This window comes from Ruditapes philippinarum, unplaced genomic scaffold (assembly GCF_026571515.1).
Source record: "Ruditapes philippinarum isolate M1 unplaced genomic scaffold, ASM2657151v2 ctg630_1_1_1_1, whole genome shotgun sequence".
NCBI lineage: Eukaryota > Metazoa > Mollusca > Bivalvia > Venerida > Veneridae > Ruditapes > Ruditapes philippinarum.
Window position 1 is genome coordinate 64,010 of NW_026857642.1, and position 108,072 is coordinate 172,081.

Here is a 108,072-nt window from a genome sequence, read left to right on the forward strand (position 1 = left end):
AAATAGCACAAACAGTGTCATACTTTAAGCACTAACCTGAATACATTGCCTCTCAGTCATTGAATTTAAGATTTTTGAATATACTCGTCCGAATTCCAGTTTTGAATTTATTCTACTATATATTTAGCTCTTAAAATTTACACTGGTCATGGGCCACCGGGCCAGTGCTAAATTCGATGACTGTAATCTGTTATTGTATTAGGGGGCAGGACATGAAGTGGTTGAACACGCTTGAACAAGATATTTTTGTGGCCCCACTTTAGTGGCGGGCATTTAGATTTACCCTTGTCCGTCCGTTCTCTTTTGTGTCGGATGTAACTCAAAAAGTATTTGACCTAGAGTCATGAAACTTTACAGGAATGTTGATCAGCATGTGTAGTTGTGCACCTTGGTATTTTTGTCTGGATTTATATAGTATTTTTAGAGTTATTGCCCTTGACTTAGTAAAATTTTGCAATTTTCAACTTGTGTCGCATGTAACTCAAAATGGGTTTGACATAGAGTCATGAAACTTTGCAGGAATGTTGATCAGCATGTGAAGTTGTGCACTGGATATTTTCGTGTGGATTTATTTTATTTTTTTAGAGTTATTGACCTTGACTTAGAAAATTTTTGCAATTTTCAACTTGTTGCATGTAAATCAAAAAGGATTTGACATAGAGTCATTAAACCTTAAGGGAAGGTCGGTCAGCATATGTAGTTGTGCACCTTGGGTTCCGCTTGTGGATTTATCCCGTATTTGTAGAGTTATTTCCCTTGACTTCGTAAAAACCGTTTCATTATGTTATGTTATTTGTTCCTTCAGTGCTTGAGTTAGAATCAACCAACTTTACAGAAATAATGATCAACATCACTAAATTACAGGAATAACAATGATAATAAATAATAATAAAAAAAATGCACAGTATATTTTCATTAGTTTGCTTTTTTTGGTGAACTTCAAAACTTACCTATGTGAATAAATGAGCATAAAAACCGCCCTGGATTTTCACTTATCAAATTTCAAAATATGTACATGACCAGTTTATAACTTCAATAGCTTTGTTTAACCAAAAGCTACAAATCTGAGGCCCAGAACAGAGTGTGTCATAAACACGTCCTTCATGAATGGCCATTTAAAAAGAAATCAAATAACATACAAACCCACTTACCTGAAAAAATATGTGAGAGTTTTGTAAATATTTAAGACACAGAAACCATTTTGTCAAGTTTGCAATGATTTTACTTGCTTGAACCAAGTGTGCATCCACTTCACGTCCTGCCAAGTGATTTGTATTTATTTCGTTTTCAAATATCTTGGTATATTTCCATATGTAGAGAAATGTATTTGTTTGATTTCAGATAAGAATTGGTACCACAAGGCCACAAAGGGAGGAGTTCAACTAATTTGTGGATGATGTTCAAAGCTGAGGAGAGTGAGAGCTTAAATCTATAAAACAGGTCAAAAATGTTTGATAAAGAAACTGTCATAAATTCTTCAGGTAATTGAAAGAGGGCAAGTTGTACAAAATGCCATGGAGCTAAATAAACATGGAGAAGAAACTGTGATGTCACACAGTTAAATTCAGTATTGGCAGAATTGTGTTCTTATAAGTTATCATATGTTGCGGGATTTTCAGAGATTTGATGCATCCTGGGTAAAAATAGCCAAAACACCGTCATATTGGATTCCCGGAGGAAGATGAAACATTTTTTTGCTTAAATAGAAAGCAATAGTTATTTATTGTAAAAGGTACTATACACACTTTCTATACAAATATTTCTCTGATGAAAATCTATGTCGGGGTATGTAAACAATAATTCATGGATATCGTCCAAGTTTAACGAGAGTGCGAAAATTGGAGACTATCGAGAAAACCCAATTATCACCAAAGCCTGCAAAGGATTGTGGGTCTAAATCTGACTATTATCTATTTTTAGAGCTTCCTATCTGTTGTATATATATATATATATATCTGTGAAAATGCAAAGAAGTCGTTGGATTACCAAAGATCAACATTTCATTTGATTACCAGAGATCATCAATTCAGTGGATTACTGCGATTCTCAGTATGAAAGATTTGATGACAAGAAAATTATTAAACCGGCAAAAATTGGATCTTACAGCAAGGATTTACTCATTTCAGAAGACAGCAATAGAAAATGTAGGAGTTGCATGTAATACTGGAGGTTTCTTTCGTCATGTTTTGTACTGTTTAAGTGACGTTTCTTAGACTGTTTAAGTGATGTCCCTCATTCAATCAGTTAAGAAAATGATGAAAGCAAATTAAAATCTAGGAGTGACCTAGTCAAGTATTATAATGTTTTAACTTTTAGTGCTAAATTCAAAGAGGTGTCACATGTTACACTGTTTTAAAAAAAGGAATCTTAAGTCAAGTGTTATTGCCAAAGCTCATTGCATTCCAGTAACTACAATGATATATATCTAAAGAAGTGTGTCTTAACAATACAAAAACAATTAAACTGTAAGGAAAATACTTTGTTCCATATGCAATCATGCTTTTTATTAAATTTAATAGTTTGCTTATGACTGATGTTGAACTGCTTGTCATTTAACTGGATTTAAAAGTGCACATTTTAGTTCACATCAGTACAATGTGCTTATGTGAAGTAATGTGATTGCCCTGTGTCCAATGGCATCTTGTATTGTCAGCAATTTCTTGTAATGATATCTTCTACAAAACTGATTATTTGATTTTAATCGTAATGATCCTTTGGGGGCCCTAGTAACAGTAATTCAGCTGTGGTCCAGTCATACCCAGTTGCTAGAAATTTCAGTACAATGCAATCCTAGGCTATTCCAGCCATTCCTTAGATCATGGAAATACCAGGAACGTCTGGGATATCCAAGTTCTTTGAAATGCCAAGGAATTACTAGAAAAAATGTTCCAAATACCGTGGGCAGGTCATTCTCAGTCATTCCTAAGATTGTAAAAATACCAGGAGTTACTGGTATTATCATAGGTCTTTGAAATGCCTTGAAATGCCTGGGATTGACTAGTAAAAATGTTCCAAATACTGGGGCAGGTCATTCTCAGTAATTAGGATTTTCCAGTACAAGTCGATCTAAGGCATTCCTGGTTTCAAATTTTTTTTCTAGTTATTACCAGTAGTTTTCAGTTGTTCCAATTACCGCCAGCCAGTAACTGGAAATTCCTCAGATTTCCTTGCATTTCCTAGGAATTATCCCTGTAAATATTCCTGGGATTTCCCACTAAAATCCTAGTAAAATCCTGGTAAATTACCAGTAATTTCTGCAAGGGTGTTATCCAATCTTTTAATGCTTTTAAAATGTAAGCACTATTTGGTGTAACGTCTTGTAGGCGTTACAAGAATTATGTGGTGTTTTTCAACATTTTGACCATTTTAGAAGAGAAATACTACGATTTCTTTTTCGTTTTTGTTCATAACAATGTCATTGGATAAGATTTTTGTACTTAACATTTTTGCTCATTACAAACGCATATATGGCCTTTAATCTCAAAGTTCAAAAGATCCAGAGGCTTATTGTGAGATTTTTGACAGATCAATATGTCTGTTGTTCGTCTTAGCAATTTCTAATGTTAAATACATTAAAAAGTGTCCAAAACTTTAAGTCCACACAGTAATCAAACTGGTTGCCTAATGAAACTAAAAGGGCAATGCTTTTGAGTTCATGAAAAGTTAGGGGATTTGGTGATTTGTAAGAAATCTATGTACATACATATGTGTCAATGTAATAGAAATTCCATGTACATGTACAATTATTTTCAGATGTGAACAGTTGTTAACAGTATTATATTAGCTCAAATAAATGCAACAGTTTTTTGAAAGTTTTTTTGCAGTTATTTATGAGGTCATATAAAGGCTTCAGTAGTTTTTTGAAAGTTTTTTAATGATGTCATATAAATGGTTGAAAATGCAAACACAATTTTTTGGCAGTTATTTATGAGGTCATATAAATGGTTGGAAATGCTATCTCCATATTTGGAGGCAGTTTTATGATGTCATCTCATTTACATATTTCGGCTGATTTCAATGCTTTTTCAATGCTAAATAACTGCATTTTAAATGCATTTTAACTGCATTTTAAATGCTTTCTACATAATCACATTTGTCAAGGAAAACTGCTAAATAAATGGTTAAAACTGGTCAGAAAAACAATGCTAAATAACTGCAAGTTAAATGCCTTTCCTTTTCCTAAGGGATGTTGATGATTTTTTTTCACTGAATACATTAAATTTGATGAAAACAACCAAAATCATAACTGAATAGGATATGTGTCTGCTATTGAGAAATATTTTTGAGATTTTATATGTATTCTTTGATATTCCCCTTGAAACTAGTGAAATCTAGCCGTGAGAAATGTAAGACTATCAAAAAATGCCCATCTTAGAAAGTTTTAAATAGCCAGTTTGCCTCTTATTATTTTTTTCTCTTAAATATGGGTTGTTATCTTAATTGCCAATTCCTGACTGATGAATATTTACCTTAATGCAGATTTTTTTTTTCAAATAACAGACAAATTATTGAAGAAATACCAGTTTTTTGACCCGTGAGAAATGTAAGACTTTTATATTTTTGTACATTTTCTGAAATGTTGAGAATTTTTTCTTGCTAAATACATTAAATTTGATGAAAACAACCAAAATCACAACTGAATAGGATATGTGTCTGCTATTAAGAAATATTTTTGAGATTTTATATGCATTCTTTGATATTCCCCTTTAAACTAGTGAAATCTAGCCGTGAGAAATGTAAGACTATCAAAAAATGCCCATCTTAGAAAGTTTTGAATGGGTAGTTTGCCTCTATATACTTACTTCTGTTAAATATGGATTGTTATCTTAATTGCTTATTCCTGAATGATGAATATTTACCTTAATGCAGGGTTTTTTTTTTCAAAAACAGACAAATTATTGAAGAAATACCAGTTTTTTTGCCCGTGAGAAATGTAAGACTTTTCTGTTTTTGTACATTTTCTGAAATGTTGATGATTTTTTTTTTACTGAATACATTAAATTTGATGAAAACAACCAAAATCATAACTGAAAAGGATATGTGTCTGCAATTGAGAAATATTTTTGAGATTTTATATGTATTCTTTGATATTCCCTTGAAACTAGTGAAATCTAGCCGTGAGAAAGTTTTAAATAGGCAGTTTGCCTCTTATTATTTTTTTTCTCTTAAATATGGGTTGTTATCTTAATTGCCAATTTCTGACTGATGAATATTTACCTTAATGCAGTTTTTTTTTTACAAATAACAGACAAATTATTGAAGAAATACCAGTTATTTGACCTGGAGAAATGTAAGACTTTTCTGTTTTTGTACATTTTCTGAAATGTTGATTATTTTTTGTTGGTGAATACTTTAAATATAATGAAAACAAGCAAAATCACAACTGAATAGGACATGTGTATGCTTGAGAATTTTGTTTGAGATATTACATGTATTCTTTGAATATTGCCTTTGAAACCATCAAAGTGTAGCTGTAAGATTATCATAAAAAATGTCCATCTTTAAAACTTTAAACATTTAATAACTATCATTATTTTTTGTTTTGTTTTAATATGATTGTGCTTGTCATCTAATGCTAATTCCTGATTGATGAATATTTTAACTTAATGCATATTTTTGATAAAGCACATTTGTTAGAAAAGGGGTATTTGAAAAGCAACATATTTGGAGTTATGGGACTTTGATTTAAAATTGCTTATTAAGTTCAATTATTTCAAAACTGAAAGATATCAATGTGAAACTTGGAACACAATATAATACAATCTATATGTATTGTCAATCATTACAGATATGTTTAACTTTTTTTCTTCTTAAAATTATCTTTTCAAAAGTATAAAAGATATCATTTATAATTAATCTTGAAATACTTGTTTGTATGATGACAGGCACTTTGTCAACATTGCTTATTATTTGAAGGATGATTTCAAAACAATTAAAGCTATCAACTTGAATTATTGATTATCTTGCCAAGACTTAGTTATAAAGCAATGGATGCTATTATCCTAAAAGCAATATATATACTTAAAAATGTTATGCTCCTTATAAAGTTGTTTTATAAAAAATTGTTATTAAAAGTGATGCCCTATACAGATGACTGTTATTAAATTTATTGTCTCTCTAATTTTACAGAAACAGCAGATTATAGGCAAAGGAAAGCTATTTCTGGATCTTTCGCAAAATACATGATGTACAAATATTCTGCAAGAAACATCAACCTGACAAAAAGGAAGTGGTGTAGATCTGTTGGTATATCTGCATATTGTTGGTGATACAAAATGTGTAACATGAAAACATTGAAGAAAGACTTGACAAATGCAAAATATGTGAATGCAAGAATTCAGTATAAGTAAAATTACCAGATTTTCATTTCAAATGAAAAAGAATTGTAGCCCACAGGATCAGTCCTCATCTTTAGTCAGTGGTCAGGCTTAAAAAGTATTTTTTTCCAGAAGACACAAGTGCAAGTAAAAAAGGCACACATTTCACTTTTTCCACTTAAATTATGTTGGATTAAATTAAGAGTTATCAAAAAGTATGGAAAATAAAGTTAATTTGGCAATTAATGTTTAAGAGTGCCAAAATGACAGCAAAATGTATCTTTTCCTTATTTTGTCAATATTGAATTTTATGATACTTTGGATGAAATGACAATAAAACTGTCAGTGAAAAGTAAATTAAGTGAATTTTGATAATAAACGGACCAATTAAAGTGAACTAAATGTGGTAAAGAAGACATTATGGAGTTAACAAGGAGATACCAAAAGTGTAAATGAATGTAACAATAAATTACATCTATATTATTTCATAGACTCTGTGAAAGGATTATAGTCAGATCTGAATAGGAATCATAAGATTATAACATGTTATAACTGAAAGAAAGCTGAGAAACATCCATCATGGGGAAAAGTGTATTTGACATTTACATTCATATTATCAATTGTTAGAAACGCTCAAGTATTGACATGTAACACCTTAGTAGGTAATGTCTATTTAACTTGGTTAACCTGGGAATACTAGATCAATTCATACAACCTTCAGTCCTTTATCTTCATGATTTATCATGAGAGGATCCAGGCAGATAATTCAGTGATAGACTATAGCTTCATTATTTTTTTCCTATTTTGTAAATATCTATTCCATAATATTGAATACAACAATAAAACAATAATTGCATTATTATAATTACATTGTCAAATTTTTAGCTCGACTATACAAAGTATATGGAGGCTGTCCTACTCGCCCCGGCGTCTGCGTCCAGATTTCAGATTAAAGTTTTTTGGCAGTAAAATCCAATTTCACTATAACTTTGTCATTTCTTAAGGTATCAAACTTCAAATATATGTTCCTTATCATAAACTTCATCTTATGTGTCAAGCTTTATACCTTCTAGGCACCAATATGTTCAGATTTTTTTCCCTTTGATCTTTACAATTTTCCTTAAAAAATGCTATTTTTACTGTTACTTATTTATTTCTAAAGGGATCAACCTCATACTTCAAATATATGTTACCTTATCATCATCCCCATCTTATGTGACAAGGTTCCTATCTCTTGCAACACAATATTTTCAGATTTATATCCCCTTGAACTTAGAATTTTCCTTAAAAATATTATTTTTACTGATACTTATTTATTTCTGAAGGGATCAACTTCATACTTCAAATATATGTGTACCTTATCACCATCCACATCTTATGTGACAAGGTTCATAACTCTAGCACCAATATTGCAAGAATTATCTCCTTATAAACTTAGATTTTTTACTAGAAAAATGTTATTTTTTTACTATGATTTTTTTTAGTTTTAAAGGTATCTACCTCAACATTCAAATTTTTTATTCCTTATCATCAATTACATTTTATGTGACATTATGCTCACAACACTTGAAGCAATATTTACAGATTTATCTCTCTTTGAACTTAGAATTTTTGTTAAGAAATATTATAACTTCCTTACTTTTTAAGGTTTCTACTTCAAATATATATTTCTTATCATTACACACATATTTGTGTAACAAGGTTCATAACTCTAGCGTGACTATTTCTAGAATTATTCCCCTTGATCTTGAATTTATTTTAACAAATGTTATTTTTTACTATAACTTAATACATGATTGTAAAAAATTTGATTTTTGTGTCGCCATATAGGCGACATATAGGGATCACTTCTCCGTTGTCTGTCTGTCTGTCTGTCCGTCCGTCACAAAACTTTTCCGGACTACTTCTCATAAACTACTGGTGCAATTTCATCTAAAATTTACAGGAATGATCAGTACCAAGTCTAGTTGTGCATATTAGCAGAATTTTCCGGTTCAATGATTTTTTGTCAGAGTTATGGCCCTTTAATAATTTTAATTTTAAAGTTTGTCCGGACAACTTCTCTTTTACCACTAATGCAATTTCAATGAAACCTTACAGGATTGTTCTGTGTCAAGCCCTTTGCGATATTGACGGGTTATTGGTTGAATGTTTTTTGGCTGATTTTAGGGCCCTTTTGAAAAATTTTTTTTTCGTGTTTTTGCCGATACTAAGTTGTCCAAACCCTTTTAAATTTGGTCAATTTTAAAAATTTTTAAGGGAATGATCATCCCAAGTTATTTGGCCTGTTGTCGTCTGCAGCTGTCAAAAAATTTGTCCAAAATAAAATTTGGGCCATCTTGGGCGCCTAAATTTTACTGATCGTCTTGTTCTTTTTAATTTTGTCTCCTTTTTTTTATCGAGCTTGGGTCCCCTTGGACGTTTGTTTTGTATTAAAAAATTATCTTCATTCATTTTTTACATAAGAAAATTAAGTTGATACCAGGTAAAGTATTTGAAAATATGCAAAGAAAAATTAATTTTAACTTTTGTGTGTCATCAGATAGTGAAAGTTGGAAAAATATAAATTCATCTGATATTGCTGTGTTTTTACCCTGAACACTTATGTCTAGGGTTAGGACACACTTTGTCTGACACAATTTTGAAGTACATATGTATCATTTGTTATTTGAAACATAATCATAAGCACTACGACTAGCATTATTTCTGGTCCAGACTGGAACCCGAGTAGAGCCAATGACATTCCTTAAGCTAGCTATTATAGCTTCATTACATGCAGAATCTAAAGTCCCCTGTCAGGATTCGTATTCACAGTGGTAAGGGGCTAGTGGTTTGAAGTCAACAACCATAACCACTCTGCCAGAGATGTCCCCTGATAAAAACTTCACACATTGATAGAAGACCATTTTTGAAGAATTACAGTGCCAGAGGATCACTACTTTACCTTGTTTGATTTTTTTAGTTAGAATTTTTTTTTTACGAAAAAAGAAACAGAGGGTATTCACTATTGTTGCAGTCATGGCAGTGTTCCTGTTGTTGTCCGCAAACTTACAACTTGATCATAACATTGCTAAGATCCTGCTGTATTGTTCCTCATACTTTGCCACAAAATGAGCCGTGTCACGACAAAACCAACATAATGGGTTTGCGACCAGCATGGATCCAGACCAGCCTGCGCATCCGCGCCAGTCTGATCAGGATCCATGCTGTGCTGCATTCAAGTTTCTCTACTTGTAATAGGGTTTGTAAGCGAACAGCATGGATCCTGATCAGACTGCGCTAATGTGCAGGCTGGTCTGGATCCATGCTTGGTCGCAAACCCATTATGTTGGTTTTGTCGTGACACGGCTCGAATATCTTTGGGCAGGGCCTTGAAGTAGACTAGACAAAAGTTGACCTTTCATTCATAAATGATCCTGACCTTCAAAGTCAAATGTCCAAATTTGCTATTAGTGGCTATAACTTTGATAATTTTGAATGGATTTTTCTTCAAACTTGAAAACAACAATCTGTTAGGATAGACCTTCAAGCTAATCAAACACAAACTTGACCTTCACTCATAATGATCTTGAACTGGAAGGTAAGTTATTGCATTGACCGTCAAGGTCAAATTAATGAAATCCATATAACCAGCTATAACTTTAAAATGACATTGACCATCCAGGTCGGATGATTGAATTTCACTTACATTTTTAACTTAGTCATTTATTTTATGGAAATGATTCATAACTTAGTCATTTATATATGGAAATGATTTATACTTAGACAACAAGTGTGACTAAAAAGATCAGTTAAACTACAAAATGTGCATATTACTAACCTATAATTTTATTAATATTATTATTTAAATAATTCAAAGTGCTTGATAGCTTAAAAAAGGATTTTTCTCTAGGTGAAATGTGCATATTTCTGCTTTAATGATTTTGCATTAAACTTTGGTTGCTACAAACCACTGAATGTATTCAAAACTGGAACCAGTCATACTGGTTGATAACATAAAAAATCTTACACCAGCTGTCAGTACAGATCTGAACATCTAGCTTAAGCATAATTGTTTTTTCGGCAATATGCTCTGCTGCAGAGTTTTTTGTAAACAGTTACCCGTGAGCTAGAAATTCCCTTTAAAAGCCAGGGGTGTAAGCAGGTGGTTTTTAGCACCCGCGCAAACAGTAGATTATCCTGTCTGATATGCAAGAAATTTTGTGACGTGTTTACCAATACCTCTAGCATGGATAATTTGTGTTGTGTGGTCGTTCGTGGTTTTTTTTTTCGGTCGTGTTTCAGATCTGATAAGGAAAAAAAATACTCTAATTTGAGACTATCTAGCAAAGCAGTTAGAATCTAGGACAAATACTGATAAATATTAAGTATATAAAATGTCTAAGTATAGCTTATATTATAAGTTTTATTCTGGTGCAAGCCAGAAATGATATCTAAGTGTATCTTTCCTTTTTCCACCAGTCATGGTTGAAACTTTGCCATATGATTCTCCAGTGTCAGTTTTATTATAAACCCACTATTATTCCCCCCCCAAAGATTAGTTAACAGTAAAATAACTTCTTTAACATTAATATATTAATTATTGATGAAAATTAATTTTTGTACAAACTGTTTTGCTGATTTGTGTTTTGATTAATATATGAAAGAATTGGGTATTTATTTAATATTGGTATTCGAACTGGTATGTAAGTACCTGGCAGAAACGAATATAAAAGAACATTTCGAAGAGAAGATGTGCACCTCTTTCCAAGCTGGAAATATGGTATTTCCAGGTTATGTTTCTTTATTACATACTTATAAATAAAATGATGAGAAATATTGATGTCATCATGAAATTAAATGCTTATTTTCACTTTCCTTATTTTCACTGCAAAAAAAATAGTTTTCAATGCAGTTAAACATATTTTCACCGGTGTCTTGCCAGACTAATTTCTGCTATATTCAGCCGAGTTAGTCTTTCATATTGTGATGTCAAAAAAGAGAAATGCATATAATAAACAAGTAAATTTAAGTATTTTCTATAAATAGTTTGTAGTATGAAAAATTATCATGTTTCACTTGTGGCAACCACCACTCATGAAATATTTATGTTTATTCCACGCAATGAAAATAAATATTGTATTTATAGAAAAAACTTGGCTATCCTCTATTTCTTCAGTTATAATTTATGTTTATTACCTGACTGTTATGACTTGAAAAGTGAAAACTTGATTACAAGTCTAAAGATCATGTTTATGATTGAAACATGTTTTTTGGGGTTGTACATTATTTGGAAATATAAAATGTTGAGCACCTAACTATGGTTGTGTTTGAACTTGCCAGGAACTTTGAATTTATTGGTGTAGCATTGCTGTAAGATTATAGTTTGGTGCTTACAATAAATTTGGTACCCAATCATTCCCTGCAATAGTGTATTCTGCAACCAGTGATGCTTGAAAGAATGTGTAGATCTCCTCTGCTAAAAGGAAAGATCTTCTAGCATGTAAGTTTATTAGGACAGCACAGTGTAGTTAAAAGGCACAGACACTTGGGATGTGGAGCTCGTGTGTGTGTGTGTATTATTTTTAGACCTTGAAATATGATTTTTGTTTTTCAAAACAGCTTATATTATTTTTTTTACATATAATTACCAGTCACATGTGCTGGGATTGACAAAGATATATCTTATTTGGATTTTAAAGGCACTCCAAGTGTCTGTGATAAAAGGTATCTATCACAGGGACACAGCCCAGTGTTGGGATAGTGTAAAAAAGTAATTCTAAAAAAATATATATACTGTATATCTAATAAAGTCTATATATTATATATACAGTATATATATATATATATATTTTTTAGAATTACCTTTTTACACTAGAATTACCTTTTTTACACTATCCCAACACTGTGCTGGGTCTGTCACAGTGTGGTATCTATAGGTTTTAAAGCACCAGCCTGTTCAAGTATTACCCTATGTAAAATTAATTAATACCCGCTTGTGTTATTTTTTATCACAAAACGTCTGTTGATAATTTCTTAAACAGATCATAAGGATTATTTGAACGGATGCAGTTCGTGGCCGAGATGATCGACTCGGTCGAGTTCATTTAGGGCCGAACAAGATGATTTCAATTTACTATAACTCGGCATTTGTGTAATTCACTCATAGATGGACAGCAACATTCACTATTGGTATGTTTTTATTTTAAAAACATAAGGAGTGGTCAATTAGTTACGTTCATAGTAGATCTATGCAAAATATAAAAATCCAAAATTAATTTGTAGAAAATCATGAACTATCCGAGCGGCTATTTTAAAGCCGAAACATTGATTAAATTTGTTATTATTTACTCGTAAAAACAGTCATAACTCCTTCGCTTTAACCATTACTTTATTGATGCAATGGAATATTGACAGTATTTAATTTAATTGCAACAGGAAATGTTTCTCCACTAAAATAGTCTTACGTTTCTCACGTCTGACATTTTTCACGACCCTCCCGTGAGATTCGTAAGATCTTACATTTTTCACGTGGTCTGACGAATCTCACGCTACACCCGGTACTGATAAAGGTTTAAAAAACACCGCCTAGTGATAAAGCATAGTTAATTTAAAGGTTTAAACGACATTCCACATGTAACATGCGTGTCAGCAGTATTTTCTGCTTATGTCAATAGAAAAAAGCAAAGTAAGTTTTAATGTTACATGTTTTACCTGCATGATGAAACTATCTTATCAGTCGACCTTTGACGTGTCATCTAGACCCATTTATATGGTAGAAGTGATCGGTTGAGAAACAAAACTTGTTGTAAGAGCAACATAGGAACATACTTAAAAATTTTGTGCCGATAGTTCTAAAATGTTAACAATCAGCAATTTAGTGCTTATTTTGTCCTGTCTTGGACTTATTCTTCCGACATTTTGTCTTCCAGTTGATGAAAATGACCAAAATGAGCCAATAAGTGCAACAATATCAGCAATAACTTCTGCTGCGGCGGCCGCGGTAAGCGCGGGAACCAGTGTTGCGGGAACAACAATGAGTGCGTTAATGGCAGACGGTTATGCGGTCACGTGCGGTATCGAAATAGAAAATTGGACAAAATACGTTTTAGCTTTTCCTATTGCTCACGTAAAGGGAGGAACTCTTTCGTCTCCACCTGTGACAATATTACCGGCAAAGAAAGAGGTGATGATATCTCACAAAGCTTCTGGTACCGCTACAGGTGTTTACGGGACTGCGTCTTGGCTCATAGAATCGACAGCTGTTAGTCAGCAACGTCGACTTGTTGTCATGTGGTCAGCACCGTACGACTTTAACATTCACAGCAACACCCTTGCTGTAGGAATAACAACTCCAGGACAAACGTCACATCCGGTAGGACCAACATGGTTCGACAAAATGTATTATGATGAGAAGGTCGCCATATTGCCGTATATAAAGAAAGAATTTGTCCGCGATTTCTCACCAATCATCTTTGAGGACGCTGATTATCAGATAGTTGCTACTATGGGATCCAGTCACAAAGCTCAAGTCAAGATTCATATTAGACCGAAGAAATTTGAAGATCTTGCTGCGAATATAAAAAGCCAGATTCAGAAAAAATAATTTTTGAACAGTTTTCTTTAATTACCAGTTGTTTTAATCTAACAATTTTGTCTTAAAGATAAACATTTTTTACTTTCAAGATAAGGAATAGTGATAAATCATATAGCTCTCACTTATGAAGAACTTTCAAGTTATTATTTGTACAATGTATATAATATTAAAAAAATAGACTGCCAATGTTATATCCCCGTGGTTAACAAATTTCATTTATTATAACTGTTTTATCGCAACTCCATATTTTCCATCTTATTGTACTAAAACCTACGGAAGCTTATCAGGGCCTCCACTTATCTAAAAGTTTCACGTCACGTCACGTCAACTTATTTCTTCTCGTTTTGACCAAAAACATTCAATGAACACGTTATAATTAGTACGTAAAACATAATACATTCGATGAAGACGTTTTAATTAATACGTAATACGTAGAAGTTTTAATCATTGCAAAAAACTTTGTTGAATTGCGTGAGCTATTTGTCAATGCAAGTAACATCTTTGCGTCTTACTAAATATTTCAGCAAAGTCGTGAAATCAAGAAGTTTCGACAGTTTTTTTGTCGAGGAGACAAAAGATTCAAGCATATCGAGAAAAATTCAGTTGCAATGCCTTAAAGCTTTTCATCTTTGTCAGTAAGTTTTATTGAGAAATGCAAAAACATCTTATCAATGCGAATAAACATAAGTCGTCTGAGTGCAAAACATCTCACCAACTGTAGGCCCTGATAAGCTTCCGTAAAAACCAGCACATTAAACTATGTTTTTTGTTGCTGGGAATTTGTGATATCCCCGCCACATTCCAACCTCTGTAACACCCCAGTTACACAGAGCCATCGGTGATTGATCGCTAGTTATTTTAGCCAAATTATGAAACGATGACAACGTATTTAACACTGATATCACCTTTTGGTCACCTGTTTTCCACCTATCAACTGCTATTTGGGAAAGATAAGTTTCATCGGTGAAAAACATGTTTAAAATTCTCGATCGGTGAAAACTTTTTACAAATAACGGACAGCAACCTATATCACGAGATATGCAAGCTCTTAATCACCGACATCGCCGATCGGACAAAGATAACCAAATATGAATCATCGGCCATATCTGACGGAGAGTTTTTTGCTATCAAACACAGATTAATCAGCGTTACGCCCGATTTAGTTCCGATTTACAAACGATAAAAACCAAAATTATTTCAGCATTTAATCATCGACCCATTCCCGTTTGAGTTTGCTGTCTGTCACCGATGGCCGTTTACACAATAAACCAGAAATAAAATCACGCATGACAACCGATCATAATAGCGAGTAAATTTAAAATTAAATGACCGATTGGGGACCGACCGTCTGTGTAACTGGGCCATTATTAAAAAAACTACACTGATATATGACAGGCGAAAAAAAACTTGTATCATTTGAGTTCTTTTTTTCTTTTAGAATCAATGAAAGAACAGTACTGTTATAATATTATATCAATACAGTTTTCAAATCCTCATTGAAGTGTATGTAAAAACAAAACAAAAAATACGACCTAACCACGCGAAAAGGGTATAATTCCCATATTCGAGATATAACTTTTTGTTTATTTATTACTGCAGTAAAAGAAGTAATTTTGTTTTAACACTATCAGTAGTTGAATAATAGATAAGTGTTTTCTCATACATTTACTTAGAATTTAAATAATTTTTAATTTGTAATAATTGTCGAAAACAGCAACCACAAATAAATATAATTTGATTCGTACGAATTTATGTTTCCTCCTGTATTTCGTTTATAGATGATGAATGCCATTTTAGACTCAAATATAATTCATATATCATTTTTGGATCTGGGACACCCATGCAAATACCGAAAAGATTCCATGTAACATTTATTGGTTTAAATTATTTTGTAAAATTACTCTTACTGCAGTTGACATAGCATTTAATGGTTAGATCTAGGAAACACTTAAATAATGTTCTTGTTTCCGTAACTGTTATTTACCCTGACGTATATTCATTGGGTGCACATTAATATGTGCTTCAATAATATGCAAAGATTATATGTATGAGAATTTCAATGAAATTCAAATCAATTAAACACATCAACAATATTCATATGATATCATGAACACTGAACATAATCTACTGAGAATACCAGAAGAGTTCGGAGTTTTTAATGATGTGTCTTTCGGAATTTTCATGCACATGCGTTTCCAGGATCGTGAGCATTATTGTTGGTCTCGTTATTTTATACTGTATGATAAACAAGATCAACAAGGAAAGACGGCGTAAAATGAACGCTACCCTCACACATTCCAGCAACAAGAGCAAGTGGCAAGGAGCCCAGGAGGACCCGTAACAGATACAGGACAGGGAACAAGGCAGAGCACGGACATGCTAATCACTAAAATCATACATAAGAAGAAATAATTAGTAACCGATAAAATTCAAAGAAAACAAATAAATGATTGAAAAAAGGCCCAAACTTATATAAAATGTTATCTATATCACCGTTAATTCTTATGCTAAATAACCTGTTCATTAGTTTGTAATGAAAGTTTAAAAGCAGTGTTAAACTGTTGTAATTAAAATGTTTGACGTAAGTAAGCACGTTTAAAAGGTCTAAAATTAACGAGAAATTTAAATAGAAATTTGTTTCCGAAACTCCTTTAGTCTTTTTATAGTAATTAAGAATGATCCTTTATATTATTTTACTAAACTAGAAAGGCCAATGAGATTCCCTGATTTCAGTTTGTATATTTAAAATGACCAATGGATATTCTACCTCTATACACTTCTCTATATTTTACAGGATGTCAAACTGTTCTCTCAGACGGATTTCGTCCGAAAAAAAATCCAACTCACTTTATCACTAACAACCAAATAATTATTTTTCACAATTAACATATTACTAAATAGTTCGTATCGTGATGAACTCAATAGAAAAAAAGGTGTCTAGAAGTATTTTTTGTTTTTACTTTGGGTATTTTATAGGTTGCAGATTGAATCGCAAAGAAGCCATTTTACCTTTTAATTTGTCTTTTCATGTTTTGAATGGAATAACACGGGCTTCATAAGATGTTGTTTGCAATGCCTTTAAAATAGTTTATGTAAATCTTTATCATTCGAACATACATGTACGAGTATATAGACTTTTGAGACTTTATGACTATGTGGAACTGAACAACATCAACCCTCTACGCTTTAATTTTAATGTGTATCCGACTTACTTTATACACAATTTGTTTTTGTTCGATTGTAATGGAAGCTATAAGCTTATAGACGCAATCTCGATGGTAGTACTAAACTATGAGTGTACAGTTTCTTGCTCAATGAAACAATGTATTTTCTTTAAGGGGTTTGAACTTATGGCAACACCATACATCAAAACCAAAACATTGTTAATATAATGACAACACCATGTACTACAATGACAGCAACATTTATCAAAACCACATCACCAGTTATCAAAGCCACACTAAATCTATCAAACTAACGTCACCATCTATCAAAACATATTTTTATCTATCAAAACATATTTTCATCTATCACAACGACACCATCATCTATCACATCGTCACCATCATCTTTCAAAACGACCTCACCATCTATCGAAACATATTTTCATCTATCAAAACGACCTCACCATCTATCGAAACATATTTTCATCTATCAAAACGACCTCACCATCTATCAAAACATTTTCATCTATCAAAACATATTTTCATCTATCAAAACCACATCATCATCTATCACATCGACACCATCATCTTTCAAAACGACCTCACCATCTTTCAAAACATATTTTCATCTATCAAAACGACCTCACCATCTATCAAAACATATTTTCATCTATCAAAACATATTTTCATCTATCAAAACATATTTTCATCTATCAAAACGACACCATCATCTATCAAAACGGCATCACCATCTATCAAAACATATTTTCATCTATCAAAACGACCTCACCATCTATCAAAACATATTTTCATCTATCAAAACATATTTTCATCTATCAAAACGACACCATCATCTATCAAAACGGCATCACCATCTATCAAAACATATTTTCATCTATCAAAACGTCATCACCATCTATCAAAACGACCTCACCATTTAGCAAAACATATTTTCATCCATCAAAACATATTTTCATCTATCAAAACGATATTTGAGAGACCGGTGTGTATACAATGATGAAATACCCTCATACCAATCGGAATGATCGGCTATTACCGACGAAAAGGCCCGAGAAGTTGCTGCCACCCTTTCACAAAATCTGATTTCATTCCATAAGGGGCGTCGCGCTTTGGCGCGGACGCCAAATACACAGAACGAATGCAGTATTTCGGTCTAACCTACGCTAAAAACTAAACATGTTAACAAATAGTAATTTAATGCTGGGAGTTGTTGACAAGTTTATTTCCAATATATGTAGTAAAAATCTACCTAAAATAAGTGAATTCATAGATACAAAAGCAAACAATATATTATTTCTATATTCATTTAAACCGAAAGTACAAAAAACAACCTGTTGACATTTAGTCGGATGGGTTTTAAATTGTACACCAGAGGGCATATTTGAATTATAAATTCTTGTCAGTATTGAAGTTACACTTATTCAATATCCTGTATATTATACTAATCATGCGCGCGCAATTATCATCTCGGGAGGGTGTTTATTATGTAAACTAACTCGCTTTTGGACACGGTCCAACTTCGAATTCAACATAATTTATGGGAAGGAAGTGTTACAAGATATATTAATTATTATATATATATATATATATATATATATATATATATATATATATATATATACACACACACACACAGTTTTGAACAATTTTTAAACGTTTTAGCGATAATCTTTGGATTTGTATACGTATATTTATAATGCATACTTCGGAAATAGGCGTTCAGGCTGGTTATGTTCGTGCCGGAAACAGTTTAGCAGGAACAACTCTAAACTCGCTAATGGCCGATGGTTACAGTGTCACTTGTGGAATAGAGATCGAGAACAGGACAAATTGTTCTCTAACAATGCCTCGGGCTTATATAAATGGCGGGGTTTTATCAATTCCACCTATTACTATATTTCCTGAGACGAGGGAAGCAATGATAGCTCGTAAAATTGGCTATACTGCTACAGGTTCATACGGGACAGTTTCATGGCTTATAGAATCCACAGATGACCGTGAACGACGTCGCCTTATTGTTATGTGGTGTGCACCATTTGACCATAATTTGTACAACAACACCCTTGCTGTAGGTATCACAAAACCAGGATACATAGAACATCCGATAGGAAAAAAATGCTTCGCAAGTATGTATGATAATAGCCATATTAATGAGCTGATAAAGTACGGCAAAAAAGAATTTCACCGCGACATTTCACCAATCATCTACGAGGACTCTGATTATCAGGTAGTCGCCACGATGGGATCCAGTCACAAAGCTCAAGTCAAGATTCTTTTTACACAAAAATGACTGTTTTCCTTTTGAACATATTGTTATTTGTGGTACAAGACTCGAACAATTTAAAAGAAAATAAACGTTAATGTTATTTGTTGATTTTCCGAAAGAACCTTGGTTGTATATAGGAATGTCTTATGTTTGAAATCATTTAAACTTTTTGTATAAGAGTTATTTTACCTTCGTACCAAAAAAGTAAACTCTTATATAAATCCTGGTTTTTCTGAATGTTCAAATACACTGTAGGATTATGTCAAAAGAGGTAATTTATCTTTGTCTTAAAATATGTAGAAAATTATTGGTTGATTCTCCATGTAGGAAATATGTATATAGCTGCTTATATTTATAATAAAGACGATTTTATATTGGACCAGAAAAAGATACATCTATATTCATGATCCCTGAATGTTATGTGACTATAGTATATTATTTGTACATTGTCTTGAAGTCTGAAATAAAATATCTGCATAGTTCTTTTCATGTAAAGTACATGTAATAAAACTGTCTTCTTCTCTATTCTTATCAAAGTGACATTAAATAATATTGTTGATATATTATCATTTTATTACGAAAGATTGTTGCTATAATATAATTTATTTGTGTGTGTACGATATGTAAAATGATTGATAATTTTATAATTTAACATATATCTATATTTACTTTTTTTTAAATCAAGACTATTGTACTTCTGTAAATAAATTATCAATTTTTGTTTGACTTTCAGTTTCTTTTTCTTAAAAAATTATTGTGAAAACATGTCATTTTATGGTTCACTTATATAAAATTAGGTATGGTATATGATAGCACGCTCGACTATTTACAGTGGTTCATAGTCAAACAAACCCTTGAATATTGTAGTATTACCATTGCAATTGTATAACATCTGAGTCTAAGATATAGAACAAAAAATTGTGTAAGTTCATTAAGGGCCATTATCTTTATTTATTGAGAATTCATGTCAGAGTTATTGGACTTGAAACTGGATTTCCTAATTTAATTCCAAAAGAAAACATGAACACGCACAAGTGCAATAGGTTTTTGAATATTTTCAGCAGTTTTAAACTTTTAGAGATATCTTTCACAAAGAATTTTCTAGGTATATATATGGGGTCATAATTCAGTCCAAGTCCAAGTCAGTGTTTTGTGACCTAATGACGTCCAGTTATGGTCAACGAGACATACTGTATTAAGATACAGATGAAAATGTTCATAAATTGTGATGATGGCGTTGCCTGTTTTAACCCTTTACTTCATATAGACGTGTTTTGACGGCTTTTCAATCGCCCCCTTTTTGAGGCCTCAAACAGTGGAAAAATTACCCTATTTAGGCCCCACACACTGTTTTTCGTTTGGGAAATGTTGCTAAAAAAGTGATCACTTTTTCGGCACCGCCCCATCAAAAAGGTACATCAGGAGGTTGCCAGAAGGGGAATGTGCCCATTCTGTTTGGGGAGTTTGAAGAGGGCGGTAGTCCCCCTCATCGCCAAGAAAATTTTGGACTTATGAGAGGTTCAAAATGACCCCAGGTCATAACGTAATGTGTAACCAACGCTGAAAAGCCTTTGACTCTATCTCAATCTATTAAAAAAGAGCAGCACTTTGAAATCATTTTTGATGGAAAAAATCAACACAAAATAGTGATTTTTTGGCAATTTCGAGATGTCCCCTCATTGCCATGGTAACAGGAAATTTAAGACTGAGCATGTCGTTACAAAGGCAATGGTCCAGTCAATATTTGTGCCAAGTTTGATTAGCATTTAAGCATTTTTCATAGTTTCATAGCAGTTTGAACTTGTAACTGGAGGCTTTTCAATGAAACGACCATTTTTACAATATGCTCATGAGGGAAAGGGTTAATAAATATTTGTCTAAGTTCACAAAGGAACCTAATTCATCATCATCAATCAACGTTAAGAACTTTTGAGGACATGATATATGTTTCAAAAATGATTTCAACTATCAATTAAGTATAATATGATATTTTTCCCTATTATAGTGGCGTACCTACCGATACGCCAATAGGCACGGGCGTATAAAAAGAAAAAGTTTCAGAAAAAAAGTCAAAAAAGAAATCATTTATTTAGGCGTAGATCATCAAAATATTCGTAGCTGCTATTTGATTCTACAGGTATGCTTAGGATGTTACTTTATTCGAATGAGTTAGTAATATTCATTTAACTTATATTCATTTCAAATTATATAAATAGTTTTGACACTGTGAATCAGATCGTTGCAGTGAACTATTGCCAACATCCATCGTCACAAACCAAATTCAACTTTGGTTTATTTGACCGTAAAAAAGAATACCAGTATTTACAAAATATATCTCTACACTATATATTCTTTATTATACGTAGTATCATCTATGCATATTTAAAACATAGACAAATATACAACGAGAACAATGTATAACCATATAAGACACATTATGTCATCGCCGACTTAAGATAACAAATTGGCGAGTCTGTTTAATATACCAACATGCTTTATGTGCGTGAGGCATTATACTTTGTAATAAACTATCTTAAATGTTTCGAATGAAAATTGAAAGACTAGAGTTGAGAACAAAAATGTCAAAGACAATATTTATTGTTTACAACATGGACATAATACACATTAAAAATATTTTAAGGAAGCTAAATGATCGTGCGATACTACATTTAAACTGTGAATACGATTACTTTTCGTTAACTAAACATTTTTTACGCTGTTGTGTTTGTATTAAAGTCATACAGATCATTTTAAAACATAGTTTCCTTGTTTATATCTCACGTTATGTTATGGTGAAACAAATAAAATAACAAAGAAAAAACTAAACTTCATACAAAAGGAAATCAATCCTTTTACAAGAGAGACACCTGGCTATGTTTTGTTTTTCAAAAGCAAATAACTTTTGAACTATTTAAAACAGTGTACACGTTAGACTTCGTGCTTCCCCTACATTCAATATATGTACTTGATGTTATTTTCATAACAATAGATAAAGGCAAAAGTAGTACAATTAGCTCAAATATCCCCTAAATCCTTAGTTACAGCACAAAGCTATATTTGATATATAAGTCTCTGGCGATCCTTCTGCTAAAAACCGGCACTCGTCGTACATTCATAATAAGCCGAGGTACGCTCCTGGGCTATTGAACATAGAAAAACCAAAAGAGTGTGTTTTTATGCTATAAAATATTAAAATCACTGTTTGATGTTCTAAATTTAGACATGTGACGTAATCATTATACACGTGACGTAACCACTAAAAATGTGACGCGCTGACAATATATATGGAACCAAATCAGGCGCAATTTAGCTTAAAATCAGTTACGGCAGCATTCGTTCAGATGTGCTTCGCTACGCCCTCGTGATATAATCCTCGGATCCAAACTCCAAACAGTGATTTTATTGAGCAATAAAATCACAGTTTGGGATAAATGATTTCTTAAATTAATATGATATATTCTAACACGACCCGCATTTTTCCCTATTGAACATAGAAGAACCGAAAGTGTGTGTTAGATCTATTATGCTATAAAGTCACTGTTTGACGTTCTATATTTAGACATGTGACGTAATCATTATACACGTGGCGTAACCGCTAAAAATGTGACGCGTTGACAATAAGTACGGAAACAAGTCAGGCGCAATTTAGCTTAATATCAGGTAGGTCAGTATTTATTTGTTGATGTCGTGTTAAAATCGAAATAAAAAATCCAAAACTGTGATTTTATTGCTTGATAAAATCACTTTTGTCGTTCGGATGCGCATCATTATATCACTCGGGCTACGCCCTCTCGATATACTTCCCCGCATCCAAACCCCAAACAGTGATGTTATTAAGCAATAATATCATAGTTTGGGATATTTTATTTCTTAAATATAACAACCAATAAGTATAATATGAAATAACGACCAATAAGTATTATATGAAATAACAACCTATGCGTGTTATATAATTAAGAAATAATATATCCCAAACAGTGATTTTATCGCTCAATAACATCACTGTTTGGAGTTCAGATGCGAGGTTCACCTGTCAAAATGGGTGACTTACATATGGATGGAGCTGATGAAGCAACGAATGTTGATTTTGACCCACGTCCACAAAAATTCCGCAAGATGTCCAACTACAGTGATTTCTTTAGGAACACTTGTCTCAATTTCAAAAGAAGTTTCAAAAATGCCTATTTTTCAATTGTTTGAGCCTGCAAATGTGCGTGGTTATGTCCATGACCACGACTACCTTGAGAAAACACAAGAGGACATTTATTTGGAAAGTGTTGGGCTCCTTAACATTAGTCTTGAAAAAGCAAAAGGTATTGAACTAAGAACTCTGGGTCAAACAAAGAACAAGCTCTGGCATGAACACCGCAGTATGCGCATTACTTCATCGCACTTTGGACGGATATGTAAAGCCACAGAAAGGACAGATCTTAATAAGTTGGCTGATGAACTTTTAAATCCGAAACCATTTCATGCAAAGGCTACCGATCATGGAATCAAATATGAGACAGAGGCAGTAAGAAAATATGAAGAAAAACTAAAATGTAAGGTGAATCAATCAGGACTTTTTGTTTCTCATGACTTCCCCTATTTAGGAGCCTCACCTGATGGCATTACATCCTCTGGTGTTCTGCTGGAAGTGAAATGTCCATACAAAGCTCGTGGTATGGAGATCACAAACAAGACAGTTCCTTACATGAAGAAAAGAGACAATGTCCTATTACTAAACGAATATCATAACTATTATTATCAGGTTCAGGGGCAGTTGTTCTGCACTAGTGCACAGTTTTGTGATTTTTTTGTTTATTCAATTGCCGACTCAAAAGTGCTAAGAATCCAGCGAGATGATAAATTCATTTCAAGTATGGTAGCAAAATTGCAGGCATTTTACAGACAATTTTTTGAGCCGAAACTTTTAAATAAGCATTTTTACAATGATTACAGAGGATAAAGGAAAGTGAATTTTAAATGATAATGCTTGATAAATGATCACAAAAGCTAAACCTTAATAGAGGCATTGATAAACGGTTATATCAGAAAATATTGAAAAACAAGTGATAAATTAAATGTTGGTAACATTTTATTCAGCAATTATAGCAATATAAAGATGATGTTAATAAAAAAATATAGAATTTCTATATCTTTTTCACAAAATTCATAAAACTAAGTACAGTTGATAATGGTGTTCATGTATTATTTAAACTTAGTGACTGTAGTTCATGCCAGTAAATACTTGGGTGATATAATATGTACACACATAGAGGTTATATGATACATCCAAATACTTGGTGATATATAGGTATACACTTTGAGGTTATATGACACTACCAAATACTTGGTGATATATAGGTATACACTTTGAGGTTATATGACACTACCAAATACTTGGTGATATATAGGTATACACTTTGAGGTTATATGACACTAACATATTACCTGTCAACCAAAAGGTCATTTAACCCATCCCAAAACTTGTTTCTTATGCATATATATCATTATGAAATATGATCTTGAATTGTTTTAAAAAAATTAAAATTGTAAATTGATATCAGTTTTTGCTTATTTATTTACTTTGATTCATATCCTAGGCATATTTTGACACGATTCTTAAGCGGAAATTGCATAACATAAAGCAAACATTTAAAATGTCAGATGAAAGTTTTGCTTCAGTCGCAGACAATGGCTCTACTAATATTTTAAATGTTTTTGCAAGACCAATGACACGCTCAATGTGCACTCTTTTACTGGAGACTTTCCTGTCTTTAACAACAGTTGCAATTGTCATTCTGTTCTTCTTTTTAAAAAAAGTTGGTATATTGATATGTACATCTCGGGGAGCGAATAAGTCCTGAACATTGAAACCTTTGTCATAATGCTGTCTTTGGGGTCAACAAGGTTGACAAGGGAACTGCGCTCTGTTATTTGCCTGTCGCTAGTACTTCCTCCATATGCTTCCGAGACAAATGATACTAAACCACCTGGTGTCGCTCCAACCAAAATTTTGGTTGTATTTCTATTTTTGTATGTTGAAAATGTTTGTTGTTGAGATTTAGGATTTTTTGGGTTTTTTTACTGGACATTCCGTTCCATCTATTATGACACGTGTGGAAGGGAATAATTTCTTAAAACCACTAGGGGCAAAGTATTGAACTAGTTCCTTTGATGGCCACATGTCTAATTCTTGCCACTGAAGAGCCATGAATTTAATCCAGGTTATAATGATGTTTCTAACTGCTATGTCAGAACACTTGAAATTTCTGCTAAGCTCAAAGTTGGGTGTATGACGCCTCAGCTTTATCAAAACCATACAGAATTGATCTGGAACACTAATGGATGTGATTTGAAAATATATATAAGTCAGACAGTATGCAGCAGGTCCTAATGTTTGCAATACAAAATAAAACTTGGAAATTCTTCCAACCCAGTATAATAATGGACACCTTGAGGGTCATTTCTAAAGTCCTCTATTGTAAATCCTTGCTGGTCTAATGTTTGAGTTGGAACTGACATAAATTTAACTGGTCCAACTTCATCATTATTTAAGTTTGAAACATCATTTGTTGAAATGCTGTCATTTTCACATTGTATCTCTGTACAATAACCCACTGATAAATCCTCAAGATCAGTGCTGGTTTGTATTACTTCAATATCAGGATTTATGTTTTCCTTCCTTTCTACACAGTTAGTTATGTCATCTAGAAGTGTCCGCTTCTTTGCTGATCTACATGCATAACGACTTGCGCGCTCTTCATTTTCAGGTTTAGGTGTTTTCCATACAAACACACTTGGTACAGCAGTTCTCTTCAAAGTTTTTCTTGACGGGGTTGTCCCTGAAGAAATGAATTATGTATTTTTCATGAAAAAAGCCACTTCAAACAAATCAAAATTCAGGTACCTGTGGTGCAAAATTGTAAGATTCCAAGATGGAATTGAACGAGATGCCATAGACTGACTCTCAATTGTTAAAGAAGGGGGCAGTGTAGTGATTATGAAATAGGGAGAAGTGTGGTTATAAAGCATCTTTTCAAAACATTCCTTATGGGCTAAATATTTGACTAGAATCTACATCTAGATGAGATGAAATGATGGTCAACATTTGGATCCTTTGTTAAAGGTCCCTTCATATGGGTGTACATACAGTATACTATTCTATAGCTTAAAATATTATTTCATTAAGTGAACAAAAGATATGTCTAAAATTCTGAACATCCATTCAAAGGTTTTAAGCTACAACATTGATTAATATTAGTAACAAACCATATGTTATATCTATCGACGAGAGAAAAGCACTGTCCGTGATTTAGACAGTGTTTTTTTTTCTACTGTCACTTTCATTATTGTCGTGAATGTTTAAAAGGGGGTAAAAAATAAACACCAGAACATGAGAAAGTATTTTATAATCCAATTTTCTGACAATTCGTGCACTTACCATGATATGTGTAGGATATGTAATCGTCGTTGACAAAATGCTCCCGACAAATGTAGCAGTATTTGCTCGGAGGTGACCACTTTTCATATGTATTTTTTCCTCGTTTTATAGCTTGAATCCAGGCTTCCCGACGATATTTAGCTTTAGGGAGAATATGGTCGCCAGTATTTGTACATCCAGGTACAATGCAATGTGTTTCGGGCATATTTTGATAGTTTTTGTTTACTTTTTACACTCGAACGCCTTTCCTTTGACAAGCTGTCAAATGGCGATCGATAACAATCGATATGGACCAATACAGGCAGAGCGCCACCTATAAAGGCAATTAGGAACGATAACTCGCTACTATTTACCATTATATCACAAGGGCATAGCCCGAGTGATATAATGATGCGCATCCGAACGATGCTATCAAGCCGATTTGGATATATTATTTCGATTCTAGTTAACACGACATCAACAAATAAATGCTGACGTACCTGATATTAAACAACATTGCGCCTGATTTGTTTCCATACTTATTTTCAACGCGTAAGATTTTTGGTGGTTTAGTCACGTGTATAATGATAACGTCACATGTCTAAATATAGAGCGTCAAACTGTGACTCTGTTGCATAATAACACACACTTTCGGTTCTTCTATGTTCAATAGGGAAAAATGTGGGTCGTGTTAGAATATATGATATAACAACCAATAAGTATAATAAAATATAATATGATATATTCTAACATTCATACGCATTTTTCCCTATTGAACATAAAATCACTGTTTGACGTTCTATATTTAGACATGTGACGTAATCATACACGTGACGCAACCACTAAAATATGACGCGCTGAAAGTAAGTACGGAAACAAACCAGGCGCAATTTAGTTTAATATCAGTTTTTTTTATGGCAGAATTTATTTGTTAATATCGTGTTAGAATCAAAATAACATATCAAATTCGGTGATTTTATCGCTTGATAACTTCACTGTTTGTGGTTCGGGTGAGCATCATAATTGTATCACTCGGGCTACGCCCTCGTGATATAATTCCTCGCATCCGAACTCCAAACAGTGATGTAATTGAGCGATAAAATCACTGTTTGGGATATATTATTTCTTAAATATAATATGATATTATATAAGTATTATATGAAATAACAACCAATAAGTATTATATAACAACCAATAAGTATTATATAATAAAACAACCAGTAAGTATTATATAAAATAACGTCCAATAGGTATTGCATAATTAAACAACCAATAAGTTTTATATAAAATAACAACCAATTAGTTTTATATACAATCAATTAGTATAATAATAATATACTACCTCCTTCGTTATTGTCACAGGTTTCTCTGTACTTTCTGGGTCTCAATGGCCGTTTTACAGTGATCTACTTTTCAGATCAGAATTTATCTTAAAGACTAATACTTTGTGTAATTGCACAAAATATGAGAAACAAGATCAACAAGGAAAGGCGGCGTTCAAAGAACGCAACGAAGGTAATAATCACAACTCTGTGCTCCAACGTCTATTGTTTATGCTTTTTTTGACAGATGGACACTCATTTAACTTATATTACATACAAAAAACTGCAGGCATAACACGATCTGTTTGAAAGCCACCGTCAATCGCAGGATGAGTTTATTAAATTTTTAAACATTTATATAAAATTCAAAGCTTTTTTTAAGAAAACTAGAATGTGATTCTACCCTCCTGACTTTCCTCTTTATTAACCCATTTTTACCCGTCGTGGGTTCTTGTATTTCCAAAACATGTACTGAAGGAAATCTTAATAGCACCGAACGATGCTTATTATTCAAACAAACCCTTATTGAAACATTTATAGAGATTTGGCTCCAAACGAAGGAATCGCCGGTCAAAAAGACTAATTGTTCTTTCTGTGTACATTTCAGCGCCGGTGAATGCTATTCATCGTACTATGGAAGGTGAGGCGTCTTCAGGGGCGGTCAAAGAGGTGCTTTTTAATGTTTCTATTGTTCAGATTATACACATTTGAACGTAAGTGGTAATTATGAGGGATGGAGACATTGTAAAATAACTATGTCAGACATAAAAGAAGCAATCTATTCACAAAATGATATTAAATGTAGTGGTTCTGATATAGTGATCGCTGAAATAGAAACACACGTTTCCATTTATTTCACAAATAATACTAAAATTATTTAACAGAATTGTTTAATCAGGAGAATATCTAATGTAACGGGGTCAGGAATCATAGTTCCAATATTCAAGGGAGTGGACATTAATGAAAAGGGATAACGCTTATAACTATCACTGCAAAATATATTCTTAAGTTTGATCAAATCGTCTTACAAAATGGATAACCAAATATAACAAAACCAATCAATATGGATTCCAAAAGGGAAAAAGCTGTCAGCTGTATTTTTCTTTTACAAGCTATTATTGATGAAACATCATGTTCTCGTAAAAAACTATACTTGGCATTCATAGATTTCGAAAAATGTTTCGACAAATTTGAAAGGTCATTTATATTTCAAAAAACTTGTTAAAGAAGGAACAGGTTCACATGCTTTGTACACAAAAGAAACTTGCTCAACATTCTTAGCTTCATTTACATATTTTGTTTATTGTTTTTAATCAAACAGACCAATCTACACAAGAAAAATGTTTACTATTTGAATCAATCCTAAACTACGACGCAGAAATAATAGGGAATCACGACGGTTAAGACACTGTTCATTGATAAGAAAGACATTTAGCGTTAAAAAAAGTTGACTAGTACACCCCGTACTACTACTAGGACGGTATCAAAAGAGAATACGACAAAAATTTATGATGATTAAATATAAGTCAAAATTTTGGGCTCAGAAAATAGCTCATTATTATGAAGAATATACGAGTATAATGTAATGGAAGAAAATAATAATAATAATATATCGTATAACGGAAATAATTGGGCACATGAGATAAAAGCACTACTTGTCGACATAAGCATTAGCATTGGAATCAATTTTTCTCAAATCAGTATTATAGATGTAATCTGAGCATATTCTATACCATGAAGTTAAGAGCTTAAATCAGCACCAATTGGACATCATAATATGTCCTTGCTTGAAATAAATAAATAAATACACTGTGACTAAATGAAAGACATAGTCAATAATTATTTTGCATATAAATATAATTATTTTGGCAAATACATATATATTCATTTTAGCAAATAAATAATAAAGTATATACATTTTGGTGATAGACATTAGCAGCTACATGTATATGTCTAAGAGTACCAAATATATCACACTATCAAAAACACTGTTCTGTAGCTTGAAGGAATTCATTTGAAGCTCAAACACTTATACAATCTGTATCATTGTATGTAAATTAATTTATTGGTACAACGGAGTCACACATGTTTGTAAGACCACAACAGACTTGAACTATTTTGTCAAGAGGCAAGTCATCACTTGAATCAGACTGAAGAAAATCATGAGCTATTCTTGATGAAAGGATAGAATACTTTTGTCTAACAACACCAATCACTCGTTCAACATGAATTCGACTGTTTGCTATCCGTCTTGTCCGCTCGACATCCAATGCTCCAAGCTGAGCTTTACCTTTGGTGAAGGCCGGTATATAAACTTGAGCAGACATAGTCCCCACACTATCCTGAATGTCAAACCCTCTGTCTGCAAGGATCACATCACCTGGTACAAGTTTATTCAGAATACCACAAGTCTCTGTTATTGTTTTATCACTTGCCCTGCCTCCATAGCCATTTGATATGAAAGATATTACACCCTGTGGAGTCACACCCAAAAAAAGGTTTTTTCTTTGTTTTTTTGTTTTAATTTTGACCAGGATTTCCACAGTGCGTTTCTAAATTTTTTGTTTGGCCTTTTTTTTGAAAATTTTAAAGTTTTTCAATTTTTAGGGGCCCCCTTTTTTTTCCAAAAAAATTTGCCCTAAAAAAATTTGGGGCTTTGGCCCTTTTTCATTTCATCTCTATGGGGCCAGTGAATTAGGGGTTTTTCAGTAGAAACAGTTAAGTATTTTTTAGTACATTTTGGGGAACACCCTAGATATTGTAGTATCAGACACACCAAACCGGACTGCCAGATCTTGATTGGATGCATTCAGCACTAATTTCATTAACACCACCAAAAGATCACTTTTATGTGTAATTGAAATGTTCTTTGCTCTACATAGTCAATTTAGGGCTTTGAGTACAGAAAAAAGTTGGTAAGTCCTGTGTAGTATTTTTCCTTTGCATTCATTCCCCATAGAAGAATGGTAGGTCAAAAAGTTTTGGCTGGTCAACTGTTTGCTGTAATCTAGCATTTTCCATTTTTGAAAGTCTTTGCACTTCACTATCCATTGCTTTAAGCAGACTGCATGTGACATCTATCTGTGATGCTGTACCACTTTCAATCTCCAGGTCAGTGTCTGTCTCGTTATTACCACAACTTAGTTGCAATAGCGCAGAGGCGGCAGCAGTGTCTAACTTTTTGATGATCTGATCAATGACCGGTTATACAGTGACTTTGTTGGTGTGAGTGTTTTCAGAACATGGCAGCGGGCCATTTTCACTGATGGTGCCCAGTCAGGGTTGAGTTGATCATACAAGTCTGCGGGTTTATCTGAAAAGGAATACAAAATCATTTAAGGTATTAGGACCCTAATGGGCACTATCAGAAACTAAAAAATTGACATCATAGGTCAGATGTATACCTAAAAGTACACCTGTATGCAAAATTTTAACAAAGTTTACCGTACGGAAATCAAGTTATGGCCACTTTTCTGAACTCAAGCTAGGATGTTATGAGGGGCCCGTTTTTAGAAATGCGAAACCTTTAAATAATCTGCAATAACATTTTAATGAAAAAATGTTTTTCCCATTAATTTTTGGTAAGAAAACCCAAGAAGTACATTCAGCTAACAAAAATCCACATAAGCAAAATTATGGTTTCTACTTTTTAAAATTTATGAAAATCTGTATAAAAATGTTACCCTACCCCACCCATTTTTTACCCCACATGTCTGACCATTTTTCTACTTAGGGAGCCTAATTTAAAAAATTTTCTTAAAATTTACCAAATGGGAGTGCCTGTTTTTCCCAAAAGTTTCCCTAAAATTTTTAAAAAGGTATATTGGTTGATCTTGTAAAATATTGAAATACTTTTTACCGTCTAGTTTTTGATTATATTACACTTTGAAAAATTATCAGGTACCATATTTATTACTAGATTAAGCATAATTTAGCCAATAAATACTTATATAAATTTAAAAAAATCTAAAGATTAAACACTTTTTTCTTTCCAAAATGGGACATGAAGAGATACATAAAATAATGTTAAAAAAAAAAAAAGAAGCAAAAAAAAAGTTGACCCTTCTGGGGATTGAACCTCATTGGCCCCCTCCATTTTCAAAGTAGTTAACAGTAGGGTTCTAGCCTATTTGAATACTCTTCAAAACGGAGGTAATGCATTAGGGGGCTAATACCCCCCTTAAATGTGTTTGTTTGGCAAAAAAGGCCACATTTACATCATATATTTTGCATTCATCACCATTCACTATTTTTTTAAAGGACACTATAAGGACACTATTAAAATCACTATATTGAGAGCACTATGTAGTCCCAAGCACCAAATATTTGTATAAATAAAACATCTAACAAATGATAAATGATGTTATGCTAAATACTGCATATGTACAGAAAAGATTTTTTTATTAAAGGCATATGCCGGTAGAAAAATGTCGCAGATGCCTTGCATAAACTGGTACTGTTGAGTGTGGTAGAACAGCCGCAGATCCTCATCATTCATAAATGACCCCCAAAAAATAAATGACATAATAATCTATATTACAAAATATATAACCTAATAACTTAATACTTACTGATAAAATGATCAGAGCAGATAGGAAGGTTATCATAGCTGGAGGCCCTTGGATCAATTCGAGCGATATTAGCCAACCATTTATCTCGTCGATCTTGAGAAAGCTGCTGTGTCTTTTCACCCTGGTGTTAAATAACTTTAGGCAATCTGTAGTATGATCTGTCGTTTTCACGATCATGTCGGTTAGAGCAGCCAAACACTGCACAAAAAGAAGGCATATCTGAAGTCTATTTGAGAAAATTAATGTTAAAGAATGTAAGTTACATTATAGACCTGATTTCTTACCCTGTGTCACTTTTTTTTGTCTACCAATATGGCCGCCGCAGGTACGCGTGACGTCATACGGGTACGCTCTAATTCTTTCTTATGGCAACAACAAAGCTAAATTCATATATCATTTCAGATATTCATAAAAATAGAATGTTAGATATATATAATCAAACATGCTATTCAGAAATAACTAATTCAAGTAGATTACAAACATAAAATATGTGCAAGTATGACCTTGAATTTGAAAAAAATCTTAAATTGTGTAAACATAAATAAATAAAAAGTACAATTGACGCAATTGACGTTATCATCACATAATATAGAAAAAGAAATTGGCTGGCACAACGGAGTTCCAGGGAAAGAGAAATATACTATGTCCACATTGTAAAATGTACGTCATCGAAAACTGAATTTCAAAATTTATTGGGGTTCGAAAATATTATAACCTTCGTAATAAGTTTATATTTTTGCCGTTGGCCTACACTTCATGTTTTCATGTTTGACTATGATACAAAAGAGAAGAACATCAAAACACTTGGCAATCTGATTTATTCTGGGGGACTATGCCCCCTCGTACAAATCAGATAGCCTCGTGTTTCGATGCTCTTTCTATTACTTAATTGCTTAATCTAAATGAATATCTGTTATTAATAACTTATCTGAGAACATTTTTGTAAAGAAGACACAATGCTTTATAAACACTATCAGATAAATCAAGTCAGTTATCAATAGTTTACCAGAAATAACTCGTGTCGAAATCGCATGCGAATTTATAGAAACAAAGGGCTACAAGTTTTATCAATATTGACGTCAATGACAAATTAAAACCTTGGCATAATTATTCATGGTGCAAAAGATAGACACCAAGGCGCATATTTTGCAATTACCTTGTAAGATTGTAATGAAACTACGTATATAATAATAAGGAAATAATACCAATCAAAACTTTCAAAATGTAATAGTATCTTATTGAGTTACAGTCTTTACAAGTTTCAAATAAAAAGTAGCAAAACTCAAACTCATATACTAGATTTTGAAAGACCTTAACATGAATGAATATTTTGAAAATAATTTATTTAATTTTCTTCTCAGTCAATTTGTGTATTTTCGGCGTTACTGCTTCTAATAACTAGATGCACAATTAAATGTAATAAGCAAAAGTTCTTTCTCGAGAGTCAAATATTGAAATTTTTTAATCGTTAATTTTAATCACCATAGACTTGATGACGTTTGTGTGATGTAGATTTCACCCATGATAATGTAGATGTGTGGGTACAAGCGAACATCTGTTACTAGAACGGTTTATTTTTGACGTCTTTCAAAAAAATAAAGAAGCAACATTTAATTGCATTTCGTTAATAGAAAAGTTACTAGGAATTTTCAATTGACATTTAATCTACTGAAGAAGCTATTTTGCGTAATCTGTAGAATTTGAAAATAAATTTGTAATAACAATATGATTTTAAACCAACATATTTGTTTAGTTTAAATGTATATATTCCAAATAGTATATATATAGATGATTATATTACAAGCTTTCAACAGCTATTTTCTTAAATATAATTATGTTATACTATAAAGAAAATATGTAAATACCCTTGAAAAATATGAAGGGGCAGGGTTTGAGTTGGGGAGATGCTTAAATAAAGTTCGCAATTCGAACTTGCAATGTCTATAGTAAAGCAATTGGCTAATCTTCTAATTAATCTTATTCTAATTAATTAACCCATAACGCAAAGTTAAGTTATAAATTCAAACGACATTCCAAATTGTAAATAAGGAGAACACCGGACGCGTTCACACTTGTTCAATTTTGGAACAAAATCAAATAGTTAACAAGTGTTGGAAATGTAGATTATGTTCATGTAAATGAATTCCATTTATATTTTCAAGGATAATGAAGAATGTGATTTTCCTGCTAAATTGGAGACAAATTATAACACACAATTTAATGATATTCAGAGGAGAGAACAATTGCTTTGGAGACTGTCCGTTTGTGTTTAAAATTCAATTAATTGAAACTTACTTTGTTTTCGACATAGAACATTGTTTATTGTTATTTTTTTGAATAAAATAGAGATAAACAGAATCCCTAAAGAAAGCCCAACACAGACTCTCTCAGCAATTTGTATTTGAGATGAATAAAAAAGAAATTTTAAGAAAATAATTTTATTTTCTGTAAGAAATTTTAGGAAGCCGAAACGCATGTTCCAAGTTAATATGTACTAAAATTATTGTAAGGACTTGCAGTCTGATCATAATTGTGAAAGTCTTTTAAATATTTTTCTTTATAACTGTTTATAAGGCTTAGAGTTAGAAAAAGAGAGAAGTTTTAAATAACATTATTCATTTGGTTATTGTGAATGACTGAAGAATAATTTAAAAAATCTCAATATGATTGCTTCTTTTTACGACTTAGATCTGTTGTTTTATCACGTGTTCAAATCTAAACATAAGTGTTCATCAGTATTCTAACTTTTTTAACATACCTAACATTGAACATGTTCTATGCGTTCACTATCTGTTGCATGGGAGTTGAACGCGTCTGGCATTTAAAAGTAGAACACCTAAATGTTTATTATATGTTCAATAATGGAATGATTTGGTGTTAGGTTTTTAACGTCAACGATAAGATTTCAACTCCAGATGATCATAAGGCGTTAATATAGAACGGTTTGAGACAAAAATAAACACAAGCATTAAAGAATGAAACGCGTCTTGGCGTTCAATATCTGCAAATAGGCGTTTATTATGTGTTCTATTATTCCACATTTACAGTGCACATGCAACATGCGTGTCAGCATTGTTTTCTGCTTATGTCAAAAGAATAAAAACCAAAGTAAGTTTTGATTTAACACGTTTTGCCTGCATGATGAGACTATCTTATCAGTCGACCTTTGACATTTTATCATGACCCAATTTTTCATATTATATAAGTGATCAGTTGAGAAAAAAACTTGTTGTAAGTGCTATTAAACAACATAGTAACATACAATAATATCTGTGCACACAGTTCTAAAATGTTTACAATAAGCTCAGCAATGCGTATTTTGTCCTGTCTTGGACTATTTCAACCGACATTTTGTCTTCCAGTGACTAAAATGAATCAATAAGTGCAACAATATCAGCAATAAATTCTGCTGCAGCGGCCGCGGTAAGCGCGGGAACCAGTGTGGCGGGAACAACAATGAGTGCGTTAATGGCAGACGGTTATGCGGTCACGTGCGGTATCGAAATAGAAAATTGGACAAAATACGTTTTAGCTTTTCCTATTGCTCACGTAAAGGGAGGAACTCTTTCGTCTCCACCTGTGACAATATTACCGGCAAAGAAAGAGGTGATGATATCTCACAAAGCTTCTGGTACCGCTACAGGTGTTTACGGGACTGCGTCTTGGCTCATAGAATCGACAGCTGTTAGTCAGCAACGTCGACTTGTTGTCATGTGGTCAGCACCGTACGACTTTAACATTCACAGCAACACCCTTGCTGTAGGAATAACAACTCCAGGACAAACGTCACATCCGGTAGGACCAACATGGTTCGACAAAATGTATTATGATGAGAAGGTCGCCATATTGCCGTATATAAAGAAAGAGTTTGTCCGCGATTTCTCACCAATCATCTTTGAGGACGCTGAGTACCAGGAAGTTCCTACAATGGGATCCAGTCACTAAGCTCAAGTCAAGATTCATATCAGACCGAAGAAATTTGAAGATCTTGTTGCGAATATAAAAAGCCAGATTCAAAAAAAATAATTTTTAAACAGTTTTAATTAATTACCAGTTGTTTTTATTTAACAATTTTGTCATAAAGATAAACATTATTTTATTTTCAAGATAAGGAATAGTATATAAATAACACATGGATTTGTGGGTAACAGTAAAAATATCATTACCGCCTCGGGTAACAGTATTTTTTACGAGGGATGATATTCTTACTGTTACTCACAAACCCATGTGTTATTTATTTTATTACCCCGAACAAAAATACTGAAATGATCTGAAATTGTCAACTAAATCTAACTGTAACAAAAACAAACCAAGAGTAACAATAACTAAACTGTCCTTACCTTTTAAGTTTTAAGTGTACTTTAGGCCTACTTGAGAAGTTTTCTTTTTCTTTTATTCTTTAAGCAAGTGATGATATCTTAAAATCATAAACATACAATACGCTAGGTTTTATTTAGAAAACAAAACACCAACCCAATTACACGGTTATGATCTGTGAAATCTGATCCTTCTGTTTTCAGAATATTCTTAGCATGGCTTTTGACAAAATAACGATGATATCCTATGTCTGTCCACCATATCTGTAACGTTTCACTGATTAAAATTGTAAAATAATCCTTTGTTGCATGCTTAAATCGTCTGCATGTTCCAGTTTGACACATAATTACTGTATTTACATTGCAAGTACTTCCGTTGAAAACGGATGTTCATTTTTTGACTATTCAACAAAAGATATTTTATACGCGAAAAGCACACCAGGCTGCAAACAACTAAATTTTATGAGTGTCATAGTTACTTCAGAGATGAAATTGATGTCCTATCGGGGTTTAACGTTGAAAATAAGAATGAATCGAAAGAGAAATGGCGGCCATTTTATTTCATTTTATTTAGAAAATAGACCACGTGACCAGATTTTATACTGTTAAAAATTACTGTTACCTATGTAACAGTACAAAATTCTTAGTCACGTGGTACACTTGCATTAACAGTAAAAATAACTCCCAGAGGCCTATGGGAAATTAGCATTACGAAAAAAGTGAGGGGTAATAATAATAAATCATATAGCTGCAACTTATGAAGAACTTTCAAGTTATTATTTGTACAATGTATATAATATTAAATAAATAGACTGCCAATGTTATATCCCCGTGCATAACGAATTTCATATATTATAACTGTTTTATCGCAACTCCATATTTTATTCATCTTATTGTACCAAAACCAGCTTATTAAACTATGTTTTTTGTTGCTGGGAATTTGTGATATCCCCGACCCATTCTAACCTCTGTAAAAAACTACACTGATATATAACATGTGCAAAAAAACTTATATCACTTGAGTTCTTTTTTTCCTTTTAGAATCAATGAAACAACAGTACTGTTATCATATTATATCAATACAGTTTTCAAATCCTCATTGAAGTGTATGTAAAAACAAAACAAAAAATACGTCCTAACCATGCGAAAAGGGTATAATTTCTATATGCGAGATAGAACTTTTTTGTTTATTTATTACTGCAGTAAAAGAAGTAATTTTGTTTTAACACTATCAGTAGTTGAATACTAAATAAGTGTTTTCGCATTTATTTACTTAGAATTTTAATTATTGTCATCTATGAAAACTCGAGACACCTATACTTAAATCCAATAAAACAACAAATACGGAGAAACTCTTTTTCAAGTAAATTGGTTTAGCATGAGGCACACTGTGTCGTTTTACTTCCTCAATACTTCGATTCCAAATAATTAAGAAATTAAACAAAGTATCTTTAAAAAGATACTCGACTGAAGTAAGCATAATTGTACTTGCATATGTTATTGCTAAGTAATTAATACATAATGAAATGTTAGTGATAATGAAAGTAATTACATGTGCATTTTTTTATTCTGTCGAAAACAACAACCACAAATAAATATAATTTGATTCGTACTTGATATTTTCATTCAATTAATGTTTCCTCGTGTATTTTGTTTATAGATGATGAATGCCATTTTAGACTCAAACATAATTCATATATCATTGGATCTGGGACACCCATGCAAATACCGAAAAAAATCTTTAAGATTCCATGTAATATTTATTGGTTTAAATTATTTTGTAAAATTACCCTTACTGTAGTTGACATAGCATTTAATGTTTATATCTAGGAAACACTTAAATAATGTTCTTGTTTCCGTAACTGTTATTTACCCTGACGTATATTCATTGTGTGCACATTAATATGTGCTTCAATAATATGGAAAGATTATATGTATGAGAATAATGAAATTCAAATCAATTAAACACATCAACAATATTCATATGATATCATTAACACTGAGCATAATCTACTGAGTATACCAGAAGAGTTCGGAGTTTTTAATGTTGTGTCCTTCGGAATTTTCATACACATGCGTTTCAAGGATCGTGAGCGTTATTTGTGGTCTAGTTATTTTATACAAAATTGATATAAAATGTTATCTATATCACATTCTTATGCTGAAAAAACCTGTTCATTAGATTGTATTGAAATTTTAAAAGCAGTGAAGTAATTTAAATGTTTAACGTAAGGAAGCACGGTTAACAGGTCTCAAATTTTAAACTTTGTTTTCGAAACTCCTTTAGTAATTTAAACGTGTATACGTACATTTCAGAATGATCCTTCATATTATTTTACAAAACTAGAATGGCCAATGAGATTCGCCGATTTCAGTTCGCAAAGTTTGAAATGATCAAAGGAACTCTTACCTATATTCACTTCTTCCCTGTATATCTTACAGAAAGTCAAACTGTCTCAGACGGAGTTCGTCCGTAACAAATCCAACTCACTTTATCACAAACAACCGAATAATTATTTTTCACAAATAACATATTACTTAATAGTTCGTAAATGTGTAAAGAAAATGTGTCAGAAAGTATTTTTTGTTTTTAGTTTGGTTATTCATAAGTTGCAGATAGAATCGCAAAGAAGCCATTTTACCTTTTAATTTATCTTTTAACGTTTTGAATGGAATAACACATGCTACATAAGATATTGATTGCAATGCCTTTAGAAATAGTTTATGTAAATCTTTATCGTTCGAAGATACATGTATATAGATTTTTGAAACTTTACGACAATGTGGAACTGAACAACATCATTTCCTCTGACGCTTTGATTTTGAGTCTCTGTTTTAGTTTATACAAAATTTGTTTTAGTTCGATTTTAATGGAAGCAATACATTTATAGACATACTCTCAATCATTCCTGAAACTAACGACGGATTTATTGTAATATAAATCCGTGCCAGTACTAAGCTCTAAATAGAGTGACAGTTTCTTGCTCAAGGAAACAATGAACTTTCCTTTACGGGGTTTGAACTCGTGCGATTATCTGTCCTATAAATTTACCATTAGTTTGCAAAGTGCTCGATTGTGTCATTATTATAGCATATTGATAATATATTTTATTTTATTTGAGTCTCATCCATATTTAACAATTTTAAAAGACATATAAAATTACAATTACAATATGGTCATTCTAAAAAGAATTATCTGAGACTATATGTTTACAAATATTTACATATACAGTAAAGTTCCACCAAAAAAAAGACCACACAAAATGAAGGCCCCAACAGCGGAAAGGTCCCATCAGCGAGCCACTTAATAATAACAATACTCGTATTAATCACATATTCTCGCGTAATCAATATCATAAACAACAGTAAAAATGATAAAACGAGCATTTCGACATATTTCTTTGATATCATCTGTATTTTATCTATCTTTATTTGAATTTTATTATCTATTACTGATATAGAGAGCACAAATTTTAACATGTTTATTTTGTACATCGACCTCACGTAGAACATTTCGTCCAAATGAAGTTTATGGATCAAACTGACACAGAATAATGACATATTTTTTCATAATATATATATCTTGTGCAGTATAAGAATATTTGCTAAAATGAAAAGGAAATTATGTAAATATCTAAAAGCACGAAGGATGTCATATCATATTTGACCGACGAGAGTTGGTCTAACGCTATAATACCGAGCTATAAAACATTTGCAAGATATCTTATTATGCTAACAATTAGTTCCAATGTCTTGTTCATTTCGACTGTCCTCTTTCGTCTTTTCATAATTTATGCTACTTCTTTAAGAATTATTTTCAACGTGTAGCGTCTTTCAGTTTGATTTCAAATGCTGTGCATTATTTCATATACAAAAGGGCACCCTTGAAAAAAATATGTCATTACTGTGGTTTTGATATATCGGTGCTTTGGTCTTTAAAGAGGGTGCTGCGGTTTATTGATATATATGATAAGGTTATGTGCTTGGGCACTACAATTTATTTGGAATATTATGCTCTTAGAGCTCCACATTTCAAGTGTTTATGGCATTACCCAACTGATAACATATTTACAACCATTTTACGGGGTCAGAACAACTATACATTATCGAAAATAAAGACGATAGTTCTATTAACTATTAATCAAAAAACCATCACAATTTATACAAACAGAAACTTTATCACAATGCATCTAAACCACTGCGCAGGATAAAATACGAAAGCACCAAATATCAAACCCACATCATTATTTGTAAAACCCACAGCACTATATATAAAATACCAGCACAAAAACGAAACCACAGCGCAATTTATCAAAATAACAGCACCATTTATTAAACCGACACAATTATATTTTAAAACTTCACCATATATTAACTTGACAACACCATGTATCAAAACCACTGGACCATATATTATATGGCAACACCATATAAATGTATCACAACCAAAACATTATCAATATAATTACACAATGTACTAAAATGACAGCAACATTTATCAAAACCACATCACCAGTTATCAAAACCGTAACACAATCTATCAAACTGACGTCATCATCAAAACCACATTACCATCTATTAAATCCACATCACCATCTATCAAAACGACATCACCATATATCAAAACGACATCACCATCTATCAAAACGACCTCACCATCTATCAAAACGACATCACTATCTATCAAAACGACCTCAACATCTATCAAAACCACATCATAATCTATCAAAATCACACTATCAGTCATCTAAACAACATCACCATCTATCAAAACAACATCACCATCTATCAAAACAACATCACCATCTATCAAATCGGCATCACAATCTATCAAACCCACGTCACCATTTTTCATAACAAAATCACCAGTTATCAAAACAACATCACCATCTATCAAAACACATCATCATCTATCAAAACAACATCAGTGATTTATAGATAATGGAGCTCGAGAATATATAGGGGACTGACCAATATCGATCGATCGTCTGTCTCTCCAATTTTCGTTTTCAATTTTACAGTTTGATAAAATACACTCTCTTCCTAATGCAAAATAAGAAAAATTGAATGATTTTCATTGAACAAATTGAATAGTATTATTAACTTTATTATGTTTGAAACTCTGAATTCCATTCACCACATTTTTAGAAATTTTAGCTCATTTGTATATACTGTACGTGTATATATTTTCTTCCATTGCTTTGATGGTTAGGAAACTACCCGCCTATAATACTGTTGGGAAAAGGCGTAAAATGAAACAAACAAACTTCCATTGCTCATTATCACCCTAATCACGGCTGTGTCGTCGTGTTGAGTTATTGATTAGAAGATATTAAAAGATATATGCGATAAATAGTATACTTATAGGCACCCCTATTTGTCAATATTGATGTAAGGAATAGCGAATTCGACCTTGTATTGCTTGATAATATATATACATTTGAATATCCGATGACCTTTTGTTCGTAATTATCGGATTCCGGGGTAAATCTTAAGGATTTTAGTTATTGTTTGGTAATATTGACCTCATACATTTGAATATTCAATGACCTTTTGTCGGTAATTGTCGGATTCCGCGGTAAATCTTACGTATACATTGTATAAATGTACATGGTTTATGTATAACTTAGTGACAACACAGTTATCTAGCAATTGACCCTCCTTTTCCTGGCTTTTAAGGTTGCGAAAGACTTTCATTAAACTGTTCGAGAAATGTTCTACAACAGGTTAGCGTTGCATGTTTTAAACAGACCAACTAGAAATTAAATAAATGAAGTGTTTACTGAAGAATAGTAATGAAGTATTGTTGTTTTTTTTCCTGTAAAATTTTACTTTTGATATTTCGATTTTAAATATGTTTGTTTCTTTGGAATGCTAATAGTGCGTTAAAATTTTCATAACTGACTTTTACGCGATCTTTCGGGTCGTACTTTACAATGTAAAAAAGGGTTTTATTTAAAAAGAAAAGATATATAAAGATTTATATTCTCTCATAAAGTACAATCTGCTGGCTTCATTTGATACATACATACAATTTTTTTTAATTCTTTGCCAGTCAACACTGTTTGGTCACATGTATGATACATGTATATTTTTCAACATTTGACTTTAAATGAAGATGCTTTAAATTTCATTTATTATGTTTTTGAAGTCTGACGATGGTTGCTTTCTCCCATCTAATTTGAAGTCATTAATTCTGTACACAATTTCCAACCTATACAGAAGGTTGTAAAGTAATGGCGATATTTGACTAAACTCCAACTGTTGCACATTGTTAAGCATTCAAGACATAATGTTTGCCTGGGAACCAAAGGGTAATTCTTAAAAAATATTTCTAATCTTTTATATATATTTTTTGCATATTTTACCAATATGCCATAAAAGCATATTTTGCTTTATTTTGCAACAATAAACGAACGTGGAATTGTCTATAAACGTCTACTTCTACTTTATGATGCCATATGAAGGTTGCGCATGCGCGAAAATATACATAATCAGGTCGATTTTGCATAGCAACAGATAACATCTTAAAAGAGGTTTTAATTGTTATAATATCAATTCTTAACAACTTTAAACTAGGCAATATTTTGATGTCGTGTAACAGAAAATAAAATTATGTTGTCTTCAATATTAAATAAAAATACCCTTCCAATAGTTCATGTCCCTAAATTCCAAGTACAGATGCATATCAAGCTTTCATGTTCTCCGCAAATAGCGACTTGTATCTATATTTTTCATATGTAAAACAGTATTTTTCTCTACTATACTAGTATTCAGGAATACTTGTTGATGATGAATCAACGTATGCTTCTAGTATAGGACTTTGCTAGCATGAAAATCCATGCAGTCATGACCGGGCTCAATACTGCTGGCTTACATACCTTAAATTTTCATTTTAATATCCCAAAAATTGATAACGAACAATTCCAAAAATGGAAGTAACAGCTGAGCTGGTCATTAAGAAATTCAGCAGAAAAAGGATTAAGATTAAGAAGAAATTAATATATTAATTACAATTATCACTTTTGCATTGTTCATAATTCTTCACACACTCCCCTAATGTTCATCTCAAACCACTACAGCAAACAAAGCGTGTCAAATCCTCCATTTCAATATACGAGTAGTATATTCCCACTTGTTTGGAATCAATTAATTATCTGTCCGGAAATGATAATCGTAAGTACGATCTTTACATAACATTCCGCAATTATTTTTACATACTTGATCAATAAAACATAGACCCGAATAGAAAGTCGTATTTTAACAAACGCTTTTCACTTATGGGTTAATGTTGACTTATTTCTGATATTCTGATATTTTCCCGCGGAAATCTAAAATTACTGTTTACATTTAAACATTGACAGCACAATGTTTTGAAAACATGCTATTGTTGTTGTTTTTTTCTAATTGTAACGATATCAAACATCTACTCTAAAACCGGGAGAGACCGGACAATAAACGTGTGGTACTAGTCGCCGGTCACTAGTAAATCCCGGTCAAAATAGACCGGGAGAGACCGGTAATTACCGATAGGAGTGATAAATAGATATACCTATAAATAGATTTTTGGAATATTTAGGTCATCAACTGATCTTTCTAGGATACAACAATAACATATACCATGATAACCTACTGTGTACTACAAAATGATAAATAAAAAACCCCGAAGAGCGCGATTTATTGACGGAAAAGGTTATTTCATTTGAAAATGTTAGCATTGCGAAATTCTCCAGTTCGCTATTCATTGTAACATATCGTGACATTTCATTCTTAATTGATCATCAAGCACCCTCATACCGATCGGAATGATCGGCTTTTATTATGACCGACTAAAAGGCTCGAGAAGTTAATGTCGCCCTTTCACAAAATCTGATTTCATTCCATAAGGGCGCCGCGCTCGGCGCGGACGCCAATAAGCATTCGTTACTTTTCTGCCCTTTCTGTCAGTCTTCAGATAAGGGCATCGAACACAAAAGTTAAATACAAAGAACGAATGCGGTATTACGGGCTAACCTACGCTAAGTAACAAACAGATATTTAATGCTGGGAGTTGACCGCCTCCGTGGTCGAGGGGTTAGAGTCGATGACTTCTAATCCAGTTACCCCTCTGGCGTGGGTTCTATCCCCAGGAGATGCTTTGGTAGTTTAGCACAGATGAGGGAAGTCTAGTACTGGTGTATTTCTCCAGAAACGATGGTTAGGAAACTACCCGCCTATAAGACTGAAATGCTGTTGGAAAAGGCGTAAAATGAAACAAACAAACAAAGCAATGCTAGGAATTGTTGACAAGTTTATTTCCAATATATGTAGTAAATTAAGTGAATTTTACATTATCTCGTGGTAGAACTACTTTCAATCCGTATTGTTTCCGAGGTTATCAGGACGTTCCGACTGGTAGTCAAGTATCCCACGAGCCATAACTGTAATGAAATATGAAAGGGAAGGATAAGTAGACAACCCAGCGTTCGTAAGCCTTTCAACAATTCCATGTTTTCCAAATTCCTAGTCGCGTTTTGAATGTTGACAAATCAGTCAATAATTATTTATTGTCTGTAACAACTCGTCAGAGGCTTGCATAATATGACCGTATTCAACTCGTCCAATAAATTCAGAATTGAAGTATAGGATATCGACCGAGTACGAGGTCTTTCCTAAACAGAAAGATCGATGTACGAGGCCGATATCCAACTTACACACCGTCAAAACTATTGCCTTGAGCAATGGCTGATCCGAAACATTTGATGTAATGCAAAAAAAATATTTTTTAACGCAGCGCATAAACAGGTAGGCTTTTTTTTATTCTATTAATTTATGGATACTATTTTGTGTGTATAAAGTTGCGCGTTAGTTTTTGTTTATTTAAACACAATGGAATTTCGACAAAAGGCGCTGATTTTTTGTAACAAAAAATTCAACATTTCCTTTTTTAAGTTTTTTTTTTAAAAATAATATCCGAATAATACATTTTTATCTTTTCTATCAATATTTGAATACTTATGGGAGATGTGCCCTTTGTAGACCAATCCACTTTAAGTACTTTTATATGCATGTCACTATAAGCAAGCTATATCTATGTTCAAAGGTTTTCAAGGGAAATCAGTTTTGATTTCTCACCGGTTGAATAGTAAGACAGGATAAAGCACTCAACGAGAGAGGGGGGAGATTAACGGGGATTTAACAATCCGCTTGATCCCACGGGTGGGAATGTTACCAGGGACTTGACTATTAACTGTGGGTAGCTGCAGTTTCCTAGGAATGCACGTTATTTCAATCACAAATGCGTTTGAAACGGACATATTTTCATTATATTTTACGATTATGACTGTTTGGTACAATTTTTATATACTATGATTTTTCTAGAGCGTTTAAGATGTTCTGGATTAGGTGATTTAAAATAGTAATAAGTATGCTGTGACAACTGTTATAGTTTCATAGAAATTAACTTTAAGCGCCCATATTTGTTATATTCTAAACAAAAACCGCTTAAATTACTACAGTAAAATGCCACCTAACGACCACGCCACATATAGGACCACGCCGTTATTACGGGCACTTTTTAAAAGTACAAAATATTTGCCTTCTTTATTCATTGAGACAAATGACCAGTATACCGACCACGTCACTAATCCGGCATAACGACCACTTCTGTCAGACATTTGTGTGTATTTCTTATCAAAACATTAACCTGTATGACGACCATGCAACATAATGGCCAGACATCACTTTGTGTTTATTGCCCCCCATTAATTGTCGTAATCTTCCCTCTAGCGTAAACAAATACACCGGGTCAAATGAGGTCATTAATATATATCGATTGATTCAGACGCTTGCTTAACGATGTATCTTTAGCATTCAAGCGTCAACATGATATGAAAGGGTACACCTTAAGTTTTGCAAATCAATATTAGGAGTAAAACAATGTGCTAGTAATAATGCAGTGTATGGCGAATTAGGTAGATACCCCTTACATATCAACAGATACGTACAAATCATTAAATTTTGGCTTAAGCTTGTCAATACGGATAATATTATACTGAAAGAAATTTATAGATATACAGTAAGCAATAGTTTGACTGGTGTAAATAATTGGGCTCAAAATGTAAAATCCTTATTAAATGAATTTGGCTTTTCTTATGTGTGGGACAACCCAATAAATATCAAAAGTAGTTTCTTTTTATCTGAATTTAAGCAAAGAGTTATTGATTGTTTTTAGGCAAAAATGGCATTCAGACATAGAAAACAATATTGTACTAAACACTTTGTATAGTTATATCAAAAAAGACTTTTGTTTTGAACCTTATTTAAGAAATATTTATTGTAAAGGTATACGTATGAATATTTGTAGAATTAGAATATCTGCTCATAACTTAAGGATTGAAAACCGGTAGATACGGACGTAATAGAACTCAAAGAAATGAAAGATTATGCCAATTATGTAACTTACCAGAAATTGAAGATGAGTATCATTTTATTTTAGTTTGTCCATGTTATCAAGATATTCGAAGAAGATTTATCAAGCGTTATTACTATATTAGACCTTCTATGTATAAATTAGTAGATTTACTACAATCAGATAATAAAGCTATACTTGTAAATTTAGGAAAATATATAGATGTAGCTAATAAAAAGCGACAAGAATTGTTACTATCCGTTGTTAATTCATAACACATTTTGAAATGTTAATTGGTTCAACTTATTATCCTTATTATCGTTAGAAAGATACATGTAATATAATACTTTTGACACTGTTATTGTCACGTCTTTTCTGTTGTTGGTGTTTTTCTTCTTACTGGAACTTTTTTATTTCTATGAATGATAATGAAATTGTGATGTTTTTTGTTCCTTTATTTGCAGCTGTCTGTTCTCCGTTAGAATGTCATCAGTTAAAACTTTTTATATTCTTCTTATTATTTTTTTCTTTGCTTTTGTCATGTGACCACAGAATCATTATATTTGTAATTATTGTATGTAACGAGATACTGTAAATGTATAAGTTACCGAAATAAACTATTTCTTCTTCTTCATGATCAGTTTAAACCACTTCTGGCTAATTAATCTAAGCAGCTATGGTGTGAGAAACGATTAATTTGTCAGCGTAATTAGGATGTAATAAACAGGTAAACAGCATTTAAAATTGTTTGTTGTGGATCACAATTTATAGCAAGTATGGTTAAAATTGATAATGCAGCTATGGTGTGAGAAACGATTAATTTGTTAGCCTAATTAGGCATTGCACAGGCACCAGATACAATTATTTTACCCATATACGCTCATAATACTATATACAAGAAAAGCATTGATGCAAAGCATCAAAGGGCGTCCAAGCAAGAAAAGCAGCAAGTGAAGATGAACTAGAAGACATATGATGACAAAATATTCTTATACACTTTTCAATGGTAAATTGGTTTTTACCAGAATTGTATATCACTTATGAATGAGCGTGTTCATTATGAACTTTGATTGGCATGCTAGAGATTAGAATATTACTTTTTATTTTTCTTTATGATCGTGGTTATTAATAGCAACGGATATACATGTATACAATTATTTATAATCCATATGTGTAACGCATGATCAACACGTACCACACCTTTGTAATTGTCCCTTATTATGTTATCGCTATTAGCGAAGACCCCCTATTAAGGAATCTGTTCACACTTTGTAAAAATATGACAATGGTTATATTAACATGTTGATTATGTTGAGCATAATTGTTTATTATACAATAATTGTATTATCTATTTTAATTTTAATTAAAAAAATACAAATATGAATATTGTTTTCTTTTCTTTTTTGTGTTTTATGTCCTATTTTAATACTGAGTTTTTATGTTTACGACCATGTGCATAAAACTATACAAGGTATACATTAAGTTAAGTTGGACTTCGTCAGATATTAAAGTGACTTATTCACTATTAAGACCAACTCACTATTAAGACCACTTTGAGTCAGTCCCGTAAGTGGTCTTAATAGAGAGAATTTACTGTATTACTTTGGGGAAAAAAGACGCGATTTAATGTTAAATGTTTCCTAACTTTTGAAATGCTATCCATTAATTTTATTTTAAGAATTAATATAGGAATGTTGGAATAATTGCAAAGTGCATTCAATTTACCTTTTCCCTTATATAAGCGTGTTTCGACGGCTTTTTGCCCCCCCCCCTTTTTGAGGCCTCAAACAGTGAAAAAATGCCCTAAAAAAGGCCCCAAACACTGTTTTCCGTTTGAGAAATGTTGTTAAAAAAAGTGACCACTTTTTCGGCGCCGTCCGCCATTCAAATATATCATCAGAGGGTTGCCAGAAGGGGGATGTGCCCCTTTCTGTTTGGGGGGTTTGAAGGGGGCGGAGTCCCCCTCATCGCCAAGAAAATTTTGGACATGTGACAGGCTAAAAATGGCATCAGGTCGATTTTAGGGTCACAAGTAACCGACCCTGAAAAGCCTTTTACTCTATCCCAATTCATTGAGAAGGTGTCGCACTTTGAACTCAGTTTTGATGGAAAAAACAATGCAAAATAATGATTTTTGGCAATTTTGAGACGTCCCCCCGTTGCCATGGTAACTGGAAATTTACCATTGAGCATGCTGTTACAGAGGCTATGGTGTAGTCAACATTTGTGCCAAGTTTCATTAGTATTGAAGTATTTTTCATAGTTTCATAGCAGTTTGAACTTGTTACAGGAGGCTTTTCAATGAAAACGGCCATTTTTCGCAAAATGCTCATGGGGTAAAAGGTTAATTTTAAAAAAATAAAAATGTCAAAAAACAACGATTTTTCACCAAATTTCGGTGTTAGGGCATGTGTTAAGATGGAAAGTCTAGTTTTTGTGTAATTCCAAGATTTTTCATCATTTTTTGTTAACATTATCTTGTGTAAAAAATGTAATCAGATTTTGTAAGACAGGAATATTAAGAAAATCATATACATTTTTTTTTTCATTTTCAATTTTTTATTACATTTCATGTTTTCTTTTTCTGCGCATAGGCAGGTCTATTTTTTCACGTGTTTTTCATGACCGGGTCTGTCTGACTAGAACAGACCTGTTCACGTGCAAAAGATAGACCTCATAACGGACTTTCTTTTGTTTAATCAGGTCTATCCGAAAAATATTGACCTGTCACAAACAGTAGAGGAGGTGTGTAACTTAAAGTTATTCAATATCCTGTATATTATACTAATCATATGCGCGCAATTATCATCACGAGAGGGCGTATGTTATGTAAACTAACTCGCTTTTGGACACGGTCCAACTTCGAATTTCCGAGATAAAACAATGTCATTCAACATAATTGATGGGCAGCAAGCGTGACAAGATATATATTCAGTTTTGAACATTTTTAAACGTTTTAGCGATACTCTTTGGATTTGTATACATATATTTATAATGAATACCTCGGAAATGGACGTTCAGGCTGGTTATGTTCGTGCCGGAAACAGTTTAGCAGGAACAACTCTAAACTCGCTAATGGACGATGGTTACAGTGTCACTTGTGGAATAGAGATCGAGAACTTGACTAAATATTTTCTAACAAAGCCTCGGGCTTATATAAATGGCGGGGTATTATCAATTCCTCCTGTTACTATATTTCCTGAGACGAGGGAAGCAATGATAGCTCGAAAGACTGGCTATACTGCTACAGGTTCATACGGGACAGTGTCATGGCTTATAGAATCTACAGATGACCGTGAACAACGTCGCCTTATTGTTATGTGGTCTGCGCCATTTAACCATGACTTTTACAACAACACCCTTGCTGTAGGTCTCACGAAACCAGGATACATAGAACATCCGATAGGACAGAAATGCTTCGCAAGTATGTATGATAATAGACATATTACAGAACTGATAAAGTACGGCAAAAAAGAATTTAACCGCGACATTTCACCAATCATCTACCAGGACTCTGACTATCAGGTAGTCGCCACGATGGGATCCAGTCACAAAGCCCAAGTCAAGATTCTTTTTACACAAAAATGATTTTTTTCCTTTTGAACGTATTGTTATTTGTGGTACAAGACACGAACAACTTAAAAGAAATTAAACGTTAATGTTATTTTTGATTTTCTTAAAGGACATGATTGTATATAGGTACGTCTTATGTTTGAAATCATTTAAACTTTAAGTTAAATACCTTCGTACCCAAAAAGTAAACTCCTATATTAATCATGGTGATTATTTTTCTGAAGTGTTTAAATACACTGTATGATTATGTCAAAAGAGGTAATTTATCTTTGTCTTAAAATATGTAGAAAATGATTGGTTGATTCTCCATGTAGGAACTATATATATAGTTGTTTATATTTATATTTAAGACGATTATTGGACCAGAAAAGATACTTCTATATTCATGACCATCAAATGTCACGTGACTATTGTATATTAGTATACATTGTCTTGAAGTTTTGAATAAGATATGTTCTGTTCATGTAAAGTACATGTAATAAAACTTACATCTCTATTCTTATCAAAGAAAATAATAGTGTTTATCTTAGTTCTATCATTGTTTATTAAATAATGTTGGTATAATTGAATTTATTTTTCTGTGTATGAAATGTAAAATGATTTGTCATTTTATTATTTTGCATATATCTATATTTACATTTTAAAATTCAAGACTATTGTACTTCTGTAAATAAGTTATCAAATTTTGATTGACTTTCAGCTTCATTTTCTTAAAAAAGTATTGTGAAAACATGTCATTTTATGGTACACTTATATAAAATAAGGTATGATATATGCTATTTTCTATTTACAGTGCTTCATAGTCAAACAAACCCTTGAATATTGTAGCATTACCTTTGCAAATGTATAACATCTTAGTCTAAGATAAAGAACAAAGAATTGTGTTCATAAAGGACTTTTGTTACATGTAACTAAGAATTCATGTCAGAGATATTAGACATGAAACTGGACTTTCTAGTTTAATTCCAAAAGAAAACATGAACATGCACACGTGTAATACGTTTTTGAATATCCTTAGCAGTTTTAAACTTTTAGAGATAACTTTCACAAAGATTTCATAAAGGGCCATAATTCAGTCCAATTCAAAGTCAGTGCTTTGTGTCCTAGTGACGTCCAATTATGTACATGATATATATATTTCAAAAACTTGTTTAAAAATGGCAGTTTCACATGCATCGTACACAAAAGAAACTTGCTCAACATTCTTAGTTTCTTTTACATATTTTGCTAATTGTTTTAATTAATCAGACCAATCTACACAAGAAAAATGTTTACTATTTCAATCTTTGGTGGTATCAATCCTAAATTACGACGCCGAAATAAAAGGCATTCACGAGGGTTAATTGTTAAAAAGACATTTAGCGTTAAAAAATCGATTGATTAATATAGCTGGTCTGGGACGGTATCAAATGAGAATACAAAGCAAAATTATTATGATTAAAAAAAGAAAAATAGTAAAAATTTTGGGCTAAGAAAATAAATCATTAATATGAAAAATATAGTAGACAGTAGACATTTTATTTTATTCCAATAGGCTATAATATATTTGTTGTAAATTAATTGAATTTTAATACATAAACGCATTGCCATATATTTATACACACATCCTTAAAATCTAAAGTCCCTTCGCATCAATTGCAGATTTAATAATTGTAACAAATCTTTATCTTTCATTTTGGATTTTTGAAAACTTCGAAAGTCCAATTTCAAAAGTGATTTGGCTATTCATGTTAAGTTGCAAAGAGACCTTCGAGCTGACTTAATTGCTAACCTTATCATATAAACATGACATTCATATCAATAGAAAACATATTATATATAATTATGTACAACGTTTTAATTTTCTCCATAATTATATCTGTCTTGCCGAAACGAAAGTGCAAGACAAATCATATGGATATTATGTATTTTTTTTTTAACATGAACATTACAACTGGACAAATTTGTATTGTTAATCATATAGCAAAGTATTTCTAATAATAAATGCTTTGTTTATATATATTCCTAAGTTTTTAAGTATGTTCTTATTTTCTGAGTTCATAAGATCTACAAATTTATACATGCTAGGCCGTATCCAATATTTTCTGGCAATATATTTTTTCCTAATATCAATGTACATTACACATTCAATAATAAAATGATATTCATCTTCTACCTTATTACATGTTATACATTTTCTATCACTAATAGGTGTTCTGGTGGGTCTGGTCCATCGACCGGCTTCAATGTGTAATCTGTGAGATGATACCCTTAAACGAGTAAATGATTGACAAAATTTATGAATATTAAAGCATTCCAAATATGGTTGAAATCTAAATGATGCAATTGTGTTATAAAATAGAGCCCTACTTGATTGGTTAAGTCTTGCATTCCAGTTCTGTATAAATTGATCACTTAATCTTTGTTGAACAACAGAAAGAAACATTTCGGTATTACCAACGCCTTGAAAAATCCACGCATCAACAAATCCAAGAGAACATAGTAAATCTTTCAATAATGTACACCAGTTTGTTTTATTTGGACACAATTCTACGTCCGTCTTCAATAAATTATAAACAATAAAGATATATTTGTTTTGTTTTGCTTGCAAAATTCGTAACCAATATTTGATAGCCTTAAACATTTGTATAGTTTTAAATGATACTCTGCCTAACTCGCCATATATGAAATCATTCTGTGTAGACTTTTTTACACCAAGTAATTTTTTGCAAAATTGCAAATGTACTTTCTCAATAGCTAAATTATTTGCAAAACAACAAACTTCACAACAATAGTTCAAGATAGGGGATACAAGCTTATCGAACAATTCTAGCTTATGTTTTGGAGGTATATAGGTAATAGGTAATATACAAGTTTAATGTAATGGAAGAAAATAATAATAATAATAATATCGTATAACGGAAATAATTGAAAGCAATACTTGTCGACATAAGAATTCCTTTGTTATGGCTACAACAAAGATCATAATATAATATCATTTCAGATATTCATAAAAATAGAATATTTGATATATATAAACAATCTTGATATTCAGAAATAAGTAATTCAAGTAGATTACAAACATAAAGTATGTACAAGCATGACCTTGAATTCGAAAAAAATCTTAACTTTTGTAAACATAAAATAAATAGAGAACAACTGACGCAATTGACGTTATCATCACATAATACAGAAAGTGAAATTGGTTGGCACAATAGAGTTCCAAGAGAAAGAGAAATATACTATGTCAACAATGTAAAATGAACGTCATTGATAACTGAATTCCAAAATTTATTCGTTCGAAAATATGTTAACCTTCGTAAAAGTTTAAATTTTTGCCGTTGGCCTACACTTCAGAAAATGGAAACTTTAATGTCATCAGAAAAAACAACAACTAAATAATATGTCAAGATATTTATTTCTTTCTCTAATGGTAAGAAACTCTGACAAACTTTTATACTGTTAGAATAACATATCTGAAAACATTTTGTATGATTGTATTTGTATTGTTAATTGCTTAATCTAAATGAATATCTGTTATTAATTACTTCTCTGAAAACATTTTTGAAGTGTATTATGAACAATTTATTGTAACATCACCTAAATTATGTTATTATGACTATATGATACAGGACGTTTAATGCTAATGGCTTCACTTCGAAAGATACTCGTATGTAATGAAGTGTTAACAACATTACTTTGAGCTTTTATCAAATGAAGATAATGAAACGCTTACTGTAAAGAAGCCACAATGCATCATAGCCACTGTCGGATAAATCAATTACGTTATCAGCAGTTTCCCAGAATAAAAACGCATGATGTTTTGAAATGGCGTGACAGTACGATCACGACATCGCCTGCGATGTAGAATTTATAGTAACAAAGGGCAACAAGTTTTATCAATTTTGACGTCAATGACAAATTAAAACGTTGACTGCAAAAAATAGACACCAAGGTGTATATTTTGCAAATAACTTGTAAGATTGTAATGAAACCATGTACGTAATAAATAATAAGGAAATAATGTCAATCAAAGATTTCAAAATGCAAAAGTATCTTATTGAGTTACAGTCTTTTTACAAGTAAGTTTCAAATAAAAAAATAGCTAAACTCCAACTCATAGTCTAGATTTTGAAAGGCCTTAACATGAATGAATATTTCATTTTGAAAATCATTTATTTCATTTGTTTGTCAGTAAATTGGTGTATTTTTGGCGTTATCGCTTTTAATAACTACATGCACATTCAATGTAATAAGCAACCGTTCTTTCTTGAGAGTCAAATATTGAAATTCTTTTAATTGTTAATTTCACTATAGACTTGATGACGTTTGTGTTATGGTAGATTTCGTCAATTTCTTTGAAAATTTCCCATGTTAACAATTTGATATCAAATAATGTCGATGTGTGGGTACAAGCGAACTTGTTACTAGAACGGTTGATTTTCGACCTCTTTCAAAATATAAAATATATTTGTTTAGTTTAAACGTATTTAATCCAAATAGTATAAATAGATGATTATTTTACAAGCATTCAACTGCTACATTCTTAAATATAGGTTATACTATAAAATAAAATATGTAAAAAATACCTTTGAAAAAATGTGAAGGGGTAAACGTGGAGGGTTTGAGGTGGGGAAATGCTTAAACAATGTTCGGCATTTAACCTTACTATGTCTATAGTAAAGCAATCGGCTAATCTTCTATAATAAATTAACCCATAAAGCAAAGTTTTCAAAATGTATTATGATGAGAAGGTCGCCATTTTGCCGTATATAAAGAAAGAGTTTGTCCGCGATTTCTCACCAATCATCTTTGAGGACGCTGAGTACCAGGTAGTTGCTACAATGGGATCCAGTCACAAAGCTCAAGTCAAGATACATATCAGACCGAAGAAATTTGAAGATCTTGCTGCGAATATAAAAAGCCAGATTCAGAAAAAATAAGTATTGAACATTTTGCATTAATAACAAGTCATTTAACAATGATGGGATTAAGATTAAAAAACTGTCCCTTCTTTTATAACTCAAAACGATTAATAAAAGGAATATAAATAAATAATATAGCTTCAAGTAATGAAGAGCTTTCGAGTTGTTTTTTAAATGTAAGGTACCGGATATGAATAAAAACCTGTCATAAATACATGTTACTTATGTATGCGTGCATCACAAGTTTAGTTTGATACGACTTTGGTTCATGTGAAAGGGCTAATGGTCGGTCGCCATCAATTTCCATCTTTGACACTACATGTCATATATTATCTTAACAAAGAAAAAAATGTAGATCTATTCAAATATTTAAAATCTTTTGGTATACAAATGTATATAAAAAAATATGTATATTATTTATATTCTTGAATGTAAAGGTTAGATATTTTTTATTCATTCATCCGACTGACACTCGTAGTAATTATAGAAAAACTTGTTATGATTAAAAAAATGATGATATCAACATTTAAAACAATTAAATATAAAGTGATCAATTTTCAGCATGTATCTAACTGTAAACTTAGAAAATAATTTTTGAAAGATTGTAAAGTCGAACATTGTTTGATAGTAATAGGTAATTATTTCCAAACGTCAATACTGAAATAAGAACAAGATCTTTATGAGCGATTGAGCGTAAATTATGTAATTCATTGTGAGAGAAACTAAAAATTTCACTCAAATATAACGGTGCCAGATTGTTAGATTTATACACCATTACTATGGTGTGGTATTTCACTCTAAAATTGAATTTCAGCCATTTAAGTTTATTCAAAAGATCTAATGTTGGTGAACGTGTCGGTCTATTAAGTATGACTTATGCAGCCCTTTTTGAATTGAGTTTACTTTATTGATGTATGAGTATTGTTTAAGTGTGAAATGAAATTTTATCATTTTTTATATATTTTCATGGTTTGAATGTAATAACACGTGCTACATATAAGATGCATTGTTTGCAATGCCTTTAAAATAGTTTATGTACAATCTTTATCATTCGGACATACATGTATATGGATTTTTGAAACTTAATGACTATTCTGGACTGAACAACATCAGTGCCTTCAACGCTTTGATTTTGAGTGTCTGACTTAATTTATATATAATTTATTTTAGTAAGCTATAAGGTAATAGATAAACTCGATCGTTTCTGAAAACAACCAATGCTAAACAATGCGTGTAAAGTAGGAAACAACAGGGTTTGAGCTCATGCGATTAGTCACCATTAGATCTCTAGTCATATAAGTTTACCGCAAGTTTGCTAAGTTCGCGACTTTTTCATTATTGTAGGATAAAAACACATGTTTTAAGCACATGCATGTTCCCGCGTAATCAATATCATAAATCAGAGTAAAATGATAAAACGTGCACTTGACATATTTGTTTGAAAACGTCTGTATTTTATCTGACTTTATTTGAATTTTATTGATATAGAGAAGACAGAACAAATTTTAGAGCTTTGAACATCAACCTCACGTAGACCATTTGTCCAAATGAAGTTCATCGATCTAACTGAAACAAAATAATGACATATTTGTTCATAATATATATCTTGTGCTATTGAAGTTAAAGTAGAAGAGTTTGTACTAAGATGAATAGGAAATTATGTAAATATCTAAACGCACGAACAATGAAATAGTTTGAGATATCATCATTTCATATTTTAGCTGGCCTATTGAGAAACCTTGATAAACCAAGCTGTATTCAAAAGATATCTTATGTTTACCATAAGCTTTATTTTTTGTCCATTTCGATTTTACTTTGTGTTGCTTTTTTATATTAATCATATCTTCAACCAAAAACTTCTAACATTTATCTTTTCGTACTTTAGGGTTTGTATATATTATGCTTGCTGTATGTACACCTCTGTTTATTATGTCATATATAATAGCGTAGCCTTGTTAGAAAAAAGGAGAAAAAATGTCTGATATAGATAAACATGTATCTTCAATGTATGAAACGCCATGACTGCCGCCTATACATACTTCTTAAATTGTGATGACCTCTTGATAAAGGATATTATCGTTTTGTCAGATAGTGCTGTGGGTTGAATTAATGTTGCTTTAGTTTTCATAGATGCGAATATCGTTTCGATAACTTGTATTGTCGGTTTGATAGATGGTGCTGTGGTTTGATACATGGTGCTGTGGTTTTGTTAAATTCTGAAGATGTTTGATAGATGGTGCTGTGGTTTAATAACTGTGGTTTGATAGATGGTGCTGTGGTTTTATAACTGTGGTTTGAAAGATGGTACTATGGTTTTGTTAAATGATGAAGATGTTTGATAGATGGTGCTGTGGTTTTATAACTGTGGTTTGATAGATGGTGCTGTGTTGTTTTTTTGTAAAATTGTACTGCGTTTTGTTGTTTTCTGTTAAGATATTTTGATGGCATTTGATAGATGGTGCTGACATCATTCATCAAAAAAAACAAAAACAACAGCATCAACTATCAAAAAGGCATCACCACCTTAGAAGTGTGAATAAAAGGCAGCTATGACCTTCCACATCAACGTATAACTTAAACATTGATAGTATTATCAGAACTACCTCCTTCGTTATCGTCACAGGTTACTCTGTACATTTTAGATGCCAATGACCGCTATACAGTGATCTACTTTTTGAATAAAAATACATCTTTTGGCTTATACTGTGTGGAAATTGCCCGGAAGTTATTCTGTGCGTATTTTTGTATGTCGTTTCATTTAACAAATATTACAAACAAACAAAATTGTAAGCATAACACAATCCCGTTCGAAAACCGCTTTTCTTCACTCCGATAAATGTTCAATCAGTATATAGTCCAGTGGCCTAATGCCCAGTGGACAACAGTTCACCAAACCCCTTCTGATATATACTACTGTTAAAACAGGCATGATGTTTTTTTCTAAAACCATATTAAAAAAGTAAAGCAAATTTGTTTTATAATCAGATGAAAATATTAAAGATTTAATCATTTTGGTAAAAAGGTAATACGTAAATGGTAGGGAGAAAACAACAAAAAATACTATTTCTTATTACAATTGGATACAAGATGTGAAGCATTATTTAAGTCAAGTATCAGTAATATAGACTATAACGATATAGCAGAATTAGTTGAGGGTTTAAATCCTTAAAATCTTGATGAATATGAGGCAGATGTATTCAACCCTAACCCTAGGTTTAAATTAATTAACTATGGTGTAAGGGGTAAAATGTTAGACGTTATTAAATCAATGTACGAAAGTGTAAGGTCCAGAATCAAATGTTTGGAGTGAAGAATTTTCATGCGTGTTAGCCGCCCCACAAGGAGAGTCTTTATCACCATGTATCTTAATGACATAGAAGAATATTTTATTATATGAATGAATTTGAAGAAAATTGTTTTTACTTTTAAATGCAAGAGATATCGTTATTCTATCTGAAACAGAAGAAGGCTGTGTGGCAACTGTAAAAAGTTGCCCCCGACTTCACTTCAGTGTTGTTATGTTGTTCTGGTCCTTCGGGAGGTGTTGAGAATTGAGTACCGCTCAAGCCGGTGCTAGGGGCGTGAGGGATGTTTTACTCATTCATTATCCCTCATGTACAGACTCAATCAAACCGAGTCTGAAATTCTTATGTAATTTTGTAGTGATAAATGCTTCCGACGGATCACTTTGTTTCCAGATTTTTATACTTCATAACTTCGGCAGCCAAGTGCTGTATGGCAGCTGTAAAAAGTTGCCCCTACTTCACTTCAGTGTTGTTATATTTTTCTGGTCTTTCGGGATCAATGATGCCAGCACTATTTAGTGTTGATAATTGAGTACCGCTCAAGCCGGTGCTAGGGGGGCGTGAGGGATGTTGCACTTATTAATTATCCCTCATGTACAGACTCAATCAAACCAAGTCTGCAATTCTTACGTAATTTTGCTGTGATTAATGCTTCAGAGGATTTTTATACTTCATAACAGCGGTTTCAAGTGATGTGTGGCAGCTGTAAAAAGTTGCCCCCTACTTCACTTCAGTGTTGTTTTTCTGGTCCTTCGGGATCAGTGATACCAGTCCTATTAAGTGTTGAAAAATGAGTACCGCTCAGCCGGTGCTAGGGGGGCTTGAGGGATATTGCACTTATTCATTATCCCTCATGTACAGACTCAGTCAAACCGAATCTGTTTTTTATATGTAATTTTGTTGTGATTAATGCTTCCGGTAGATCACTTTGTTTCCAGATTTTTTTTTTACATAAAGGTTTATTGTTATCGGAGAATTATTGTGATAAGTGGAGATTAACTGTTAATATTAAGAAAACTAAACTAATGATTTTTAGAAAAGGCAGACTTAGGCATAACATTTCATTTGTATATTAAGGGGAACATTTAGAAATTGCCAAAATTATACATATTTAGGGGTAGTCTTAACAACTGGTGGATCTTGTAATACTTGTTTTGAAATACTTTCTGTGCATTATATAAATTACAACTAGATTTGATTAAATTCCCATGTATAACTGTGAAACATAAACTAGACCTGTTTGATAAATTTATCTCACTCATTTTGAACTATGCTTCAAAGGTAAGCGGAATATATGATTGTTGTAAATTAGAAAAGGTGCATTTAATTTTTGTAAAAATTTGATAGGCGTCAGAATACGAACCCAGAACAATTTTATTTATGGAGAACTAGGTAGAATAAATTTGAAATATAGAAGAATTGTAAGCGTAATAAAATACTGGCTTAACATCATACAGATTGAAGATGTAAATATGTTAAAATAGGTTATGATTTATTGTACAGAGAGTTACATGTAAGACCTAACAGAAAACATGGCTTATAAGTGTGAGAGTTTTATTATAGTCACTTGGATTTTTGATGTATGTGTAGGCAATGTAGATGTATTTATTAGTTTAGTAAAACAAAGAGCAAATGATGTTTTTATCAAAATTTGTTTTCAGAAATAAATAACTCAACTAGAGCTCGTACATATGTATTATGTTCAGATTTTAAATTTCAAAAGTACTTAAACTGTATTGATATTGAACAGAATAGAACAGAAGTTTATTCAACAAGATTGACTTGAACACATCGGTTCATCGTCATTCACATATACAATTGTACATATATATTGAAAAATTTAGAATTGCACTGTCCCGGTATTAATACTCGAGATTGAAATTATATTAACTGGCAGGTGGAATAAACCTAGTGTTATACAAAATTTATTTTAGTTCAGTTGTGTAGTAGGAAGCTATAGGCTTATAGACACACTTTCGAATCCGTTCTGGAACCAACCAGTAATGAGTGCAAAGTCTCTGGCTCAAAAAACAACAACTTGCCCCTGACAGGGGTTTGATCCCATGAGGCGATCATTAGATTACTTGTCCGTCGCATTAACAACTCGGGAATGCCGCAACTTTTAATAAAAGGAAATGTAAAAAATGTTTTATTTTTGAAGATGGATTTCACTTTCTTTAAGAATGTTCGCTATAAAATTATCATGAATTACGCAAAAAAGATAAAAAAAAAAACACTCTTGGAAAAGACCTAAATTTGTTGCATTGATGAATTCAGAAAATGAAATAGAAATTAGAAACTTATCAATGTGTATTTTTAATTCTTTACAGTTAATGAGACGCTGTATCACTGTTTCTTATATACACGTACTTTTGTTTTGTTTTGTGATTTACTTCCTTATTAATTGGATGGTATCTGTTCTTTGTATTTATTTACCAGTAATATAATTTGAGACCTGTTGATACTTGTGTCACTAAGTACGTGATAGTATATTCTATTATTAGTTAACGTTTTCTGATTGTTTAAAATACTGTGTAACTTAATGATATAGTTTTTATAAAGTATTGGCATTGACCATTTCATTGTATTGTATGCTTATTAGTTCTGTTATACTTCTGTGTACGCATTGGCATTTTGCCCTAATGTACTTTGAAATATACTCTTGGAACTCTTCAATGATGAAGAAATCTTGAAAACAGTAAAAACATGAAACAAATGTTCTAGTATTGAGAAGATGGCACTATTCCTAAAATATTCGTGTTTTTTTTTTGTTTGTTTTTTTTTAATTGAAAAGTTATTAGTATTTTGTATATGTTTTAATAAAATTTACAACGACGTTTTTCCCAGAATCATGGATAAAATGTGAAGAGATGCACCGCTGTATAGAAAGTGACAAGATTTTTGTTTAAACATTATTTTACTTGTACAATATTTCACTGTATATAAATGTATTGACATGTATATGTTGAACTAGAGGCCTAATATCAATGAACTTTGTGCCATTGTCTTTGTCATTGTATAGTTATTGATATGACTTGTATATATAATGTACGTAAAGATATAAATATGCAATATAATGTCATTAAACTCGTACACTTTATAATGGCCAAAAATGATTTCAAGACATGGGCGCGCAATTATCATCTCGATACTGTAATCAAACTAGCTTTTGAACAAGGGTCAAATAACGTTATCTTGAGATAAAACTATGTGCTTCGACATAATTTATGGATAACAATCGCGGCAACACATATTCGGTTTTGAACATTTTGAAAACTTTAAGCTATTTTCTTTAGGTTTATGTATGATCATAATGGATTCTTCGGAAACGGGTTTTCATGCAAATAGGCTTCTTCCTGGAAACAATCTAGCAGGAACAACTCTAAACTCGCTAATGGACGATGGTTACAGTGTCACTTGTGGAATACAGATTGATAACAGGACAAATTGTTCTCTGACAAAGCCTCAGGCTTATATAAATGGCGGGGTTTTATCAATTCCACCTGTTACTATATTTCCTGAGACGAGGGAAGCAATGATAGCTCGTAAGACTGGCTATACTGCTACAGGTTCATACGGGACAGTTTCATGGCTTATAGAATCTACAGATGACCGTGAACAACGTCGCCTTATTGTTATGTGGTGTGCACCATTTAACCATGACTTTTACGACAACACCCTTGCTGTAGGTCTCACAAAACCAGGACACATAGAACATCCAAAAGGACAAGATTGCTTCTACAGTATGTATGATAATATGGGTAATGTTTCGGATGTGGTAAAGTACGACAAAAAGAAGTTTAACCGCGAAATTTCACAAATTTCCATCGAGGACGATGTTTGTCATGTAGTCGCCACGATGGGATCTAGTCACAAAGCTCAAGTCAAGATTATTTTCACACAAAAATGACTATTTTCTCTAACATATTATAATTTGAATTACAAGAATATTTAAATGAAAATTAAAGTTTATATTGAGTATTTGTTGATTTTCCGAAAGGACCTTGATTGTATATAGGAACATCTTATGATTGAAATCATTTAAACTTTATGTATAAGAGGTCATTTACTTCAAATTCCCACGAATGTATGGTAAAGTAAACTCATGTATCAATCATGGTATAAAGTGTTAATATTCACAGTAGAATTATGTCAAAAGGAGGTATATTTTGTCTTATAATATGTAGAAAATGATTAGTTGATTACCATGTAGGAACTATGTATGTAGTTGTTTATATCTATATTTAATTAAGACGATAATATACTGGACCAGAAATAATACTTCTATATTCATGACCACCAAGTGCCATGTGACTATTGTATGTTATGTTTTGTAAAATGATGTACTTTGTGTAAGTCTTGAATACAATTTCAGTTATGTTCTTTTCATGTAAAGTTCTAAAGCTTACATCTCTATTTTTATCAAAATGACATTAAATTATATTGTTGACCTACTATTATCGTTGATCAAATAATGTTGCTATTATATATTTTCCTGTATATGATAATGTAAAATGCACTTTGAATATATTATTTCTATATTTACATCTTAAAAATCAAGACTACGGTACTACTGTGAATAAATGATAAATTGTTGTTTGACTCTTAAAGTATTATGTAACATGTCATTTTACGGTACACTTATATAATTAGGTATGGTAGCTTGAAATTAAAGGGAAAAAGTCTAGAGCTGTCAATATGAAAGCACACTATTCACTGTGATTCATACATAGTCAAACAAACGCCTGAATAATTTAGATATTAAAAAAAGGAACATTTCGTTGCTTGTGTCGTCTTAAGCGCCCCACTGTGTTCCTCAGATGTATGTCTTATGTTGTTTCATACTGTTTTGGTGACACTTTTGCTTGTGTCCCTTGTTGTTTTCTCGTCTACGGTAAGTATCTTCCCCATTGCCTCTAGTTTTTATTTCTTTGATTACTCCCACCCCCTCCCAACCCCCCCCCCCCTGTCTCCTGTCACCTTCCCCTTTGTGGGCCTATTTTTATTTTCCTTGAATTCCTAATCAGTTACAAATTAATTATCATTTAATGATTAACCTGTCCGTGCTCTGTCTTTGCCCTGTCCTGTTTTTGTTTGGGGTCCCCCTGGGCTCCTTGCCATTGGTTCTTGTTGCTGGGTCATGTGGGGGTTGCGTTCATTGAACGCCGCCTTTCCTTGTTGATCTTGTTTATCATATTTTAAAACAATATCAGATGTTAAATTCTATCATGCGAAAGAGAATGAAATCTATTAAATACTAAGACCGCCTCTTTTCTTCTTTTTTTCTATAGTTAATACATAATAGAGAATAGATTAATGTTGCTGTTTTTTTTTTATTTCGGAAGAGTATACTGACCCTCTTACAGGAAGTCAAACTGTTCTCAGACGGATTTCGTCCGAAAAAAATCCAACTCACTTTATCACTAACAACCAAATAATTATTGTTCACTAAATAGTTCTTATCGTGATAGGCTCAACAGAAAAAAGGTCTAAACGTTTTTTGTTTTTTAGTTTTATTATTCAAAGGATTGCAGATGAAATTTTATCCTTTTTTACATATTTTCATGGTTTGAATGTAATAACACGTGCTTCATAAGATGCATTCTTTGCAAATGCCTTTGAAAATAGTTTATCATTCGGACATACATCTATATGGATTTTTGAAACTTAATGACTAAGCTGGACTGAACAACATCAGTGCCTTCAACGCTTTTATTTTGAGTGTTTGACTTAATTTATATATAATTTATTTTAGTTCGAATGTAATGGAAGCTATAAGAAAATAGATAAACTCGATCGTTCCTGAAAACAACCAATGCTAAGCAATGAGTGTAAAGTAGGAAACAACAGGGTTTGAACTCATGCGATTAGCCACCATTAGGTCACTAGTCATATAAGTTTACCGCAAGTTTGCTAAGTTCGCGACTTTATCATTATTGTAGGATATTGATAAAATCACATGTTTTAATCACATGTTCTCGCGTAATCAATATCATAAATCAGAGTAAAATGATAAAACGACCACTTGACATATTTGTTTGATAACGTCTCTATTTTATCTGACTTATTTGAATTTTATTGATATAGAGAAGACAGAACAAATTTTAGAGCGATAACATGTTTATTTTGTACATCAACCTCGCATATACCATTTCGTAAAATGAAGTTCATCGATCCAACTGAAACAAAATAATAACATATTGTTTTCATAATATATATCTTGTGCCTCCAGATGAGTCAAAATATTTCAATAAAATCAAATTTGAGAAATATGTACTACGATTTTAGGAAACGTAAAATAATGCAAGATTCAAGTAATATTTTACATGTTTTGTGCGGTTAATGACAGGTTTTTTAGTTTTTACAACTATATTTTTACTGCGTTACTAACGCAGTTAGGGCTATTTATGCATATTTTGACCACTTTTTGGTAATTTACATGACTTGTAAGTGCCTTTGATGATGTGTAAATGGATTCCATTTGGTTATTTCACAATATGATACATTGAAATACATTTTCAAAATTTTCATGAAAATTAGCATGAATCTGGAGGCGTGCTGCTTTAAAGTAGAAGAGTTTTTGCTAAGATGAATAGGGAATTATGTAAATATCTAAACGTACGAACAATGAAATAGTTTGAGATATCATCATGTCATATTTTATGGACGAGAGTTGGTCTATTGAGAAACCCTGATAAACCAAGCTGTAAAATATTTAAGAGATATCTAATGTTTACCACAAGCTTCATTTTTCTTGTCCATTTCGATTTTACTTTTTTGTTGCTTTTTTATATTTAGCATCTCCTCAACCAAAAACTTCTTCATTTTTTAACTTTTAATTCTTTAGAGTCTGTATAAATTGTACACCTCTCTGTATTATGTCATATATAAAAGCGTATCTTTGTTAGCAAAAATAGAGAGAAAATGTATAATATAGATATATGTTGTATATTCAATGTATGGAACGCCATGACTGCCGCCTATACATACTTCTTAAATCATGATGACCTTTTGATAAAGGATATTATCGTTTTGTCAGATAGTGCTGTGGGTTGAATAAATGTTGCTGTAGTTTTCATAGATGCCAATGTCGTTTCGATAACTTGTGGTGTCGTTTTGATAGATGGCGCTGTTGTTTTTTAAACAGTGATGTTGTTTTGTCAGATGTTGCAGTCGTTTTGTTTAACAGTGATGTTGTTTTGATAGATGGTGCTGTGGTTTGATACATGGTGCTGTGGTTTTGTTAAATGCTGAGGTCATTTTGTCAGATGGTACTGTGGTTTTGTTAAATGATGAAGATGTTTGATAGATGGTGCTGTGGTTTAATAAATGTGGTTTGATAGATGGTGCTGTGGTTTTGTAAGATGGTACTGCGTTTTGTTGTTTTCTTTTAAGATATTTTAATGACGTTTTGATAGATGGTGCTGAAATCATTCATCAAAAAGAAGAAAAAAAACAGCATCAATTATCAAAAAGGCATCACCACCTTAGAAATGTGTATAAAAGGCAGGTATGACCTTCCACATCAATGTATATCTAAAACATTGATAGTATTATCAGAACTACCTCCTTCGTTATCGTCACAGGTTACTCTGTACATTTTAGACGCCAATGACCGCTATACAGTGATCTACCTTTCGGATAAAAATACATCTCTGTGGGTTATACTGTGTGGAAATTGCCCGGAAGTTATTTAGTGCGTATTTTTGTATGTCGTTTCATTTAACAAATATTACAAACAAACAAAATTGCAGGCATAACACAATCCCGTTCGAAAAACGCTTTTCTTCACTCCGATAAATGTTCAATCAGTATATAGTCAAGTGGCCTAATGCCCAGTCCAAACCCCTTCTGAAATATATTACACTGTTAAAACAGGCATGATGTTTTTTTCTAAAACCAATGTAAAAAAGTAAAGCAAATTTGTATTATAATTAGATGAAAATATTAAAGATTCAATCATTTTGGTAAAAAGGTAATACGAAAATGGTAGGGAAAAAAACAACAAAAAGTACTATTCCTTATTACAGTTGGATACAAGATTTGAAGCATTATTTAAGTCAAGTATCAATAATATAGACTATAACGATATAGCAGAATTAGTTGAGGGTTTAAATCCTGAAAATCTTGATGAATATGAGGCAGATATATTCAACCCTAACCCTTTAAATTAATTAACTATGGTGTAAGGGGTAAAATGTTAGACGTTATTAAATCAATGTATGAAAGTGTAAGGTCCAGAATCAAATGTTTTGAGTGAAGAATTTTCATGCGTGTTAGGCGCCCCACAAGAAGAGTCTTTATCACCATGCATCTTAATGACATAGAAGAATATTTTATTATATGACTGAATTTGAAGAAAATTGTTTTTACTTTTATATGCAAGAGACATCGTTATTCTATCTGAAACAGAAGAAGGCTGTGTGGCAGCTGTAAAAAGTTGCCACGTACTTCACTTCAGTGTTGTTATATTTTTCTGGTCCTTCGGGAGGTGTTGAGAATTGAGTACCGCTTAAGCCGGTGCTAGGGGCGTGAGGGATGTTTCACGCATTCATTATCCCTCATGTACAGACTCAATCAAACCGAGTCTGCAATTCTTATGTAATTTTTTAGTGATTAATACTTCCGAGGGATCACTTTGTTTCCAGATTTTTATACTTCACAACAGCGGTTTCAAGTGCTGTATGGCAGCTGTAAAAAGTTGCCCCGTACGTCACTTCAGTGTTGTTATATTTTTCTGGTATTTCGGGATCATTGATAACAGCACTATTAAGTGTTGAGAATTTAGTACCGCTCAAGCCGGTGCTAGGGGCGTGAGGGATGTTGCACTTATTCATTATCCCTCATGTACAGACTCAATCAAACCGAGTCTGCAATTCTTATGTTATTTTGTTGTGATTAATGCTTCCGAGGGATCACTTTGTTTCCAGATTTTTATACTTCACAACAGCGGTTTCAAGTGTTGTGTGGCAGCTGTAAAAAGTTGCCCCCCACTTCACTTCAGTGTTGTTTTTCTGGTCCTTCGGGATCATTGATACCAGTACTATTAAGTGTTGAAAAATGAGTACCGCTCAAGCCGGTGCTAGGGGACTTGAGGGATGTTACACTTATTCATTATCCCTCATGTACAGACTAAGTCAAACCGAATCTGCAATTTTTATGTAATTTTGTCATAATTAATGCTTCTGATAGATCAATTTGTTTCCAGATTTCTTTTTACATAAAGGTTTATTGTTATTGGAGAATTATTGTGATAAGTGGAGATTAACTGTTAATATTAAGAAAACTAAAATAATGATTTTTAAAAAAGGCAGACTAAGACATTTCATTCGTATATAAAGGTGACATTTATAAATTGCCAAAACTTTACTTATTTAGGAGTAGTCTTTACAACTGGTGAATCTTGAAATACTTGTTTTGAAATACTTTCTTGGCATTATATAAATTACAACTAGATTTGATTAAATTCCCATGTATAACTGTAGACCTTTTTGATAAATTTATCTCACTAATTTTGAACTATGCTTCAAAGGTAAGCGGTATATATGATTGTTGTAAATTAGAAAAAGTGCATTTCAATTTTTGTAAAAATTTGTTAGGCATCAGAATACAAACTCAGAACAATTTTATTTATGGAGAACTAGGTAGAACAAATTTGAAATGTAGAAGATTTGTAAGCGTAATAAAATACTGGCTTAACATTATACAGCTTGAAGAGGTAAATATATTAAAATAAATTATTGTACAGAGAGTTACATGTAAGACCTAACAAAAAAACATGGGTCATAAGTGTGAGAGATTTATTATAGTCACTTGGATTTTTGATGTATGCGTAGGCAATGTAGATGTATTTATTAGTTTAGTAAAACAAAGAGCAAATGATGTTTTTATCAAAATTGGTTTTCAGAAATGAATAACTCAACTAGAGCTCGTACATATGTATTATGTTCAGATTTTAGATTTCAAAAGTACTTAAACTGTATTAATATTGAACAGAACAGAACAGAAGTTTATTCAACAAGATTGACTTGAACACATCGGTTCATCGCCATTCACATATACAATTATATTGAAAAATTTAGAATTGCACTGTCCCGGTATTAATACTCGAGATTGAAATTATATTAACTGGCAGGTGGAATAAACCTAGTGTTATACAAAATTTATTTTAGTTCAGTTGTGTAGTAGGAAGCTATAGGCTTATAGACACACTTTCGAATCCGTTCTGGAACCAACCAGTAATGAGTGCAAAGTCTCTTGCTCAAAAAACAACAACTTGCCCCTGACAGGGGTTTGATCCCATGAGGCGATCATTAGATTACTTGTCCGTCGCATTAACAACTCGGGCATGCTGCAACTTTTAATAAAAAGAAATGTAAAAAATGTTTTATTTTTGAAGATGGATTTCACTTTCTTTAAGAATGTTCGCTATAAAATTATCATGAATTACGCAAAAAAGATATAAAAAAACACTCTTGGAAAAGACCTAAATTTGTTGCATTGATGAATTCAGAAAATGAAATAGAAATTAGAAACTTATCAATGTGTATTTTTAATTCTTTACAGTTAATGAGACGCTGTATCCTGTTTCTTATATACACGTACTTTTGTTTTGTTTTGTGATTTACTTCCTTATTAATTGGATGGTATCTGTCCTTTGTATTTATTTACCAGTAATATAATTCGAGACCTGTTGATACTTGTGTCACTAAGTACGTGGTAGTATCTTCTATTATTAGTTTACGTTTTCTGATTGCTTAAAATACTGTGTATCTTAATGATATAGGTTTTATAAAGTATTGGCATTGACCATTTCATTGTATTGTATGCTTATTTGTTTTGTTATACTACTGTGTACGCATTGGCATATTGCCCTAATGTACTTTGAAATAAACTCTTGAAACTCTTCAATGATTTTTGTTTAAACATAATTTAATTTTACTTGTACAATATTTCACTGTATATAAATGTGTCGGCATGTATATGTTGGGCTAGAGGCCTTGTATCAATTGTCTTTGTCATTGTATATTTTTTATATGACTTGTATATTTAACGTACATTAAAATGTAAAATGCAATAAAATGTCAATAAACTCATACACTTTATTTTGGCGCAAAAAAAAGTTCAAAACATGCGTGCGCAATTATCATCTCGATTATATAATCTAACTAGCTTTTGAACAAGGGTCAAAAACTATGTGCTTCGGCAAAATTTATGGATAAACAATCGCGGCAACACAATTAAACATTTTGCAAAAAAAACGATAATCTTTAGATTTATGTACATATGATCATAATGTATTCTCCGGAAACGGGTTTTCATGCAAGTAGGCTACTTCCTGGAAACAATCTAGCAGGAACAACTCTAAACTCGCTAATGGACGATGGTTACAGTGTCACTTGTGGAATAGAGATCGAGAACTTGACTAAATATTTTCTAACAAAGCCTCGGGCTTATATAAATGGCGGGGTATTATCAATTCCACCTGTTACTATATTTCCTGAGACGAGGGAAGCAATGATAGCTCGTAAAATTGGCTATACTGCTACAGGTTCATACGGGACAGTGCCATGGCTAATATAATCTACAGATGACCGTGAACAACGCCGCCTTATTGTTATGTGGTCTGCACCATTTAACCATCATATTTACAACAACACTCTTGCTGTAGGTATCACAAAACCAGGATACATAGAACATCCGAAAGGAAAAGATTGCTTCTACAGTATGTATGATAATATGGGTAATGTTTCGGATGTGGTAAAGTACGACAAAAAACAGTTTAACCGCGAAATTTCACAAATTTCCTTCGAGGACGATGTTTATCATGTAGTCGCCACGATGGGATCCAGTCACAAAGCTCAAGTCAAGATTATTTTCACAAAAAATGACTATTTTCTCTAACATATTATAATTTGAATTACAAGAATATTTAAATGAAAATGAAAGTATATATTGAGTGTTTGTTGATTTTCGAAAGGACCTTGATTGTATATAGGCGCATCATATGGTTGAAATCATTGAAACTTTATGTATAAAAGGTAAATTACTTCGAAATTTCTAAAGATATGTATGAAAAAAGTAAACTCTTTTAAAGATCATGGCATAAAGTGTTCAAATAATCTTTAGCGTTATGTCTAAAGAAGGTAATTTTTTGTGTCATAATATGTAGAAAATGATTGGTTGATTCTCTTTGTTTAATCATGATCATCAAATGTGACTATTGAACATTATGTAAACATGGTATGTTTTGTAAAATGATGTACTAAGTCTTGAATAAAATTTCTGTTATGTTCTTTTCATGTGAAGTTCTATTTTTATCAAAGTGACATTAAATAATATTGTTAACCTACTATTATTGTTTATGAAATAATCTTGCTATTATATATTTCCCTGTATATGATAATGTAAAATGCATTGTAATTTTAAAAGTTTGCATATATTATCTCTATATTTTTTTTAAAAAAAATCAAGACTTATGTACTACTGTGAATAAATGATAATTTTTTGTTTGATATTTAGAAATATTGTGTAAACATGTCATTTTATGGTACACTTATATAAAATTAGGTATGGTGGCTTGAAATTAGAAAAAAGACTAGAGCTGTCAATATGAAAGCACACTATTCACTGTGATTCATACATAGTCAAACAAACGCCTGAATAATTCAGATATTAACAAAAAGGAACATTTCGTTGCTTGTGTCGTCTTAAAATAATATCAGAGGTTAAATTTTATAATGCGAAAGAGGATGAATTTTATTAAATACTTAAAAAAGACCAACTATTTTCTTCTTTTTTTTCTTTAGTTAATACATAATAGTGAATATATTAATGTTGCTGGGGGTTTTTTTTATTTCGGAAGAGTATACTGACCCCCTTATATATTTTAAATATTATGTGTCAAAGGTATAATAAAATATATTTTGAATATCACCCAAAATGTCAATTTCCAATAATTAAAGGTATTTTTCGTGAACACTTCATAACATTGGTGTTTTCTGATATTTGTTTAACTAGGGCATATGGTGATAAAATGAAATTCACCTGTAATAATAGTTTAAAGAACAATATTGGCAACAGCGCTAATTTCTTTCTACTCTGTTTCTAGCGCACCTGTTGGTTTTTATTTTTAGAAATTGTGCAGAAATGCTTTTATCTAGTAATCAATCTAGCAGTATAACAAACTAAAATTTTGTTTACATGTATTATTTAGTTGTAAATCAGAATTTGTTTCAATTCATACATGTAACGATCTTAAACTATGCGGATAAAAAGTATATAGTATTATTGTATAATGTATGCAATGTATTTGTGTGTACGAACTGGATAATTAAAAAATAAATAAAAAGAAAGTATATAGTAATCCATACATTGTCTGAAATAAATTATATAAATACATAAAAGTTTTTGGGCATTTAATAGCAAATGGCGTTATACTTTGATGTCAGCTGATAAACACAACAATATATAAAATAACACTGCGATTGACGTTTTGTTAACATAACAATCGACTTTCATCTTCTTGCCAAGCACATGAATATTTTTCCTATTAAAAATCTAGACAAGTTTGTCTTTGAAGATCAATAATTTAAAGTTTGTCTCAATATCTGGTCAATATACAGCTGTTCTCAGAGTAAGCTTGTATCATTTTATCATTTTATCATTTTATCAACATATATTGACAACTCTATTAATAGATCTTACTAATTTTAACTGTGTTATTGTCGGATAATGGACTACTCCATGTAGTCGCAAGTAATTGCTAACTTCTTCTCTTGTTTTATTTGAAACAATTTAGTGACTTGAAATGCAGCATTTTAAAACGTAAATGTTATGAAGACGTCAAAGCGGGAAAACATATTACACCCCAGGACTTGAGTTTCTGGTTTCGAAATACGTCTAAATGATATACTGTGTGGGTGTTAATACTAAACCAGAGTCTGTTGATGAGCACGTTCATTGTATAGTTCAAATTATATACTTTTGTAAAAAAATATCTTTATTTTATCATTTATTTATTTTGTGTGTATTTTTATTATTTGTATATTGGTATGTTTGTTTTTGTTGTTGTTGTTTTGAATATTGGTAGAATATTTAGTAATACATGTATTATAGTATTTTCATATTTTTTATGACTGTTATTATATTATATCCTTCATTCTCAAAATACAAGGCTAACTAAATCTCGTCCGGACAATTATATGGTAATTATATATATACAAGTTGGTGAGGTGGTTTACCTCGTGTATACATGTTTTTTATAGATCACGTTCATACACTCTGTAAAGTCATCAACTATCCGGCTCATTTGAATTCTCGAGTAAATCCCCATCATAAGATATGTTTTAGACAGTAAGGGAGAAAATGTTCACCTCTGATCTGAGATTTATAATCGGACTGTAAACCTCTCTGCACGAGTCACTGTTTTATCAATTCACTTACTTAACACACGTTCAACAACAAGATCTCGGATACTAGAATCGATATATATAATATTCAGTTTATCACTTGATCGTAGCTGAAATATATTTGGATGTTGAAAGTTGATCGATTCAATCAAAACTAGAAAAACATTTTTTGGCGTAATTCTGTGGGATTATCTAATAGCACGGCTATCTATTATGTGAAATATGGATCGATTATTTTTAGTGCAACAAACAATTGTTTATCTAGCATTAACATTTATCGTCCGAATATCTGAGTGTGACAGCGCACGCAAAATTAATGTAACAACACGTGCTGGGACTTTTATCGGTCTTTCATATGAAGTTGATTTCGATAAGGAAATCAGGAGTGCATCGTGTTTTCTAGGGATTCCATTTGCTAAAGCTCCAGTTGGTGAACGACGATTTTCGAAACCTGAACGTTACGGATATATAAACACTATATATAACGCTACCTATCACCGTCCTCACTGTATACAAACAAGAACAACTTATGATTACATACAAATATATCAACAAAGTGAAGATTGTTTATATCTTAATATCTACATTCCAGGTGATAATATAAAAAACCAGAATAAATATGCTGTTATGATATTTATTCACGGTGGAAGTTTTGTAGATGGGGGTGCGGATGCCTACGATGGCTCTAAATTGAGCGCGCTCAATGACGTCATCGTTGTAACTATAAATTACCGTTTAAATATTTTTGGATTTTTAAACAACGGAGACAACATAAAAGGTAATAATGGACTGTGGGATATGAAGCTAGCCATACAATGGGTACATGATCATATATCAGACTTTGGTGGGGATCCGACTAGAGTTACACTGTTTGGGAATTCAGCCGGAGGCGCTGCTGTGTTGTACCAGGCTATACATCCGGGCAATAGAAATTTGTTTCAAAGAATTATATCACAAAGTGGAAGCTGTTTCTCATTCTGGGCAATTCAAAAGAACCCCGTTCATAACTTTCGTTGGTATATTTCAGAAGTTGGATGTGAGAGGGGAGGTAACTCTGAAATTCTTAGATGTCTGCGTGAGAAATCTGTGGATGATCTTAAATTGGCAGAAACAAAATATACTACACAATTTGTGCCTTCAATTGACAATGACTTTTTACCAGAAGACCCAATATCGTTGTCAAGGAAACAAACATTTGCAGGTAAAAATGCCATGGATTTTTTCTCAGAGTTAGACTTGTTAACTGGAGTAACTAGTAATGACGGAGCGTTTGCTCTAGGTTACTGGACAGCAGGGATAGCCGAGAGTTATTTTGCTGATATTGCTACAGGGGTTCCAGAGACTTATTTCAAGGATAACTATATCCCCGAAATTGTTTCTGATATGTTCGATGATATACCTACAGTTCTTTTAGAGTCAATAAAACATCAGTACACGGACTGGTCAAAAGCCAAAGATCCCATCTCTGTGAGAGACAATCTATTAGAGTTTGAATCGGATGTTACATTCTTTGTCCCAGTGTCTTATACTTTGAAAACACACCGGAGATCTCAGGGTGATATTAAATTAAATAACTCGTATTTTTACGTTTTTAACCATAAACCCGGTTTTGCCCCGGAGCCACAATGGCTGACAGGGGCCACGCACGTCATGGAACTACCTTATATATTTGGGTTTTCAAAACCGTTACAGCACAAACTTATAGAGGATTATCGTGCTGTAGAACCATTTAAAGTAACCGATGAAGACCTTTATTTCTCTACTATCATGATGAAGATTTGGACCAACTTTGCAAAGACAGGGTAAGCTCCATACATAAACAACAAAAACATTTGAACCTTCATTTTATAACATTTATCTTTAATGACTTTTTTTACAAAGAAAATATTACACAGTCACTGGTAATATATGATAAACAAAGATGTGTACATGTGATATTTCTAGAAAATGCTATTTTTGCACGTGCAGAAGACCAGTAGTGTTATTAATCATAGCTTTTCGGTTTTAAGCGTCCTTTTTATCAAGTTTCCATGGTTACTGAACCCCACCTCTGTTCCTCATTTCTCAACATTCTTGCATAAAGCTTCATTCAACTGTTTGGCTTTTTTTTCTAAAGAATGGTAGGAACTTTATTTTATAACAGGAATATAATAATTCTGAAAAAAAAACACGACAAAATGTATAAAAAAAAGAGCACAAGGTATATGCATGGTTCTATTACATGAATTTACAATTTAATATTTTCAGAAATCCTAACTTAGATGACAATGCCACGGTCCCCACGTGGCCAACATTTGACAACATTAATCAACAATATTTGGAACTAGATGTAAACATGACGACAGAGTCAGTGAAGCATCATCTAGCAGCGTCACGTGTCGCATTTTGGGAACATTTAGTTCCAGTGCTGGCAAAATGCAGTACAAGTTGCGGCTCATGTTACGTAACAGTTGCTTCTTGCCTTGTTAAAACAATTATTTTGTGTGTTTTTAGTACATTTATCAAATAAATAACGATCAGCTAATTAATATTTGGAGAATAAAAAAGGGGAGACAACTGTAAAAGCGAGAAGGCAACCAATTAAGATTTACCTAGGTGCAGAGCACCAAGTCGATGTAATTAGAATTTGTTGACGTCGTGCTTCTGTCAACCTACAGATCTTTAATTACTGATAGGAGTTGCACCTGACCGGCCTAAAAGCAGTCACGTCCTTGAACTGAACTGTATAACTGGAACAGATCTCGAACTTTCTCGTGAGAGTAGATAGTAATGTTTGTACGTTTGTTTTTACTATGTGTATTAATATGGACACAAGAACACAAAAATCAACAATGTGTACCAATAACTCTTTAAAAAAAATGTTTGTTCGATTTATTTTTTAAAATGAATAATAGAGAACAATTATTCTATACAAAATATTAAAAGGTATCGCGTTACCGTCAAATGGAATGGAAACTAAATTATCAAGTATATATTTCATTTTGGACAGTTGAGTGCGTTTGACCTATTTGCACTATCAACGGAAAAAAAAGACATGCTGGGGTCATATCTGTCATGAACATTGAGGTAAAATGCGTTTGAGAAAAACAAGTGCGAGACGTTACTTGTCACAATTTATTATATTTACATGTATATATTTTGTTTTTACTTGTATTGTACGTATAACCCGACCGAAAGAAAACCCGTATTGTACATACAATCCGACAGAAAGAAAATCCGTACTGTACGTAGTTGATACGAGAATGATCCGGAATGACGTCACAGGCGTAAAATAGTTACGTTATGGTAAAATATAGTTTGACTTCTGGAGATATATAATAAAAGGGGTTATTATATGAATACCATGGATCTATTATTTGTATAAGTCTCCCTAGGGTTATACTTTAACATATAATCCGACGGGTTCCCCACTCTCAATCAAATACATATCTATATCAACATTTATTTAATCATACTCTGCGATTTTTTTATTTATTTGGATCTAGAATTTAACATTGATGAGTACAATACGGGATTTATTTGAACATATCATACGAGACTAGTCTCCCAACTAATATGTCTTTTTTACCAGCTGCACATGTATACTTGTCGAATATATTCTACTGAGTAGTTCAATGATGAAAAACATTTATATACTTATTGCTGAATTTTCGTCATAGTTTTATTACGGAAACGTATAGCGACCACCCCTATATGATATATATCAAATGACATTTTTTATAGTTTTATAGTATGTTTCTTATATGTAAATATGATGTGAGGAAAGAAATGCATATTTAAAAAGATGTAAGTGTATTATTTTTTCATTTTGTCAGAAAGTTAAAAGTAGTTTATCTTGCATTATAAGATAAAAAAACGTACGATAGATTACGAAAAAATACGTATTATATTTGATTTACAACATAACTTGATTTAATTGCTTCCTTTATATATTGCGTGGGATTTTTCTGTCCTCATTATCTATTAACTGTAAAATATGTTATATTATAATAAAAAAAACCTCAAATATATATAACTAATACATATAAATGAACAGAAAAAAACTCACATAAATTTTAATCGAGCAATATTAACAGCAGATTGAGTAAAAAATATATATTCAATATCAAATAACAATTAAAATATTGGTCAAATATATATCATGTGTTAAATAAATTGTCTAAAATTCTGTTTTACTAACATTCAAAGGCGGAAGATATTACTAGATACATATTTCAGATCAAGTAAGTTTGTAAAAATTGGTTAGGTATATAATATTTTTTAAATAAATTGTCAAAAATTCTGTTTTAACTAACATATAGGGGTGGTCGCTATACGTTTCCGTAGTTTTATATACCGTTTTATATATATGATATACATTATGTTAAAATCTATTTTAAGAAGAAAACCGGATTTCATTTGTATGTAAAATCTATCACTGATACATCAATATTGAAGATATTTAAAACATGAGTTTATAACTGTAGATGTTGACTTGTTTACATAACAAAATGCAACATTCATGCCGTCACACAAAACAGAAAAAAGCAACAACAAAAGTAATCATTTGTAATACAGTAAATAAAATAAACAATCATGAGTGCGTTTCGTATTCTATATATATGACATTGATTTTTTTCTCTTAGTTTATCATCCGAAAACATATACAAATAAAAACAACTGGGACATAGTAAATGCTACATCAAGTAAAACATTTATAAAGCAATTCATTAAGATATGAGTCGCATCATGACAATTTTACCAACATTATGCGTTTGCGACCAGCATGGATCCAGCATGGTTCGCTATCAGTTTCTCTACTTGTTATAGGGTTTGTAAGCGAACAGCATGAATCCTGATCAGACTGCACGGATGCGCAGGCTGGTCTGGATCCATGCTGGTCGCAAACGTACTATGTTGGTTTTGTCGTGACGCGGCTCATATAGTTATATTAAGAAGCAGTCAATGTAGAAAGAAAAAATACTAAATCAGCGTGAGACTTACAAATACTATTTTCAAATACTGTATTCAAAAACGTCGTCAGTGTTTTTATGGACCTTTAAAGCTTATCACCCAAAAAATGCTGAAGATTTTATAAACAACCTTTTCACAATATTGTTCCATCAAGCGTGAAAAGTTAAAGTGAAATTTGAGTAAAACCTTATAAAGTTTTAAACTTCATTTAAGGAAAGATACTACGTGTCACGCCTAAGTAATTTGTATAGCTAGGTTGTTAATCTAAACCTGACATTGAATAAATATAATAAAAAGCTGACTGTTATCACGAATGCTTTATTAAAAAACACACTCTCGTAAATATAACGAAAAATATAGACTTAAAATGGATAGCCAACTTTGTTTTTTGCTGTTAGGTGTCGTGCTTTTTTCGGATTTAACGCTTGTTAAATCAGAGGAGACTAGGATAAATACAAAACTAGGAACTGTAGTTGGAGAAGCAGAATTCGTTGAGTTTAATGGTGAGATTAAACCTATTGTTCGCTTTCTGGGAATTCCTTACGCTAAACCTCCTATTGGTGAGAGACGGTTTGCTAAACCAGAACCTTATGGGAACTTCAGATCACTACACAACGCAACTTATCACCGAGCACACTGCATGCAGACACAGCTCTCCTTCCAATACATTCAAGAATATAAACAAGACGAGGATTGTTTGTATCTTAATATTTACATTCCGGGGAATTACAGTTACACTTCACAGAATCTTCCTGTATTAATGTATATACACGGGGGAGGATTTCTAGATGGCGGCGCTGATATCTATGTCGGTGATACTCTAAGTGCTTTCCATGACGTTATCATTGTTACAATAAATTACCGTCTGAATGTATTTGGTTTCCTTAGTGATGGAACGGGCGAATTATTGGGTAATTTTGGTCTGTGGGACATGAAACTTGCCATACAGTGGGTGCATGACAATATAGATGACTATGGTGGGGATCCAACTAGAGTAACATTGTTCGGACAATCAGCCGGTGGCGCAGCCGTCATGTACCAGGCCATAAACCCTAGTAATAGAGGTCTCATTCAACGGGTGGTAGCACAGAGTGGAAGTATATTCGGCTACTGGGCATATCAGAAGAAACCAGTTAGTACGTTTGATTGGTACGTGAAGCATGTTGGATGTGCTAATAGATATTTCTCTGAAATCATGAAATGCCTCAGACAGAAACCAGCAAGTGATCTTAAAATACCGGAGAATGATTACACGCTCCAGTTCGTGCCGAATATTGATTCTGATTTTCTACCCGAGTCTCCCGAGTCATTATCAAAAATGAATACAAAAGCTGGAAAAGATGCAATGAAATTCTTCTCAGAAATAGACTTCTTAAACGGTGTGACGAGTGATGATGGGAATTTCGCAAGAGCATATTGGGCAGCAAGAATGATGGCTGAAAATATAGAGACTGACATGAATGTTACTGCAGGTGTCCCAAAGTCTTTCCTCACAGATGTCTACATTCCAGAGAAGCTGTCTGGTATGTATGATACTGTGCCGGAGATTCTTAAACGGTCCGTGGTGTTCAAGTACACTGACTGGGAGAATGACACGGATCCGTTTCTTGTACGAGGACAATTACTTCAGTTTGAATCAGACGTTGTTTTCTTTGTACCAGCATCAACTTCATCAAGGGTACATCAACGATCAATAGGAAACTCTTCAACATCAGGACGCAGTTACTTTTATGTTTTCGACCACAAACCAAGCTTTGCCCCGAATCCCGAATGGTTAAAAGGTGCAACGCACGTAATGGACTTGGCTTATATATTTGGATTTCCGGAACCTTTTCAGTCCAAGTTGATGAAGGATTACGAAGCTGTTAATCCATTCACAGTTAAACAAGAAGATTATATCTTCTCTAAAGTAATGATGACATTCTGGAGCAATTTTGCAAAGTCAGGGTAAGTAACTCTAGATTGTCTAGTATCTACAGGTATATCACTACACTTTGTCAAAGCTGGGTAAGTAAAGCTCGGCAAATAACTACAACTTGTGCTAACTGGGTTAATAATTTGACTTCCGATAGCTGGGTAAATAATACAATTTACGACAACTGGATTAAAATCTACGACTTCTGAAAGCCGGGTTAAGGTAACTACAACTTCCAATAGCTCGACAAATAACTATGACTTCTGAAAACTAGAAGAGTAACTGTAACTTCCAATAGCTGGATAAATAACTACATGTACAACTTGCGATAGCTTGGTAAATAACTATCAGCTGCGATAGCTGGATAAACTACGACTACGTATTTACAACTTCTGATAGCCGAGAAAGTAGCTACAACTTCCAATAGCTGGGTAAGTAACTATAACTTGCAATAATCGGATAAACAACTACAACCTCTGACAGCTGGATAAGAATCTACAACTTCTGATAGCCAGGAAAGTAACTACAACTTCCGATAGCTAGGTAAATAACTACAACTTCCGATAGCTAGGTAAATAACTACAAATTGCGATAGCTTGATAAATAACTATACAATTTCTGGAAGCTGGATAAGTCAGTATGACTCCCGACAGCCAGGTAAGTAACTACAACTTCCGATAGTTGGGTAAAATAAAGTTTTACGTCACTCTATCATTATCTGTGAGTTTAAAGGTATTTTTCTCATCATCGTGTTTTACACATCTAAACTTATAACAACAAAAAGTTCTAAAAGAAAACATGTTCAATCTTTATGGTAACTATAGGTGAAAAATATAGGGTCTGCATTTCATTGTTTTATTTATTCATTTTTTTTTTTTTTTTTTTTTTTTTTTTTTTTTTTGAAAATCGTGACAAAATAGAAGATATCTTATGTCTCGATTATACGAAAGAGAAAAACACGAAAAAAGGAGGATCTGGGTCTTTTTTGACTTGTGAAAGATTTGTTGAATTGTTTTAAAGGCGGGAAAGAAGAAAATTCTGATTTGTCGCAAAGTATCTTTGAACAATACCAACATATCGGCTGTTTCGTCTCTAATTAGGAACAATCGATGAGGTGTCCGAAGTTAAAGGAGCTGCAAAATTTCAGTACATGGTTCACTCGGTCATATTATAATACTGGAAATATTTAAACTTTTTCGAAGCATGAGATGATAAAACACAATTTAGAATACAATAATCAATTTATACAGTTAAAAGAATGAACCATTGTTTGTAAAGTTAAATATAACTGAGGTCATGGTGACCTCTCCAATAATGTTAATATGATTATTTCTTAATTTAGCAAGACTATAATTTTCAAAAATTACCAAACATTAATTTAACCTGTACTAACTATATATTTTATATTTTACCATGCATTGTTTTGTTGTTTTTTTTTTAAATTTTAATTATTGTTCGTATTGGAAGAGTTTGCCAGCCTAATTATTTAGCATTGACAGGTTACCTTCTTTCACAGTATCTGTTAAGAAGAACATGAGGGAAGTTTGTAATATTTCAATACTTTTTTTAATGAGTTTTCAAATCTATAGGTATATGAATGGTTTTAACTCATTTCGTTTATCATTAAACACATTCTATATGTAATGATGCATTTCTTTTAGTCTAAGTAATACTCATTTTTAAATTCTAATTTCTACTTTTTTATGGTTGCGTCTTGGTATTTTGCCAAATACTTTGACAATAGGTTTAAGTTTGTGAAGGTGATATAATGAATGTTATAATTGAATAATAATAATATTATTTTATTGAATTTTGTCTTAAGCTAAATATCTTATGCTTATTAATTTTATCATTTGCTACTTAGTTAATTTATTCTATTTTAACTTGAATAATGTGATACAATGATGTAAGTCTAGTCGGTGTTAAAATAATTGCAATCTAACTGTGATAATATTTAATTGAAAGTATTTATTTGCACTGAGTAAAGGCTCTCTATGTCATGCCACCAACACAGGGGACCACAATGGAAATAAGAGTCTCTTTTTTCTTTGCTATCCTTGGTGCTGGTGTACATATCATGGCTTATCTATTTTCATGTATGTTTAAAATGTTTGTGTCATACATGTCGGTTTAAATACCCATGTATATGTATTCTTATACCGAAATCTAAATCTTATTTAACATATGATGTACAATTAACATATTTAAAGTATATATTTCACTGTGTATATTTCACCATGTATATAGTGAGATATCACTACCACTTTATTTTGAACAACACTGTAGTAGTAATACAAGCTGTAAAACTGTAGTCAGTGAATTGTATCAATTTTATTCAAGTTAACTATTCGAAATCAAAGAAGTGTGAAAATTGATATTAAAGAAAATGATACATGACCTTCAAATAGTTGTAATTGAATAGCGTGTAAAATAAATGCGTCTACAAATGCACGTGGAGCGTTAAAATTTAGTTACCATGATTTACATTTTGTTGACCTGAAATATTAGATATTGTTTGGACATTATTGCCTTATTTTCTATCTTACAGTAATCCTAACTTACCTGTATCTAACGATGATGTTGGTATACCAGTGTGGCCTCAATACAACCTACAAGATCAAACATATTTTATTATATCAACGAATATGACTGAACAGTCCGTGCAACATCACTTTGATGCCGCCAATGTTGCGTTCTGGGAAGACGTGGTTCCATTGTTAACAGATTGTGACAATAATAATATAATATCGTCTGCATCGACTCTATACTTTCATTCTCTACTTCTCTGTGCTGTTATAATGCTGTGCTTATTTAAATAGAAAATAATATTTGATATATTAGCTCTTTATACTTAATCAGTGACTTGTATTTAAATGTTATAATTTTAGTGAACTTTCGTCATCATTGTGTCTTAATGTTTTCTAAATAAGCTTGTGATTAAAGTGATATATAACTTGCATTCTTTGGTTATAAAATACATTTAGCTCAAATAATGTTAACTAGTACCACATTATGTTTAAAATCACAATAAAAAATGTTGTATTTTTGCAGAAAAAGTAAAGTATAAACTAAAAGTTCTGTTTTATAATGTTGTAGAAATGAATTTAGAACTTTGCTTATCACCTCAAGAAAACATTGATTATGAATGTGAAATAACTAAAGACAACAATACAATCATTTTGACATTCAAACTAGAACATCAAATCACTTTAGCTGTACTGATTGCCAAAACACACACACACACGCACCAACACACACGCGCGCGCGCACGCAAACACGCGCGCGCGCACACACACACGCACGCAATCACACACACACGCAGCCAAAAGATGGATCAATTAGGTAATTGGCCAATGTGTAACTTTTTTGAAATTGTATAGGACACAAAAAATATAAAGAGTAATATAGGGTCTTTTTATTAATAATATAATGCTTCTGAAAAATTTAAATAAAATGTGATAAGTATTTAACGATAAGAAGGATCTTTCAATTTCGGTCATATGATGTTATATTTGAAAAACAAAACAAAGATAACTGTTGTTCATAGATATTACTGATTTCGTATTGTATATGACTCTCACAACTTTTGTTCAAACTAAAATACAACAACACTCAATTCTTATAATCTTTATATTGTAGAAAAAAATCTTTGTCAAATATGTTGTAATAAATTAATGTATACATGTAAATAGTTCCAGTCTTTATCATCTCTTTTTTTGTGTAATGTAAAGCCTCTTTAGAGCGACCATCTGAGATCAATTAACCTCTATATAACGACGGTATTTGTAGACTAAACATTCCCATTATATTTTACCTCTGAAAATGAACACTTTGAAGTAACAAACAATTTTTTGTGTTCCAAAGTTTGTTTCTCTGTAGAGGTTATATCATATAACTTGTATTGTAAGTTGATGATAAACATCAGCTGGTGTTTTCATGTTTTGTTTAATAATAACATTCTAAAATTAATGGAGCTAATCACGCATTCAAGCTTGATACTATCAATAAAGGTGATATATCATTCATCTAAAACCTCTATATTTTCGGATAAATCAAAAGGAAAAAAAATAATTAAACTAAATTTGCTTAAAGCAAATTAACTGTAAGTGGCGTTGATTCAGTCATTAAAAGCCTCGATAAAGTTAAAGTAATCGCTAACTAAACTAATATTCGTCCTCTTCATTCATTCTTAAATAGAATAGTAGCACGTGAATATTCCGTCTGTGTCTATGAACGCTGCATCTCCTGTTACTTTACAAGATTGATTTTAGAATAGATACGATGAATTGTGTGATTCTTACTAGAGTGTTGAATGAAGACATTCATCAATGTTAAACCTCGTTTACTTTGACTGACAATACACGAGATAGTATCTAATGAAATTATTCTATAGTTTTTCATTTCCTTCTCAATTCAATCACCAGCAGCGATCTTGATTTATCATTAATTCAGATAGAACTGTTCTCCAGGACGACCATCTATCATTCATGTAAAGCACCACTCAACAATATTAAATGTTGGTTTTTCGGAGAAAGTTGAAGATCTACCAATTATTGTAACATAAAGTATATCTCACATGTTCATACTGCTCACTATATAAGATTAACTATATGATATACTTGGGTACTTGGGCTACCTCTTTCCTTAACAAATGACATTAATTATTTATACATCTTATGTATAAAGAGGAATAGATAGTAAACAGTCAGGATTATGTAACTAAAAGAAATAAAAGCAGTGAACTTAACTATGCTTTTTCTCAAGTGTTACAACACTTGCTTTGGTAACAGTAACATAACGGGTTTCATTAACTGATAATTTCCCAGCTTAAAATTGCATACATTAAAATAGCCTGAGGTCTATGTACTTCATCAACATCCCACCTAGTGTAACATTTAGTATTATAGGAGCATATTTGGCACGGGTCACATTTGTCACACCGGTGTTAGATTGTCTCATTTGTTGAAGTCTTGCGGCCATTTTGAGTACTGAAGATCTGTACGAGTGACAATGATTTAAATACCAGTATTTTACGGCATGAAGGATACCACCTTTGTGCCTTTGGTCAATAATACAGTATGGTCAACAACAATTTGAAGATCAATGTCGCTATATAAGGCTACCAGGATATTTTAGAGTTTAGTTGACCAGAACTTCAACAGTAAGATCAAAATAACATTAAACCAACTTGAATTTATTCTTTTTTTTTTGCCCTTGTCCGGATAAATAACTGGAAAAAGACTAAAGAAACTCATTAAAGACAGAAATTTCTGCAAGATTGAAACAGTCGCTCGACTGTAGCTTTACAACTACTTCAGCATATCCGTACAATGACTTGAATATAGCTGTACAACTACTTCAGGCCAGATGTAGGCCTACAATAACATGTATACTAGTACCTGTAAAGGTATAGCTGTAAAACGACATTATATCAGATGTACAAAACTAATATTTATTTAAACAATGACTCCAGTTCAGCAGTAAAATAACTTAGATAAAGTTTTATAAAGACCTAATGCCACCAGAACAAATAGAATATAAATGCACAACGATATGTGGACCGTTGTACAATTACTCGACATAAGTAGATGTACTAAGACATTAGGCCCGTTGTACAATAACTAAAATATATAAATGTTCAACGACATAAAGCCCGCTGTGAAACATCTGGAATAGAGCTGTACATCGACATAAGGCCCATTGTTCAATATCCTAAATAGAGTTGTACATCAATATCGACATAAGGCCAGCTGTACACTATTTTGAATAGAGCTTTACAACGACATTTGGTCCGTTGTACAATATCTTGAATAGAGATGTACATCGACATTAGGTCCTTTGTACAATATCTTGAATAGAGCTTTACAACGACATTAGGTCCGTTGTACAATATCTTGAATAGAGATGTACATCGACATTAGTTCCGTTATACAATATCTTGAATAGAGATGTACATCGACATTAGGTCCGTTGTACAATATCTTGAATAGAGATGTACATCGACATTAGGCCCGCTGTGCAATATCTTGAAATAGAGCTGTACATCGACATTAGGTCCGTTGTACAATATCTTGTAATAAAGCTGTACAACGACATTAGGCCCGCTGTACAATAACTTGAAATAGAGATGTACATCGACATAAGGCCTGCTGTACCATAACTTGAAAAAAAGCTTTACAACGACATTAGGCCCGCTGTACAAATATCTTGAAATAGAGCTGTACATCGACATTAGGCCCGCTATACAATATCTTGAATAAAGCTGTACATCGACATTAAGCCCGCTGTACAATATCTTGAATAAAGCTGAACAACGACATAAGACCCGCTGTACAATATCTTGAATAAAGCTGTACAACGACATTAGGCCCGCTGTACAATATTTTGAAATAGAGCTGTACATCGACATAAGGTCCGTTGTACAATATCTTGTAATAAAGCTGTACAACGACATTAGGTCCGCTGTACAATAACTTGAATAAAGCTTTACAACGACATTAGGCCCGTTGTACATTTTCTTGAAATAGAGCTGTACATCGACATTTGGCCCGCTGTACAATATCTTGAATAAAGCTGTACAACGACATTAGTCCCGCTGTACAATAACTTGAAATAGAGCTGTACAGCAACATAAGGCCCGCTGTACAATATCTTGAATAAAGCTGTACAACGACATTAGTCCCGCTGTACAATAACTTGAAATAGAGCTGTACATCGACATTTGGCCCGCTGTACAATATCTTGAATAAAGCTGTACAACGACATTAGTCCCGCTGTACAATAACTTGAAATAAAGCTGTACATCGACATAAGGCCTGCTGTACAATATCTTGAATAAAGCTGTACAACGACATTAGGCCCGCTGTACAATATCTTGAATAAAGCTGTACAACGACATTAGGCCCGCTGTACAATAACTTGAAATAGAGCTGTACAACGACATTAGGCCCGCTGTACAATATCTTGAATAAAGCTGTACAACGACATTAGGCCCGCTGTACAATAACTTGAAATAGAGCTGTACATCGACATTAGGCCTGCTGTACCATAACTTGAAAAAAAGCTTTACAACGACATTAGGTCCGTTGTACAATATCTTGAAATAAAGCTGTACATCGACATTAGGCCCGCTGTACAATAACTTGAAACAGAGCTGTACATCGACATAAGGCATGCTGTACAATATCTTGAAATAGAGATGTACATTGACATTAGGCCCGCTGTACAATAACTTGAAAAAGAGCTGTACATCGACATTAGGTCCGTTATACAATATCTTGTAATAAAGCTGTACAACGACATAAGACCTACTGTACAATAACTTGAAAAAAAGCTGTACATTGACATTAGGTCAGTTATACAATATCTTGTAATAAAGCTGTACAACGACATTAGGCCCGCTGTACAATATCTTGTAATAAAGCTGTACATCGACATAAGGCCCGCTGTACAATAACTTGAAATAGAGATGTACATCGACAGTAGGCCCGCTGTACAATAACTTGAAATAGAGCTGTACATCGACATTAGGTCCGTTGTACAATATCTTGTAATAAAGCTGTAGAACGACATTAAGCCCGCTGTACAATAACTTGAAATAGAGCTGTACATCGACATAAGGCCTGCTGTACCATAACTTGAAAAAGAGCTTTACAACGACATAAGGCCCGCTGTACAATATCTTGAAAAGAGCTGTACATCGACATTAGGTCCGTTGTACAATATCTTGTAATAAAGCTGTACAACGACATTAGGCCCGCTATACAATAACTTGAAATTGAGATGTTCATCGACATTAGGCCTGCTGTACCATAACTTGAAAAAGAGCTTTACAAAAACATTAGGCCCGCTGTACAATATCTTGAAATAGAGCTGTACTTCGACATTAGGTCCGCTGTACAATATCTTGAATAAAGCTGTACAACGACATTAGGCCCGCTGTACAATATCTTGAATAAAGCTGTACATCGACATTAGGCCCGCTGTACAATATTTTTAAATAGAGCTGTACATCGACATTAAGCCCGCTGTACAATATCTTGAAATAGAGCTGTACATCGACATTAGGCCCGCTGTACAATATCTTGAAATAGAGCTGTACATCGACATTAGGTCCGCTGTACAATATCTTGAAATAAAGCTGTACATCGACATTAGGCCCGCTGTACAATATCTTTAATAAAGCTGTACAACGACATTAGGCCCGCTGTACAATATCTTGAATAAAGCTGTGCATCGACATTAGGCCCGCTGTACAATATCTTGAAATAGAGCTGTACAACGACATTAGGCCCGCTGTACAATATCTTGAAATAGAGCTGTACATCTACATTAGGCCCGCTGTACAATATCTTGAATAAAGCTGTACATCGACATTAGGCCCGTTGTACAATATCTTGAATAAAGCTGTACATCGACATTAGGCCCGCTGTACAATATCTTGAATAAAGCTGTACATCGACATTAGGTCCGTTGTACAATATCTTATAATAAAGCTGTACAACGACATTAGTCCCGCTGTACAATAACTTCAAATAGAGCTTTACAACGACATTAGGTCCGCTGTACAATATCTTGAATAAAGCTGTACAGCAACATTAGGCCCGCAGTACAATATCTTGAATAAAGCTGTACAGCAACATTAGGCCCGCTGTACAATAACTTGAAATAGAGCTGTACAGCGACATTAGGCCCGCTGTACAATATCTTGAATAAAGCTGTACAGCAACATAAGGCCTGCTATACAATAACTTGAAATATAGCTGTACAGCGACATTAGGCCCGCTATACAATATCTTGAATAAAGATGTACAGCAACATTAGTCCCGCTATACAATAACTTGAAATAGAGCTGTACAGCGACATTAGGCCCGCTCTACAATATCTTGAATAAAGCTGTACAGCAACATTAGGCCCGCTATACAATAACTTGAAATAGAGCTGTACAGCGACATTAGGCCCGCTATACAATATCTTGAATAAAGCTGTACATAGACATTAGGCCCGCTATACAATATCTTGAATAAAGCTGTACAGCAACATTAGGCCCGCTATACAATAACTTGAAATAGAGCTGTACAGCGACATTAGGCCCGCTGTACAATATCTTGAAATAGAGCTGTACAGCAACATTAGGCCCGCTGTACAATATCTTGAATAAAGCTGTACAGCAACATTAGGCCCGCTGTACAATAACTTGAAATAGAGCTGTACAGCGACATTAGGCCCGCTGTACAATATCTTGAATAAAGCTGTACAGCAACATTAGGCCCGCTATACAAAAACTTGAAATAGAGCTGTACAGCGACATTAGGCCCGCTGTACAATATCTTGAAATAGAGCTGTACAGCGACATTAGGCCCGCTGTACAATATCTTGAAATAGAGCTTTACAGCGACATTAGGCCCGCTGTACAATATCTTGAATAAAGCTGTACAGCAACATTAGGCCCGCTGTACAATATCTTGAAATAGAGCTGTACAGCAACATTAGGCCCGCTATACAATATCTTGAATAAAGCTGTACAGCAACATTAGGCCAGCTATACAATAACTTGAAATAGAGCTGTACATCGACATTAGGCCCGCTGTACAATATCTTGAAATAAAGCTGTACAGCAACATTAGGCCCGCTATACAATATCTTGAATAAAGATGTACAGCAACATTAGGCCCGCTATACAATAACTTGAAATAGAGCTGTACAGCGACATTAGGCCCGCTGTACAATATCTTGAAATAGAGCTGTACAGCAACATTAGGCCCGCTGTACAATATCTTGAATAAAGCTGTACATCTACATTAGGCCCGCTGTACAATAACTTGAAATAGAGCTGTACAGCGACATTAGGCCCGCTGTACAATATCTTGAATAAAGCTGTACAGCAACATTAGACCCGCTATATAAAAACTTGAAATAGAGCTGTACAGCGACATTAGGCCCGCTATACAATAACTTGAAATAGAGCTGTACAGCGACATTAGGCCCGCTATACAATAACTTGAAATAGAGCTGTACCAGATATACAATAACTTAAATGTAGCTGTACTGAGACTTTAGAACTTGAATATAACGTAACATTTCAAAGATTTGTGGAAATCTTAAACATAATTTAACTTTAATGCAATCATAACTAGATTTTGAAGAAGCAAATATTTTTTGTATGACGCAAATATCAACTCAACAATTTAATATATCTACTACTAAGTTATTTTATTATGAAGGATCAACAATGCATTATAATATCTTTCCAGAACCTGTATCAGTGAATCCATTTATCTTATTTATGGGAGAGTAATCTCATGTTATAAAGTTTTCCCTTCGCGAACTTAACGTGTATGTATGTATATTCTTATTTTAGGTGGATTTTTTTATTTCCAAAATCATATAGCTGTGGATTCACAAGAAAGATGTCAGCTGGATTGAAATATTAAATTATCGTGTACACGTGTGTCAACTACGGAGCCCCTAAGGTGACATTTTCCACACTTTTTCCCCCGGAACTTAATTCGTTTTTAGAAATAATAATTTGTAATTACAAAATAATAATTCGTTTTTACGAAATATTAATTCGTAATTACGGAATATTAATTCGTTTTTACGAAATATTAATTCGTTTTTACGAAATATTTCGTAATTACGAATTAATATTTCGTAATTACGAATTAATATTTCGTTAAAACGAATTAAATGCCGGGTAAAGATTGCTGAAAATGTCACCTTAGGGGCTCCGTTGTCAACGGACATGCTGTTCACTAGTTGTTTAATATTAATAATAACACACTGACTGTTCTAAACTGACCATTATGTCGATTAAAGAACAGAAATGTACAAAATATATCATTTACAGTTTTAAGAAAACTATTTTACAATTATGTACGTTAATTTGACTTGAATCATTCTACACATATGGAGAGAATATATCCATTAAAATATTCTGATTTTTAATGGTGGATATTTGTTATGTTATGCTAATGGTGATTGTTTAAATGCAAGAAACTCCGTTCCACACGTCAACTGTAGATATAAAATAATTAAAAATCATAGAAAATCTGTAATCGTTTATATGAAACATATCAATTCCCGTACAAACTGATTTTATGATTTTTATAAAAACATTTGATCAAACATTAAAGCTCAATCATATATTAATTTTGTGATTTCAGATTTTATGACACCCCTGCCACTTATAAATACAACAATCGTATTACTCATCATTGAATAACAACAATATAAACTCTGAAACATCGATATAAATTATGCATATATCTGCTGGATAATGTAATACTGCAGAAAACTTTTGTGTAAAACAAGAATAATAATTCAATTAGTTATGTCCATAGTTTTATCCTCATTGAACATTGTACTTGAATGATGTGTTTATAAGCTAACTATATATAACGGTTAGTGTCAAATAACTAGAAATATATTCAGTCATATACACCTACAAATTTACTGACCATATTGTACAATGGACAACAAAACTAAAATTGGAAGGTACATTAAATGACGCTTTAGGTTTGATATAGCTGCAACAAGCAGACATTTAATAAATTATGCTGCATATACCTGTCAAATTGTCTGTCAAAGATGACTACCGTTCAGGTAGGCATACAACCTCAGTTACCAAGGCAATGGTTTGTTTCATACCATCTGAGTGTAAATGAACACATTAAAAGAAAACATAAAATACTGTGATAGTCTTGTTATTTCTACCTTGTTTACAGGGGATGAAACTTTGGTACATATGTTTGATCCTCAAAGAATGGTCCAATAAAACGTTTTGAAAATAAAAGAAAAAAATCAGAATCATTGTATACATGGACCACCTGTTAAAATCTAAGAGGTTAAATTTTTCGTTGAAAAGTTACAGTGTTCCAGGACTTGGCCCGTTTTACGGCTTAAACGTAACAATATTTTGGCGTAGCAAATACTTGTCAGAGTTATTTGCAGCGCCTTAACAGTTACGGAGCCCAGTAAATAAGATTCATGTTTTGGATACAAGTGCATGGTGGGGTAGAATTTCCCGATATTAAAGATAATTTTATACAATACCTTATTAGTGCGAAGTAATTAAATGACATTCTGAAAATAATTGTCAAATCAAAGTAACTTAAAATCGAACAAAGCAAATTATCGTAGGCGAGCAAATATTCTTGTACTAATAAAGGGAAATTTTTTTTCTTTTTCAACCTTTTCATCCTTAAACAGTTCTACATAAATCTTAATTGAAAAAAGACGTTTTACAATAAAAAGCGCCCAAACAAGGGATGGTCAGAAGTCCATCGCATACATGACAATGCCTCTGCTCTAAAAACAAGAGTGTTAAGTCTTTCTTGTCGTCTGAAAATGTTAAAGTTTAAACCATCCGCCTTATTCTTGCGACTTCTTTCGGTTTCCCAGGCTTAATAAAATACTTTCTGGTGCAAGATATTTGTCCAGGAATTCTCTTGGCAGCGCAATTAATCAGTGCCTGCGACAGATTCCAAAAGAAGATTATCATTAAGTTTTTCGAATTACAAAAGTACATTGCAGTAGAGGGTAGAATTCCTTGAAGGTTTGAAAAAGAAAACATTTTAGCGGTTACAATATTTTATTCCAGTGACAGAACGTATTAAATGACCCTCGTATAAAAATAACCGTGTCAAAGTCAAAGTAAACTTAAAATCAACAAACTGCGAGGTGGACGGTACGTTATCGTAGGAAAACAGAAGGCAGAACTCACTTCCTTCGAAATAGATCACAGGACATTTCATTGTTTCTTTATTTCAACCAATTTCAAATCATTCCTATATAAAATTATGTTCAAGACGACTTTCCTTAAAATAATAATTCTCATCATTGGTAATAAATCCAAAATACAAAATACAACCGGAACAATTTACATATACTACAACAGCATGTACATTATACAGTATGTATGCTCGATGACTTCATTCCATTTTGTCGGAATGACTGTAATTGTGTTATCTTTAAAATATCCATGGTAGTGAGCATGAACAACAAAGTTAACATTTGTATTGTTCTAAATTTACCAATTATCTACAGACTGAAGATTGGTAAACATCGGGACTAATTACCTTGTATATTTCGACTTTACATAGAACAAGAAAGATCTTACATCTTGACCTATTTCTTTAAAAAAAGGGGAAAACACGAGGAAATGTAACGTTGTTCACTTCACTTTATGATTCGTTTATCTCTAAACTAAGTATTATATCATCTATTTAAATGTAAACACACATACAAACATGTCTATGAAAATGTAAATTAAAATACATATAACCTATTAATATATATTTAAATACAGATATACATAGAAAGATAAAATCCATTTATTAAATGTAAAATAAAGTGAGGCGGAGTTTGAGTTACACTCATCCAGTAAGGGAGTTATATTTTCCCAGAATGCCGCACGCGAGGCAATGATGTGATGGTTTACCGACAATGACGTCATATTTGGATTAAGAGTTAAATATAGCTGTGTGTCCAATGTATACGGAGGCCACTCTATAAGGTCTGCTCCTTGGATTGAAGTCTCTGTTCCATCCATATTTGGGTTCCTTAAAGAAAATAGAAAAATATAAAACTGAATAGATCTAAATGTTTCCAGAAATCATGTCATAAAATAGAGAAAAACAGAATCCCTAAAGAACGCCCAAAACGACAAAATGGAAAATGTTGCAGGCTCGGTTTGATTGAGCCTGTTCATGGACGGTACTGTAATATGCAAATTAACGTTTATGCTCCCTAGCACCGACTTTAGCAGGATTCAACATTGAAACATAAATATGGTGAAATTTTGAATTTAGAACAGCCGTAGAAGTGTTCATACGGCTATATAAACACCTCACGGGAGTAAGAAGTGTGATACTATTTTACATGTCTTATCTATTTTAATGAAGACGAAATCTGTTATTTACCGTATATGATTAAAAATGCTAGTCATAGTTCGCCATAGCTTTTGGTCTTTTGGCCTTTACTAGTATTCTTATTTATTATATTTTATTACAATACAAATGAATTTGTAGTTAATTATTTCGTAGTTAAAAACATACATGATTGTCACTTACCCTGACTTTACAAAGTTAGTCCAATATGTCATGAGCTGATATGAAAACTGAATGTCTTGTTGTGAAGTAACAAAAGGATCAACAGCTTCATAATCCATCGTCATCTTTATCTCCAGAGCTTTTGTGAAACCAAATATAAAAGGTAATTCCATGGCATGTGTAGCCCCGGTCAACCAGTCTGGAATAGGGGCGAAGTCTGGTTTATGATCAAATAGATAGAAGTACGTATTATTTCTACTATCATCATGATTAGGTACTACACGAGCGTGTGTTTTTGCAGCATGTATTGCAGGAATGAAAAACGTAACATCTGATTCCAGGTCAATAACGTTTTCTCTATTCAGTAGAGTATTGTTTGGGGCTGTCCAGTTCGTGTACTGGTGGATAACAAACGATGTTACAAGCGTTGATTGAAATTTGTGGTAAACTTCATGTAACATCCGGGGAACAAACTTTTCTGTGAAATATGACCTTGACACTCCGTTTATATTTTCTTCAGCATTAATCCAGCTACCTTTCGCGTATGCTCCATCTTGACTAAGAACACCAATTAAAAGATCTAAATCCGAATAAAAGTCCATAGCTTTTTTACCAGCATCAGTTTGAGCTTTTGATAGAGTTAATGGGTCTTCTAATAAAAAGTCATTATCAACGACAGGTACAAATAAAGTGTTTGAAACAAATAATTTATCTGTTGGCAATTTACGTAGACATGCTAACTGATCTGAATAACTGCCGAGATTACACCCTGTCTTATTTAGATACGTATAAAAGTTATGAACTGGATTATGTTGCAACGCCCAGAATGCAAAACATGTTCCACTTTGTGATATTACTCTATGAAATAAACCTCGGTTATCAGGATTGATCGCTTGATAGAGTACAGCGCCCCCACCAGCCGAATTACCAAACAACGTCACTCTGGAGGGATCGCCTCCATAATCCGCGATATTGTCATGCACCCACTCGATAGCCATCTTCATATCCCAAAGCCCAAAATTTCCAGAGGATTTATCGCCATTGCTGAGAAAACCGAAGACATTTAGTCGATAATTAATCGTCACAACAATGACGTCATTAAACGCACTAAGAATGTCACCAGCATATACATCAGCCCCACCGGCGGCAAAACTTCCGCCATGAATATAAATCATTACAGCATATTTGTGAGAATTGATCAGTGGTTCTGGAACCTCAGGAACAAATATATTAAGATACAAGCAATCCTCGTTCTGACTAAAATGTTTCATATAAAGATAAGTTGCCAACTGAATACAACTTGATCGATAATATAAAGCATTGTATATCCCAAAACTTTTCAAACTACCATAACGTTCTGGTCTCGCAAATCGTCTTTCACAAATAGGGGGTTTAGCATATGGAATTCCAAGAAAACTGGTGACACTTTTAAACTTCCCTCCGAAACTCACACTTTGTGTTTTCCCTTTTAACGTTCCAAGATCCGTTATATGATATATTTCGTTTGCATCAACTTTTTGTAAAGCTCCAGCGGCCAGTATCAATAACAACATAAATGAGTCATATCGTAAAATAAAATAATAATCCATTAAAAATTGTTGTCATAGAAACATAAGAACGCGGAATGTATGTAATATGTTTGTGGAACAATAACAATGTATCTTGTTTCTAGTCCAGACAAATATTGCTGCATCAAAGATAAAATTGTGACAGATTTTATTTTCAAATGTTCTTGAAGCAGAGTAAATTTCTACAGCAGAGATTGATGGGATAGACTGGTGTGTTTACTCTTCAGGAGCTGCGTAAAACTCACATTTAATCTAAGAAATGTAAACGATACGAGGAAATGTATCATCTAATCAACACTATCTGATATATGAAAGTTTCACCAGGAACCTGGCACAGTTCTCATTGATCTCTATATGTATCATTACTAGATAAAAAAAATAAACTAGGCACGTGCGCGATCTCTTCAATGTATAGACGTTTATTATAGGTCATATGAACAGTGATAAAATGTGATATGATCGTAGCAGACGACTTCCGTTTTACTTGTAAAAGAAGACCCCTGGTTCCCATTTGTGGGAGCCGCGACATATAAAATAATGCTAAGTCAGTAGTGGAAATCCACAGCCGTGAGGAGAAATATTTTTCTATGTCAGTTACCAAACCACAATGCCATGCCATTGCTACCTCCCCGTACATACAAACATACGCATTTAACTCCCTTGTTAGTGTGCGTTAACTAAATCACCGGAATACAACCGTTATTTTCATAATTATTATTTGTGTTTATGTAAACCGCCACTGTATACGAACAAAAAGTTACAAATCAAACTCCATAAATAATGATAATACCATGATGATGATGATGATGGTGATGATGATGGTGATGATGATGATGATTGGTTCAAATTATATAAGTAAATGGTAGTCATTTAATGAATGCTTGTATATATAATAAATATATGTATATTATATATTGTATTAGGTAGGTCACTCACATTGAAAGATACTAAATCTGGTGAATTATTTGATTTTGTTTACATTATAAATTCTTTTCTGCCCCGTTTAGATGATCAAGATAGATCAACAATTTTCTGTTCTGTTCAAATCAGTAATTAAATTACACGAATTTATATATTTATAGATACTGACGCACTGAAAAAATAATTATCAGCTCTTTTAGTTTAATTGATAAAAACTTGCGCGTTCTCCTCATAAGAGTATATGAAAATAGAATGTCTACCTCACTGTTTTATCTTCAAATACAAAGAGATAACGAGAGTAAAAATAAATGAACCAGAATAAAATCTTCACATGCATTGAAATGAGAGAAATATAAATGCATAGGAAAATAGTTGTTTATCAACAGTAGCGGTTGTTAATGTAATGTTGATATAAGTCGTTACGCCTACAGAAATTTGTTTGCTGATACCTGCGATAATTTATATGATAAAAACTACATTAATAGACTCATATAAACATATATAACTCAGTGTAGGTATTCTATTTTAACTGACTTTACAGTCACACGCAGAGTAAATCATATACGGCCAAATTTCAACGTAGATCAAATAATGTCGCCTCAGACAAACGCATTAAGCACACATTTCAAACGACCACATTCATCGTATTTCTAATTCGACCACATACAGCGTACATATTATATGGCCACATAAGTGTACATCACATAAGCTCACATACAGTGTACATCACATAAACGGCTACATGCAGTGTACATCACATAAGGTCAAATACAGTGTATATCACATAAGGTCACATACAGCGTACATAACGAATGGCCACATACAGCGTACATCAAATACAGCGTACATCACATACGACCACATACAGAGTTCACCACATACAGCGTACAACTCATACAGCGTATATCACATACGACCACATACAGTGATAACACATACAGCGTACAACTCATACAGCGTATATCACATACGACCACATACAGTGATAACACATACAGCGTACAACTCATACAGCGTACATCACATACGACCACATACAGAGTTCACCACATACAGCGTACAACTCATACAGCGTATATCACATACGGCCACATACAGCGTATAACACATACAGCGTACATCACATACGACTCTATACAGAGTAGAACATCTACAGCGTACATCACATACGACAACATACAGCGTATAACACATACAGCGTACATCACATACGACCACATATAGAGTAGAACACCTACAGCGTACAACACATAAAGCGTAAATCACATACGACCACATACAGCGTATAACACATACAGCGTACATCACATACGACCACATACTCGTACAGATCAGAACACTTACAGCGTACAACACCTACAGAAAATAATAGCATCGGGAGTAGACAATCATTATAACAAAACGTTGTCTTTGGTGTTGATAGACTTAACCAATAATTTCCAGGTAATTCAAACTCTGACAAAACTTTATCCAGCATTATTAAGAAACGTTTGGTAACTTTGCATATATCTATTTTCTTCCATTGAGTATTATTCAAGAATTTAGGACATAGATATCCACTGCCTTGACTGTAACTCTGTTGCGAATCTGTTTAAAACTTAATGGTTTTAAATAGCCTTGGGTGTACGAAATTCACGAAGAATTAAAATTAATGAGTTTAAAAATATCTAAAATACAATGAAATAAAAGAATGCCTTTTCATGCATTCGAACCAGGATCTCTACACCTGCGAAGCGAACACAATCTCTCAGGAAACCTGAATGGGTATGAATGAGTAATGGTTCAGGATGTAAAGTTTAGGCGCGATAAATAATTTGCCTTATATAATAATTATCAACACCACTATATATCAAAATTGATGAACGAGCTATACATATTACCGGGGAAAAACATGCATTAACGGATAGATTCTCTCATGTTTATTAATTGCGTGACTCAGGGCGCCATGTAATAACAGCTTACCAGTCAATAAGCAATGAATTCTTTATATGATATACAGATATTATACGATTTAGACGTATACGTTTATGCAAGAATAGTGCTTATGCAGAGTTTTTTTCGTGCATTAACATTTTCAGAAGCTCATGGACACATTTAAAAGCTCGAGTCCACAAGAAATAAATGTGAATTAGCTGTTTTATCTAGCACAGCGTTCACTAGCGTCCGTCAGAGAATATAAACTATTAGAAGCTGAACTGGATGCTAGTCGGTCTGAACCTACCCTTACATTAACAATAAAAGTTATCTTTAACAAAAAAGCTGTGGGCAAAACTTCTTAATCCGTTAAAAAAAGTCTGAAAAATGGTAAATCCCTTGAGAACAACGGAAAGTATTTGTTTACACGATTTGATTAAATGTACATGTAAACATAATAAATAATAAAATGTGCAACACCTCTCATCTCTCTAATACCCTCTTATTGTGTCCTTTATTATAAACATTAAATCATTGATCTGTAAAGACCAGAGAAATATAGCAACACTTAAAATCACGCCACCTGGATTATTCTTTGTTTTGTCTTCCATGTCAAATAAATTAAATATTATCGTAACCAGAATTTGCTAAATTTTCAATAAAAGCCCAGTATCAGTAGTTATAGTATTTCTTATCTTAGGAATATATACGATATTAAAAAGAAGCAGTTATTAACAACGAATAAGTTACACTTTCGTACAAAGTATATTTCAGAATTATTTGTTTAACAGAAATAATTCAAGTCTAGACATTAGACACACAGCTCGACATGTATTGGTCTGTAACAGAAAAACATAATCTTATATCAAATATCAAAATAAATCATATCTAATATATATTATACAACGTCGATAATACATGCAAATATTTGTTTAAAGAACCTACTTGCTTCTACAGAGTTTTAATATTCGATTTGTTTCTAATGTAGTTGAAAGAAACGTACAAGTTTTATCTATCTGTTTAACAACGTACGAACAAGTACAATATTTCAGTTCAATGGTATAAAAGATTTGCTTCAACAGCGATTGTGATGGTGTTGGTACCCTCCAGATCACGGCAATAAGTCAAAATGACAATTTCCAGAGCAATGTTCCTGGGCAGGCTGTCTAGCAGTTAACCAATACTAGTTGCCTCCACTTTCGCAAGAACTAATAACTGTTGTAACGCTGCCAGGGCAGAGGTACGATGTGAATGACCTACCCCATCCGGGAGTGTATGCACAGAAAAATGGATATAATAGTCGACATAACAACAATAATTGCACAAAATGTTAACTTACTCATAAGAGATTTTCCTCCACAATAAAGTCAGCCTTTAGTTTTTAAAAAACTTACATTAAGAACGTATGCACGAGCAAGGCAGTTTTCACTCATACTCTATATATACTTTTCTAAACAACTATTGCGCAACGTATGTTTTTTTTCAATCCCCAGTCCGTAAAGTTTTCCTTCACAATGGCAGCACTAACTTATAGTGTTTTTTTTTAATCCCAAGTCTGTATTGACTAACCTTCAAACGATAGCAAGAGTATAAAATCTTTAAATCCTTAGTTTATATACGACTGCATGGATGTATACAATTATTGTATAGACTTACCTTAACGACGATTACACTAACGTATACAATTTTAAAATCCAATGTTTACATAGATGCATAAAAGTATACAATTAACAATCCCTTATTTGTATTTATCTAGCTTAACAACGATTGCGTGAACGTAAACACGTTTGCAGTCCCCTGTTTGTATTGAACTACCTTAACAACGATTACATAAACGTATACAAGTTTGCAGTCCCCTGCTTGTATTGACCTACCTTAAAAACGATAACATGAACGTAAACAATTTTGCAGTCCCCTGTTTGTATAGACCTACCTTAACAACAATTACATCAACGTATACAATTTTGAAATCCCGTGTTTGTATTGACCTACCTTAACAACTTTTACAGGAACGCATACAATTTTGAAATCCCGTGTTTGTATTGACCTACCTTAACAAAGATTACACGAACGTATACAATTTTGCAATCCCCTGTTTGTATTGACCTACCTTAACAAAGATTACATGAACGTATACAATTTTGCAATCCCCTGTTTGTATTGACCTACCTTAACAAAGATTACATGAACGTATACAATTTTGAAATCCCCTGTTTGTATTGACCTACCTTGTTTATATAGACCTACCTTAACAATGATTACACGAACGTATACAATTTTGAAATCCCCTGTTTGTATTGACCTACCTTAACAATGATTACACGAACGTATACAATTTTGAAATCCCGTGTTTGTATTCACCTACCTTGATAACTTTTACAGGAACGTTTACAATTTTGAAATCCCCTGTTTGTATTGACCTACCTTAACAACGATTACACGAACGTTTACAATTTTGAAATCCCCTGTTTGTATTGACCTACCTTGTTTGTATAGACCTACCTTAACAACGATTGCACGAGCGTATACAATTTTGAAATCCCCTGTTTGTATTGACCTACCTTAACAACGATTACACGAACGTTTACAATTTTGAAATCCCCTGTTTGTATTGACCTACCTTGTTTATATAGACCTACCTTAACAAAGATTACATGAACGTATACAATTTTGAAATCCCCTGTTTGTATTGACCTACCTTGTTTATATAGACCTACCTTAACAACGATTACACGAGCGTATACAATTTGACAGTCCCCAGTCTGTATGGCATGACCTTAATGCTTCATGGTTACATGTCGTCTGGTCGATACAATGAGTGTTCAAATCAACTACAAATACAATGTATTTACTATATCTTTTTGTGAATTGTCTATTCCTTTTGTGTTTTTGTTGTTGGTGTTGTTGTTGAATTAATTATTAACTTACCACGGACATGAAAGAGATAGCCACAGTCTAAACAAGCACGTGTAAGAAGCATTATAATATCTGACACAGTCTATCTCTTATGTTTTGTTTGACATAATTTGGTTTCATTGTACATGATGTCATTCTCGTACATGATGTCATTCTTGTATATACATTAAAATCCTGTATGTTGTAACGATGGTTGTAACAAGACTTAAGTGAAATTTTATATAATTATGCTTCTAAAACTATTTTCAAACATCGAAGAATATGTAAAATAAGTATGTACTGCAAATATTTGTCCACATTATATGTAATCATTAGAATATATGCATTCATTTCTTGTTGAAAAAATCGTCTTAGACTTTATAGAAAATGAATTTCTAAATACCTCCCTTTATTGACATGAAATGCAAATTCGGTATTATCTTTTTGGAACTTACAATATTGATAAATCTTCATTTGAGCATTATATTTATGTAATAAAACCATGAAATAAATAGACAGGATCTTTAACAATAAGATTATAATATAAAATATTTTATAGACGTTATTTGATAGGTACCATCACATAGATTACAAGATTTCCGACAGTGTTGTAAACCCCAGAGACTGTTACAATATGTTGCTGTGTACAAGTAACAATAAGTTTGTACGTCAACACAGGGTGTAGTTCTTGCTGTTGTTGTTGTTGCTGTTGTTGTTGCTTTTGCTGTTGCTGTTGTTGTTGCTGTTGTTGTTGTCGGTGTAGTTGTCGGTGTTGTTGTTGCTGTTGTTGTTGCCGGTGTTGTTGTAGTGGTAGTGGTAGTGGTGGTCGTAGTGGGCGTGGTCGTGGTGGGCGTCGTTTTCTTTGTTGATAAAACTGTTAAGATCATTAACAAAAAACCTGAACTGTCAAGTTTGATTAATACATGTTGGTCATGTATTAATCTAATTAATCTCCAAAATGAAAGCATGCAATATTTAACAGCATGTCCCTTTTTTAATATACGTGACTAAGGGCGCCGTGTAACAATTTGGCATGACTACAATTGAGGCTCCGATAGTTTCCCGAAGTATCACGTGATAAGGATGAAAAACCCGATTTCTTTATACGGAATAGAAATATCGAAACGCGATATTAGCGAATCTGACTTATAATATATTTACGCATGAACAGCACTTTTGTTGATATTTTACTGAATGCCCAAAATCTAAGAACATGCTCATGTAAACGGTATGTTAATCCATTTTAAACTTATTTCATTTCTAAGAAAACTCAATGGCCTGAATATTTGACTTTTTATCTAGATACACACATTAAAGCTAAATGTATACCGGTTTATTAAAGTTTATCGGTTAGAAGAGCTATAACTACCTGGTGTTGTTTTAATTGTTGTTGACGAGGGTTTGTGAGAAGCGCTGGTAAATGAAACCACACCACTTCCTAAACAGTCAGAATTACACAAGTCATCGCTACAACACTTCATGTCACATTTAGTCGTATCTGTAATATAACATATAATGTCACATTTAGTCGTATATAATATTTAATGTCACATTTAGTCGTATCTATAATATAACATTTAAAGTCACATTTAGTCGTATCTATAATAAAACATTTAATGTAACAATAAGTTGATCTATGATATAACATTTAACGTCACATCTAGTCGTATCTATAATATATTATTTAATGTCACAATTAGTCGTATCTACAATAAAACATTTAATGTCACATTAAGTCGAATCTATAATATAACATTTAATGTCACAATTAGTCGTATCTATGATATAACATTTAATGTCACATCTAGTCGTATCTATAATATAACATTTAATGTCACATCTAGTCGTATCTATAATATATCATTTAATGCCACATCTAGTCGTATCTATAATATAACATTTAATGTCACATCTAGTCGTATGAATAATATAACATTTAATGTCACATCAAGTTATAGCAATTATTTAACATTTAATGTGCACATCTAGTCGTTATCTATAATTTAACATTTAATGTCACATCTAGTCGTATCTAAAATAAAACATCAATGTCACATCTATTCGTATCTAAAAACAATGAATGTCACATTTAGTCGTATCTATAATGTAACATTTAATGTCACATCTAGTCGTAGCTATAATATAACATTTAATGTCACATCTAGTCGTATCTATAATATAACATTTAATGTCACATCTAGTCGTATCTATAATATAACATTCAATGTCACATCTAGTCGTGTCTATAATATAACATTCAATGTCACATTTAGTCGTATCTATAATATAACATTTAATGTCACAATTAGTCGTATCTATGATATAACATTTAATGTCACATCTAGTCGTATCTATAATATAACATTTAATGTCACATCTAGTCGTATCTATAATATATCATTTAATGCCACATCTAGTCGTATCTATAATATAACATTTAATGTCACATCTAGTCGTATGAATAATATAACATTTAATGTCACATCAAGTTATAGCAATTATTTAACATTTAATGTCACATCTAGTCGTATCTATAATTTAACATTTAATGTCACATCTAGTCGTATCTAAAATAAAACATCAAATGTCACATCTATTCGTATCTAAAAACAATGAATGTCACATTTAGTCGTATCTATAATATAACATTTAATGTCACATCTAGTCGTAGCTATAATATAACATTTAATGTCACATCTAGTCGTATCTATAATATAACATTTAAAGTCACATCTAGTCGTATCTATAATATAACATTCAATGTCACATCTAGTCGTGTCTATAATATAACATTCAATGTCACATCTAGTCGTATCTAGAATAAAACATTAAATGTCACGACTAGTCGTATATATAATATATCATTTAATGTCACATCTAGTCGTAAGAAAAATATAACATTTAATGTAACATCAAGTCGTATCTATTATTTAACATTTAATGCCACATCTGATCGTATCTATAAAATAACATTTAATGTCACATCTAATCTAGTCGTACCTAAAATAAAACATCAAATGTCACATCTAGTCGTATCTAAAAACAATGAATGTCACATTTAGTCGTATCTATAATATAACATTTAATGTCACATCTAGTCGTATCTGAAATAAAACATTAAATGTCACGACTAGTAGTATCTATAATATAACAATAAATGTCACATCTAGTCGTATCTGAAATAAAACATTAAATGTCACGACTAGTAGTATCTATAATATAACATTTAAAGTCACATCTAGTCGTATGAACAATATAACATTTAATGTCACATCAAGTCGTATCTATTATTTAACATTTAATGTCACATCTTGTCGTGTCTATAATATAACATTCAATGTCACATCTTGTCGTATCTATAATAAAGCAATTAATGTCACATCTAGTCTTGTCTATAATATAACATTCAATGTCACATCTAGTCGTGTCTATAATATAACATTTAATGTCACATCTAGTCGTGTCTATAATATAACATTTAATGTCACATCTAGTCGTGTCTATAATATAACATTTAATGTCACATCTAGTCGTATCTATAATATAACATTTAATGTCACATCTAGTCGTAGCTATAATATAACATTTCATGTCACATCTAGTCGTGTCTATAATATAACATTCAATATCACATTTAGTCGTGTCTATAATATAACGATTAATGTCATAATTAGTCGTATCTATGATATAACATTTAATGTCACATCTAATCGTATGTATAATATAACATTTAATGTCACATTTAATCTAGTCGTATCTATAATATAACATTTCATGTCACATCTAGTCGTGTCTATAATATAACATTCCATGTCACATCTAGTCGTATCTATAATAAAACATTTAATGTCACATTTACTCGTATCTATAATATTACATTTAATGTCACATCTAGTTGTATCTAAAATAAAACATTTAATGTCACATCTAGTCGAATGAATAATATAACATTTAATGTCACATCAAGTCGTATCTATTATTTAACATTTAATGTCACATCTAATCGTATGTATAATATAACATTTAATGTCACATCTAATCTAGTCGTATTTAAAATAAAACATCAAATGTCACATCTAGTCGTATCTAAAAACAATAAATGTCACATTTAGTCGTATCTATAATGTAACATTTATTGTCACATTTAGTCGTATCTATAATATAACACTTCATGTCACATCTAGTCGTATCTATAATATAACATTTCATGTCACATCTAATCTAGTCGTATCTAAAATAAAACATCAAATGTCACATCTAGTCGTATCTAAAAACAATAAATGTCACATTTAGTCGTATCTATAATGTAACATTTAATGTCACATTTAGTCGTATCTATAATATAACACTTCATGTCACATCTAGTCGTATCTATAAAATAACGTTCATGTCACATCTAATCGTATCTATTATATAACATTTCATGTCACATTTAGTCGTATCTATAATATAACATTTGATGTCATATCTAGTCGTAGCTATAATATAACATTTCATGTAACATCTAGTCGTATCTATAATATAACATTCAATGTCACATCTAGTCGTATCTATCAGATTACATTCAATGTTACATCTAGTCGTATCTATAATATAACATTCAATGTCACATCTAGTCGTATCTATAATATAACATTTAATGTCACATCTTGTCGTATCTATAATATAACATTTAATATCACATGTAGTCGTATCTATAATATAACATTTAATGTCACATTTAGTCGTATCTTTAATATTACATTTTATGTCACAGTTATGTAACAGTTAATTTCGATAATCATTAAGCGTTGAGTGCATCAAAATTAATCCAAGTTTTAAAGTTTTAGAAAGCCACTAACTATATCTCTTAAATATACACATATATATACCCCAATAAAAGATTATTATGTTGATCTTTGTAATATCAAAAATACTTTTCCAAGGCAATACAGGACGACATTTAAAGATTTAACAAAAATGTCTTACATAAATAAGCATTAAAGACTTTACTGATTGTATTTCTGAATATTTTCTTGACAACACTTATTTGTAAATCTTGCATACTAGTATCAATCAGACAGTTGTAGTGTACGAATTTAAACTGTGATCTAAAAACCGGATTCAAATATTAACAGTACGTATTTCTTTTCTGTTTAATTAATTTTTACCCATTACTGATTTTTTTTTTCATTTACTTTTCCCAGTTACGAATACCTGAAGAATTAATCGTGTCCCGTTGATTAAGAGAGTTAAATATATATAATAATGGAACACAGAACAAACTATTTTCTGAATCTGTGACCACTGAATATGCAGGTAAAATCTAAGTCATACATAAATGAAACGGAATTGTTATAACACCTTGATATACATACGTAATAATTAAAATTACTTAAGATAAAAGATTCCCTTTTTTTTACAAAGAAATCAATAGTAAGATATTTATAACCTGATGAGTAATGGAAACGCCTTCTACCAAACAATGCTTGGGCTCTGATATTGTTGACTTTTTTCAGCACATTCCTTAAATAAAAGAGATCTATAATTCATTGATTCCAGACAAAAAACTGATTTCTTAAATGTTGTCTGTCAGATAATGTATCGAATGGCGAGCAAAATTAAATTAAATTTCTAACCTAAATTTGAAGAAGAGGAGACTAGCAAATTGCATAGCAATTATTTTAGCATTCTATTTGAGTGAACTCTAAAATATCATTTCGCTTTTAAGGCAAACATAAATAGCTGGTCAGACACATTTAAACAATAAAATTGTTAATTTTACCGATGATCTGCACAATTAGATAATTCATATCACAGTGATTAACTTATATATGATCGGACACTTTTAGTCAATTTAAGTCAGTGATAAAGATACAGACAGTTGGACACATTTACACAATAATTTTGTTAAGCTTAACGATGACCGGAACATTTAGACATTTAAATCAAGGTGATAAACTTACAGATGGGCGGACACATTCAGACAATAAAATTGTTACACTAACTGATGGTTGGCACATTATGACAATCTTTCAGATACATAGACACATTCAGACGATAAATTTGATTTAATTATAAATTATCTGACACATTTAAACAATAAATTGATTTACTTACAGATCGTCGGACACATTCAGACAATAACGTTAATTTACTTACAGATGGTCGGACACATTCAGACATTAAGTTGTTTTACTTAGAAATGAATGGACACATTCAGACAATATGTTGACTTTCTACAGTGGGGGAACATTCAGACAATAAATTTTTTTACTTAAATGGTCGGACACTTCAGCAATAAATTGTTTTCTTTTAAAATGGTGGAAAAC

The 108,072-nt window shown here is 32.3% G+C and overlaps 9 protein-coding genes, 1 long non-coding RNA gene and 1 pseudogene across 10 annotated transcripts; 8 read left to right on the forward strand and 3 right to left on the reverse strand.

Annotated features, from left to right (window-relative positions):
* The first annotated feature begins 13,049 nt into the window (after positions 1-13,049).
* On the forward strand, positions 13,050-14,079 carry LOC132750469 (tereporin-Ca1-like). Its single transcript, XM_060740466.1, has one exon. The coding sequence runs from the start codon at positions 13,156-13,158 to the stop codon at positions 13,900-13,902; it is 747 nt and encodes a 248-aa protein (XP_060596449.1). The 5' UTR covers positions 13,050-13,155; the 3' UTR covers positions 13,903-14,079.
* A 4,601-nt stretch (positions 14,080-18,680) lies between these two features.
* On the forward strand, positions 18,681-19,883 carry LOC132750478 (tereporin-Ca1-like). The gene has a single exon (XM_060740473.1). The coding sequence runs from the start codon at positions 18,775-18,777 to the stop codon at positions 19,366-19,368; it is 594 nt and encodes a 197-aa protein (XP_060596456.1). The 5' UTR covers positions 18,681-18,774; the 3' UTR covers positions 19,369-19,883.
* Positions 19,884-23,401: 3,518 nt separating this feature from the next.
* LOC132750479 (uncharacterized) lies at positions 23,402-24,386 on the forward strand. The gene has a single exon (XM_060740474.1). The coding sequence runs from the start codon at positions 23,402-23,404 to the stop codon at positions 24,293-24,295; it is 894 nt and encodes a 297-aa protein (XP_060596457.1). The 3' UTR covers positions 24,296-24,386.
* A 120-nt stretch (positions 24,387-24,506) lies between these two features.
* LOC132750474 (uncharacterized) lies at positions 24,507-26,978 on the reverse strand (annotated as a pseudogene).
* A 9,036-nt stretch (positions 26,979-36,014) lies between these two features.
* LOC132750475 (tereporin-Ts1-like) lies at positions 36,015-36,690 on the forward strand (the record flags this gene model as incomplete). The annotated part of the gene is made up of 1 exon (XM_060740470.1): positions 36,015-36,690. A coding segment is annotated over one exon (576 nt), but the record flags the coding sequence as incomplete, so codon positions are not given.
* A 13,419-nt stretch (positions 36,691-50,109) lies between these two features.
* On the forward strand, positions 50,110-55,965 carry LOC132750477 (tereporin-Ca1-like). The gene is made up of 2 exons (XM_060740472.1): positions 50,110-50,926; positions 55,627-55,965. Exons 1-2 carry the CDS (start codon positions 50,346-50,348, stop codon positions 55,844-55,846), a joined length of 801 nt encoding a protein of 266 aa, XP_060596455.1. The 5' UTR covers positions 50,110-50,345; the 3' UTR covers positions 55,847-55,965.
* A 6,377-nt stretch (positions 55,966-62,342) lies between these two features.
* LOC132750480 (tereporin-Ca1-like) lies at positions 62,343-63,870 on the forward strand. Its single transcript, XM_060740476.1, has one exon. It carries the CDS (start codon positions 62,438-62,440, stop codon positions 63,041-63,043), a length of 606 nt encoding a protein of 201 aa, XP_060596459.1. The 5' UTR covers positions 62,343-62,437; the 3' UTR covers positions 63,044-63,870.
* An 8,647-nt stretch (positions 63,871-72,517) lies between these two features.
* Positions 72,518-77,203, forward strand: LOC132750470 (acetylcholinesterase-like). Its single transcript, XM_060740467.1, has 2 exons — positions 72,518-75,346; positions 75,792-77,203. Exons 1-2 carry the CDS (start codon positions 73,767-73,769, stop codon positions 76,051-76,053), a joined length of 1,842 nt encoding a protein of 613 aa, XP_060596450.1. The 5' UTR covers positions 72,518-73,766; the 3' UTR covers positions 76,054-77,203.
* A 1,507-nt stretch (positions 77,204-78,710) lies between these two features.
* LOC132750471 (neuroligin-4, X-linked-like) lies at positions 78,711-84,101 on the forward strand. The gene is made up of 2 exons (XM_060740468.1): positions 78,711-80,444; positions 82,961-84,101. The coding sequence occupies exons 1-2, from the start codon at positions 78,865-78,867 to the stop codon at positions 83,229-83,231; spliced, it is 1,851 nt and encodes a 616-aa protein (XP_060596451.1). The 5' UTR covers positions 78,711-78,864; the 3' UTR covers positions 83,232-84,101.
* An 8,522-nt stretch (positions 84,102-92,623) lies between these two features.
* LOC132750472 (bile salt-activated lipase-like) lies at positions 92,624-96,568 on the reverse strand. The gene is made up of 2 exons (XM_060740469.1): positions 94,485-96,568; positions 92,624-93,974 (listed from the first exon to the last, which is right to left on the reverse strand). The coding sequence occupies exons 1-2, from the start codon at positions 96,050-96,052 to the stop codon at positions 93,701-93,703; spliced, it is 1,842 nt and encodes a 613-aa protein (XP_060596452.1). The 5' UTR covers positions 96,053-96,568; the 3' UTR covers positions 92,624-93,700.
* Positions 96,569-99,612: 3,044 nt separating this feature from the next.
* LOC132750473 (uncharacterized) lies at positions 99,613-102,504 on the reverse strand. The gene is made up of 3 exons (XR_009628552.1): positions 102,339-102,504; positions 101,584-101,697; positions 99,613-99,705 (listed from the first exon to the last, which is right to left on the reverse strand). It is a non-coding gene; the product is annotated as an uncharacterized LOC132750473 (long non-coding RNA).
* Positions 102,505-108,072: the final 5,568 nt, after the last annotated feature.

Bases quoted from the DNA above. Each gene is read 5' to 3' on its own strand.
- LOC132750471 (XM_060740468.1), top strand. From the start codon at position 78,865: ATGGATAGCCAACTTTGTTTTTTGCTGTTAGGTGTCGTGCTTTTTTCG. The intron at 80,445-82,960 runs GTAAGTAACTCT...TCTATCTTACAG, and splicing joins AGCAATTTTGCAAAGTCAGG to TAATCCTAACTTACCTGTAT.
- LOC132750469 (XM_060740466.1), top strand. From the start codon at position 13,156: ATGTTAACAATCAGCAATTTAGTGCTTATTTTGTCCTGTCTTGGACTT.
- LOC132750480 (XM_060740476.1), top strand. From the start codon at position 62,438: ATGATCATAATGGATTCTTCGGAAACGGGTTTTCATGCAAATAGGCTT.
- LOC132750479 (XM_060740474.1), top strand. From the start codon at position 23,402: ATGGAGCTGATGAAGCAACGAATGTTGATTTTGACCCACGTCCACAAA.
- LOC132750470 (XM_060740467.1), top strand. From the start codon at position 73,767: ATGGATCGATTATTTTTAGTGCAACAAACAATTGTTTATCTAGCATTA. The intron at 75,347-75,791 runs GTAAGCTCCATA...TAATATTTTCAG, and splicing joins ACCAACTTTGCAAAGACAGG to AAATCCTAACTTAGATGACA.
- LOC132750478 (XM_060740473.1), top strand. From the start codon at position 18,775: ATGCATACTTCGGAAATAGGCGTTCAGGCTGGTTATGTTCGTGCCGGA.
- LOC132750472 (XM_060740469.1), bottom strand. From the start codon at position 96,052: ATGGATTATTATTTTATTTTACGATATGACTCATTTATGTTGTTATTG. The intron at 93,975-94,484 runs GTAAGTGACAAT...ATTTTCTTTAAG, and splicing joins ACTAACTTTGTAAAGTCAGG to GAACCCAAATATGGATGGAA.
- LOC132750477 (XM_060740472.1), top strand. From the start codon at position 50,346: ATGAATACCTCGGAAATGGACGTTCAGGCTGGTTATGTTCGTGCCGGA. The intron at 50,927-55,626 runs TACACAAAAATG...TAACCCATAAAG, and splicing joins GCCCAAGTCAAGATTCTTTT to CAAAGTTTTCAAAATGTATT.